We start from the raw sequence: 144,179 nt of genomic DNA, 5'->3' as shown, positions 1-144,179 counted from the left end.
TTGGCATGCTGTTCTGGTTATGTACCAATGTATTCCCAGGAAAGTCCCATACTTTCCTGATTTGTATGTTATCAATTGCGAAAGATGTACAGTTATCCGGTTTGTTATCCTTTCTGGTTATGTAAACATTTTCCCAGGAAAGTCCCATACTTTCCTCAATGTTGGTTACCATATGTAAATGATGTATTCTTGTTAGACCTAGTTATGTACAAGGTTTCCCAGGAAAGTCCCATACTTTCCTGAATGTTAGTTACTATATGTAAAAGATGTTTTCCGATTACGTGGTTATGTTCAATGTTTCCCCAAAAAAGTCCCATACTTTCCTGAATGTTGGTTTCCAATGTGAAAGATGTATACTAGAGAACTGATTATCTTGTGAATTGTATAAGGTTGTTCATTATTACTATAAGTAAATCTCTGTTATCCTAATTGCGAGTTCCATAACCATACAATGGACTAAACCTGTGGCAATAAGTAGTCCACATACTTATGACTTTTGTCACCCTTGAACCAATTCGGTTTGGCTGTAGCTAGAAGCTAGGTGTGGGGTAGTCAGCCCCGTATAGATGTATACACTCAAGTCACGCTCTCTAAATCTCAGAGATTCTGGTTACGGGTGTAGTCCTCCACTCACGTATCTCTGTGGAGTGTTCGCCGAGGACGTGTCTCCAATCATACAGGATTAACAAATTTACTAGTAATAATATGATAGTCCTCCACTCGCGTATATATGTGGAGTGTTACCGAGGACAAAACAGTGTATAGGTATTTTGCTCAAATGTTCTGATACCATGCTTTTAACTAACAAAATGTTGAAATCCATTTGTGAAATATAAGTAAAACATAGCAGTTTAAAACCCATTTCACAAATATATGTTACGTGATCTTCATGTCCAAGCGGTTATCAATTGTAGTAATCAGTATTAAAAGCATATAATAGTGTGAATCAGATATTTGAAAACGTGTTTTGAGTACAAGAAATCCCTTGTACTTTGCTTGTGTTCCCCCCTGAAAACAGTGAAAACAGTGAAAAAGGGTAGGGGTATGAACTCACCAGACTCGGGAATGCGACAGTTTCAGACACTAAATGTTAGTTTGGGGTTTGATTACTCGTGATGTCCCTATGTAAAATGAAATATGTCCATATATATTCAATTAGGGATACATTCACTAATTATATGGAACATTACACTCCGACGAGGTTAAACACCTCAAAACGAGCGTTTGGAGTGACCCGGGTGACATCTACGGATGTGTATTGCTACTAGGGACTTGGGACTTGAGTTTACTCCCCAAGAGTGGTTTACAGCATAAAACACACACATACATGAGTTTACGGCCGTAAACTCATGTTGGTGTGATTTTGAGTGTTTAATGGCTTGATTGGACTTGGGGATTGTTGGAATGACTTACTAAAATGGCTTGGAATGGTTTGAATGAATAAATACCATTTAAGAAGGAGTTCACGGCTGTAAACTTGGAGTATACGGCCGTAAACTCTCCTAGGGTTGAGAAAAATTGATTTGAGGCACAAGGAGCAATCACATGTGATTCTAATTAATTTTCCAAGGTTTTGCATCACTTTTGGGCACCATTTAACATCAAATTGGGAGTTTACAGCCCAAGCACACATACCATGTCCGTAAACTCTCCCATGTTTATGAATAATTAATTTTTAACACTTGAAACAATCACATGTGATTCTAGAAAATTTTCCAAGCCTTTGGGGTGAATTAGGGGCATGATTTGGCATGGCTTTATGAGTTTATGGCCAAAGGGTATGTGCCTAGGCCGTAAACTCCTATATGTGACATTTTGATATGTTACAAACCCCCAAACTATTTTTAGAAGGATCTATGTCACACCCCAAAACCAAGAACGGCGGAAACGTTCTGGGGCGGAGGACGTCATGTAAAGTATCACAACAGAGTAAATGTAAATAAGCAAACAACATCATCCATTGCATTAAATATATAATTTTAATACAAGCGTGTTCTGTACAGTATAGACACCAAAAATAATGTATATCAAAATCATAAGATGAGTCTTGAATGCGCTCCATCTTCTCAAAAGCTGGCCTCGGTACGTGTCTTCTGATGACCTGAGAATACAAGTTATTTTGAAAGAGTTTATCAGCATTAAGCTGGTGAGTTCATAAGTATTTTAGTGTTGGTATTTGTCATCCAAAAACGTTTGAACATGTATCAAGTGTAAGTTTGTAAAATGTATGTAAATGTTTGTAAAAGTTTGAATCTCTCAGAAAAACCTATATTTTCTATTAAAGTAGCCTTCTACCAAGGCTTAACTGTTTTGTATGCTCTTTTGTTGTAAAAGTGTGTAATTTACTCAAGTGTAACTATCATTTTCAAAATATAGTTTGTACATAATTGTTTTAGTGAAAAGATCACTAATTGTGTAAAGAGTAAATTAATGTAGTACTGTAGTGTTGTATTATAGGAACTACTATTGTACTAACTACCTTAAACCGGATTTATATTAAGGTATCATGTGATAAATTGCACCATACTATCGACTGGTAACAACAACATACGAATGGTCGTAATAACGGAATGACGTTTGGCACCCGCAGACCTGCAGGTCCGGCTGTAGCTAGCAGCAAGGTGTAGGATAGTCAATCCAGTATAGATCTATACGCAATCTCACGCTCTCCCTCCAAGAGAATTCTGGCTACAACTTGGGCCATTGCAATTAAGGCATGCTCTGATACAGTGGATCACAATGGTTAACGTATTCTTGTATATGTAATGAAATGAACTGTTCTAGTATAGTTGTATATGTTCTTCCTCTATTATAGTTGTATATGTTCTCCGTCTAGTATAGTTGTATATGTTCTGTTTCTAGTATAGTTGTATATGTTCTCTTTCTAGTATAGTTGTATAAGTACTCGTAGTAATAAGTATTAACTCATGAATGAACTGACTCATTTATCTAGAAATTGTAGTTGTATGATCCTATGTTACCCCGATGGTAACTTACTGATGGTGTACTGATAAGTATGCATATGGAAGTACTTTTATGTCTATATATGTATATTTGATATATAACTAATATTGAAACGACCTTCGGACAACTACCGAAATCCCACCAGACCACATCTCAATGCGCGAAAAGGAAATAGGGTGGATAGCCTTCCTAAGCCCTTTAAACATTTCTTATATATCTATACATATATGGGCATGCAATTTATAAGAAGTAAAACAAATTTTAATAAAAGCATTTGATAAGTAAAAGAGTTTGTAAAACATTTTGAAGTGAAACAGTTTGAACAGTGATAAAATCATTGGTTTTCTAGTTATTAATCGCACGTGATTAATGTAATCACATGTGATTGATGTAATAACTATAAGTATTTAACTTGTATCCCCCCCATAAAGTATTTAAAACATTTAAAAGTATTTAAAAGGTTAATTAAAGGGGTATGAACTCACTTGTGGTGGTGGATTGGATTGAAGTATCGGGATACCGTGCTAGGTGGCAAACGGAGACTTGTTCACACGCACGAGCCTAGTTATCATATAATGAGCATATATATAACTAATTAGCCAATTTATAACTTAATGAAATAAGTTGGGACACTTAGGAACATGTAAACCCTTTGTATAAGTGTTATAGGTCCTAAGGGTTGCATCTAAGTCGATATGGGACAAGGCAAAAGGATTGAAAGGCTTCCAAGGACCTTGTATAAGAGTTTACTACTCAATAAACTCCACACAAGGAGTTTACGGTCATAAACCCTTGAGTTTATGGTCGTGAACTCTCGTCTTGGTTGTTTTGGGTGTTTAAGTGTGCTAAATGAATTATAGAATAAGCCTAGCATTGGTAGATTAATCCTTTAGGTAGTTTAGGGCCCTAGAATGATCCTTTGAGGAGTTTATAGCCTAAAGACCATAACCCCTAGAGTTTACGACCGTAAACTCCTATGGGGTGTTTGTTTTAATTGTTTTAGGCCTCTTGCACAAGTAGGATAGCTTCTAGGTTTTTGTTTAAGGCTAAAGGGGACTTTAGGCACACTTTTGTGCCTTCACTTGGAGTTTATGGCCCATGAGTATTTCTTGGCCATAAACTCCCTTTTTGGGATGATTTTGATGTGTTTTGGTCTCCAAATTAGCTACAAGCATTAGAGGGTAATTGTCTTAAAGCCTTAGGGATGTTTAGGGCACATTTTGGCCCTAGAAAATGGTGTTTACTGTCCAAGAAACTCTTGGGCCGTAAACTCCAAAAGCTAAGTGTTATTGAATGATTTCTAGCCTCAAATGTTTATACACAATGTCCTTAACTAGCTACCTAACAAGTAAATGGGACTAGATAGCTTTTTGGCTTTGTTTTGGAGTTTACTCCCCACGAACGTTCTTGGGCGGTAAACTCCCGGATCTTACAAATTTGTCATATAAACAATGTTATAAAGCATATAACAAGCATTAAAACACATTTAGGAAAGTAGACTCACGATTTGGGATGAAAACATGAAGTTCCGTGAGAGAGAAAATGGCTTTTCTCTAGTTGGATATGTGAATAATGAATGAATTTAGTTCAGAAATCTATTTATAGTCCTGAAATATTTTGACAGAAAATATTTTTATTCTGGAAATGATTTCTAGTGTATCCAAGTGTTGGAATAACAGTGATGCACAAAACCATAGCGCAACCACTCTCCTGATGTTTACTGAAGTGTAAACCCTAAATTACTCCAACTTATACGAAAAGTCTGAAAATTGACTATGACTGTTATAACTTCTATTGAAGTGATACTGTTTGTATAGAATGGAAATTTCACGTTGTCACATCATCCCCCCGTTAGAAGGAATTTCGTCCCGCATTTAGAATTTAAGGAAATAAGAAGTTACAAATAACTAAGCAAAAAGATGAGGGTATTTCAGTTTCATCTGATCCTCGCGTTCCCAAGTGAATTCCGGTCCTCGCTTGGCGTTCCAGCGAACCTTCACAATCGGGATACGGATTTGTTTCGTCTGCTTGACCTCACGGTCCATGATCTCTACAGGTTCTTCCACGATGTTGAGGCTCTCATTGATCTCGATCTCGTCGAGTGGGATTACGAGAGTCTCGTCGGACAGACACTTTTTCAAGTTAGATACGTGGAATGTAGAATGTACGTTACGAAGTGTGTCAGGTAGATCGAGTTTGTAAGCTACAGGGCCGACTCTTGCGAGAATCTCGAAAGGCCCTATGTACCTCGGATTAAGCTTCCCACACTTACCGAAGCGTATCAAGCCCTTCCAGGGTGAGACTTTGAGAAGGACTCGGTCTCCTACATGAAATTCCAAAGGTTTTCTTCGCTTATCAGCGTAGCTCTTCTGTCGGTCTCTAGAGTCTTTCAATCGTTCACGGATCTGAACGATTTTCTCTGTCATTTCCCGAATGATCTCCGGACTGGTGAGAGTACTGTCAGAAGCTTGCCCCCTGGCTAATTGGGTATCACCCACCTCAGCCCAGCACAGAGGGGATCTGCACGCAACATATCTTCTAAAGTCTGTAGAGGGCTTCAAATGGTGTTGCCTTTATGCTCGTGTGATAACTGTTGTTGTAGGAAAATTCGACGAGGGGTAAATGGGTATCCCATGCTTTTCCAAAGTCAATTACACAAGCACGCAACATATCTTCTAAAGTCTGGATTGTCCTCTCACTTTGTCCGTCGGTCTGTGGATGGTAGGCTGTGCTCATGTCTAGCCTTGTTCCCAGGGAATGTTGTAGTGATTGCCAGAATCTTGAGGTGAAACTACTATCCCTATCGGAGATAATGGATATAGGCACACCATATAGCCGTGCGATTTCCCTAATGTCTGTTCTCGTAAGTATCTCCATCTTGTCGGTTTCATTGATAGGCAGGAAGTGTGCAGACTTGGTAAATCTATCGACGATGACCCATATGGTATCAAGTCCACCCGTTGTCTTGGGTAACTTGGTTATGAAATCCATAGTGATCCGCTCCCACTTCCATTCTGGAATCTCTGGTTGTTGCAGTAAACCGGAGGGCTTCTGGTACCCGACCTTAACCTTTGCGCAAGTAAGGCATTTACTTACGAAGGTAGCAATCTCTGCTTTCATATTAGGCCACCAGTATAGCACTTTAAGATCCAGATACATCTTATCTGAACCTGGGTGGACAGAATACCGAGTGTTGTATGCCTCGGTCATGACCAAGTCTCGAAAACCACCATGTTTCGGTGTCTAGATTCGGTCCGTGAAATATAGGACCCCGTCACCCTTGGCTTCTAAATTCTTGTCCATTCCTCTAAGGGATTCACTCGTCACATTTTCAGGTTTCATGGCTTCAAGTTGGGCCGCCTGAATTTGTTTAGACAAGTGTGAATGGATGGTTATTGACAATGACTTGACCCTGCGACCAGAATATTCCTTCCGACTTAGGGCATCTGCTACTACGTTGGCGTTACCCGGATGATAACGAATATCGCATTCGTAGTCACTGGGTAGCTCGACCCACCGTTGTTGTATCATGTTGAGCTCCTTCTGATGGAATATGTGTTGTAAACTCTTATGGTCGGTAAAAATAGTGCTTTTTGTCCCGTACAAGTAATGTCTCCACATCTTCAGAGCAAACACCACTGCTCCTAGTTCAAGATCGTGGGTCGTGTAGTTAACTTCGTGTGTCTTCAACTGTCTGGAGGCGTAGGCGATGACCTTACCTCGCTGCATCAGAACACACCCGAGTCCTTGGTTCGATGCATCACAATAGACTACGAAGTCTTCTATCCCTTCGGGGAGAGATAGTATTGGTGCGGTGCACAAGGCTCGCTTAAGCATTTGGAACGCTCTTTCTTGTTTCTCTTCCCAGTCAAAGGCCACACCTTTCTGGGTCAATTTTGTAAGAGGTTTCGCTATCCGGGAGAAGTTCTGTATAAACCTGCGGTAGTAGCCCGTGAGGCCTAGAAATTGAAAATTTTATGTGGGCTTCGTCGGTGGTGACCAGTTCTCAATGGCCTTAATTATGGATGGGTCCACGTGGATTCCCTCTTTGCTTACCACGTGTCCTAAGAATTCGGCTCTTCGGATCCAAAATTCACATTTCGAGAACTTTGCATAGAGTTTCTCCATTCGTAAAGTTCCTAGAACTTGTCATAGGTGATCGCCATGCTCTTCCTTACTTCGGGAGTATATTAGGATGTCGTCAATGAAAACGATGACGAACTGATCCAAGTAAGGTCGGCATACTCTGTTCATCAGATCCATGAAATATAAGGCTCCGCCACCTTTGGCTTCTAAATTCTTGTCCATTCCTCTAAGGGATTCACTCGTCACACTTTCAGGTTTCATGGCTTCAAGTTGGGCCGCTTGAATTTGTTTAGACAAGTGTGAATGGATGGTTATTGACAATGACTTGACTCTGCGACCAAAGTATTCCTTCCAACTTAGGGCGTCTGCTACTACGTTGGCTTTACCCGGATGATAATGAATATCGCATTCGTAGTCACTGAGTAGCTCGACCCACCGTCGTTGTCTCATGTTGAGCTCCTTCTGATCGAATATGTGTTGTAAACTCTTGTGGTCGGTAAATATAGTGCTTTTCGTCCCGTACAAGTAATGTCTCCAGATCTTCAGAGCAAACACCACGGCTCCTAGTTCAGGATCGTGGGTCGTGTAGTTAACTTCGTGTGTCTTCAACTGTCTTGAGGCGTAGGCGATGACCTTACCTCACTGCATCAGAACACACCCGAGCCCTTGGTTCAATGCATCGCAATAGACTACAAAGTCCTATATCCCTTCGGGGAGAGATAGTATTGGCGCGGTGCACAAGGCTCGCTTGAGCGTTTGGAACGCTCTCTCTTGTTTCTCTTCCCAGTCAAAGGCCACGCCTTTCTGGGTCAGGGTTGTAAGAGGTTTCGCTATTCGAGAGAAGTTCTGAATGAATCTGCGGTAGTAGCCAGCGAGGCCTAGAAATTGATGAATTTCAGTAGGCGTCTTCGGTGCTGACAAGTTCTCAATGGCTTTAATTTTGGATGGGTCCACATGGATTCCCTCTTCGCTTACCACGTGTCCTAAGAATTCGACTCTTCAGATCCAAAATTCACATTTCGAGAACTTCGCATAGAGTTTCTCCATTCGTAAAGTTCCTAAAACTTGTCGCAGGTGATCGCCATGCTCTTCCTTACTTCGGGAGTAGATCAGGATGTCGTCAATGAAAACGATGACGAACTGAACCAAGTAAGGTCGGCATACTCTGTTCATCAGGTCCATGAAAACTGCGGGCGCATTGGTTAATCCGAATGGCATCACCACAAACTCTTAGTGTCCGTAACGAGTTCGGAAGGCTGTCTTTGGAACATCCTCCTCTAGTACTCGTAACTGGTGATATCCAGATCTTAGATCAATTTTGGAGAAGTAATTTGCCCCTTGCAGTTGGTCAAATAGATCATCTATGCGCGGCAGAGGGTAACGATTTTTGACTGTCAGTTTGTTGAGTTCTCTGTAGTCGATACACATACGGAATGATCCGTCTTTCTTCTTAACGAACAAGACTTGTGCTCCCCAAGGTGAGAAGCTTGGTCTTATGAAGCCCTTGTTGAGAAGTTCGTTAAGTTGACCAGATAATTCCTGCATCTCTACTGGTGCTAAGCGGTAGGGCGACTTGGCTATTGGGGTAGCTCCTGGGACTAAGTCGATTCTGAACTCGACCTGTCGTTGCGGAGGTAATCCAGGTAGCTCTTCTGGGAAAATGTCGGGGAAGTCGCTCACTACTGGAATGTTTTTTAGTTCTTTCGTTTCGAGGCTCGTGTCGACAACGTGAGCAAGGAATGCGTGGTATTCTTTGCGCAAATATTTCTGTGCTTGAATACTTGATATAATGCGAAGACTTGCACCAGGTTTGTCACCGTAGACGATAAGAGTTTCGTTAGACGGGAGGTTTAAACGGACTGCTTTCTCGAAGCACATGATGTCGGCGCAATGAAGACTCAACCAATCCATGCCGATGATAACGTCGAAGCTTTTTATTGAGACCAACATGAGGTCGATTGGGAATGAATGGTTATCTAGAGTTAGGGTACATCCTAAGTATATGCTACTGGTGTTTTCTGTTTTTCCATTAGCCATCTCTACTGTGAATTGTTCTTTAAGTGAGTGTGGTTGTTGTTTAAGCATGCGAGCAACTTTATGGTTCACGAAGCTTCGCTCCGCTCCACTATCGAACAAAATGCATGCATAGGAGTTATCGAGGAGGAACGTACTAGTCACCACTGTCGGGTCAGCAACTGCTTCCCTGTGGCCTATAGCTAGTACCCTCCCTGCTCCTCCGGCATTCTTCGCCTTGGGGCAGTCCCTCTTAAAGTGGCCTGCTTCGCCACATCCATGGCAAGTCAGACTCGCGCAGGAGCCGGGGACTAGGGTGATCGGTTGTGCCGGGAATTTACAGAAACGGACGGTGTGTCCTTTCCTAATGCAGTTAGAGCACTGCATTTCACGGCAGGGCCGTTGTGGTGGAAGTTGCATTTGTTGCACTTTGGCAAACTTCCAGCATACTGCTTCATTGGAGCAGTAGCAGGGGTTATCGCGGCATGCACTATCATAATTTGTTGTTTTTTGGCAGCTCGCTGCTTCTTCTTGTCATCCCAGAACTTCCGCTTGATGTCAGCGGTATTGGAGGGTTTCGGGATGGCTAGGGTTGTTGTGGTTGCAGGGGTTTTAACACCATGGTCAATGAGTCGCTGTGCCAGTCGCTTGGCACTATCGAAGGTAGCAGGGTTTGAAGATAGGACATTCCCCAGATACAGAGGCACTAGCCCCCATATGTACCTTTCGATCTTTTTCCCTTCAGTGGGGACCATATTAGGGCAGAGGGCCACCAGTTCGCTGAATCTGGCGGTATAAGCAACAATGTTGGTGCCCTTCATGGTCAGGCTCCAAAGCTCCTGCTCTAGTTTCTGGATCTCGCCCCTCGGGCAGTATTCCTCAATCATGAGGTCTTTCATCGTTTCCCAGCCTATGTCGTTGGCTACGATGAGAGTTAGAGCTTTAACGTGGCCATTCCACCACGTCAGGGCCTTTCCTTCAAAGGTGCATGCGGCATATTTGACTTTGCTCACAGCAGGGCATGAACAAATTTCGAAGACTGATTCAGTCTTCTCGAACCATTGCGAGAGAGCAATGACTCTGCCGGTCCCATGAAAGGACTTCGGCTTGCAGTTGGTGAAATCCTTGTAAGAGCACTCTCTCGAGCGCACAGGAGTTTCAACCGGAATAGAGTTAACAGGGGTTCCACCTCTGCTGGCATCAGTAGAGTGATACTGTGCCATGGCAGTTGCCACTGCTGCAGCTACGGCAACATTTAGGGCTGTTGTATCGATGACCGGAAGTGGAGGAGGCGGTGTAGGTGTAGGGTTATTCCGGGGAGATTTGTGAGGAGGTATCTTTCAGCTATAAGTTTATAAAGATGAGAAAAGTGGTAAGAATCAATTTGTAAGTAAGGTGAGAGTGAAACATGGACTAACTAACCATAGCCCAACAATTGAATGCGTGTTTGAGATCATAACAAGGAAGATTTGTAGGAAAACACAAGTGTAAAGATTCTTCCCACAGAGTAGGTAGTTGTCAATAATACTGGTATATTGATGTAATGAGTTCAATGAAAATTGACCTAACAGTAGGTCTTACATCATACCATACGGAAAGTTTGACAGTTCTTAGATTCCTAATTAGAGTATTGAAGGTTAGGAATATTTTACAGATAAGTGCTACTTAGAGCACAGATGTTAAAGGCTAATCCTTAACCCAAAAGATAAAGATGTACTAGACATCATCTAACGGCGATGAGTATTCCTTGGGAGAACCCTGAGGTCTCTCATTTGACGGACCACCTCTTGAAGGTGTCTTTCATGAGCCCTTTGACGAGGTCGAAGTTCCATGACTTCTACTTGAGAGGTAACCAGATGTTGCTATAGGGTTTCATTGGTTCTCCGGGTCCGTTCCATATCTTCTTCGAGACGGCGAATGCGGACTGTGTTGACACCAGAGTTGGCATCAATCTCCATGACCCGGTCGATGGTTGCTCGACTATGCTCAATATTACGAGCTATTCTGCGGATAATGACGGGCAGAGCTCGGTCAGCAGAACCACCTTTGTTGACGTTGTAAAAGCTTCGGTCCCCAATGTATGGTAAGGGTTGACCCTGTTCGTCGCTCCAACAATTCAAGTTATCTACCACAAGGGAGTGGGACCTGGAAAAGCTGGTCGAGGGTTGTTGTTCGGGGCTTGACCTACTGGAGGTAGGTTGTTGACTTCGGGCTCAGAGTCTGATCCATCCGAGAAGCCTTCAGCTTGATGATCATCCAACGGAATTTGGTGCTCATCATCGGACTCTACTTCGAGCCATCCTGCGTTGCCTTCATTTGGAAAGTACGGGTCGCCGTGATGGAATCCAGCCATTTAAATCTTCGCGAGAAGAGAGGTATAAGGATATAGTATATATGTAACTAGTAGTACAAAATACACCTATAGTATTTTAAGTTTAGGTTCTATTGATCTTCTTGTGGTATTGTTGGTAAGTTTTTAGACTTGTTAACACATCACAACCATTCTAGGGCATATGCTAATCACTCCTCGGACCAGCATAGTTGATCAGGCTATGCCATTCCCAGGACTGACCATACATCCCCTAGCTTACCTGTGATATTTAACAATCGTAATACTTTTGTTCTTGTCATTGTGACACTGATTTTAGTATGAATGCAAACTAGTATACTTAATCAAATATCTTAGTATTTAAAGTATAGACTCTTAGTCAGAGTGTTTTAATCCCAAATGGGTTTATAGTTTAGTATATCTTTTATGGGTTGATATACTTGATTCACTATAAACAATGCTCTGATACCAATCTGTCACACCCCAAAACCAAGAATGGCGGAAACGTTCTGGGCGGAGGATGTCATGTAAAGTATCACAACACAGTAAATGTAAATAAGCAAACAACATCACCCATTGCATTAAATATATAATTTGAATACAAGCGTGTTCTGTACAGTATAGACACCAAAAATAATGTATATCAAAATAATAAGATGAGTCTTGAATGCGCTCCGTCTTCTCAAAAGCTGGCCTCGGTACCTGTCTACTGATGACCTGAGAATACAAGTTATTTTGAAAGAGTTTATCAGCATTAAGCTGGTGAGTTCATAAGTATTTTAGTGTCGGTATTTGTCATCCAAAAACGTTTGAACATGTATCAAGTGTAAGTTTGTAAAATGTATGTAAATGTTTGTAAAAGTTTGAATCTCTCAGAAAAACCTATATTTTCTATTAAAGTAGCCTTCTACCAAGGCTTAACTGTTTTGTATGCTCGTTTGTTGTAAAAGTGTGTAATTTACTCAAGTGTAACTATCATTTTCAAAATATAGTTTGTACATAATTATTTCAGTGAAAAGATCACTAATTGTGTAAAGAGTAAATTAATGTAGTACTGTAGTGTTGTATTACAGGAACTACTGTTGTACTAACTACCTTAAACCGGATTGATATTAAGGTATCATGTGATAAATTGCACCATACAATCGACTGGTAACAACGACATACGAATGGTCGTAATAACGGAATGACGTTTGGCACCCGTAGACCTGCAGGTCTGGCTGTAGCTAGCAGCAAGGTGTAGGATAGTCAATCCAGTATAGATCTATACGCAAACTCACGCTCTCCCTCCAAGAGAATTCTGGCAACAACTCGGGCCATTGCAATTAAGGCATGCTCCGATACAGTGGATCACAATTGTTAACGTATTCTTGTATATGTAATGAAATGAACTGTTCTAGTATAGTTGTATATGTTCTTCCTCTAGTATAGTTGTATATGTTCTCTGTCTAGTATAGTTGTATATGTTCTGTTTCTAGTATAGTTGTATATGTTCTCTTTCTATTATATTTGTATAAGTACTCGTAGTAATAAGTATTAACTCATGAATGAACTGACTCATTTATCTAGAAATTGTAGTAGTATGATCCTATGTTACCCCGATGGTAAGTTACTGATGGTGTACTGATAGATATGAATATGGAAGTACTTTTATGTCTATATATGTATATTTGATATATAACTAATATTGAAACGACCTTCGGAACACTACCCGAAATCCCACCAGACCACATCTCAATGCGCAAAAAGGAAATAGGGTGGATAGCCTTCCTAAGCCCTTTAAACATTTCTTATATATCTATACATATATGGGCATGCAATTTATAAGAAGTAAAACAAAGTTTAATAAAAGCATTTAATAAGTAAAAGAGTTTGTAAAACATTTTGAAGTGTAACAGTTTGATAAACAGTTTGAACAGTGATAAAATCATTGGTTTTCTAGTTATTAATCGCATGTGATTAATGTAATCACATGTGATTGATGTAATAATTATAAGTATTTAACTTGCATCCCCCCATAAAGTATTTAAAACATTTAAAAGCATTTCAAAGGTTAATTAAAGGGGTATGAACTCACTTGTGGTGTGTGGATTGGATTGAAGTATCGGATACCGTGCTAGGTGGCATACGGAGACTTGTTCACACGCACGAGCCTAGTTATCATATAATGAGCACATATATAACTAATTAGCCAGTTAATAACTTAATTAAATAAGTTGGGACACTTAGGAACATGTAAACCCTTTGTATAAGTGTTATAGGTCCTAAGGGTTGCATCTAAGTCGATATCGGACAAGGCAAAAGGATTGAAAGGCTTCCAAGGACCTTGTATAAGAGTTTACTACTCAATAAACTCCACACAAGGAGTTTACGGTCATAAACCCTTGATTTTACATCCGTGAACTCTCTTCTTGGTTGTTTTGGGTGTTTAAGTGTGCTAAATGAATTCTAGAATAAGCCTAGCATTGGTAGATTAATCCTTTAGGTAGTTTAGGGCCCTAGAATGCTCCTTTGAGGAGTTTACAGCCTAAAGACCATAACCCCTAGAGTTTAGGGCCGTAAACTCCTATGGGGTGTTTGGTTTAATTCTTTTAGGCCTCTTGCACAAGTAGGATAGCTTCTAGGTTTTTGTTTAAGGCTAAAAGGGACTTTAGGTACACTTTTGTGCCTTCACTTGGAGTTTACGGCCCAAGAGTATTTCTTGGCTTTAAACTCCCTTTTAGGGATGATTTTGATGTGTTTCGGTCTCCAAATTAGCTACAAGCATTAGAGGGTAATTGTCTTAAAGCCTTAGGGGTGTTTAGGGCACATTTTGGCCCTAGAAAATGGTGTTTACGGTCCAAGAAACTCTTGGGCCGTAAACTCCAAAAGCTAAGTGTTCTTGAATGATTTCTAGCCTCAAATGTTTATACACAATGTCCTTAACTAGCTACCTAACAAGGAAATGGGACTAGATAGCTTTTTGGCTTTGTTTTGGAGTTTACTCCCCACGAACGTTCTTGGGCGGTAAACTCCCGGATCTTACAAATCTGTCATATAAACAATGTTATAAAGCATATAACAAGCATTGAAACACATTTTGGAAAGTAGACTCACGATTTGGGATGAAAACCCGAAGATCCGTGAGAGAGAAAATGGCTTTTCTCTAGTTGGATATGTGAATAATGAATGAATTTAGTTCAGAAATCTATTTATAGTCCTGAAATATTTTAACAGAAAATATTTTTATTCCGGAAATGATTTCTAATGTATTCAAGTGTTGGAATAACAGTGTTGCACAAAATCGTAGCGCAACCACTCTCCTGATGTTTACTGAAGTGTAAACCCTAAATTACTCCAACTTATACGAAAAGTCTGAAAATTGACTATGACTGTTATAACTTCTATTGAAGTGATACTGTTTGTATAGAATGGAATTTTCAGGTTGTCACAATCTAGGATTTACCACCAGGCTATTGGTTGGGTTACAAGGCATTTAGACATGATTTAAGGTGTTAAATCCCCATTTTTGAGGAGTTTATGGCCCAATCACATGCCTTGGCCGTAAACTCTTATTTGTCCCTCAAAATGTATGTTTAATGTATCCAAGTCCAGATTTGCAAGCCTCAAGGTCATATCTAAGTCCCAACTATGATTTGGAAGGGTTAATTGGCTTAAAACCCCCATTTTTAAGTGTTTACAGCCCAAGCTTTATTGTTGGCTGTAAACACACGTTTTAGGTCCTAAAACTTAATTTAAACATCAATTTGAAGGATAAAGAGGTTAGATAACAAGTTAGGGATGTTACCTCTTTGATTTGAAGCCTTAAATCTTTGTTTTTGGACCTTTGATTATAGATGAGGAGAGAGGTTGGAAGTGTTTATGAAAGAATGGCCAAAAGCTTCAAATGAAGGCTTAGAACACTTTATATAATGTCTAAGTTTTGGACACGGTGGAATTCTACCCGATACCGGCGTTAGGCGAGGCTTTTGGTAGTACCCGATTAGGTTGTCGTAACCCGATATGGTGAATTCTAGAATTATTCCGATTACTATTATGGGGTGTTAAAATGTTTTCTAAATGTATTAAGACACCCCTTAAGTCATTTTAGATACGAACAAGTTAATGACTTAATTAAACGAGAAAATCGGAATCGAATTTGGAAACAACGATTGGTTGCTTGAATTGAACTACGAAAGAGTTACAAGAAGTGGTATGGAAATTTCGGGTTGTTACATTATCCCCCTATTAGAGGGAATTTTGTCCCGAAATTCAAAGTTAAAACACAAGACAAGACACAAATCATGGATCTGGAAAGAGTTGTGGATACTTCTGTTTCATAGAATCTTCCCGCTCCCAAGTGAATTCCAGTCCCCGCTTGGCATTCCAGCGAACCTTCACTAACGGGATGCGACTTTGCTTTGTACGTTTGACTTCCTGATCCATCATTTCGATCGGTTCCTCCATAAAGTTGAGGTTTTTGTTGATTTCGATCTCGTCTATGGGAATTGTTAGGGTTTCATCGGATAGTCACTTTTTGAGATTTGAAACATGGAAGACAGGATGAATGTTACTGAGTTCATGAGGTAAACGAAGTTTATAGGCAACCGGACCAATCCTCGAGAGGATCTCGAAGGGTCCAATGTGTCTAGGGTTAAGTTTCCCACGCTTACCAAAGCGTACAATGCCTTTCCAGGGCGAGACCTTCAACAGGACACGGTCTCCAACCTGGAATTCCAGTGGTTTCCGACGATTATCAGCGTAACTCTTTTGGCGATCACGTGAAGCTTTCAATCGGTTACGGATTTGAATGATCTTCTCAGTGGTTTTGCAGATGATTTCAGGACCAGTGAGAGCACTGTCGGGGACTTGACTCCTGGCTAACTGTGTATCCCCCACCTCGGCCCAGCACAGAGGGGATCTGCACTTACGACCGTATAGGGCTTCAAACGGAGCAGCCCTAATGCTGGTGTGGTAACTGTTGTTGTATGAGAATTCGATAAAAGATAGATGTGTGTCCCACGACTTTCCAAAGTCAATGACACATGCCCTAAGCATGTCCTCCAGGGTTTGGATTGTTCTCTCACTCTGTCCATCGGTCTGAGGATGATATGTTGTGCTCATATCTAGTTTGGTTCCAAGGGCTTTCTGAAGGGACTGCCAGAATCTGGAGGTAAACCTGCTATCTCGATCAAAGATAATAGATACAGGTACATCGTGTAGTCGAACTACCTCCTGGACGTAGATTCGCGCGAGTCTTTCCATCTTGTACGATTCTTTGATCGGAATGAAGTGAGCGGATTTTGTCAAACGATCGACAATTACCCAAATGGTATCGTACCCACTAGGACACTTGGGTAGTTTGGTGATGAAGTCCATGGTAATCATCTCCCATTTCCATTTGGGAATCTCGGGTTGTTGGAGCAGACCCGAGGGTTTCTGGTGCTCAACTTTAACCTTGGCGTAGGTCAAACATTTGCCCACGAATGTAGGTATCTCGGCTTTCATGTTTGGCCACCAGTATTGTTTCTTGAGATCCAGGTACATCTTGTCCGAACCTGGGTGAACAGAGTAATTGATTTTGTGTGCCTCCTCCATGACAATCTCCCTGAATCCTCCAGACTTTGGAATCCAGATTCGATCAATTAAACAATAAACTCCGTCACTTCTGATCTCAAGTTTCTTTTCCATTCCTCTCAAGGTTCCGATCAACACGTTCTCAAGTTTGAGTGCTTCACTTTGTGGCTTGCACTATCCTTTCGGCTAAGGGCATCTGCTACCACATTGGCCTTGCCGGGGTGGTAACGGATTTCACACTCATAATCACTAAGTAGTTCTACCCATCGCCGTTGTCTCATGTTCAAGTCTTTCTGATCAAATATGTGCTGCAGGATCTTGTCATCAGTGAAGATCGTGCACTTGGTTCCATAGAGATAATGTCTCCAAATCTTCAACGCAAAGACTACGGCTCCTAGTTCCAAGTCATGTGTGGTATATTTGACCTCGTGTGCTTTCAACTGTCTTGAGGCATAAGCAATCACTTTTCCTCTTTGCATAAGCACACAACCTAAACCTTGATTAGATGCATCACAGTAGACAACGAACTCCTCTGTCCCTTCGGGCAGGGACAAAACAGGCGTGCTGCATAAGGCTCTCTTCAATGTTTGGAATGCAGTTTCTTGTTTATCACTCCAACAAAAGGGTACACCTTTCTGTGTTAGAGTGGTTAAAGATTTGGCGCTTTTAGAAAAATTCTGAATGAATCTCCGATAGTAGCCGGCGAGACCCAAGAATTGACGAATTTCTGTAGGTGTCTTCGGTGCCGACCAATTCTCTATCGCTTTAATCTTCGAAGGATCCACGTGAATTCCCTACTCTCTTACCACGTGACTGAGGAAAGTTACCTTCCATATCCAGAATTCATACTTGGAGAATTTCGCGTATAGCTTTTCGGATCTAAGGGTCTCCAACACTAACCTCAAGTGTTCCTTGTGGTCTTCTTCGCTTCGGGAGTAGATGAGGATGTCGTCAATGAACACGATGACTAACTTGTCTAAGAAGGGACGGCACACCCGGTTCATCAGATCCATGAACACAGCCGGTGCATTGGTTAGACCGAAAGGCATCACTACAAACTCGTAGTGTCCATACCGAGTCCTGAAAGCTGTTTTGGAAACATCATTCTCCTGAACTCGTAACTGATGGTACCTTGACCGTAGGTCTATCTTTGAGAAATAGCTGGCTCCCTGGAGTTGATCGAAGAGGTCATCTATTCGCGGAAGAGGATATCGGTTCTTAACGGTCAACTTGTTCAGCTCACGGTAGTCGATACACATCCGAAAGGATCCATCTTTCTTCTTGACAAACAGTATCGGAGCTCCCCATGGTGAGGAACTCGGTCTAACGAATCCTTTACTGAGAAACTCATTGAGTTGACTAGATAACTCCTGCATTTCTTCTAGATCTAAGCGATACGGAGACTTCCCTACGGGGGTAGCTCCAGGAATTGGGTCAATATGGAACTCGACTTGACGCTCGGGAGGAATTCCTGGAAGCTCTACGGGAAACACATCTGGAAAGTTATAGACTTCGGGGATGCTTGCGAGGTCCATAACTTTCTTTTTCTCGTTGATTACATGGGCTAAGAATGCAATGCACTCCTTTCATAGGAGCTTTCAAGCTTTGATGCAGGAAATGATATGAAGATTGGAATTGGGTTTATCGCCATAGATTACGAGAGTTTGATCCGAGGGAAGGTTGAGACGGATGGCTTTTTCGTAACAAAGGATATCAGCATGATTGGGACTCAGCCAATCCATGCCAATGATAACATCAAAGCTCTTAATAGAAACGGGCATGAGATCTATAGGAAATGAGTGATCATTTAGGGTAAGCGTACAACCTATGAATACATCGTTAGCGCTTTCTTTCTCACCATTAGCCATCTCGACGGTAAACGTTTCAGTTAGTGGTTGAGGATTAGGTTTTAGGTTATGTTTGAATGCATGACTAACAAAACTCCTTTCAGCACCCGAATCGAAAAGAATACTAGCATATGAGTTGTCGAGAAGGAACGTACCCGAAACAACAAAGGGATCGGCGACCGCTTGATCCTGTCCCATGGTTAGAACCCTCCCGGTGTTATCAGCAATTGACTTCTTGGGACAGTTCCTTTTAAAGTGTACAACTTCTCCACAGTTGTAGCAGGCCTGACTAACACCTGCTCCAGATGATTGGTTGGCTGATTGGGTAGGAGTTTTGCAGAATCGAGTTGTGTGCCCTTTCTTACCACAGTTGGTACAGGATAGTTCTCGGTAGGGACCAGGATTGTGATGGTATTTTCACTTGTCACACAGAGGAAGATTACCAGCGTATCTACTGGTAGGAGTTGGAGTTGTGGATCCCACAACAGAAGTAGCAGCAACAGGGGTAGTAGCAGCATGGACTGCTACAGTCTGCTGTTTCTTGGAAGATCCTTGAGAAGATTGACCCTTCTTCTTCTTCCAGAATTTTCTCTTCTCGCCACTCCTTTGAGTCGGCTCAGAAGTGGTAGTGATTTCCTTAACATCATCGCTGTGATCAATCAAGGTTTGGGCTAAAGTCTTGGCACTATCATAGGTATCCGGACGGGCAGCCAAAACATGACTCTTTGTCGGTTGGGATAACCACCAAATGAACCTTTCGATCTTTTTGTTTTCAGGAGTGACTAATCTGGGGCAGAGAAGTGCGAGATCATCGAATCGGGAAGTGTATGCAGCAATGTCGGAACCCTTCATCTTTAGGTTCCAGAGCTCGTGCTCTAGTTTCTGCATTTCACCACGGGGGCAGTACTCGGCAATAAGGAGTTCTTTCATGGCTTCGCAGCCCATAGCATTGGCTACGGGTAGGGTCATAGATTTGACTCGGCAATTCCACCAAGTCAAGGCTTTATCAACGAAGGTACAGGCCGCGAACTTGACCTTATCAGATTCCGCGCAAGCATAGATTTCAAAGATGGATTCGATTTTCTCGAACCATCGGGACAAGGAAATGACACCTCCAGCGCCATTGAAGGATGTTGGTTTTGCGTTCATGAAATCCTTATAGGAACCCCCTTTTGGTGTCCCTGGCTAACTTCGGGGTTTTGAGATTAGGGGCCACCTCCTGAACCACCAGGGTTCACTTGTGACATGGCTGCCACCATTGCAGCAGTCAGGACTGTCTGGAGTGATGCAAGATCAAATTGGGGAGGGGGTGGCGGCGAAGAAGGATTGTTGTTGTTCTTTGAGCTGGGTCTCTTTCTGGGAGGCATCTTGATCTAATAAGATCAAGAAAGAGAGGATGGTAAGTCCTCTACATTGAATCGATGACTATGGTAGTTATATGATCTGAATAAGCGATAAAGCAGGAAAGAGTTATCGAAACAGATAATTTATCGCTAAGAATAATCACAGAAAGCCACTCGAATAAGGATTTCTACAGAGGATTGGCTCGAGAAATACTCCCATAGTATCTCATGAATTGATTACGACAATGGTTCGATGTTTGGGATATTAGGGTAAGTTTTAGGCATGCCGCATACCACACTCACTCCCAAGCACATGTTGGCCGTGTCTCGAATGAATATAGTTGGCCAGGCTATATTGACCCTAGACACGACTACATAACTGCCCAGGTTTAACCGTAGCACGTAACACCCGATTACTTATGTTCTGGTCTACTTGTAGTTACGGATCACAACGATTTGATATACTTTTATACTTTTGAAAATACTTGTAGTTTGAAGATACTTTTAATTCAGAGCACTAAGGCCCTTTAGTGTTTATAGTTTTATACCATGTAAGGTTTGGTATACTTCATTCACTATAAACAAGGGCTCTGATACCAATCTGTCACACCCCGAAAACCGAAGGCGGAAACATTTCCGGGGTTGACTCCACGTTGAGTATGAAATCCAATGCACATAGTAAGTAAAGTAAAACAACCATTACATTACATAAGAAAAGTTTTACAGTTGTTTCAAAAGTAAAGTTTGTACAGTTGTGATACATAATATATATATATATATATATATATATATATATATATATATATATATATATATATATATATATATATGAACAAAATGAAACAGGTCTTCTGAGTACTCCGTCTTCAAGAAAAAAGGATCTACGGGTACCTGTTCTAACGCTGACCTGAGAACACAAGCGGTTTGAAAATCAGCATAATGCTGGTGAGTTCATAAGCGGTTTTTGTTTGTGAAAATGTTCAAGTTTCCTTTCTGTTTCTGAAATGTTATGCATACCAAGAAAATCCCATATTTTCTTAAGAAGGTTGGTTATCGTTTGTCAACATGTAAAGTAAAGTAGTACACTGAAAAACATGTTTTCTCTTACAAAGATGTATAGTTAGGTTATCTGGATTGGCATGCTGTTCTGGTTATGTACCAATGTATTCCCGGGAAAGTCCCATACTTTCCTGATTTGTATGTTATCAATTGCGAAAGATGTACAGTTATCTGGTTTGTTATCCTTTCTTGTTATGTAAACGTTTTCCCAGGAAAGTCCCATACTTTCCTGAATGTTGGTTACCGTATGTAAATGATGTATTCTTGTTAGACATAGTTATGTACAAGGCTTCCCAAGAAAGTCCCATACTTTCCTGAATGTTAGTTACTATATGTAAAAGATGTTTTCCGATTACATGGTTATGTTCAATGTTTCCTCAGGAAAGTCCCATACTTTCCTGAATGTTGGTTTCCAATGTGAAAGATGTATACTAGAGAACTGATTATCTTGTGAATTGTATAAGGTTGTTCATTATTACTATAAGTAAATCTCTGTTATCCTAATTGCGAGTTCCATAATCATACAATGGACTAAACCTGTGGCAATAAGTAGTCCACATACTTATGACTTTTGTCACCCTTGAACCAATTCGGTTTGGCTGTAGCTAGCAGCCAGGTGTAGGGTAGTCAGCCCCGTATAGATCTATACACTCAAGTCACACTTTCTAAAACCCAGAAATTCTGGTTACAAGTGTAGTCCTCCACTCGCGTATCTCTGTGGAGTGTTCGCCGAGGACGTGTCTCCAATCATACAGAATTAACAAATTTACTAGTAATAATATGATAGTCCTCCACTCGCGTATATATGTGGAGTGTTATCGAGGACAAAACAGTGTACAGGTATTATATTCAAATGTTCCGATACCATGCTTTTAACTGACAAAATGTGGAAAACCATTTGTGAAATATAAGTAAAACATAGCAGTTTAAAACCCATTTCACAAATATATGTTACGTGATCTGCATGTCCAAGCGGTTATCAATTGTAGTAATCAGTATTAAAAGCATATAATAGTGTGAATCACATATTTGAAAACGTGTTTTGAGTACAAGAAATCCCTTGTACTTTGCTTGTGTCCCCCCCTGAAAACAGCGAAAACAGTGAAAAAGGGTAGGGGTATGAACTCACCAGACTCGGGAATGCGACGGTTTCGGACACTAAACGTTGTTTTGGGGTTTGATTACTCGCGATGTCCCTATGTAAAATGAAATAATGTCCATATATATTTAATTAGGGATACATTCACTAATTATATGGAACATTACACTCCGACGAGGTTAAACACCTCAAAACGAGCGTTTGGAGTGACCCGGGTGACATCTACGGACGTGTATTGGTACTAGGGACTTGGGACTTGATTTTACTCCCCAAGAGTAAACATTTAAGTGAGTTTACAACCATAAAACATACACATACATGAGTTTACAGTCGTAAACTCATGTTTTTGTGATTTTGAGTGTTTAATGGCTTGATTAGACTTGGGGATTGTTGGAATGACTTACTAAAATGCCTTGGAATGGTTTGAATGAATAAATACCATTTAAGAAGGAGTTCACGGCTGTAAACTTGGAGTATACGGCCGTAAACTCTCCTAGGGTTGAGAAAAATTGATTTGAGGTACAAGGAGCAATCATATGTGATTCTAATTAATTTTCCAAGGTTTTGCATCACTTTTGGGCACCATTTAACATCAAATTGGGAGTTTACAGCCCAAGAACACATACCGTGGCTGTAAACTCTCCCATGTTTATGAATAATTAATTTTTGACACTTAAAACAATCACATGTGATTCGAGAAATTTTTCCAAGCCTTTGGGGTGAAATAGGGGCATGATTTGGCATGGTTTTATGAGTTTACGGCCAAAGGGTATGTGCCTAGGCCGTAAACTCCTATATGTGACATTTTGATATGTTACAAACCCCCAAACTATTTTTAGAAGGATCTAGGATTTACCACAAGGTTATTGGTTGAGTTACAAGGCATTTAGACATGATTTAAGGTGTTAAATCCCCATTTTTAAGGAGTTTACGGCCCAAGCACATGCCTTGTCCGTAAACTCTTGTTTTTCCCTCAAAATGTATGTTTAATGTGCTCCAAGTCTAGATTTGCAAGCCTCAAGGTCATATCTAAGTCCCAACTATGATTTGGAAGGGTTAATTGGCTTAAAAACCCCATTTTTAAGTGTTTATGGCCCAAGCTTGATCCTTGGCTGTAAACACATGTTCTAGGTCCTAAAACTTAATTTAAACATCAATTTGAAGGCTAAAGAGGTTAGATAACAAGTTAGGGATGTTACCTCTTTGATTTGAAGCCTTAAATCTTTGTTTTTGGACCTTTGATTATGGATGAGGAGAGAGGTTGGAAGTGTTTATGAAAGAATGGCCAAAAGCTTCAAATGAAGGTTTAGAACACTTTATATAGTGTCTAAGTTTTGGACACGGTGGAATTCTACCCGATACCGGCGTTAGGCGACGCTTTTGGTCATACCCGATTAGGTTGTCGTAACCCGATATGGTGAATTCTAGAATTATTCCGATTACTATTATTTGGTGTTAAAATGTTTTCTAAATGTATTAAGACACCCCTTAAGTCATTTTAGATACGAACAAGTTAATGACTTAATTAAACGAGAAAATCGGAATCGAATTTGGAAACGACGATTGGTTGCTTGAATTGAACTACGAAAGAGTTACAAGAAGTGGTACGAAAATTTCGGGTTGTTACAGTGAGGCTTCAAAAGCAAAAGATGATACTGAAAAATCAACAGATAAAGGCAAGCTAATTGTTGTTGAAAAATCAAAGGAAGAGAAGAAAGTAGAGGTAGAGGCTGAAATTGAAAAGTTAACGGTAGTCCAGAGCATAATGAGCCAAAGGGCGAGTGATCCTCCTGGTTTGAACAAAGGAGTTCCTGCCAAACATTATAACTACGAAACGATTGAAGTGAAGGTTGCATTCAATCACATGTATGCATTTAAAAAGAAACCAAAACAGAGTTATGGGGTTTCTAATGCAGAAATGAGTCAGCTTGACTTCCCGATTAATGAGATGATGTTTCTGATGCCTCAGTTTAAAGTTTCGGATAAATTCAAAAGTGAAAATGATTACAACTACATGAAGCTTCGTTTTCATGCAGTTCTAACTAAGGATCCAGAGGAAATTTGGTCACTGATAAAAATCAAGAAAGTTATAAGCATCAAAATGGACGTTTTATTCGAAGATATGATGCAGAATGTGAGATTCATTGTTGCAAGGGCGAATGGTTAGGCTTTTGATTTCACAGTCGCGAATTTTCCTCTCATGAATCTGTATGACCTTATATAAATGTCTCTTCTCTTAATAGATAAAAATTCTTCATACCATTGGGAAACTGAACCTGAAGTTTTTCGACTGGGAGTGGCTCACATCAAGATTTTCTTGGAGAATTATTATGAGTGTTTGGCACTTACAAATGTGGATCTAGCTAGTGTAAAGGGGTTAGAAATCAAAGTACCCATGGAACCAACCAAGTCTCAACAATATTTGAAGATATATGTTGATGGGGAAATTTGTTTGAAACCATTCAGTATGGTATTTGCTGGAAAAGACAAAGCTAGAAAATCCAAAAGATTTTTGTTCCAGGCTTGTGAAGTCGAAAGATATAAAACGTCCCAATATACAAACTTCATTGTTCGTATGAATAATTGTAAGAAAAATAACGAAGCAGATAAGAAGGAGCTGAAAAAGATTATATCTTAGTACACGGAAGTTCGAAGGGTTATGATGTAAGATATTCAAATTCTTACAACCTGAGAAGTCGACTTCATTCCAGAGGGGGAGATCGTAAGAGTCGAAGACGTGTTGTAATGAGTCAAATACATTACCCTTCGTGTATTTTGTAATATATTTACCAAAGCGTCTTAATGTTTGAAGCTTAAATGCAATGTCTTAGTAGTTTTTTGTATACTTTCATGTTTCCTACAAATAGGAACTTTATTTAGAGTTAGATAAGAATTCTTTACAGAACTTGTCTTTGTACTCTCTGTAAAACTGTGGAAGTATAATAGAGCTGAAACAAGATCATATTTACATCTCGTGTTCTTTCATATCGTTTTTACTCTAATTTGATTCTCATTACTCGAACAACGATTCATCAAATTCTATATATGGTTCCATTATTTGCATCCTAAAATTCGATTATGATTACGAAATCCCTTTTCGTAATCTTTATGTGAGACATCATGAATCGTGTCCCATATGTTTCGGATATGGGATCGATTGCATGTGCTATAATATTCATAATCTCTAAATTTTCCAAATGCTCAGGGAATTAAGAGGGGAAAAGTCTAGAATTGGATATGACTAAAATGATTAAGCAATTATCTAGGACAATCTAAGGTTTACCAAAGATTGGTTGCTCAGGGACAGTTGGAAGTATAACGTTAATTTTGGAAGGACCATATTGACATATTCTGAAAGAGAGGCTAGTCTTGTTAAGAAGTGATAGTCAAAATAGGAATATGGAAATGTTTCCATACGAGGAAATTATTCAATCTGTGTAAGATTAAAAAACTTAATGCAATAAGGATCATCAAAGCAAAGTACTTTGAATATGAAACTTCGTTTTGATGGAGTTGATCTCCATTGGAATACCCTGTAATAACTGTAGACAAGTCTCTGTGACATTGTGCATAATCATTACAAGAGGATTAGTGAATATACGTTTAAGGGAAATCTCCAGAAAAGTCCTAAAATTTTAGTCCAATTTATGGAAAAATCCAAAACTAAATTTTATTTATAGAAAAGCACAAACTACCGGCTAAAATATCGAAAAAACCATTTTTGGCCGGTTTTGTAGATTTAGCTGGTATTCTGTCCTTTTTCGTTAGTTGGCTCAAAATATTAGGATTTTTTTGAGAATTACCCGATAACCATGTAGAATCTAAGAATCGAGTTTGAATATTAATCAGAGTATGTAATCAGAAATTGTATGAAAGATTGAACACCGATGTAAATAAGATCTTGATTCAGCTCAATATTACGCTTTAGGTTTATAGAGTGCAAAAGTAAACAAGACTGTAAAAAACCTTATCTAACTCTAGTAAAGACTCCTATTTATAGGAGAGTAAAAGTGTACAAAAAATATATTAAGGACTAGATATCAAAGCTTTATATAATATGCCTTAGTAAAATAGATAACAAAACATACAGAGAGTACATATAAGACTTCGACTCTTTACAACCAAACTACCCTTACATTCTCCCCCTTTGTAGACAGAGTTGAAGACTCCTGTTTGTATGTAGTTGAATGGAGTACAACATTACTCTTCGTATCTCAACATTATTCTTCTTGCAATGGTTCATACGAACAATCAACTTCGTATATTGCGAAGTAGAATATCTTTCAACTTCAATTGCCTGGAACAAAAATCTCTTTGACTTTCCTGATTTGTCCTTCCCAGAGAAGACTAAGCCAAAAGGCTTCAACCATATTTCACCATCTGCATATTTCTTCAAGTCTGCTTGAGTCTTTGAAGGAGCCATTGGTGCTATAATTTCCAGACCTTTAGTTGTAGCTAACTGCACATCAGTGATTGCCAAACATTCATAATAAATTTCGATAAAAATCTTGATTTGAGTAACTCCCAGCTTGTACTCATCAGGCTCTGTGTTTTGAAGATATGAAAATGATATTTCCTTCAGCAGTAATGCAACTTGTATAAGATCATACATGTTCATCAAAGTAAAGTCTGCAATAGTAAATTCGCACACACTGCCATTTTCCCTGGTCACACTATACTTCATGTTTTGGATTGTGTTTTTGAAAACCACATCCTTCTTTATACTTATGACCTTTTTAATCTTGATCAAGGACCATACTTCTTCTGCAGGCTTGGCAAGAACCGCATGAAATCTTATCTTCATTTGTGTACCTTCATTTTTTTCCTTGAATTTACTTTCTGCTTTAAATTAAGGCATGGTGAACATCATTTTGTTAATTGGAAAGTCCAATTGGCATGCATCCGTATTCGTGACAATATAGATATGTTTAGGATTCTTCTGATACGAATACATGTGATTGAATACAACATTGGCTTCAATTGTTTCGTAATTGTAGTTCTTTGATGGATCACCCGTGTTCATGCTAGGAGGATCATTGGCCCTTTGAGTCATGATGCTTTGAATCATCCTCATCTTCTCTACTTTTGCTTCAGCCTTTGCCTTTTTCTCTTCTTTAGATTTTTTGATTAGTATTGACTTTCCCCTTGCCTTCGAACCAGATTCCTCTATCACTTCTCTTGCTTTCGTATCACTTCTACCAGTGTCATTAGATTTACCAATCACAATTCCTTTTCAAAATTGGTCTTGTAATTGGCACAGTTGTAACTATTCTTGAAGTGATAGGACCAGTAGTTGCTATTACTGGTTTTGATATTGGGATTTTGGAAGGAAACACCTGTCCCACTTCCTTCACATCTTTGCCACTAGCCTTTAAACATTTAGTTTTATTTTCTCCCCCTTGCACCCCTGTGCTAGCAGGTGGGACATCAATAGTAGGAAGAAGGCTAGATATCCTGGAAAGAGGAGCCAACTGCTGAAGAAGTAAGGCTTCGAATTGAGAAAATTTGTTGACATGATCTGCAGAGGAGAGTAGAGAAGACGAACCAGGTGTAGAAGATAAAGTTTTAAACTCCTTTAGCAATGAGAAAACCTCCATGAAATTTTTGTTCTCAGTTGTAGAAAGTTGAGCAATTTAAGGACTCAGACTTTCGTACAACTTTGCAAATTTAGTAACAACATCACATATGATATCCACCTTTTGATTGAGAGATGCAAATTCGGTACGAACATTTGCAATCTCTTTCTCCACATCTTGTCTAAGTTCTTGGAGTTTATAATTCACGTCTTCTCTTACCTTCTTCACATCCTGAATAAATAAAATATGTATCTCCTTTGCAATTGACTTTAATTCCTTCAGATCATCATTAAATGTAGATTTCTGAGCATTGACCCTTAACTCATTATTCTGATCAAAAAGATCAATTTTCTCGAGAAGACGAGACTCATAATCCTTAATCATTCTGGACACTTTCGAAGAAAGTCTCCCTTCAACCATCTTTAGGATACCATCCATTTCAAGACTAGTCACTGAATTACCTCCCCTAAGATTAGTCTGAGATTGAAGAATTGAATTGAGTTTCGTATTCAATATCTTGAACTGTTTCATTTTCGTGAGCATATGATCTGGGAATTCAGTCTTTTCTTCATCAAACTCTAGATTCTCAAAGGTTCCATCAAAACCTTCAGACTCATGTTCAGTTTCAATGAAATAAGAATCTTTTATTGGTGAAGTAGTGGTAGGTGGATCAGTTGATTATGAAGAAAAAAGAGATGTAAATGGTTGTTTAATGATGTTTTCAAAAGTAGGAGAATCGATTGTGGATGTAGTAGGAATGACAGGTGTAACCTATGAAGGTAAAGAAACAGTTGTGTCTGGGGTAACATCCGAAGACTTACCTTTGTCTCCAACATGCGAAGAATCCTCACCCATTGTGACACTTGCATCCATATTAGATATGTTTACAAAAATATCAGAAGTTCATGCCTCCACAGAAACTGTATTGGCAAGCAAAACTGCGGGTGGTATTACATCAGTTGATGTAATATGAGACGGATCTTACTGAAGACCAGCTTCCAATGTCTCTGGAATTGTTTCATTTTCATCAGCAATAGACTCTGATGAAATAATCACCCTACCCTTCTTCTTCTTCTTAGATATATGTTTGGCCATATCTGTTGCCCTTCTCTTCTTAGAAGATGGTGAAGCAGGGGTAGAAATCTCACAAAAAATGACTCCTTGATGTGAAACCTATGGTTTGCGAACAACATTTGTGAGAGCTGATTGAATCTTATGCTTGGACTTCATCTTGATTCTTCAAAAAAACACCAGTGTTCGAAGGAATGTTTTCCTTTTGAGTCAATGGAGTGTCAGCAACAGCTATTTCTGGTTGGATTGGCTCAGCTTTGATTATTGGTAATTTCTTTAGACTCTTTGTGGATGTAGATTCTTTGACAGATTTCATAGAAGATTTAGCAACAATCTTCTTCGAACGTTTAGTCTTCTTTTCTTCTTCTCTGGCCAAAAGAACCCCAGTTTCAACAGAAGTATCAATTTTTTGTAACTAAGTAAGGAGAACGGTGTTGGTGGGATAAACTCTTTTCAACATGGCATCCGGAATGCGAGCAACAAATGGAAATTCATCAGTATCGTCAGTTGCATCCTTCGGACAACTATAAACATGAAAGACAGCCTTTTCTTTATCTGCGGAAACCAAAATCCATTCCTTCTCATAAAAATATTGTAAAATCAAACTCTAATATCGAGCACACGAAATTCCATGAATAGTATTCGTGTTCTCTATACTCTTCAACAACTCCTTCCATAATTGAGTAGAATAATCAACCAGAAGATCGTAGTATAGACCTGCAACCATCGCATAAACTTTCATCCGCCCCTTATCCAACCCAATAGTTCTTCCGGTCAAGCATTTGAGAAAAGTGCCAAACAAAAAATTCCAAACACTCGGAAGTCCTGAATTCTTGAAATCACCGATCTTTGTCAACTAGGGTTGATGACCCATTTCATTGAACATGTGGACTATTTGTGGGAATGTAAAAGTGACGTATAGCGGAGAATTAGGTATCTTGAGAATTTGACAGAAAAGCTTCTTGGAAAGTCTAACCTTCTTATCAGTCACAAGATTAAACAACACTGCATTCAAAGCTTTAGAGTAAGTTGTTGTTGATCCAGCTTGAGACAACCAGGATAGAGGAACAGAGAATACGTTGAACATAGCTTTTGATAATACGTAACTTTTCCAGGTAACAATAAGCATTTTCAGTTCTTCAGGATAGTGAGAGACGTTTACTTCAACTTGATAATTAGTTCCTTGAATCTTCATTATCGACAATGAGGTTACATCATCGGTGGTGTGAGACAAAGTTGCATCAGGATTAGTAGTCACCATTGTTAGGGTTTGAGAGTTGGATGTTTATCAGAGAAAATTTGGCAATATGAAAGCGTAAAATGGTAATGAACCATTGAATCCCCTTTTATATGTAACGTTCAATTTTGAAATCAAAGCGAGCTAAGAATTTAATGATCTGTGACATGTCACCGAGAAACCCGCATCAAGATGATGAAAAAGTAACCATGCGTGATAAAAGTAACTGTCACGTCTCCTCAAAACCCGCACAGAATTCAAAACAGTCCCTTCAAATAGTCCCTTCAAACAGCCTGGATTGTTTGCCCCAATATATTAGTAACCATCGGAACCCTTCGGATGGAGGTAAGGCTCTTTTACTTTATGGTTTCAAAGTAAAGTCATTTGCCAGATTCTTGAAATCATCAGCCTGAGTTGGTATTACTCAGAAACTCGAGGATTTCGTGTGTGTCAAGTGTGAAAGAATAAAGATAAGAAGGAATAATTTTTTTTGGATAGTCAGTGATGTCAAAAATTTAATTTGACACGAAGGCAGTTAAAACCCCGGGTAAAGATTGCTTCGTTAATTATCAAGGGAGATAACAAACAGCTTGTGTGTTTTCCTGTGAATTACAATCAAATCTTGTAAAGAAGTATCGAAAGGCTTCTTTTAAAAAGGCTTTTGAGGTGGTTTAATGAATTTCATTGCATATCAACCTAAACATAAGGTGACTAATTGTAATAGAAATTACTTGTTTGACCACTGTATTCAGTGACAAGTTTGCTTTGAAAAACTTTTAAGTAACATGGGATTTCTGATAAACCTCACACTAAAATCATATTCAAGAAAAAATTGTATTTTGGATCGTGTTGGGTAACAAACATCATGGGTTTCGAATATTTGATCAAGACCACGCGTAAGAACTGAATATGATTTGGAGTTTCGAACAAAGGTACAGAAACAAATGGTTCGTTAAAATCTGGAACTAAGTTCCCCATCAATTCCTTAAAGGTTGATCAAATTGGGTTTCACTTCCATCACGGTCTCATGATGTCTGATCATAAACACAGATTTGTTATATATCTATGTTTCGATTGGTTTGATCAGAAACCTCTTGGAGATATGTATTCGTCTGTGATGGTGTAAGAAATTTGAGTTGAAAAAGATTGGTATACGAAGGAACATGTACCTCTGTTATTTAGGACCAAACAGTAAACTCTTAACTCATGTGAGAAGAGTAAGGTAGCTCATTGGACTAATGTGAATGTAAACCTAATTGGGAAGAAATCTTCGTATGAAAATTTCATTAAGGCTTTCAAACATTGAGTCATTTCGAGGCTTCAGACAACATGCAGCAGCATGCTTCTAGGGACATCTTAACTAGTAAAAAATTTGAAATTCAAAGAATAAAATGATAAATGTACCTCACCCTATAACTGAAAGCCTTATCCTCTTTGTATCTTCATGAAAATCTGCAACATATTACTTGAAAAGAAAGAAGAAATAAAATCTTTTTGTTGTTTTAGATTTTTCAAAAATTAAGAAAAAAATAATAAGAAAATCTTTTTGATGTTTTTGATTTTTAAAAAATTAAGAACAAAATAATAAGAAAATATTTTTGATGTTTTTGATTTTTTAAAAATTAAGAACAAAATAATTAAAAATACTTGTCGCAAGTATTCAAAGTTTTAAAAATACCAATCATACGAATTCGAAGCATTCGAAGAGTTGACTGTGAAGAGTAACCATTGAATACTTAATGATTTTTCTTTGTTGTTTTCTTGTAATCACTGTTTGTCTATTTCACTTGGAATTGAATTTCCATCAATCATTCCCAGTCCTTCCAAAATTCGTACAAATGGTTTTTCATCCAAATTTTTTGTGAAAATATCAGCGAACTGATCTGTTGTTTTCACAAAATATTCTTCAATATTTCCTTCCTCCACATGATCTTTGATGAAGTGATAACGAAGATCTATATGTTTAGTCTTTGAATGCTAGACATGATTATGACAAATTCTTATTGCACTTTGTGAATCACAATATAAAGGAATCTTTTTCATGTTAATTGTATAATCATGTAATTGACTTTGAATCCATATTATCTGTGAAGTACATGCAGCAACAACAACATATTCAGCTTCAGCTGTTGATATTGAAACACATGTCTGCTTTTTCGATTGCCAGCTCACCAACTTACCATCGAGTAATTGACATCCTCCACTTGTGCTCTTCCTGTCAAGATTACAACCTCCCAAATCTGCATTCGAATATGCTTGAACAAAGAACCTTGTATTATAAGGATACCATAATCCTAGTGAAGAAGTTCCTTTGAGATAATAAAATATATTCTTTACAGTAGTGAGATGTGGTTCTTGTGGATTTTCTTGATACCTAGCACAATTACATATAGAAAAAAATGTATCAGGTTTACTAGCAGTTAAATATAGTAAAGATCCAATCATGGTTCTGTATAAAGTAAGATCAACTGCATGTTTATCTAACGAAGGAGTTAGTTTGATCCTAGTTGCCATTGGAACTCGTAACTTTTGTGTTATTTGATAATCCAAAATTCTCTAGCAGATTCTTCATATATTTTTCTTGATTAATGAAGATTCCTTCTCTGTTTTGATGAATGTTTAAACCAAGAAAATTATTAATTTTTCCCATCATGCTCATTTCGAACTTACTTTTCATCAAGTCTTCAAACTCTTTAGACAAAACAGGGTCAGTTGAGCTAAATATGATATCATCAACATAAATTTGAACAAGTATAAGATGATTCCCAACTTTCTTACAAAATAATCAGGGATCATCTGATCATTTTTTTTAAATTTATATTGCTTTAAAAATGAAGTAAGAGTTTCATACCAGGCTCTTGGTGCTTGTATCCAACCATAAACTGCCTTATCTAAAATATAAACATAATCAGGATGTTCTTCGTTACCAAAACCTAGAGGTTGTTCCACATAGACAGTTTCTTCGAGTTCTCCATTTAGAAATGCACACTTCACGTCCATTTGATAAAAATCAAAGTCTTTGTGAGCTGCATAAGCCAAAAATATACGAACCGCCTCAAGTCTTGCAATAGGGGCAAAAGTTTCTTTGTAATCAATTCCTTCTTTTTTAGAGTACCCCATAACAAGTCAAGCTTTGTTTTGAATGATATTTCCATATTTGTCAGTTTTATTTTTGAAAATCCATTTTAACCTGACAATCGAAACATTATTTGGCTTGGGAATTAATCTCCAAATCTTATTTCTTTCAAATTCATACAATTCAGATTGCATTGCAACAACCCAATCTGAATGTTCCATTGCAATCTTTACTGTCTTTGGTTCAATTTTAGAGATAAAAACATTAAACATGCAAAACTCTTGATGAGTATTTAATACCTCATTCTTTGCACAAATTTGGGCCCTTGTTAAAACTCCCTCTTGTGAATTACCAATTATTTGTTCCTTCGGATGATCTTTTGTCCATTTGTCCGTTGGTGGATAAGCTGGACCAAATTCCAAAGGTGCATCTTCGTATAATTCATCATTATCTAAACCTGCAATTGAACAAACATCATTAACATCATGATAATTTTCATTATTTTATAATAGCTCCTCCTCAACATTAGCATTTGATCTCTCCCCCTCAAGATCAACATTATCTCTCTCATTCTCCCCGTCGAAAGAATGCTCCCCCTCTATTAGAGTGTTCGAATCCAAATGCTCTCCCTCCATTGGATCATTTTGCATACTTTCGCCTATCTATTGAGGAGATGATGTTGAATCATCAGTAAGCTTTGAAAGTTCAGGGATGTGATTATCATGAGCATTTTTTTTTTTATCATTTCCAGCATGATCTGAAAGTCCAAATATCAAATCATAATCAATATCCAACATTTGTGTTGGTTCTGACTCATCTTGATTTTATTTCAAAATTGGAAGATTTTGAAATTATTGTGTAGATTATTTGATATAATATTCATCAAATGTAATATTAAAAGTTTCTTCCACTTTTCGTGTACGCTTGTTCAATACACGATATGCCACTGAATTATGTGAATACCCTAAGAAAATCTCTTCATCAGATTTTGCTTGAAACTTTGAAAGGTTATCCATGAGATTCATAAAAAAATACCTGTGTCCTAAGACATGAAAGAATTTCATATTAGGTTTCTGATTATTCAGTATTTCATAAGGTGTAATATTAAAACGCCAATGAATGAAATATTTGTTCTAAGTAAAACACGCAATGGATACAGCCTCAACCCAAAGATATTGTGGTAAGTTTGCATATACCAACTTAGTCCTTGTAGCTTCGCATAAAGATCGATTTTTTCATTCAACAACACTATTCTGCTGTGGAGTGTATGGAGAAGTGAAATTATGTGTAATGCCTTTTTCCACTAAAATGAATCAAGAACATTGTTCATAAACTCAGTTCCATGATCACACTTGATTTTGTGACCAAGCTTTTTCAAGGTTATTTCCATTTTCTTGATAAATTTGATCATGTTTTTTGCCACTTCGGATTTTAATATGAGAAAATAAACCCATGTGAATCTGGAAAAATCATCAACAATAACTAAGATATACCATTTGTTGTTGAGTGTTGAAACTGTCGAAGGACCACATAAATCAATATGTAAAAGCTCCAGTGGTTTAACAATCTTTGAATCAATTGTGATCAGATGAGCTTATTTACATTGCTTGCCAACTTCACAAGCTGCACATAAAGAATCATTATCAAATTTAAGTATAGGTAAACCTCTTACCAAATCTTGCACAACAAGTTTGTTTAAGTATAGGTAAACCTCATATGTGATGCTGTTTTCGAAAGAAGACATACAGCAAGTTTACCATTAATTGGTTTGATGTCCAAAGTAAACATGTCACCCTTCCGTTTGGATTTCAGCTTAACTTCTTTTGTGTAAACGTTCGAAATAATGCTTCCTTCTTTGTTAAAAAGTACTTGATTTCCAGTGCCTACCACAAGGAGTGTTATACTTATAAAGTTGTGTTGTAAACCTTCGACATAAGCAACTCGATTCACTGTAAATTGTCCATTCGTGATTTTACCATATCCTTTGACTTGACACTTTTGATTATTTCCATACTTAACCACTCCAACATTTTTTAAGGTTCGAAAGTCTCTAAGATTCTCCTTCTTCCCAGTCATGTGACAAGAGCGACCACTATCAATGTACCATTTATTATTATATTACTCGTCACAAAGTACCTGCAATCAATGAAATAATTTAGATACCGAAGGCTTTTTGGGTCCTTGGAAATTAGATTTCAACAAAGATTTGAAAAAATAACTGTTGACTAAATCACAAACTTTAGTTTTGAGACTATTAATAATCTCCACATCTTCATTTGTAGGGATTGAAACATAATGTTTTATTTGTTTTGTATGTATACTAACATCACCCTTCGCATTCTGAGTTTGTGATTGTTCGGTCTTCGTTTTTGTGACAGGTTTCCATGCTTTTACTAAGATATTCGAATCCTTTGATGATGAACTGCCATTTGAAGAAGTATTTACATACATCTCATAAGCATCGTTAATTTGATCTTTCACTACTAGAAAAACAGCCTTTTACGACGCTCATTGCGCGTCGTAAGAGGCTCAGACGACGCGCAAATGTGTGTCAAGGAAGGCCCTGTCTTAAAGAGAGACGATGCGTTTTTGCGCGTCATATATAGAGGACGCTCATTTACGACGCGTAATTACGACGCGCGTTTACAACACGCAATGCGTATCAAAGAAGGCCTTGTCATAAAGGAAGACAACATGCATGCACGTGTCTTAACCTTACGATGCGCGTGTTATTGACACGCAATGCGTATCAAGAAAACCCCTACCAAGAAAGGCCATGTCATATATGAGGATAATACACATTTTTGCGTATCATAATTTTAAATGTTTAAAAAAATATATATTTATAGATTTACTAATTTTGAAATTAAATAATACATTAAAAATCTCATAATACAAAATAAAATACCATAAATAACAAAGATAATTCATTTCACTAATATGTCAAATACAAATAATTATTCCAAAAGTGAGTAAATGTTATAAAAAAAATGAACTCATTTATATACAATTGCATCATCTAGCTTACTATGCGCCAACAACTCTCTGTGTGTTTACTTTTGCTTGAGTCTCGTTTCCTCCAAAGCTTCTAGCCGTGCCAAAATATGATATCTTGAGTCTCGTATGAATAAGACGCGTGCAATAGGTCTAGCTTGTATCATTCCAAATAATTCCAATGCTGGTCTTTATACAAGCCAATAATTTGAGAACTTAATTTTACCATTATTTTATAATTAATCAAATAAGAAAACAATAAATACCTTCTGTCATATATAAAAGAGAACAAGATAAACAAGATCAGTATCGCCACTTTTAGTTGCCTTATTCAGGGCTGTAACTTCTTCCCCAATGCCTAGTAACAAAGGAACCTAGAAAAGTGCTAATTTCCTCCTGCTAGTCTGATCTGCATGAGCAGCAACTGCAACATAAGAAATGCTTCTGCATAATTTTAACTGAGAAATCCCAAAAAGTTAGCCATTGACATTTTTTAGTGTACTTTAATCCTATAACACTTTGAACAAACCTTATCAAGTATGATATATCCTGATAATCACTTCATGCAGAATAAGCCTAAAAAAGAATCAATCCACCAATCAAAACTTGTAAGCTTTTTTAAGTTTCAAGCTCCATATTTCAAGCACATGGCTATTTTCTGCAATTTGATGAAATAACACTTACAAGACAGTTTTGTTCTTGTTGATGATCAAATTTACAAAAATAAAAATAAAAACCCTCTCCTAACTGTTACTATTTCATTGTAAACAGGTTACAACAACAAAGATATCATGTAATGTAACACAACCTTGATCTGCATGCATTTACACACTAAAACGACTAGCAGTATTTACATAATTCCCCCACGCCACATCAGGCATCGTCTTTGATTTGGTTTGGTTTGGCCAACAACAATGACCACTATACCCCTACTACTATTACTACTACTACTACTAAAGGGGCATTAGTTAATACAATGGGTTCCAAAAATATGAGAGAAATAAGCAAAATATTTTAACATAGGAAACGAGAGATGGGAGGAAAACTATGTACACACATACCTCTATATCTTTCTCCATCCATCTCCATGGTGTGGCTCTCATCAAAGACTAAGACTGAGACTGAGATATCCTACTTTGAAATTTCAATCGAAAACAATATTGCAGCCTGTATTCATCTTCCTACTAACCGACTGACAGAATGCAACTATGAACGTCATTTGCAACCAAGATTAGGAATCACCACTCATATAATGAGATATGCTATACAACATTTCAATCACCATTTTACCCTTGCAATCTAACAAATAATATTCATCAATTTTAACGTGAGGAAAAAAGTAGAAAAACAAATAGGTAAAGAGTGTGTATCAGAATAGATTAAACCATGTTTTTTGGTTTAATCTGTTATGTCATGTTGTATAGATTAAGTCAAATAAAGAACAGCCATGTGTCTAGATTAAGTTCGGTCAGTCAAAAGAAATAGAAACAACCCCTTAATCTGGTAAAGCTATATTATATAAGTTTGTATTTCATTGACCTAATAATGCACACAAAAGTAACACAACATACCACAAAGTAGAAAACAAGGCTTTCTTAGATATAAACATCCTTGTTACAAGAACACACACAGAGAGAAAGACAACAAACACCTAGTCTGCATTTGTTACAAGGGATCGGACTGGACAAGCTCTTTAGGTCTATTTTCCATGAGATAATGAGAAGGGCATTCATGTCATTTTCACAGAGAGAGAAAATTTCCCAACTTGTTCTACCTTTTTGGTTGGGAGTGACAAAAAATTGCAATTTCTATCTCATTAGTCCAACCTGTGTCTATGCAATATTGCTATATAGACCTCTAGTGGTGCTCGAATTCTTGATGGTGCTTTCATGACTCAAGAACTATGCTTTTTAAGATAGTCAAAAATAAAATATGCTGTGATTTCAAAATTAGTTTATTGATAAAATAAATTGAAAATTACGATTCTAGTTCCTGTGGCATATTTTTTTCAGCAGGTTTGGTCCAAATTATTAGCTGAGTGGTTAGATCTAACAAAATTAGGACCAAATTCCTTATGAAACATGAAACTAAAGACCAAAAAAATCATATTTGGACCAAAACCGAAAGTTTTTGCTGAACACAAGGACCAAAATTGAAATTTCTCGTTGGCTGTGGTAGGTTTTGCATGCTCTTCAAGTAAATGTGAAAAATCTGTTGTTGTTGATGCTTACAGACCCCTCAACATGCACCATGAGTATCAATAGCTTGGCTACATTTCAAAGCTCCAAGAAAGCAATAGCTTGCTATACACTGTCTCATGATAGAGGAACAAAGCCATGGCTAAGAAAGATAAGTACTGATGCTTGGCTTTTGATAGGTGTCAGTGAGGCAATTGAAGGACCCGATGGAACATCTCAGGATCAAGGCGATATATACTGTGTAGTCTGTTATGAAAGCAGCTCACTTAAAATATACGATGTCCCAATTTTCTCTTGTGTTTTTTCGGTTGACAGCTTTGGTTGGGAGTGACAAAAAAGTGAGGTGAGGTGAGGTGAGGTGAGGTGAAAGAAACCTACGCATATGTTTGAGCCAATGGCAAATTGAGAGTATTGCATATGCTTCTCAAATCTCAAAACATCTTGAAGCTCCTCAAGTACAACATCATTCAAAAGGGTTGAATTCTGATAAACAGAAACATACACGAGATATTAAAAAAGGGTTGAATTTAGTGTACTTTCATTGTTGAGTTTCTTTCAAAAGGGCAGCTCTCTTCTGCTCTCTCATGTACATCATTCAAACCAAACAATCAATGGGGGCAAATATGTAAAAAGTCGGGAATTAATGGTTCTCTCTAATCTTTCTGATACAGACGTAAAGTCTTTAGTTTTCCAGATTTGTTATCTATTTTTGTAATCTTCCACACCATCACAAATTGGATTGTAATTTTTTCAATTTATAAAGATGCCAGAGGCTAGGATTGAGGCAAGGCAGAACTACAATGGTTATGGTTCTGTGTTGGTGCCGATATTGGGAGTTTTAAAAGTGGGAATTGTGTCCATCCTATTAAATAAAACACGTAAGAAAGTGTTTGACATGACTTGTAATCATACCTTGTAATTAGGCACTTTCACATACTCCGGAGACACGAGAAGTATGTTTTGTGTACCTGAATGATACAAGAATCAATTAGATTAGTCAATATATATAATGATGTATTACAAACAATTAGATGTAATTTGTTCATAAATTGTACTCACCTTCTCCCATTTTCCCATGAATCTTATCTGCAAGTCATGCAATCAAACAAAGAAAGAAAAGAATTAGTTTGTACAGGTTTAGCTGTTTAGGGGTTATAACTTATAAATATCATATTATTTCAAATAAAGTTTTTATAAACTCGAGATGTGGTATTTGGAAATGATTATCGGATTATTTCAAATAAAGTTTTATTGTATAGGTTTAGCTGTTTAGGGGTTATAACTTACAAATATCCAAGAAATGAATATCTGATTCTAATTATTCACGAAATCATTTTCAAATGCCAACTCCTAATTAAATAAAATAAAAAGCATAAATAGATAGTAAATAATAATATAAGCAATATGATGTTGGTAAATTTAAAGAAGAAAAGGGGAGCAAAGGCAAGAGGTGTATTACATTAAGCTTGGTGTGAAAAGAGTCATTATAACAGTCTTCAAGTACAAGGGCATTTGGGATAGCATACATGCATCTTTGCATATACTTCACCACCACACAACAGTTGTGATAAGTACTTCCTACTTTGACCTTGATTCAAATGAAAGTTATTAAAGATCAAGATCAATCTTTATCTTGGTAAGAATGATAAAATAGCGAGTCTTATATAATTACTCAAGCGTTATAATACATATGAACAGGGTCAACTGAGATGTAACTGAATTAGCTAAAATACCTTCCCAAATAGAATGATATCGCCAACATTAGAGCCAAAATAACTCCTGATATGCATAGACCACGTAGAAAGGAAGAGATCCATCAAGTTCCACCACAAATGGTGGTTTTTCATAGGGATGTTATTCAGGTCGGAACCGAACCGAACCGAATCGAACCGAATAAATTGAAAACCGAATAAAGCAAATTGTATGAACCGAAAACCGAACCAAATAAGCAATACGGGTTCGGTTCGGTTCGGGTATTATTCGGTTCGGTTCGGTTCCGGCCCGAATAACCCAAATAACATGTGCAAGATGATTAAGGAGTTGAATAACCCAAATAACCCGAATAACCTGAATATTTTGTAGTCGAATAACCCGAATAACACTTGTAGTCGAATAACCCGAATATTTTGTATTACTTTTGAAACTTATGATTTCATAAGTATATAACTCGAATAACATGTACAAAATGATTTTGTAGTCGAATAACCCGAATATTTTGCATTATTTTTGTAGCTTATGATTTCATAACAAATCTTTTAAAGAAACAAATTAAACACTAAATATTAAACATTCAAAACACCCAAAAATCTATCTATAAGTATATAACCCGAATAACCCGAATAAATATTGTATTTTTAATGATTTTTGTAGCTTATGATTTCATAACAAACTTTTTAAAAAAACAAATTAAACACTAAATCGACTCACGCAAGGCCGCAAGGGAAAAAAGACTCTTCATATTCGGTTCGGTTTTTTGGACCGAATAACCCCTTATTCGGGTAACCCGGACCGAATAACCCGAAAACCGAATAAGCCTTATATAGATACCCGAAAACCGAATCGAATTGCTTATTCGGGTCTAATTCGGTTCGGTTCGGTTCGGTTCTCGGTTCGGTTCGGGTTTTCGGCCCACTTTAATTTTAACATTTAAAGTCCAACCGTCGGCCTCCTTCATCACTGGCTCAACTTTCAGTTCACTATTATGCTTAGATGCTTCAACTTCACTTGCCACCACCGGTGGCTCCTCCACAACACCCAAATCTGTTTCATTTTTAGGAAATTCTAGCACTTCCTCCCTTCTTCTATTACGTCGTTTTTACGCAAACTATTTGACGATGGAGTATTCACAGCCACCATTATTCCAGCAATAGCTCCGGAAAAATATGAAATTGAATATAGATCGAGCTTAGATTGGTACGAATCTCTTCAAAATATGCTTCCCTGTTACGCTAATCCCACCGCTATTCCACCAATAACTCCAGCAACAGCCGCAGACCTAGGGCCCATTGCCGCCTTGTAAAGCGCTCCGGTCACTAATCCAGCCAATACGCTCTAGTCGCTAATCCAGCCACCACGAATTTCATTCCAATTAACCTTAAGTTTCATGGTGTCACTAGCCTCATAATCCTTCACATCCTCTACTAAACCCTTCCCAGCGCTAACTACTGCGCCGCTGAGGTAACCGATGCCGGTGTAGTATGTCAAGTTTTTGCACCATGAACGGCGTTGAGCGATGGATTCCCCTTGAAAGAGGTATTCAGGAGATGTGGGAATTTTGTACAAGGACTCTAAGACCTTGGTAAGGGTTGTATAGTCGACGGTTGTCATGGTGGTCATCGTTTATGATGCGATTTGAAGATAACGGTTGGTAAGACATGTCGTAGTTAGGGCTACAATTAGGGTTTCGATCATTCAAGAATCTGATTCCAAGAGAGAGAGATGTTTGATGATACTGAAGATGAAGATGAGGGACCTAGGTCTTTTTCTTGCTAAGTAGAAGAGGCGGGGGATTAATTTTTTGGGATTCAATAGGCGGGGTAATTTTCGTCGATTTCATTTCCCGCCTAGAACGCGTGTTTCACTTAAAAATTATAAAGCGACACATTTACATGACACACATTTTATGAAAGGCGCCCCCCGCATTTTTTTTTCTTTTCTGACACTAATTTTAGGGTGCGCACAAATAAGTGCCCTCTATCCTTCAAATTTTGCAAAACTGACATTATCTTTTAGGGCACTTACAAATGCGTGTCGTCTATCAGCGAGTGTCATTGTTTGCGCGTCATTAAAGGGTTGTTTTCTTGTAGTGTTTTAAATATTTACTTGATTGATAAATTTTTCCTCTTCCTTCGAGCTAGTGATCAATATTCTTTCGTGAAGTTATCCCTTTTTCATGCGAAGCTTTCAATGTTTGTTTCTTCGTATGATTAGGAAAATTTGGCTTTTGAGGAACAAAATCAATTTTTTGTTTTGAAACAAATGATTCAGCATAGGAAGTATCAAATGTTGATTTAAAATGTCGACGTTGAGAAAAATGCTTTGGTGAATTAGAATTAAATGAATTATCTGAATTTTTCCTTAAAATGTTAGGTTTTAACACTTTCGAAAACTTTGGTGTTTTTTTCACTTCAAACTTAGAATGAGTTGTTGGACGATAAACTTGTTCTTCTTTAGAAAAAGATGAGTTTTTCATTTTCAAAATATATTTTGGTGATTTTGATTCAGACACATTTAAGCTTGAATGAGTAGGATTTTTCTTTTTGTCTAAATAATTGTCTGAATTCACAGACTTAACTGGTTTCGACAATTCAGTTGATGTTTTTCGAGACTCGATTCTTTGCCAAAATATTTTCTTTCTTGCTTGTCTTTTTGAAATGTTATTTTCTTTCGAAAATTTTTCAATTTATTCTTTAAATTCTCTCGAATTTATTTTGACCCCACTTTTTGTTTCCTCAAAAATTGGTTTGGTGACTTCTTTCTCAAGTTTTGATTTTTCAACCCATTTTCTTTGAGATTTTTGTCTTTGGAAAACATATGAATTCTTCGTTAGGTTGTTTTCAACTGTGCTGTGATTTGCGAAGAACCCTTCATCTGATGTTTTCAAATTGTCTTGTTCCACCAATTTCTTGAATTCTGGTTTGACATTTTCAACATTGCCAGTTGTTACAAACACTTAATTTGGAAACACAATATCATCTGTACACTTGAAATTGGATACACCACAGTATTTGTTTCAAGGTAATGAGCACCTTGTTCTTTCAAAACTTTTTCATACTTTTGTGTATCACCATACACCTGGTCAACTACAATTCGAGGAATTTCTTCATCCTTTTGAAATACCTTTTCCTTTGAATGTTTCTCATGTTTTTCTTCATCACTGTCATCTATTTGACTGTCTCTAATTTCCACAAAGTCCAAATCACAAACCTCCGAAGTTAAGGGTTGATTACTATCATTCTTAACCAAAAAATCATTAACCTTTTCTTTCCCTTTAGATGAAGATGCAATATTAATAATAGACAACTGAGAACAGTCAACATACTCAAGATCACTAATTTCACTGATATTGTTAGAATTATCTTCAATATCAACAAAATTAAATTGAGCCTCAGATGTTGAAGTTTCAGACTTTTTCAAAATGTGAATTTGTTCAGACTTAGTCAAAGTATCATTTACAATTTTAACTAATTCAGTAGCATCAAGACATTCATCTACTTTGACTATTCCATATCTATATCGATCATCAGGAACTTTGTCAAATTCAACTATTTCTTTCTCACAATGATACGAAATATTATCTACCTTAGCTCTTTCGTAAGCTAAAAAAAGGCAATAACTTTCTATGTTATTCTTTACTTATCTCACAAGAATGATGTAACTCTGTTAATTTCCCATACAATCTCTTAGCTAAATTACAGTAAATGTTTCCTTGTGCTAACAACAATTTTATTTCACTCGACAAATTATCCCTATCAACCATAATGTTTGTAATCTGAAGTTCTAAACAATCTACTTTCATGTTTTTCAAATCTAACTTCTTCTCTGTCTCTAACAACTGCATAGAAAGCTTCTTAGCCTCATTCCTAGCAGACACCACAACTGAATCAAAATAAGTAACAGTTTCATCAAAAGATAACAATTTAGAATTATAGAATTATAAGCATGTACTGGAATATTAAAAGATTCAAGAATGCTACGTACCTTTGTTGTCATTGGAGATTTGGTTGCAGCCTTTTATACGAAGCATCTTCCTTTTACTTCGTATGCTTCCTCATCAGATTCCTCTTCCATCTTCGCAAACATTGCTTCATGTGTTGGATTTCGCATCTCCTCATCATCTGATCCAGATGACTAGGCTTGCTAAGTTCCATTATCATCTTGTTCTCCTATGGAAACCAATGACAAGTTTTTCATCTTCGCACGAACCTCTTCCAGTCTTTCATCATAATAAGCTTCATCTTTTATCTTATTCTTCTTCTCATCTTTCTTCCTCAACATGCAATCATTGGCTAAATGATTGGCACCGTTACAGTAGTGATAGTCTACTCCAGCATATCCCTTCAACTTCTTCTCAATCTTTCCCTCAACAAGCTTCGTATCCTTCTTCTCGTCCTTCTTTTTCACATCACTTGTAGTTTTATTCACAAAATTTCCTTTTATCTCAGTTGATTTGATCTTCGAATTGAATGGGTTTTTGAAGAACTTTTTGACACGATTGTTTGAATAAAATGCTATTGCTTCATCATCAGTGTGACAACCCAAACTTTCTAACTTTTACATCCTTCATCTTATCAAATTTTGTCTCGTTTTGCTATTTTACAATGTAGTTTTGGGTCTATAGGCTTAGTATAATCAATATATGAGTCTTAGGAAGGGTTAGAATGCGTGTAGCATCGCAAAAACGGGCCAAACACACCAAGCAAGGTGTGTGCGGCCAGCCAACCGCACACCCCTTATCCACACACTCCTACCTATATAAGTCAGTCTTAGTCATTTTTGAACCCCTTTCCCACTCCTTCAAAGCTAGAACATGTTTTCTCTCAAGTTTCATCCACATCTACGTCTTGTTCTTCATAAAAGTAAGTAATACTTCCTTTGATTTGTTGATACTTGAACTTAACTAGCCTTCTTCCCTAATTTGATCCACGAAATCATGTTTTTGGTGTTAGACCTTCAAGAACACCAAGAATACACACTAAGTTTTGGACCCTAAATCACCCTTTTCTAGCCTCTATAACATGTATATACTTGTTATAACTTGTTTTAGGCCAAAAACACTTGAAGATATACCTGAAAAACATCATTTCTCATATTTTCAAGTGTGTATGGCTGCACACACCAAGTGTACAGCCGCACACATCTTTTGCAACCATACACACCCCTCTATGGCCCTAAAATAGCAACAAACTCCATATGTGGCTAGAACATGAAGTGAAAAACCATCCTAAATGAGTTCTAAGACCTCAAAAATACGTTTTTACACACTTTATGGGGAGTGTGCGGCCCCACACACACCCTGGCCGCACACACACCAATATGGTGTATTTTGACCGTACACTCGCTTGTATAACCATACACCCCTTATATACGATCATATATGATTGTAACACTTCAAAATAAGTGTATACTAGTCCCTAAGGTTGTCCCAATTCAATAACTAGTTGTTAGAAACACTAATTGTATACATACATATATCATTATCTGGTTAATAGGATTCGTTTGTGCTCAAGTCCATGATTGGCACTCAACCTCCTAAACCGATCCTACCGTCACATCACTCACTACAGGTGAGGTCATACTCCTTAATTAACCTTTGAAATGTTTTTAAAGGCTTTATGGTGGAAATACAAGTTGAACCATGTTAATTATTAGATCAACCACATGTGATTATAACTAGCATACAAATGGATTTTTTATACTTTAAACTGTTTTACCAAACAAATGACTTCAAACTGATTGTCAAACTATTTTACATGTCAAACTCTTTATCAAATTCACTTTTGTATTCTAACCTTTCTTTTAAAGTTTTCAAACTTATATATTGTTAAAACCATGTCTACTACATATATAGTTGTATAAATAAGGTTTGGAGGACTTAGGAGAGGTAACCCGCTTTACTTCATGTTCCTCGCTTGGTTGTGGACTTAAAGTACCCAGTTGTTTGTCCGAGTGTCGTTGATTCCTTAGTTATATATTATGTATATATGTATAGATATAAAGACTTTTGTCTCAGTTCAGTACATTCATTCACACAAACAAGTCTACTAGTAAAGTATAATAGGTATAGTTTAGGGTTATACTACTTACTACTTCTAGTCTAATGAAGCATACAAAGAGTCAGTTCATTCATGAGTCATTACTTATTATACTATGACAAGAACCTATACTACTATACTATCATGAGAACTTATACAACTATACTATGATGAGAACTTATACAACTATACTATGACGAGAACTTATACAACTATACTATGATGAGAACTTATACCACTATACTATGATGAGAACTTATACAACTATACTATGATGAGAACCTATACAACGATACTATGATGAGAAATAATACATTCATTACACGAGTACATACATTACATATACAAGTATACTATAACATAAATGTGATCCACTGCATCAGAGCATGCCTTCATTGTCATGGCCCGGGTTGTAACCAGAATCTCCTAGACGGAGAGCGTGAGTTTGCATATAGATCTATATTGGATTGACTATCGTACACCTTGCTGCTAGCTAAAGTGGGACCTGCAGGTCTACGGGTGCCAAATGTCATTACTATTCGACGTCTTACATCGTCGTGTTCATAGTTGATAGTATGGTACAATTAATCACATAATACCTTAATATAAATCTGGTTTAAGGTACTTAGTATAGCAGTAGTTATTATAATACAACACTACAATACTACATTAATTTACGCTTTACATTTATTTGGTGATCACTTCACTTAAGCATTAATGTACAAACTATATTTTGATAATGATAGTTACACTTGGGAATATTATACACTTTTACAAGAAACAAACGTATATAATAGTCGTGCCTTGGTAGAAGGCTACTTTTAGTAGAAAATATAGGATTTTCTAGGAGTTACAAACCTTTACAAATATTCACATACTTTTACTACAAATGTTTCCAAATTCGTACTTCAAACACTATTTCAAACATTCTGATACAAACAATGACACTAAAATACTTATGAACTCACCAACTTTAGTGCTGATAAACTCTTTCAAAATAACTTGTATTCTAAGGTCATCAGTAGATAGGTACCGATGCCAGCTTTTGAGAAGATGGAGCACATACAAGACTCATCTTATATTTTGATTCATATTTTGGTGTCATATATACTACAGAACACACTTGTATAAAATTATATATTTAACGAAATGGATGATGTTGTTTACTTGTTTACTATTATACTATGTTGTGATACTGTACATGACGTCCTCTGCCACAGAAAGTTTCCGTCGTTCTTGGTTTTAGGGTGTGACAATCAGAATTCATGACGAATACCACTTCCCCCATTAGAATCACTTTTCTCATGAACTTCTTCCTCAGTCATTTTTGAAATCAAAGCCAATGGACCTCCCAAACTCGCCTTCGTTTCTTCAGCAATTTCGTTCACTTCATTTTCGTGTGATTTTAACTAATTGTACACATCATTCAAAGTTGACTTATCAAAGCTCTGTTGATTTTTGACCATCAAGCTGACATTTCGCCACTCCTTTCTCAGACCCATAACAAAGATGAGATTGAATTCCATGACTGGTCTGATGATTCCATATCGATTGCATCGATAGATCAATTCATTCAGACGATCGTAATATGCCTCAATAGTTTCACTTTCTTTCTATTTGAAGTCTTTCAATTCAACCTAGCATTGTTTCACAGAATTAACTCTTGTCTTCTCACTTCCTTGAAATTTCTCCTTTAGATTGTTCCATATTTCCTTTGTAGTTTTACAACTCCTTACATAGTTGTAAACAACTGGAGGCAAAGCTCCTCTCAGCTCTCTCATGCATTTCTTCTCTAGCTTTTTCATACGTTCAGTTTGATTCTCTACTCCAGAACATTTGATGGAGGATTGATATTACCAGAAATACAAGTCCACAGTGCTTCATCTAAACCATTGAGATAATCCTCCATACGATCAGCCCACTGATCGTAATACTCAGGGATTAGCATTGGAATTTTTGTTGATGACCCCAACAAATGAGAGAATGAAGTCATGGAATTAAGATTGAATGACGCCATTGTTGTACGGAAGAAAACTTTGAGAATTTTGAAGAAAACTTGAGATTTTTAATAGCAAACTAGTTGATTCAAATTGAAAGAACTAGGAAAACACTCGATTGAACAATTCAAGTGCAGAATCGAATCACAGACTTAGATCAATGAACTTTTCACTTTTCAAAAAGTGCGGAAACTTTTAAGCCAAAAAATTCATTTAAAAACTTTTGAAAGGATGAAAATCAGATCAGAGATATGATTCCTGCTTTGATACCAATTGTAGAATCTAAGAATCGAGTTTGAATATTAATCAGAGTATGTAATCAGCAATTGTATGAAATATTGAACACCGATGTAAATAAGATCTTGATTCGGCTCAATATTACGCTTTAGGTTTACAGAGTGCAAAAGTAGACAAGACTGTGAAAACCTTATCTAACTCTAGTAAAGACTCCTATTTATAGGAGAGTAAAAGCGTACAAAAAATGTACTAAGGACTAGACATCAAAGCTTCGTATAATATGCCTTAGTAAAATAGATAACAAAACATACGAAGAATACATATAAGACATCGACTCTTTACAACCAAACTACCCTTACATACCAAAATATAGGACTTTTCTGAAAATTATAATGAACTTAATGGATATTATTATTAACATATCATTTATAAACATAACAAATATTCTTTATTATAAACAAAGGAAATACATTTTTTTCTAATTTCTAGGAATAGAATGGTCGACTAGGTCTATTGTTTGTTGATCACTTTAAACTCCTTATGTTCCTTCTATTTATCGTTGTAAGCATCATATTGAGATGTACTATGTATAATTCTTCAATTAAATAGAAGAGTTGATAATATTTATTAATACACAATTAATAAGTGTCTACTTTCGATTAAGTGTGACGCTATAGGATCACATGTTGTTATAAAATATCATTGCATAATGATTCTTGAACATATAGATCTTTCATTATGTTCTTTAACGTAAATACCATCTAACCTCCATACATTATTCGGTAACAACCAACAAATTACATATTGAAAAATAAACTTTGAATGATAATTTAAATAGATAATCACCCTACACTATTTTCCATATAAACTATCATTCAAGATTTACTTTTTCACATTTGATAGATGTGTGTTAGCATATGGTTGTTACTGTGTGAGGTAGGGATATTGGGTGGTAGTTAGGTTGAGCAACATAAGAGGAACACCAACATTATAGGAACACTCACTGGGTACATCTCACCATCATACCCACAACGATCCATAGGAGGAACATAGAGAGTTTAATGTGGTCAACAAGCAATAGAGGGGTATTTAGATCGCCAATTTATTCCTAGAAAATAGCAACAAGTGTATTTTATTTTTTATAATAAAAATATTTGTTATGTTTATAAATGATTTTTTAATAATAATATCCATTATTTCCATAATAATTTTCAGAAAAGTCCCAATATTTTGGTTATCATGTAGTTTCCAGAAAAGTCCCAAAATTTTAAGCAAACTAACGAAAAAAAAAACATAATACCGGCTAAATCTGCAAAACCAGTCGAAAAGGGTTTTTTCGAAGTTTTAACCGGTATTATGTGATTTTATGTAAATAAAATTTAGTTTGGAACTTTATCATAAATTGGACTAGAATTTTGGGACTTTTTTGGAGATTTCCCTAAGTTTAAAATCTAACAGATTTCGGTAACTGGTAGGTGTCACACCCCAAAACCAAGAACGGCGGAATACGTTCTGGGGTGAAGGACGTCATGTACAATATCATAACAATGCATAATAGTAAGGACAAGCACCAACATCCATTGCATTTGTACAATAATTGTAATACAAGCGTGTCCTGTAGAGGTAAACACCAAAAGTATAATCAAAATAAAAGATGAGTCTTGTATATATATACTCCATCTTCTCAAAAGCTGCATTTGTACATGCCTACTAATGACCTGAGAATACATGTTGTTTTAAAAACGAGTATAAACATAAAGCTGGTGAGTTCATAAGTATTTAGTGTCATTGCTTGCATATAAAGTGTTTAAAACCAAGTAATACAATATTTGTTATCAAGTTTTGGAAATAGTGTGAACCTTAAAAAATCTTATATTTTCCAGCAAAAGTAGTCTTTTACCAGGACTAGGATATTTGTAAGTTTGATTCTTTGAAAATGTAAGAGTTTTCCCAGTGAAAATGTCGGTGTGAAAATATAGTTTTAAATTCCGTTCATATAAAGAAATTGGAAGAATAGAGTTTTACCCCAGTAGTATCACTGTCGGCTAAATGTAGTAGAGATGTAAACTCCAGATAGTATTTAAATGTATATACACATTGGGAAGTCTGTTTTACCTTTTAATTCTAATGTGTTAATTAAGATTTGAATGTGAACTCGTAGGTAACCATATTGAGTGATAGTAGTGTAACAGTTGACCGTCCAGGTCACAAGTAGTGTAGTGATGTTTTGTCATCCCTGGGCGTAGTCGGCTTAGACTGTAGCTAACAGTCGGAATGTGGGAGTGTCTGTCCCGTATAGATCTATAAACATAGTGTTCTCTCTCCCTCCAGGAGGCTCTAGTTACACGACGATCACATAGTGAAGTTTCATATCGAGAAGTAGTGCATCGCATTCTATTTTAGTATATTCTCTCGTATAATATATATAGTACTCTCTTCATGTAGTATATAGTGTTCACTTCATATAGTGTATAATGTTCTCTTCTTATAGTGTTTAGTGTTCTCTTCTTATAGTGTTTAGTGTTCTCTTCTTACAGTGTATATTTTTCTCTTCTTATAGTGTATAGTACGTATAGACTCGTAATTGTTCTGACCATAGTGAGTATCATAGTAGCAATAGTAATGAGTGGAAACCTTTAACTATACCTATTATAGTTAAATAGAGCTGTTAGTTGAATGCCTTTGATACACAAAGGTGTTGAAATGAAGCGAAGACTTTTATATCCAACACAAATATATATGATATATAACTAAGAATTCAATGATAGTTGGACAGATAAGAGAATACCCTAAGTCCACAATCAAACAAGAACAGGAAATAAGGTGAGTTATCAGTTCTAAGTCTTTGAATCCTTACTTATATAAATATATTAGTGTAGATATGATTTGAAAACAAAAATAATTTTTTAAAGTGTTGGAAAAATAGTTTCTTTTTTTACAACAACTAAACATAAAAATAAGTTTGATGAACGTTTAAAACAACTTTACTGGCATGGTAATTTGAAAATATAGAAAATCCTTTTGATAACAAGTTGTAAATCATTTATGATTAGTACTATAACTTCTTTGGTTCAACTTGTATTCCCCCCCCCCCATAAAACCTATAAAAACATTTAAAAGGTTGACTAAGGGGTATCAACTCAACTGTAGTGAGTGATGCGAAGGTAGGATCAGTTTAGGAGGTTGAGTGTTAATTGCGAACTTGAGCACAAACGGACACTAATAACAATATAATGACATATATATGTGTGTAATCAGTGCTTGGAATAACTATTTATTGTAGTGGGACCTCTTTAGGGACTAGTAAACACTTATTATGAAGTGTTACAACCATATAAGGTTGTATATGAGTTGTATATGACTACAAAAGGGATTGTATGGTCAAAATGTACAAAAAATGCGTGTGTGCGGTTGCACACATGAGTGTACGGCCGTACAGTGGGTGTGTGCGGTCGTACACTCTTAGTTTGTGCCCAAAACGTTGATTTTTGAGGTGTTCTTAAGTCTTATGAGTACATGAAGGGCAAACTCTTCACTTTGGAGAGTTTTTAAGGTGTGTGTGCGGCCACCATATGAAGGTGTGCGGCCGCACTCCTTCAAAGGATGAAGAACACTAAGAACACTATGAGTTTTAAGCATAGATTTAGATATTTTACCAGTAACAAGTTGATTGATAGGATTGATTCACGTTCTTGAGGCCCTTAGAGTGTTCTTTGAACGAGATTTTTAGAGAGAGAAAGTAGAGATAGAAGTAGAGTGCAGCCAAAGAAATAAAGAATGAATGAAGGGGGTCCTCCCCTATATATAGAGGTGAGTGTGTGGCTGGAAATGGGTGTGCGGCCGCATACACCTATGTGTGGCTGTACACTCAAGTGTGTGGCTGCACACTCCATGTTTTGGAGTGCTTGGCCCGATTTTGTTTTATATGCATTGTGTTATCCTGTGTCTAGGTTTCTACCTCACTTGTATTACGTTTAGAACGCTCTAATAGACCCTAAACAATGTTGAAAGCTAACAAAATGAGTCTAACTTGGATTCAATTGGTCTCTTGCAAAAGAAAGAAATTTCGGGTTGTCACATCATCCCCCCGTTAGAGGGAATTGTGTCCCGAAATTAGAGTTCAAACAACTAAGTTATTACACAATAACTAAGCAAAAAGATGAGGGTATTTAAGTTTCATTTGATCCTCGCGCTCCCAAGTGAACTCCGGTCCTTGTTTGGCGTTCCAACGAACTTTCACAATTGGGATGCGGTTTTGTTTCGTTGGTTTAACCTCTCGATCCATAATCTACACAGGTTCTTCCATGAATTTGAGGCTCTCGTTGATCTCGATATCGTCGAGTGGGATTACAAGAGTCTCTTCGGATAGGCAACTTTTTAGGTTCGAGACGTGGAAGGTAGAATGAATATTACTGAGTTCGCGGGGTAGATTGAGTTTGTAAGCTACAGGGGCAATTGTAGCGAGAATCTCGAAAGGCCCTCTGTATCTTGGATTCATCTTTCCACGCTTTCCAAAGCGTATCAAGCCCTTCAAGGGTGAGACTTTCAAAAGGACTCGGTCTCCCACTTGGAACTCCAAGGGTTTTCTTCATATGTCTGCGTAGCTTTTCTTTCGGTCTCTAGCGGCTTTCAATCGTTCACAAATTTGAATGATCTTCTCTTTTGTTTCTCGAATGATCTCCGGACCCATGAGAGTGCTTTCAGGAGCTCATCCTCTAGCTAATTGAGTGTCACCCACTTCAGCCCAACACAAAGGGGATCTGTACTTTCGGCCATAGAGGGCTTCGAATGGAGCAACCATGATGCTCGTGTGATAAATGTTGTTGTAGGAAAACTTGAAAAGGGGTAAGTGGGTATCCCATGCCTTACCGAAGTCAATCACACAGGGTCATAGCATATCTTCCAAGGTTTTGATAGTTCTCCCACTTTGTCCGTCAGTCTGCGGATGGTAGGCTATACTCATGTCCAGCCTTGTACCCAAGGAGTTTTGCAGCGATTGCCAAAATCTCAAAGTGAATCTGCTATCCCTATCGGAGATAATAGACATGGGAATACCATGAAGTCGTACGATCTCTCTAATATATGTTGTTGTGAGCTTCTCCATCTTGTATGTTTCTTTGATGGGCAGGAAGTGCGCGGACTTGGTCAATCTATCGACGATGACCCATATGGTATCATGCCCACTCGTTGTCTTGGGTAGCTTGGTTATGAAAACCATAGTGATCCGCTCCCACTTCCATTCAGGTATATCCGGTTGCTGTAGTATACCTGATGGTTTCTGGTATTCGACCTTGACCTAGACGCAAGTAAGGCATTTACTTACGAAGGTAGCGATCTCTGCTTTCATGTTAGGCCACCAGTATAACTTTTTAAGGTCCAGATACATGTTATCTGAACCTGTGTGAACAGGGTATCGAGTGTTGTGGGCTTCCTTCACAACTAAGTATTTGAAGCCACCATGTCGCGGCGTCCAGATTCGGTCCATGAGATATAAGGTTCCGCCACCCTTGACTTCCAAGTTCTTATCCATTCCTTATAGAGATTCTTCCGCCACATTTTCCGATTTCAAGGTTTCGAGTTGAGCCTCCTTAATCTGTGTGGATAGATGCGAATGGATAGTGATTGTTAATGACTTGACTCTTCGACCAGAGTATTCTTTTCGACTTAGGGCGTATGCTACTACATTGGCATTACTCGGATGATCACAAATTTCCCATTCGTAGTCATTGAGTAGCTCGACCCACCGTTGTTGCCTCATATTAAGCCCCTTCTGGTTGAATATGTGTTGCAGGCTTTTGTGGTTGGTGTATGTCGTGCTCTTCGTACCATACAGGTAGTGTCACCAGATCTTTAGGGCGAACACAACCGCTCCTACTTCGAGGTCGTGTGTGGTGTAGTTGACCTGGTGTGTCTTCAACTGTCTTGAGGTGTAGGCGATGACCTTACCTCGTTGCATCAGAACACAACCGAGCCCTTGATTTGATGCATCGCAGTATACTACAAAATCTTCTGTCCCTTCGGGGAGGGACAGTATCGGTGCGGTGCATAAGGCCCATTTCAGGGTCTGGAATGCCTTTTCTTGTTTCTCTCCCCAATCGAAGGCCACACCTTTCTGAGTCAATGCTGTAAGGGGTTTCGCGATTCGCGAGAAGTTCTATATGAATATGCGGTAGTAGCCAGCGAGACCTAGAAATTGGAGAATTTCTCTAGGCATCTTCGGTGATGACCAGTTCTCGATAGCTTTAATCTTGGATGGGTCCACGTAGATTCCTTCTTCGCTAACCACGTGTCTTAAGAATTCGACTCTTCAGATCGAAAATTCGCACTTAGAGAACTTCGCGTATAGTTTCTCCGATATTTGGGTTTCTAGGACTTTTCGTAGATAATTGTTGTGCTCCTCCTGACTTCAAGGGTAGAAGAGTAAGTCGTCAATGAAGATGATGAAGAACTTATCCAAGTAAGGATATCACACCTTATTCATTAAGTCCATGAATACTGCGGGCGTGTTGGTCAGTCTGAATGGCATCACCACGAACTCAAAGTGTCCGTAATGAGTTCGGAAGGCTATTTTTGGGACATCCTCCTCTAGCACTCGTAACTGGTGATACCCGAACCTCAGATCATTCTTAGAGAAATAACTCGCCCCTTACAGTTGGTCAAATAAATCGTCTATGCGAGGAAGATGGTAACGATTCTTGACCGTTAGCTTGTTGAGTTCTTTGTAATCGATGCACATACATAACGATCCATCTTTCTTCTTTATGAACAAGACCGGTGCTCCCTAGGGTAAGAAGCTTGGTCTTATAAAGCCCTTGCTGAGCAGCTCATTAAGTTGACCAGACAGATCTTGCATCTCAGCAGGCGCTAGACGATAGGGCGATTTGGCTATGGGGGTAGCTCCTGAAATCAAGTCGATCCTGAACTCAAGCTGACGTTGGGGAGGTAGACCTGGTAGATCTTCTGGAAAGACGTTGGGGAAGACTAATACTACGGGGAAGTCATTTAGATCTTTCAGTTCCCGGCTCGTATCGACAATGTGTGCAAGGAATGCATGATATTCTTTATGCAGGTATTTCTTGGCTTGAATACTTGAGATGATACGAAGGCTCCTATTGGGCTTGTCTCCGTAGATCATCAAGGTTTCGTTATTCGGTAGATTTAGACGGATGGCTTTGTCGAAGCACCTGATATCGGCATGATGGAGACTCAACCAGTCCATGCCCACGATGACATCAAAACTTTTGATCGATACTGGTATGAGGTCGATTGGGAATGAGTGATTATCTAGCATGAGAGTGCAACCCATGTAGATCTCATTAGAACTGTCTGTCTTTCCGTTAGCCATTTCTACGATGAAGGTTTCTTTTAATGGTTGTGGGGATTGTTTAAGTAAGTGTTTGAAGTTTTGATTTACGAAGCTTCTTTCTGCCCCACTATCGAATAGGATACAAGCATAAGAGTTATCAAGAAGGAACGTACCCGTGACTACTGTAGGGTCTGTTACTGCTTCATTGTGGCCAATAGCAAGTAGTCTTCCTGTTCCTCCAGTATTCCTAGTTTTCGGACAGTTTCTTTTGAAATTCCCTACTTCGCCAGAGCCATAGCAGGCCTGGCTTACTCTCGTGCTAGGGACCTGAGAAATGGGTTTCGTTTGAGACTTGCAAAACCGGACGGTATGGCCCTTCCGGTCGCAATTAGTGCAGTGCAATTCACGGTAGGGTCCGTTATGATGAAAATGGCACTTGGTGCACTTGGGCAGGTTCCCTGCATATGTTTTGGTTGGCACGCGGGCAGCACGAGTAGTGGCAGCATGGACAACTACCCCTTGTTGGCTCTATGAAGAGGATTGGGTTGATTTTCCCTTCTTCTGATCCCACCGCTTCCTCTTGTTATCAGATGTCTTGATGGGTGCATTAGCAATCGTCGTTATCGTCGATGGAGTGGAAGGAGCTTCATGGTCTATCAACCTTTGGGCCAATTCCTTGGCACTGTCAAAGGTCGTAGGGCGTGATGCTAAAATGTTCCTCGATACGGAGGTACTAAACCCCAGATGTATCGCTCAATCTTCTTGCCCTCAGTGGGGATCATGTTAGGACACATAGTTACCAGGTCGCAGAACCTGGCCGTATAAGCCACCACGTCGGTCCCTTTCATCTTGAGGTTCTAGAGTTCCTCCTCGAGTGTCTGGATTTCTCCCCTATGGTAGTACTTCCTTTACAGAAGGTCCTTTAGCGTGTCCCAGCCCATGGCATTGGCTGTTACCAAGGAGAGTGATTTGACATGGCCATTCCACCATGTTAAGGCCCTTTCGGTGAAGGTGCAACGGCGAACTTAATCTTGCTTTCCTCGGGTCACGAGCACATATCAACGACGGCTTCGGTTCTTTCAATCCATTGGGACAGTGCAATGATCCCTCCAGTTCCATTGAAGAACGTGGGTTTGCAGCTCATGAAATCCTTATAGGTACACCCATGTGTACGAGAGTGGATTTCACCATGTCTAGAGTTGGTGCCCATTCCGGATCTACATGCATCGCCAGAATTTATTTGGGCTATAGCTATGCTTACAGCTTTCTGAAACATCACCGGATCGAACTGTAGAGGAGGAGGAGGTGGAGTTTGGTTCGCAGGCATGCCTGTGATCAGACGCTTGCGAGGCGACATCTTTTACTAAAAATTTATATGGATGACAACAATAGTGAGAAACAATTGTGAGTATGATGAGAGCGTTTCTTGAATTAAATCACCATAGACAAGTTGTCAGACAGAGTCATATATCAAGTAGGGAGACATAAGAGTATAGACCTTTCCCAATAGGTTAGATAACTGTCAATACTACTGGTATTACTAATGTAAATAATTTCTAGAAAAACGGACTAACAGTAGGCCTTACATCAAACCATATGAGGGGAAAATAATTGACAATTTAGAAGACTACATAGCATACTGAAAGATGGGAATATTATATAGACAAGTGTTTCATTCAAGAGAAGATGCTAAAGGCTATTCCCAAGTCAAAAGAAAAGATGTGCTAGTCATCTTTTAGCAGCGGTGGCGGATGCTTCTCGGGAGAACCCTAATGTCGGCCAGTTGGCGTTCCATGTCGAGGGGGTGTCGCTCGTAGACCCTCTGCTGAACCCAAAGCTCTATGACTTCAGTCCGAGTCTCAGCTAATGCCCGAAGCAAGGCCTCGTGGTCTACTGCGGACCTCTCCCTAACATGCTCCAGGCGGCTGGTGCGAAAGGAGTGCAATCCTCCATTTGTACCAAACTCTGCGATACGCTGGAGGGCCGTCCTGCCTTGGATTTCATTGCTGGCAACTCTTCAGACCAGGATGGGCAAAACTCTATCTGCTGATCCTCCTTCGCTCGTGTCATAAAAGATTCGGTCTCCATTGAATGGCATGGTTTGATTTTGCTCTTCACTCCACGTCTCTATGCATTCCACCCATGCACGCGTCGGGCCTTGGAAGGCCTGGCGGGGGTTAGGGTTTGGGACCGGGGCCACAAGACGTAGGTTGTTGACTTCAGGTTCGGAGTTAGACCCATCCGAGAACCCTTCTTCTTGGTGGTCATCCAAAGGGATTTGATGTTCCTCATCAGGATCTTCTTCAAGCCATCCTGCATTGCCGTGATTTGGGAAGTACGAGTCACCATTATGAAATCTGGCCATGATATCTAGGCGAGCAAAGGGGAAGAATAGTTAATTAGATGTATTAATCTAAGATACTTATAAGAGGATCGTTATTAGTCATACCAATACTTGCATCGTGCATATTAAATACATGCGACCGAAACAAGATAGACCTTCGAATAAGTGACCCTAACTCTAAATCCACAACCAAACAAGGAACATGAAGTAAAGCAAAGATCACAGATTCTAAGTCTATAATGTCTTAGTCACATATAACCGTAGAGTATCCACTTAGCAACTATTGCCCTACTAGTAATGACCTTTTTAGTTCTCACAAAATACTCCTATAGTATCTTGTTCTAATGTTCTTGTAGTAGTGTCGGTAAGTTTCTAGACTTGTTGTAACACCGCAACCATCCTTAGGCACATGCTAGTCACTCCTAGGAAGACGTAGTTGATCAGGCTACATCCACCCAGATTTGACCATATGTCTCTAAGCCTAATTGTGCTGTTCAACAATCTTATTACTTTTGTTCTATTCTAGTATGATACTGACCCTGTGTATTGAGTGGAGGTTTATATATATATATATATATATATATATATATATATATATGTGTGTGTGTGTGTGTGTGTGTATGTGTGTATCTATATATATATATATATATATATATATATATATATATATATATATATATGTATGTATGTATGTATATATATAATTAGTAAAATATTTTGTTACTTAAAAGTATACATTCTTGGTCAGAGTGTTTTAATACCGAAGTGTTTATAGTTCATATATCTTTTATGGGTTGATATACTTGATCCACTATAAACAATGCTTTGATACCAATCTGTTACACCCCAAAACCGAGAATGGCGGAATACGTTTTGGGGTGGAGGACGTCATGTACAGTATCATAACAATGCATAATACTAAGGACAAGCAACAATATCCATTGCATTAGTATAATAATTGTAATACAAGCGTGTTCTGTACAGATAGACACCAAAAGTATAATCAAAATAAAAGATGAGTCTTGTATATATATACTCCATCTTCTCAAAAGTTGCATCTGTACCTGCCTACCGATGACCTGAGAATACAAGTTATTTTGAAAATAAGTATCAACATAAAGCTGGTGAATTCATAAGTATTTAGTGCCATTGCTTGCATATAAAGTGTTTGAAACACAGTAATACAATATTTGTTATCAAGTTTTGAAAATAGTGTGAACCCTAGAAAAACTTATATTTTCCAGCAAAAGTAGTCTTTTACCAAGACTATGATATTTGTAAGTTTGATTCTTTGAAAATGTAAGAGTTTTCCCAGTGAAAATGTCGGCGTGAAAATATAGTTTTAAATTTCTTTCATATAAAGAAATTGGATGAATAGAGTTTTACCCCAGCAGTATCATTGCCGACTAAATGTAGTAGACATGTAAACTCCAGATATTATTTAAGATATTATTTAAGATATTATTTAAATGTATATACCCCTTGGGAAGTCTGTTTTACCTTTTAATTCTAAATGTGTTAATTAAGATTTGAATGTGAACTCATAGCTAACCATACTGAGTGACAGTAATGTAACAGTTGACCCTCCAGCTCATAAGTAGTGTAGTGATGTTTTGTCATCCCTCGGCCTAGTCGACTTGGATTGTAGCTATCAGTCGGGATGTGGGAGTGTCGTATCGAGAAGTAGCGCATCACATTCTTTTTTGGTATATTCTCTCGTATAGTATATAGTACTCTTTCATGTAGTATATAGTGTTCTCTTCGTATAGTGTATAGTGTTCTCTTCTTATTGTGTTTAGTGTTGTCTTCTTATAGTGTATATTGTTCTCTTCTTATAGTGTATAGTACGTATAGACTCGTAACTGTAATGACCATAGTGAGTATCATAGTAGCAATAGTAATGAGTGGAAACCTTTAACTATACCTATTATAGTTAAATAGAGATGTTAATTGAATGCCTTTGATACACAAAGGTGTTGAAATGAAGCGAAGACTTTATATCCAACACAAATATATATGATATATAACTAAGAATTCAACGACAGTCGGACAGATAACAGAATACCCTAAGTCTACAATCAAACAAGAACATGAAATAAGGTGAGCTCTCAGTTCTAAGTTCTTCAATCCTTACTTATAAAAATATATTAGTGTAGATATGATTTAAAAACAAACATAATATTTGAAAGTGTTGGAAAATAGTTTCTTTTTTTAGAACAACTAAACATAAAAATAAGTTTGATGAATGTTTAAAACAACTTTACTGGCATGGTAATTTGAAAATATAGAAAATCCTTTTGATAACAAGTTGTAAATCACATATGATTAGTACTATAGCTTCTTTAGTTCAACTTGCATTCCCCCCCCCCCCCCCCCCGCCTGAAACCTATAAAAACATTCAAAAGGTTGATTAAGGGGTATGAACTCACCTGTAGTGAGTGATGCGACTGTAGGATCAGTTTAGGAGGTTGAGTGTTAATTGCGAACTTGAGCACAAACGGATCCTATTAACCATATAATGACATATATATGTGTGTAATCCGTGCTTGGAATAACTATTTATTGTAGTGGGACCTCTTTAGGGACTAGTAAACACTTATTATGAAGTGTTACAACCATATAAGGTCATATATGAGTGGTATATGACTACACAAGGGAGTGTATGGTCAAAATGTACAACAAATGTGTGTGTGCGGTTTCACACATGAGTGTGCGGCCATACAGTGGGTGTGTGCGGCCGTACACAAGAGCGTGTGGCCGTACACTCCTAATTTGTGCCCAAAACGTCAATTTTTGAGGTGTTCTTAAGTCTTATGAGTAAATGAAGGCCAAACTCTTCACTTTGGAGAGTTTTTAAGGTGTGTGCGGACACCAGTAACAAGCTAATTGATGGGGGTGATTCACGTTCTTGAGGCCCTTAGAGTGTTCTTTGAACGAGATTTTTAGAGAGAGAAAGTAGAGAGAGAAGTAGAGTGCAACCAAAGAAAGAAAGAATGAATAAAGGGGGTCCTCCCCTATATATAAAGGTGAGTGTGTCGCTAGAAACGAGTGAGCGGCCGCACACACCTGTGTGTGGTCGTACACTCAAGTGTATGGCCACACACTCCATCTTTTGGAGTGCTTGGCCCGATTTTGTTTGATATGTATTGTGTTATCCTGTGTCTAGGTTCCTACCTCACTTGTATTACGGTTACAACACTCCAATAGACCCTAAACTGTGCTGAAAGCTAACAAAATGAGTCTAACTTGGATTCAATTGGTCTCTTGCACAAGAAAGAAATTTCGGGTTGTCACAGTAGGAATTTGGAATTCGTACATTTACGGAAAGGATTTGGGATTGTGAAATGAGAATCATTGGAATTATGTTCAATCGATCTATTCCACAAAGTAAAGATCATAGACAAACATACTGAGCATACTTGGTGTATGGCATGACTAGTGTTCAAGAAAAAAAACATAGTGTACATGCTTGGAGCATGGTAAAACTATGGTTTTGATTCAATTATAAACTTGATGATTTGAAACAGTAGGCAATTAATAATGTGTAATCAATATGGTGATAAATAAAAGTTGTTCTATTTATATTCATAAGTTTTGAGACCATATTGGATTCGATTATTCTTGTGTATCACTTTGCATTTTTTGACTTCCAGAATAACTAGGTCATTCTTCTTGAATGACTAAGTTATTTAAACCATCCACAGTCAATAATACGTTGGAAGTGGGTATTTAGGCAAGACTGTCATGAAGTTGGTTTGTAGATGTCCAAGGTATTGGACATAGCAAGAGTTGCTACAACATTCATGAGTGCTCATAAGTTCTGAGTATTGGATTCAACCCATGCTCATTTGACTCACTTCATGGATTTTATCACAAGTGATCATGAGACGATAATATCTTCTATTCTTCAAACCTAGAGATATGAGTTGCTGCCTATGATTTGGTTATACATTGATTGTGTGAGTTGAATTTTATCCATTCCTTTTACCCTTAAAGGGATAAAAGCGATATCTGCGGGCCCCTCGATGATTTAGTGATGACCCCCCGAATTGTTTGGCCAAGCCTGGACTGATTTGTTTTGTTCAATTAGTCGGTCGTCATAAACCGGAAATCATGAAACAATAGATGGACGGAGAGAGTGATTATAATCCATGTCTCAGTCCATATGATATCTGGAATGGAGGAATATATGATCCCTTTTCTAATAGACACGTCATTGATTTGTTTAGAGTTTGATAGCAGCTTTTAAGAGCTACGATTGCTAGACTGGTTTTGGAATCATACTCAATAATATTTTTAGACTTATCCAAATGGGAGACTGTTGGATTAGATGTCTAAGCCCAAATTATGATTGGTATGTATTCGACCCTACTTGGCATGGTCCATTTGGGTTGCATGACATCAGAACATGTTGGATAGACTTTTGTGAGAAAATGATATTAATGATTTGTTAATATATTATAAGTTCTAATATATTAATATGAAATCATATTATTTAATTAGTATTGATCAATGATTAATTTGGAACTAACTTTGTGATCAAAAGGAGACTAGTTAAATATATGGGGATTAATTATGTAAATCAATCATTCTTATATATGTGGGCTTATGATCCATAGTTCTTCATGTTGGGCTAAACCCATGGAGTAACCCATGGATACTCCATGGAAGTTTTAACCCATGGAGCATGAAGAATATGTAAATACATGAGTTACATGGTGTAACCCTAATAGCCACAATATATAAGGACCCCATGGCTCAAGAAATTGGCATTAGTGTGTGTACACATGAGGGCTAGCCGATTTACGCATAGGAATCCTTTCTCTCAAGTTATTCCAAGATGTTGGTGATGTTGTGTGAACCATATGAGGTATCACATTTGAGTCACTAGGATCTTAAGTTCCATGGAATCAAGTTACAACAAATAGGTATGTTACTCTACTAGAATTTATATTAAATGTACTTCATATTATGCTAGTTAAAACAATACCTTGGAAGATTGATATTTGCATGTATAATAGAGAAAACATAGATCCAATGTATTTAGGGTTGCATCTACACCTTAGGAGTGTTAGAATGCTCAAAACCCTACAATGCCATGATCCAAGCATGCACACTATATTTATATATGGTTCTAACTTTGGGACATAGATCAATTGTAAACATTTCCAATGATGCTCATTTCACAATTCCAAATCCTTATCACAAGTGTAAGATTACCAAACTCTTGTCACTATTAGAATGTGTTAGGTTCTAACATTTATGCAATGATCCTTTTGTAATGTCAATGCACCAAACTCACAAATACTTGGATAATGAAATCACAAAGTATTCCACTGGAGATTGATAACAAAACAATTCCCTGGAAGCGAAGTCTGAAATTCAAAGTACGTTCCTTTGAACATCCTTCTTGCATAAAAATTTTAGACTTCCACATATATTCCTAATATCCAACTTCCAATATGGAAACATTTCCATATTTTCCATACGAGAAACTCATTATTAATATAATCCTGTCTATTCATAATAATGTCGATGTGGTCCACTCATTATTATACTTCCAACTGTTCTTAAGCAACCAATCATCAGCGAACTTTTAGATCGTCCTTTACAGCTGTTTAACTACTTTAGTCATACCCTGTTCTAGTCCTTTTTCCCTCTTAATACCTTAGGCATTTGGAAAATTAGAACACATGAATATTATAACATATGAAATCGATCCTATACCCGAAGCATATGGAATACGATTCATAATGTCTTCCATAAAGACATGATACTTGACCATTCTTTTGCTATAATATTTCCATACATAGAATTTCCTGATGTTGAACTATTCCAACATAACATTCATATATATATATATATATATATATATATATATATATATATATGTATGTATGTATGTATATATATCCTTGACTAAATTTGATTAAAATCTCAATCTAAGCTTTTAGATTTGAAATGAAGTATAAGTTCTCTCCCTTAATTATAGGAAACAACTTTTCAAACTCTACAACTTTGCGAATTGAATCTTTGCTATCTATAATTAATATTGCTAACTTGCAACACTTACCATAATGATTATGCTCCCACTAGCATAACAGTTATTTCTTTAATAGCATAACACTTATGCTCCCATTAGCTTTGACATGTACCAGAAATAAGCTGGACTTCTAGACATCAATACTTGATGAATTTCTTACCAAAGTTCAGATTTCTGAAAATACTTTGATAAGACTTTATCTAGGAATACTTCGATAAGACTTTATCTAGGCTTTTCAAACTCATACACCTTTCCTTAGATAGTTCACATGTGTGTCTATACAATTTCAGAACTTACAGTAATAAGTCCCGAATGTCTTAGACCTCTTGCTATTTCTCACAATTCAAACTATAAAGAGGGATATTGTAATCATAATTGAATTTAATAATGCAAATATCACAAATGCTATCTCCTTAAAAACTACTTAGTGAAAGCGTTTCCCCACAATCATTTTCATGAATTGGAGAGAAACCTTATGAAACTTAGATTTATTGTGTATGTGTTCCCATCCATGTTAATTTGTCATAACCATAATCACAACACAAGGTTAGTGACAAACCCAAACTCATATGGATTAAACTTGTGCAATCTAAATTTCTCACCACTTGGCAGCACTAGGGCCTACCATTGCTTCCAGGTTGTTAGGCAAACAATTGGGAACTCATAGAACTCACATACGTAGTAAACTTAACTGGAATGGGCAAAAAAACAAGAATATGTCAACACGATAGGTTACAAACCTTAAGTTGTGTGCTAGTGGTTAATAACAGGTTTATTCTTGATTAGTTCTTGAAAATTTTCAAGATCTTTAAGCCTTCCACTGACCTCTTGACATATAAGACTCTCTTTGTCAAGAAACATTACTTGACAAACAAATATTCAAGAGTTAGTGCGGTTTCTTATTACGACAGACACTTCTAACAATCGGTCTTAGTTCATCTTTGTCTTATCCAAAACATCACAACTTACCAATTTCAAATGTACAACACTAAGAAACATTTTACTCTACATTTGATAAGTGTTATAAACATTTATTAAGATCTTGTCACTCAAGGCACAATCTTGGAGTACGACTCTAAGAATTGATTTTGGAACGAAGTATGATTCATCTTCTTGACTTAACCATTTCAACAATTCACGATTCCTCTTCTTAGCCATACAAATGCACTAAGATGTCCTTAGATGATCAACTATGATATGGTTTCATAATCACAAAGATAATCATAAAACACGATACTCAAGTAGTCTCCCTTCTTTTCAGATTGGAGAAACTTTTATCTTTCTGCCTAATTGGATTCTTCTTATTTTCTCTGATATTTGAAACTTTTTTCAACGATTCAGAATTATACTAAATGTTGTAAGTATACCTCTATTTACTAAACATTTAGCAAATCATGATGAATTTTCTTATCGTTCTTTGTGGTGGACTTGGCCATCGCATAACCAAGTGTACCAGATCACCTTGTCCTTCACTTAACTCACATATACATGTGAACAAATAATTAGTGTCAATTTCCCAAAGATGAAGGTTCTCATTCATCGCACAATAAACTTGCATGATTCCAAGTTTCTATCCAACTGAAACTTGGGTGATGAGAATCTTTTCTTATTTGGTAAATTATGACACTACCACAAAACGAAAGAATCAATTCAATTTCCCAATATTGTTATCAATGGAAACATATAAGCAATAATTTTCACAAATGCCAATGTAAGGAAACTTAAAATAAGATAAAAAAAAAAAAAAAAAAACAAATTTTTTCCTTTATTTATAAAAGTGTGGAAAACTTATCCTTACAATGCAAATAAAAATGAAAACTATGTTGTTATCTATTTCTAAACAATCTATCATAACTCTTAAGCAGCAGCTCACAAATCTGATCATCGAACCATGCGATTGAAATCCATCTCTTCGCGATCGGACTCAACATACTTCTCTTTTAAGCTTCCTTTGATTCTAAAAAACATCAAAATATAGTATCATTACATCATGCATTAAGAATCTTCAAATAGGAACTTAATATAGTTAGATAATGGACTTATTAGAAGTAGAGTCAAACATGCTGACTTTACCATCCTTATGGTCCTTCAGGAAGATACAGCAGCTTCTCAACCAATTCCCCTTCTCTTGAAAATAGAAACAAATAGACTCTTTCGGAATGTCACATGGGAAAATCTCAAACTTAGCCTTTCTCTTTACCATTCGGTCAACCGGATTGACTAGGGTTGATCCCTTTCCATTGGGAAGAGAAATGTTTCTGGACTTCCAATGTTTCCATTATCATTGTCCATGGAAGTTTGGGAAGTAGATCTTCCTATCAAATTTGCTTTACCGGTGCACCAAATCATTGTTGATTCATTATCAATTAGCAAATATGTAAGATCGATAAGGGACATGTCGCAGTCTGTCATATATTAATCTTCAATGGACTCACTATATGACTTAGGAAGTGACTAAGGAACCAAGTCAACAGCCTACTTCCACGAAACAATGACTCCTAACATTCCCAGCCTTTCAATGTGTGACTTCATCTCCAAGACATGTGAACACACCAACTTTCCATCTTAGTGTTTGATTACCAATAGGGTTTGAGTGACCTTGAACTTTTCAAGTCTTTGAACATGTGAGTTATGGAGAATTATTGAAGGAGGTGAAGGAAGTGAAACATGATATCCCTTTCCACGATCCAATCGTAGGACATCATCTTCATAAGGAAAGCTTATTCCAAAAGATTCAGGAAGACCATAGTTGTCAGAACTAGACATCTATAAGGGAGAAATTCAAGTTAGTTGATTTAAGTCCTTAATATAACACCCAAAATGAAATATTAAGGCTAGGACCCAACACAGTAGTTTACAATTCGGAAGACGGATGTCGTAATGCAATTGCAAAATCTTGTTTTAAATGGATTGAAATTCCTAGATCCTTTGAGATTCATTGAGCTTTTCAATGGCATGTTTAATCTCGATTATGCCCTTTAAGTTTGTGACTGGGATGCCAAGGATCACAAACAATGTGTGAATAACCATGCAAATTAGCTTGGTACTCTCAATGTTACAAATCACCTAATCAATGTGTCGGTTAACCACACACGCTCCATTGATCCATGATTAACATCAAGATACCCTTTTGCACTTCTTTTAACCCCAAATTAGTATTCCGGTTAACCACACACACTCAAGTAATGACTTAATAAGGTGCAAAGTGGAATTTCATGGGTTAGCATAAAATTCACATTTTTCGTAAGTAACTAAGATTGAGAATTTATACGTATTTAGTTACATAGTTTTTCATTATACTTTTAATAAGGATTTAAATGTCATGTCATACCCGTTCGGCTAACGACCCTCCACTGGTCAAGGGTGAGGTGGGTAAGAATGTATATCCAATGGCAGTCATTTTATAGGTCACTTCCTTAAACACCCCTTATAGACCAGCTTCGTGAATGAGGTCTACTAACGGTAAGACTGACTTTTTAATTATACATATATAATACATTAAACATTTAATATTATATAGTATAATGGTGTATTTTAAACATTTTAAAACTAGGTGGTTTAATCTATTAGTTAAACTAGACTTTTAATTTAATTAAACTCAAACCATATAATTATTGACTTATTAATACTCTCTTAGTTAATTTTTTAATTAATTATTAACGCCATATTTAAAACTTTTAATTCTAAAATTAAGTTATGAAGTCAAAAGGTTTAATATTTAATAACAATTAAAACCTTTTTAATCAAATTTTAAATTCCAAAACTTGAGTGCAAGTTTTGTTACTCTTCAAACTTTTAGAATTCCATAAAAGAGACTTTCCAAGTTCCATAACTTGAGGGAAAGTTATGAAATTCTTCAAAGTCATTTAGATCAAATTCTCTAACCTTCCAAGACTCTTGGAATTCATAACTTAAGGAGTTAATTTGTTTTTATAAATAAGACTTTTCATATCCATAACTTATGAAGTTAATTTGTTTTATGAGTGAAACTTTTCATATCCGTAACTTATGGAGGTTTCATAAACTCTTTAGATCAAACTTTTAAACTAATAAAATAATCAAGTAATTTTACCTTTAACTAATTTGACCTAATTCAACTCATATATCAAAATGATCCAAATTTTACAAATAATTTGTTTTTCACAAAATCAAGTAATTATATTAAAATTTGACAATAATCATGTTATTGGATGCGAATAATCATTACCATATCAACAAAATCAAATTTTATGAACCAAAACATTTTATGGTAGTGATCCTAATCCAAAACACGCCAAAAACTCGAAAAATCTGCCAACAGGCTACCCAACTCGTCGAATCTGATAATGGACTCTCCGAATTCATGAACTTATGAGCCAACTCGAAGAGTTCTTTCATGGACTCGTCGAGTCCAACATTTAGACAACAATTTTCTTATTTTTTAAATTTTGAAAAACAAACATTTGCATCAATATAATAGAAAACTACCCATGGCTCTGATACCACTGTTGGGTTTTATGCACTTTAACATTCCTATGGTGCACATACAACCCTAATGCTTTGGATCTAAATTTTCTAAAATTATATATACAATACTGGTTTCCAAAGCATGAAGCCTAACTAGCATGCAATTTGACATAAATAACTGAATAGAACTAGTTAGAAGATTACCTCTTTGTTGTAGCTCGTAGAACTTGGCCTTTCAAGAGCTTAGCACCCCAAGTGTTGTGCCTCAAACAAGTCACAAACACCATGAACAATTGGAGAATAATGAGAGAGAGGTTTGGAGCTCTAAAATCGGCTAGGCATACACCCTAGGTGTCATAGGGCCGATTTTTGCAAGCTAAGGGTTCATTTTATAGTTTGGAATTCCTAAGGTTTAACTTGTAAATCCTAGCCCATCTACTTACTACTCTAAGAAATCCAATAATCCATATGATGAGCCTTTTGGACTAACTCATCATGGACTCTCCCATAGATTTAGTCCATCCCTAATCAACATGGATCATTAGCCCAAACTGTAAATATTACTGAGTGACATAATCAGTCCCCGTTAATTTAATCAGTCTCCTTTGATCAATAAATTAATTCCAAATTAATTCTTGATCAATACTAATTAAATAATATGATTCCTCAATTAATATATTATACTTATAGTATATTAATGAATCATAAATAATCTCTTTCTCAAATATTCATCCTATTAAACTGTCATGGTGAACGCAACCCGAAATGGACCATGCTACTCTCGGGTCAATTACATACCATTTATAGTTATGGGCTTAGAAATCTAATCCAACATTATCGATTGTGGATATTTGAATAATCTAATTATTCAGGAAGTAAAACATGAAAAAGAAACATAACAATAAACAATTGATAAAAGACAGTAAACAATACTCATAAATAAATCTCCATTACTTAATCACCAAATGCCAATTACATTTATTTGTTACAAGTTTCTATCTATCTATCTAATCACTAAAACTAATATCATCCTTCAGACCAATGCTCCTAGCATGTTGAACATGCTTAACCCTACTAAGACCCTTTGTGAGGGGATCGACAAGATTCTCTTCAGATGATACCCTGTTAATGATGAGGTGTCCTACTTTTACTCAATGTAAGAGAAGTGGTATTTTGTGTCGATATGTCCAGATCTGCCATGATCTTTTGGTTCCTTGGTTAAGGAAACCACTCCTTCATTATCACATAAAATATCCATTGGCTCCTTAATGGCTGTCACAACTCCAAGGTCTCCAATGAAGTTCTTCAACCATATACCCTCCTTCGATGCTTTTCTCACATCTATGTATTCTAATTCACAGGTCGAATCAGCCATCGTTTCCTGCTTGGAACTTTTCCAAGTCACGAATCCTCTATTGAGGGTAAACACCCAGCCAGACTGAGAATGGAAATTTTCTCAGTCTATTTGAAATTTGGCATCACTATACCCAGTAATTCTTAAGTGATCACTACTACCAAGCACAAGGACCCCGTCTTTAGTTCTTTGTAAATACTTAAGAATGTTCTTGACCGCTATCTAATGAGCTTTACCCGGATTTACCTAATATCGTAAGCAAAAGCCATGTCAGGGCAAGTACATGTCATATCATACATGATCGATCCAATGGCGGAAGCATATGGAACTCGACTTATTTCTACTATCTCAGCATCAGTACTCGGACTCTGAGTCTTACTCAGTTTGATATTGCTTTGGATAGGCAACTCTCCTTTCTTGGAATTTTCCATGCTAAAACGCTTTAAAACTTTATCCAAATATCTACTTTGACTAAGTCCAATTAGTGTTCTACTCCTATTTCTTAAAATCCTCATTCCCATAATATAAGCAGCTTCTCCCAAGTCCTTTATAGCGAAACACTTTCCAAGCTAAGACTTATCCACTTGTAAAGTTGGAATGTCGTTTCCTGTGAGTAGTATGTCATCAACATACAACACCAGAAAGGTGACTATATTCCTACTAGCTTTGACATATGCACAAGATTCATCCTCACTTCTAGAGAATCCAGATTCTTTGAGTTTCTCATCAAAGAAAAGAGTCCATCTACGAGAAGCTTGTTTCAATCCATGGATTTATTTCTCAAGCTTACACACTATATTGGGTTACTTAGCATCCACAAACCCCTCTGGACGACTTATATAAACATCCACAGCTAACTTTCCATTAAGGAAACCGGCTTTGACATCCATCTACCAAATTTCATAATCATGAAACATAACTATGGCTAGCATACCCTAATAGATTTATTCTTAGCCAGTAATGAGAAGGTCTCATCATAGTCAAACTCCAGGGTTTGAGTAAAGCCCTTCGCAACTAGTCGTGCCATGAAAGCGTGTACCTTTCCATCTATTTTGGTCTTCCTCTTTCAGATCCATTTGCACCTAACTGTCTCATGACCTGGTACATTGTCAACCAAATTCCAAACTTGGTTGTCATACATGGACTTGATTTCACTATCCATTGCCTCTTTTCACTTGGTAGACTCAGGGCCCGCCATAGCTTCATTGTAGTTAGAGGTTCCTTTATCGTTTGACTCTTGAATTTCTTCAAAATCAATTGTACTTCCACTATACTCTTTTCATATGATCTCTCTATCGCAAAAGACTCCCCGTTTTGCTACAATGACCACATTTTCGCTAAGGCTATAAAACAAGTATCCAAAGGAATTTTGTGGGCAGCTGATGAAAATACATCTCTCACTTCGAGGTTCAAGGTTATCGCGAGTCTCTCGTCTAATGAAATCTTCACAACCTCAAACATTGATATGTGCCAATGAGGGAACCTTCCTTGTCCACATCTCGTGGGGTGTTTTGGCAAGCTTCTTTGTTGGGACCAGATTAAGAATGTAGGCGACATCTCTAAGGCATACCCCCAGAATGAGATTGGGAGTGAAGCTTGACTCATCATGGAACAATTCCCCATTCCTTGAGGTATCAATTGTGAAACAATTCCCCATTCCTTGAGGTAGTCATGGAACTCGATACTAAGATACTCACGACCTATATCAAATTACATAATCTTGATGTTCCTGCCAAATTGATTCTCAACTTCTTGTTTGAACTATTTGAACTTTTCAATGGTTTATGACTTATGTTTGATTAAATAGATATACCTATATCTGCTACAATCATTGGTGAAAGTCACATAGAATCGATTTGCATCCCTTGTGGTGGATCTGAAAGGCCCCCACACATCCATGTGTTTGAGATCCAACAATCCTTCACCTCTTTCACAAGAACCAGTGAAAGGTGATTTAGTCATCATTCCAAGCAAACAAGATTCGCATGTATCATCTGACCTTAAGTCAAATGATTCCAACACTCCATCCTTTTGGAGTTGGGAAATGCATTTCTTTTTGACATGTCCAAGACAACAATTCCACAAGGATGCCTTGTCTAAACAATTAGACGAATCAATTTGCAACACACTATTTCCTAAATTGTCTACAACCATCATAGTTTCATGCATGCCATCACAAGGTAATGCTTCAAAATAGAATACACCATTATAATTGTTGGATTAGGTGTCTAAGCCCATAACTATTTTGGTATGTACTTGACCTGATTGTGAGCATGGTCCTTTTGGGTTGCCTTCACCATAGCAACTGATAGGATGAACTAAGGAGAAAGAGGATTAATTATGATTTATTAATATATTATAATAATAATATATTAAAGGAGAAATCATATTGTTTAATTAATATTAGTCAAGAATTAAATAAGAATTAGTTTTGTGACTAAAAGAGATTAATTAAATAAAGCATAATGATATTGCAATTATATGATAGTTGCAATTGGGTTATGGATTCCTAATAGAAAGGGAATTGGATGAAATCTATAGGAAGCCCATATGGATTTCTTCGAAGGGATTTTTATAGGGACTCCATGAGTTTCTTAAGGCCTAAGCAGAGAATTAGGGTTTCACCTGAAACCCTAGCAGCCCTCACAGGTATATAAAGACCCCTAAGGTTCCCAAAAACATGCCTAACCTTCTAAGAGAACCCTAGGACGTTTTTGGAGCTTCTTCCTTCTATCTTTGTTCATCTTGTTGCTCATGGTGTATGTGATTCCATTAGAGGTGCAACATTTGAGGCACTAAGCTTTCAAGAGTCAAGATTAAGGAGATTTTTGATTGTTATTGCTACATAACAATCAAGGTAAGATCTAAACACTTTTATTATGATAATATCGATTATTGTATGCTAGATCTAGGGTTTATGAGCTTTGGATGATTAGTGCATGTTCATTAGACAAACTAGTTCCAAAGATTTAGGATTTGCATGCACACCATAGGATTGATGTTTTTCACAAAACCCATCAATAATAAGCATAAATAGAACCATTCTTATTATCAAAAGAACATCTAAAACCTTTTCTGTATAAACCATAAAAAGAAATAATATTCCTTGTCATTTTTAATGAATATCCAAAATTGTTTAAATATAAAGACAACCGATTACTAAGCACTAAAGAATCAACACCAATCTTGATAACAGGCGACGATCTCCTATTGCCCATAATCAGGTTCATCTTCCCATGCTCCACATCCTCACTTCTTTTAGTCCATACAAGTTAGAGCAACTGAGAAAACTACATTCTATATCAAGGACCCAAGATTTAGAATGTGACGAGTTTTTAGAGAGAATAGTGTAAATACCTTCCGAGGTTGGCTCAATCTTGCCATCCTTTATGTATTGCAGGTATTTGGGGTAGCTTCTCGTTCAATGCCCCTTGTCGTGGAAATAAAAGCAAGTTGCCTCCTTCGGATCAGAGGCCTGAGGAACATCAGAACTGGATTTGCCTTTAAGGCCATTACTTGGCGACTCGGCTTGAGATTTTCACTTCCAATTCTATTTCGTAGGAGCTTTCCTCTTCTTCCCCTTCCATTGCCCAATAGCCAAGACGGAGCAGCAACAGTAGGAGTGGAGGCGATACTCTTTCCATTCATTCCACTTTCGGTGGTTCTCAGCAAGCTTTGGAGATGGGTCAACGTGGTTTCTTGGCTTTTCAGATGATAAGTCATGATGAATTGATCATAACAGCTAGGCAATGAGTTCAAGACTATGTCAATAACCAATTCCTGATTGAAGTTCACATTGAGCATCAACAAATGATCCACATATTGTTGCATACATTGCAGGTGGCTTGTGACAGACTCTTTGTCCTTCATCTTGCTTGTTATGAGGGACTTCACCACCTCGTATCTTTCCTGGCGAGCTCGTTAATGGTACTTCTCTATCAAGTCCTTGTTCATCTCATACAGCCAGTAGTCCTTATAGAACCTTTGCTGCGCAGGAGTCATAGTAGCCACCATGATGCATGCCACTTTGGTAGCATCATTGCAATGTCTCCTATACTCAACCACTTGTTCAGGAGTAGCTTTTGTTTCAGTAATCTCGTCCAATTCTTTTTTGAGTACATATTCCTTGTCCTCGAAGCGTAAAGCCATCTTGATGTTTCGCATCCAATCATTATAATTGGTGCCATCAAAAGTGACTTTTGATCAGATGCTCAAGAGTGAGAAGTGGTTGGAGGAGTTGTTGGAGGAGGAACCAGAAGCATTGTTGGAAGTTGACATCTGAGAAAGAAGAAGGACAAGTTTAGATTAGATAAGAGAATCCTTAATATAACACCCAAATGAAATATTAAAGCTTGGATCCAACTAAATAATTCACAATTCAGAAGAGGGATGTCGTAATCCAATTGTAAATTAGTTAAAGGTAGGTAAATGACAATTTACAAATTTCACCACGAAAAATGAAATTTGAAAGAATTAGGTTTTAAATGAAATTCCTAGATCTTATGAGATTCGTTGTACTATTCAATGACATGTTTAATCTAGAATATGCTCTTCCATTTGTGATTGGGATACCGAGGATCACTAACAAGATGTGAATAATCATGCAAATTAGCTTGGTACCCTCGATGTCATTTATCACCTAATTAATGTGTCGGTTAACCACACACGCTCCATTAATCAATGATAATTTATGAGACACCCATTGCCACCCTATATTATCCCATATTAGTGTGTAAATTGAATACATATGCTCCACTCAAGACTTATATAAAGTGTAATGTGCAATTTTATGGATTAACATCAAATTCACATTTTCCTAAAGTAACTTAGATTGGGAATTTAATAAAAACATTTAGTTACTTTATTTATTCCATTATACTTATTAATGAGGATTAAGTTTCCTATCAAACTCATTTGACTAACGACCCTCCACCAATCAAGGAAGCGATGTGTGAGAGTGGACACCCATTCAACTACCATTTGATGGGTAGTTTCCTTATCCCTCCTCCTCTTACAGATCGGCTTCGTGAATGAGGTTTACTAGCGGTTCGACTGACTTGCCTTATACATATTATAAATATTAAACTTTAAATTTTACATATAGTATAAGGGTGTATTTTAAATATTTCAAAATACTAGAGTTTTTAAATCTTTTAAAATTTCAAAAATTAAAAACAATTTTAATTTAAATTTTAAAATTCAAAAAGCTTTGATTAAAAATTATCTATTAATTAATATTTAATTAATTTATTAAATCATTTGGGGATTATCCATTAAATTAATCAAAATAATTTAACCTAATCCCAATCCCCTAACTTTTGAAAAATGGGAGGGATAATTATAAAATGCTTTAATTATCTTGTTAGGCAATTAAGAAGATAGTTACCAAAAATAACAACCCTACCCAATCCCTAATTTTCAAAATTATCCTTTTCTTGATGAGGGGGGGGGGGGGGGGGGGGGGAGAGGCAAGGTTTTCAATCCTTGCCTAAATTTTGAAAAACCCTAGGGTTAGGAAATCCTAAATTTCGAAAACTGGAAGCCGAAAAGAAAAGGTTAAAACCCTTTAGATAATTTTCAAAAACAAGTGTATGAAACCCTAATTTGCGAAAAACACAAGGCCTAGGGGTTTAATTGCCACAAACCCTACTTTGTCAAGTTTAACCAATTGCATAAAATTTAATAGAAAACAATCATATGCTTTGATACCATTGATGGGTTTTGAGCATAACAAACAATCCTATGTGTGCATGCAACCCTAATTGTTGGATCTATGTTTTCTCTATTAGACATACAAACATTGAACACAAAAACTAGGAATCCTAGCATGTGTCTAATATTTACTAAATCTACAAAATAAGGATCCGAACACATATCTTTATTGTTATATAGTAATAATAACGGATTCCTTAAAGATCTTGACTTTGAGAACAAGTACCATAAATGTAACACCTTTAATGGCTCAAAAACACACCAAGGCAAGAGGATGCTTATGAGAGAGAGGAGAGGGGAGGGAGTTGCTCAAAGTTTTGGCTCTTCTAGGGTTTTTTAAGATAGTAAAAACTTAGATGGGGTGATGCTCCTTTTATAGTTAAGGTTGCTTAGTCCCAAGGCTAAGGTTTGAAGGTGGAAACCCTAATTTCCGCCTTAAGGCCTATGGAGGCCGTGGACTTCCCATATTAATGCCTTTGGATGAAAATCCCTAGGGCCTCCCTATAATTTTCGGCCAACCCTATTTAGGGTGATCCAAGAGCCCAAACCACAACTATTAATTAATTGCAAAACATCCCCTGAACTTTTAATTAATTCCTTTAATCCCAAAATTAATTCCAAATTACATTCTAATTAAATATTAATTAAAAACATGATTTCTAATTAATATATTATTTTCATAACATATTAATAAATCAATTTATTATTCCAAATAATAAATTCAACATCTTCCTCAATTAATCATCCTGTCTAGTTGCTAGTGTGAAGGAAACCCAAAATGACTATGCTACATTCAATTCAAGTACATACCAATAATAGTTATGAGCTTAGACACGTAATACAACATACAAGTGGGGGAGAACCACTTGGGATTAATGGTAATATTTTTGAAGTGTTAATCAGTGTGAAATTTTATATTCGATGATAAGAAGATAGCTAGTTCAGATTGAATTAAAGGTTATGCAAGAGATAATGTTCAATGATTAAGTTGTAACCAGGGTAGAAAATTTTGAGGATTCAAGTTATCTCGTTTGAGGACGTGAAGCATCAGAAGTGGAACATGTTGGGTTTGTGTGTAGGTTCAAGTTGAGGGTTGTGTTAGAACCATTCAGCATGTACTTTTCTGATGAAGGCTTTATGGTTCAAAGCATGACCTGAATGCCTATTTGTGTTTAGCGGGTTGGGTTTTGGATCGTGTTAATTTTTAGTTAAGTATTCTTGTGGATAGTTGGCAAGACCATAAGATGGACCCATGGCAGTTATAGAAGCGTTGTAAGAATGCAGGGTGGCCTGTAGCATTCATTAGGTTGATATGCAATTGTAGGAGTGTTGTAAGACTGCGAGGTGGCCCGTAGGATTCAGTAGTTTTGGATGGGCTATGGTGAAGTGTCGAAAGGCTACAGTCTGGCCGTTTTATTCATTACACTGAGTCATGCCATTGCAGGAGCAGTTGTAAGACTCTGGGAAGGCCACATCATTCATGTATTGAAATAGATCGTATGTCGATTTAGGATTCGGCGTGATGCAATACTATCACTTTGCCATAACATTCACCTGGAGTGAAAATGAACTTGTTTTAGTTCATGTTGGTTGGACAATCATTCTTTGTTAAAACTGAAGGGTTGTTAGAGTCATGTTGATAACGAGCTAGGATAGTCTTTGTCAGTTAGATTCTTGGTTGGAGTCTTGATGTGTGGCTAGGTGTGAAGTTGTCAACGTCAACATTGAACTGGTAATTGTGTATTCCAATTATTTAGTGGTTAGCACAGAACGAGAGAGATCTTGGGTAGATCGAAAATGCGAATTTCTGGTTATAAGGATGTGATGTAGTCGTTAGTATGACACCAATGGATGAGATTTTGTTGAGAGTCAGTTCTGTATTCGGAAACAGGGTTTTCAGCAACGAAGAATGGTTCGGGGTTTTATTTTCTAGTTATCAGTGAGATATTCATGTTTGGAGGAGTTTTTTTCGATTTGGGTTTCAGATTGGAGTCATTATGGATGTGGCTGAATAGTTATGTCTACCTAGAAGTCATACATGGTATAGGGTTTTTAGATTTCAGGCATAGTAGTTGTAGTTGCGCTATGTTGGTTAAGGTTGGTGTTTTAAGGTTTGTTTCTTTGTTAGGGTATGTGATTTCTGCTAAGATTGGTTTTCGGTAGAGGTCTTGGAAGACAGTCGTATGTGTGAGATGATTTCTCGGTTCTATTTTGAATTTAGGAAAGTTCGGATGGGGTTGGATGGTGTCGTAGAGTAAGTGTAAGGAATGATTTCAAGGATGAAATCTAATTTAAATGGGGCAGAGTTTTGACACTCGTGTTCCAGAATGGATCAATGTAGGGTATAAAGGAGTTAAATGCATGATTTTTTAGAAAAATTAGATGTCATGAAATGACCAAGAGAAGTCACGACGTTATGAGTCCAATGGGAAACACGTATTCAAGAATCATATCATGACATGACATGAGTATGGTTACGTCGTGAGGATGGCTGTAGCCTAAGGCCATGATCTTTTAGGGTTTCTTACATATGTAAGTAATTTAACTTGGATTTAGGGTTTCATTTCCAGCCTTTATCACCCTTTTGAGCCTTGAAGAAAAAGCTACTACTCTCCTCTTCATTTGTGAGCTTATCCTTAGTGTGTTAGAGCCCTTGGAAGGAATATGAAGGCCTTGTGGTGTAGAGCATCTCTTCGTAAGCTTGGAGTTGGTGTTTAAGCCATTTGTAGATCCTTGTAAGTGTCCACGATCCAAACTTTATGATGATAGCTTCTAAATTTAGGCTTTTTGACCCCTATTCCTTCATGTTATGGATGCTTGGTTGGATGGATTCCATAAATTTGTCAACTTTATGGGTCCTTGAGGTCCCTTAAGGTTATGGTTATTGGATCTGGAATTTGGCTAAGTTTGGAAGTCTTTCATGTGATTTTGGTTCCATTTCTTTAACATTTTGACCTAATATAAGGTCAAGACATGCATTGGGCATGCATTTCTATAAAGCATAAATTTCTAGGATGATTTTGGAGTAAGAAGGCCCTCTGGAATATTGGAATGGATGGCTCAAAGGATTAAAGGTTGAATGCATTAAGTTGTCCCATTTTGTTGAAGTCACGATGTGACGAGGTGTTTACCTGGCTATTTTAGACTATCTTCATCATGTTGTGAGGGCATAGCCATCACAATGTGACAATGGTTTTTGATCACGATTGATTTGTTCGAAATTGGAGTTTTGGTTCGGGGCTGAGTTCATTGACCATGACGTGACCAAAGGGTGCTCACGACATGGGTATCAGCTATTAGTGAAGTTGAGTGTTGACTTTGACCTTGACCATTAACTTTTTGCATGGGTTGACTTTTGGTTAATTTCTAGTTTTAGAAGGCAGACTTAGGGTTTATCGAGTTAGGTTTTGGTAGGGGGTGTTTAACACCCGTTAATTGGTTGTGAGAATTGTTAGTTGTGTACTTTGTTGGTAAGGTGAGTCTTCTCACTATACTATGTTGGATGCTAGTTGTCTAATTTATACTTGAATAAAAGACCATGTTGTGGCCCTTAGCATATGTATGAAATAGCAGGTGGTGGCTCCTAGAAATTATATGTAATCCCAAGGTCTGGCCTTGACAGTTATATGTATGTTGATCGTTGTCTTTGTGATTCTCACAAGGAAGAGCAGGAGGTGGCTCTTGGAACTTGTACATAAGGCTTGGTGTTGACTCCTAGTGTGCCAAGGAAAGACCATGATTGACTCATGGTTGATAGTGACAAAAGACTATGGTTCACCCATAACATTACCTATATTATGTGGTATTTTGGGGAACTCACTAAGCTTTATGCTTATATTTTATTGGTTTAAACATTTTCAAGTACATTCATTTCCAAATGGAAAGACCCGACTTAATTGTACACCATCCCCTGATGGTTTTTTCTGCATTGATTACTTTTGATTTACTTTCATATTTGAAAAAGATATTTTACCTTGTTTGGTTTTGGAATAAATGGTTGTATGACTTGATGGCTTAAAATAAAAATTTATTGGCATTTTGGGTTGTTACAAATAATGAAAAACAATATATAAAAAACAAAAGAAGTTTAACATTATAAAAGAAATAGAAAAATTATATAATAATAATAATAATCTATTTGACGAATGCTTAATATCAAATGTTATCATTATATTTATGATCTATGATTACAATTGCAAATTCAAAATAATAATAATAATAATAATAATAATAATAATAATAAAAACATCTAAAGTAATAAAACCGTATTGTTTAAGAAAAAATGAATGATATTTATTCACATGTTGTATTTCAAAAATAAAAAACACTGTATTGATCTAAAATATATGATTTACCGTTAAAATATATTATTTATATAAGTTGGGCATTTTTGGTTTTGAATATAAGTATACTGATGATATTGGTTAAAAGTATAAATGCATTATTATTTCTGTCAAAATTTTAGCATAACATTAAAAGTATAAATGCATTATTATTTATGTTAAAATTTTAGCATAACATCAAAACATAAAATAAAGCTTAGAATTTAAATCATCAAATTGGAACGAAATGATAAATATTAAGAAAGTGACAATTTTATATTCAATATGATCGTTACTAGGGAAAAAACCTAAAAGGGTTATGGATAACTGATAAATGACATAACTATAGAACGGAAATGTTTCAAGAGCATACTCACTTCGAGATTACTCACTTCGAGATTAGTTATCGTCATTTCTCCTAAAAAAAGTTTTAGCGCGCGCGCATATATATATATATATATATATATATATATATATATATATATATATATATATATATATATATATATATATATATATATATATATATATATAGAGAGAGAGAGAGAGAGAGAGGTTGCATTGAAATTCAAAATGAAATAGAGATCTTGAGATTCAACCTCAGCCATATATTCACATCTGCCACTCTAACCCTCCAACGTACCGACACATCGAGTTAGTTATAATCATAAATGATTATATAGCATCGTTCGTTTCTTTCACCTCCGCCACCTTCCCCTATTGGGGTCGAAATTGGTTGTGAGGTGTCGAAGCCTTCCTAGTCTTGTATGAGTGTCGAAGTTTGTTGTGTATGTTTTCCATAGGGGCGTGTTTAGTGTCGAAGCTTTAATGTTTAAGTCCCTTATGTATTTTTTGTATGCTTCAGTTAATCTTATAAATAGGGGCGTGTTTAGTGTAGAAGTTTGTTGTGTATTTTTTACTAGAGTTAGAGTAGCTTTTTGGGCATTTCACTATTATACTCTAAACATTTTCTTTGTATCTTTCTAAAGCATAATTGATCCATCCAGATCATATTTACATTTGGTGTTCATATTTCAATCTATACTCTGATTATGTTTCAAACACTCGATCTTTAACCACTTCAATTGGTATCAGAGTGGGTTTTCTTGATTGGATCAAGAATTGGTCCATGGTAGCATTCTAGATTTGATGATTCTTCATTTTAATCTTTAATCTTCGTGTTATAGAGAGTTTGGATTCTAGAAATCGAATTCCTTATTGATTCTACTTATAATTCGATTTTCTTCACTAGAATTCAAGTGGTTTTTACTTTCTCTCTCTCCAGAAAGCCCATTCACAATTACTTTCTCTCTCTAAAAAAACTCAAGATCTTATCGATTGATCAAAAATGGTGGACTCGCCGTATAATTCTTAGGTTGTGATCGTTGAAGATATCAAAATACAAAGTCAATGAAAATCAATTTTATTTGTTGGTGTTAAGCGAGTTGCTTTCATTGGGTAATATGGTTTCTTATGGAGGTTTGAAGGATGATAATGAAAGCTTGATTTTTCAACCACTTTGTAAGATTGAATGGTTGACTAAAATTGTCTTGTCCATATTAGTTCGTAGTAGAAATCAAAAGAAATGAGAAAAAGGAGATTTGTTTAATATATAATACATTTCTCTAATTGAAAACCCAAGTGATCTTCATGCTCTTAAGTATGTTGAAGTTCAAGATTATGAAGTTCAATGTGATGTTCTTGATGTTCTTGATGTTCTTGAAGTTCATGACAAGAAGATTCAAGTTGATTCTCATGAAGATGAAAAAGTTTTTTGCTCGATTCGAGTTCAAATCGATGATATTTTGTGTTCTTGTGATTCATTTGAAGGAATGATTCCTTACCGAAAGCCGGTAATCCAAAAAATTCACAAGTATCAAACTCCAAAAGATTTGATCCAAACTTGTCAAGTTGAAGCTGTGGAAAGTGAGTTTGTTCAAGATGAAAAAAGATGAGAAAGAAAAAGAAGAAGAAGATTAAACGAAAAATAAGCGAGTTTATTCACAAAAATCGTCAAATGTTGTTGTGAATCCGAAATCCATGAAGCAAATTTGGGTTCCAAAGCAACAATCTCCAAAAGTTTCATTGAATTTGAAGTCAAAACCCAAAAGTCTCACATCCACTACAACAAACACATCCACCAACACTACCACCACATCTTCCACCAACCGACCCAACTATTGTCACCTCCGTCATTTATACCACTGCCACTTATGTCATCATCACCTCTTCTATCACCAATTATTATAATCATATATAATTACTCAATCTGTGAATAGACATATATGTATAATCATTTATGATTAGATATATACGTATAAGCATGTATAATTATATATAATTATACCTCTTTGTCATATAATAATTTATGATTAGGCAGACCCTGTTGGTAAGCCGGATCGTTAAAGCGGCAAATGAGAAATATATGATTGATGTTGAATCTCTAGATCTCTATTTTTTTTAAGCTCAAATGTTATATATATATATATATATATATATATATATATATATATATATATATATATATATATATATATATATATATATAGGGAAGAGTTCTATGGAAAATGAATGATTAGGGCAATACATATTTGAACCAATGAAAACATGACAACACATCACTTCCATTATAACTTCCACAATACATTACTTTTGAAGAAAGAAATAGACACGTGTTATTTGATTATTGGTTCCAGTAGAGATGTTGCTCTAGTTATTTGTTTTCCATAGAACTCATTCCTATATATATATATATATATATATATATATATATATATATGGCATTTCATCACATTTGAAAGTTAGTAGTATCAATTTTGAATATAGAAGCGTAGATAGTTTTAACTCAAAAGTCAAAACTTTGTTTTACGCTTTCTTTCTAATAAATAAAAGTTTTTTTTTATTTATATATTTTTTTATTTATTTATTTTTTTTCATTTGTTACATTCTCATTCTATTTGCCAAATACCATTTTATGGTTATTTTGAATTGATTTTTTTCCATAAGTCATTTTATTAGTTTTTTTTTTCTATTTTATTAAATTGTATATAATATTTTAATATAATAATTGTATATATAATTATATATCGATTTCATTAATGAACTTATCTTTTAATTTCAAAATTTTCAAAATTAAAGCTCATTAATTTATTTTATTTATTTAAGTTTAAAAGATAAAAAACATTTTCATTATAATAATTCATTATTTTTCTTATTTTCTTATAAATTCAAAGTTTTTAAATATTTTGACTTTTATATATATTATTTTAATTTAACCCATATAATATAGGAGTCTTAGTCTAATTATATTTGTTAGAATGGGCAGGGAAAAAAAAGATGATAATTGATAATCTTAAATTAAATTAAACCAATAGAATTATGGAAGCATAATATTATTCGTAAATCCAAAATATATCTGTAAACATTGAATTTACCCGTTTAAGTTTAAATCATCATGATGCAAGTTCTCTTGTTTCATATCATGAAGTTCCGTATTTTTGAAAGAATGTTAATGGTGGAAGTAAAAAGGGTTCAAGAATAGCATGCCATCATTTTCATAACTTTTTTTTTTTTTAATTTTCTATTTACTTATTATTTTTTTAGAAGAAATTGTGTCATTTAAACTACAATCCCTTCAATACATCATAAATGCCAGATCATATTTTACAACAAAAATATGATTCCTTTCTATAACACTTAAAGAAGTCGTGTCATATTTTTTTTAACAATTTAATTTATTAAAAACTTTAATTTTAATAAAAACATAGCATATCATTACCTCAAAATAAAAAACATTACTCATATTATCATACAAACATACAGGGCCGGTCCTGAGTTATCTTAGGCTCGGTGCAAACACGGAAAAAAGGCCCCTAAAAGTAAGTTTATATATATATATATATATATATATATATATATATATATATATATATATATATATATATATATATATATATATATATATAAAGGTTAACACGAAAAAAAAAACATTAAAAACAATTTATATAAAAATAATTTTATATATATATATATATAAATCTAAAGGTCACAATGAAATTGTACAAGTAAAAACAAAATTGTTAAATTACTCAAAATGTGAAATTATAAAAGTTTGGAAGGCCAAACTTGTAAGTTATGAAAGTTGATTTATTAAATGGAATTAACTACTAAATTTGAAGGGTTGATATGTAACTTCTATTTATTTAAAAAATGAAAAACAAATTTTTTAAATTACTCAAAATGTGAAATTATAAAAATTTGGAAGGCCAAACTTGTAAGTTAAGGAAATTGATTTATTAAATAGAATTAACTACTAAATTTGAGGGGTTGATATATAACTTTTTTCTATTTATTTAAATAAAAAAAAAATTGATCTCATTGAAAATATGAAAACGGCAGGGATCGAACCCACATCAAACAACAACAAGCACGCTTTAGGAATGTGGTTTTACCGGCTAAGCTGACTTACATTTTTGATTTTCTTCTGAACAAAACGATACATATACATACTTATAACTATATAATTTTTTTAAATTCGGGCCCTATTTTTTCCGAGACCCTGTGCGGATGCACACCTTGCACACCCTTAGGGCCGGCCCTGCAACCATACTTCATAGTTTATATAATAAAAATAGTTCATTATTATTGACAAATTTATTATTATCTTGAAATGAAAAGAAAAAGAAGTAAAAAAAAAAAATAGAAAGGAAGATACGGAGGGGAGAGAAAAGAGCTAAATTGAGAAAAAGAAAATTAAATACATATTTGCTGGAAATAAATGTTAAAGGAATTGGTTTTAATATAAAAAAAAAATTAGTTTTCTAAATAAAAATAATTGAGAGAGAGACAAATGTGCGGTTAAAATATACCGTACTGTAGTCAAGATCGCACCCAAACTGCAGGGCTAAAATATATCGTACTGTAGTCAAGACCGCACCCAAACTGTAGGGCTAAAATATACCGTACTGTAGTCAAGACCGCACCCAAACTGCAGGGAAGGGACGATGTTTGCTGCCAAGGTGGCAATGATGCATCATCTACCACACAATTCCCCAAGCTTTATGTAGATTTTTTGATTAAATAAAAAATAAGACTAATGATTATTGTTAATTTATTATTAAACAAACCAAAAATTAACCAAAATGATAGGTGATATTAACCACAGGAAAAATTATTACATTTTGACAATGAAATGTTTGTCGTTGCTCAATACGCTTACGTTAATTGACATGCTTTCTCGATAGAATGATAATATATATATATATATATATATATATATATATATATATATATATATATATATATATATATATATATATATATATATATATATATATATATATATATATATATATATATACTTGATTTTATCTCATAAAACCACATACATGGTCCAGATATATTTAGTGTTGCTTAAAGTGTCTCAAGTACTTATCAACCGATTCTCGATAAACTCACAATCAAATGAAATTACTTCATTTTGAAATTTCAAATAACTTGTGAACTTGTTCCTTCGCTTGTTTTTAAATAGCTTGTGAACTTCCTAGGGACTTATATATAAATGGAAAACAACAATGTAGCGGTATGAAAATATTTTGCTATAATACCCAAACATATGAAAGAAGAGTGATATTTGTCATTTAGCCTTAAATTCAAGTCACCAAAGATTTTAGTTCATCACTTGTTTGAATCATGAAAAATAAATTACTATACAGTTATAATTAAAGATTAAAATATTTTGTTATAATTGGGATTTTTTTTATCAAATATATATTGTTAATTAAATGCATGAAATAACAATATATTTCCATATGTATACTTAAAAATTAGTCAAATACAAGAAATATAATTACAAAAAATTATGAAGATAACCATATTTTTTTGCAACATAAGAAAATGACAGAGCATACGTCATTTCATGCTACTGTAATTTCATGTCACTCTTCTCTAATACCTACTCTAAACATAGGAACCTATCTAATTACATGTACAAGACCGATTATTACATTCATAATCGGAAGGGAGTTGTTATTAATACCCTTGATTATATCTTCATACTCAGGGTAATCATAACTTTTTAGGTAGTTGATTTTTTGAATTGCAGCTTTTTTAGAATTTCAGAGTCATTAACCAATACATATACATTCTTTCATACAAGACAACCCACTGTGTAATTTAAGATTTTTTTTATGGAAGACTGCAACTTCATCTTTGAAAAGCGTGTTCAATATTTCGTAAATTAAAACAATTTATATACTGCAACCAACAACAACCAACAATTACATAGTAAATTGAAGATCATTTTTCCACTTAATCAAACAATAATACACCATACATGTATATAAACAAGTGCAATAAAAATGATTAACTAATAATCCTAACTAATAAACAAATCTGTTAAAATCTAATAGCTTCCCGGAACCATTATCTTCAACCACCGCCACCGCCGGTGATATACTGCCACCATTAACCGTGCTAGCGTCGCCGGAGAAGAGGGGAGGAACGTGAAAAAGAAAATAGCGACCGAAAAGAACGAGAAATCTAAAACGTCACCGGAAATCGTCGCCTAAAGCGTGATAAACCGCCGGAAATAGTCTGAAACGTCACCATGACCACCTGAACTCGACGGAATCGTTGCCTCCCTCTCACCTGGCGGATGAATCATCACCTGAACGACCGCCATCACCGTGGGACAAAGAACGAGAAGAAGAGAAATTAAAGGAAACTCGACGGAAATCACCTAGTGACATACAGCTGAAGTCGACGGAATCGTCACATATCTCTCATCTAGAGGCTGAATTGTCACCTGAAACCTTGCCATCATCGTCGGAAAAAGAACAAAAGAAGGAGATGCAAAAAAAACTCGCCGGACATTGTATGATATCAAGGGAAATCACCAAAAGTCACTTTTTGGTTGCTTCTGTCAATTTGCGGCAGGTGTATTGCTACGTTAAAAGACAAAGTAAGCAATTTATATCCTATAACTTTACGTTTACAACCTATCTTTTTAGAAGTATTTCAATTTCAACCCTTTAAATATATACCTTTAATAATTATTGTATATATTTATATATGCAACTTAAAACTTAATATATAAAACATCCAAATCAAAATAAACATATCGATTTGACATAAACATATCAAAATAAACAACCTATTTTGAAAAGTTTTATACCTTTTATAATTTAACGTAACACCAAATTTTATAATAGTTATTTTTCATCAAATTTTATAATAATTTTTTATAGTTGTTACATATATTTATTTATTGTAACAAAATACTATCTATTTTTTTTTATCAAAAAAAGGTTTAATATAGTTTATGTAAATTTTCTAAATTGTACATATTTAATTTTCTTTAATACATTTTTTTTTAATTTTAAGAATATTATATTGTTTGATGCTTTTTTTTAGTATATAGTGATGTTTAAGTTATTTGGAATCAACATATTTGCTCGAGATGAAGATACTTCTATCAAAAATTCGGCATTTTCCACGAAACATGTTACATACTTATACTACATTATAACATTTTATATTTTTCATATAAACCATAACACGTAAAATTCAATTTTAGATGTTCAAGTCTCGTAAGGAATTGTTTGAGTGGACACAAAACAAAGCACGTTCTCTAGGATATGTAATTGTCAACAAAAGATCAAAGGCGTATGCCAACAACTTTGTGTATAAAATCGTACTTATGTGTGATTATGGGGGTGAATATAAAGCTACTAACACGGTTAGAGCATCTGGAACCAGAAAGACTAATTGTAAATTTGAACTAGGAGGAAAGTATTCGAAAGAACATAATAAATGGATGCTGAGGGTGATATGTGATGATCATAATCATCCACCTGCACAACATATGGAGGGTCATCCGTTTGTAAGACGATTATCTGTTGACGAGACTCGATTGGTGGAAGATCTAACAAGAAAGAACTTGCCGCCACGTGATATTCTGTCAACCTTGAAGGGGCAAAACGAAAATAATGTATCGGTAATTCAAACGATATATAACGCACAACAAAAGATTCGCAGACAAGAGCAAGCAGGAAAAACTCCAATGTAGGTTCTTATGTCCATTTTGCACACCAATAATTATTTATATGAGTTTACTACAGGCGATTCAAATGAGTTGGAGAATCTGTTTTTCGTTCATCCAACGTCTTGGAAGATATGGCGTGCATTTCCACATGTGTTGATGATAGATGCCACTTACAAAACGAACAAATATAATAAGCCGCTTGTAGAAATTGTTGGTGTGACCTCAACTCGAAAAACATTCTCTGTAGGTTTTGCCTTTATACATAGAGAAAAGGAGGCCAACTATACTTGGGTGTTAAACTGTGTAAAGTCAACACTCGATAAGTGTATGCACCCACGTGTAATAATCACAGATAGAGAGTTGGCACTCATCAATGCATATGAAACAGTGTTTCCGGATGCGACACGACAACTTTGTAGATGGCATATCGAGCAAAACATTTTAAAAATTTCCAGCAAAATTATCACGTTGGATGACGACCGTGGCTCTTTTGGAATACTATGGAATTTACTAGTTGGGTCTCCGACATTGATGGCATACACGGCCAACTACCAACGACTTCATTCAATGTAGATAAAATATCTAGGTATCCTTGTTTTTAGTAACTATTTTTCTAAATCATAACTTTCATATTATTGTTTATGTACTTATTTGTTAATTTATTTTACTTCACATGTGTTATGAGGTACATAGATGATACATGGTTAAGCAAGTATAGGGAAATGTTTGTATCTGTCTGGGTTGATCAACATCTCAATTTTGGAAACCACACCACCAATAGAGCCGAGAGTCAACATTCAAAGTTAAATTTTTTTTTGAACTCTGCAAATTCTAATCTCGATAAGTTTGTGCAACGGATGAATCAAGTCGTTCAATCATAACTAACTTCGATCAAAGAAAGCTTTGAAAATAGCTTGACTGTTCGCTACAATCACTACAACTTGTTGTGTTTCCAATTGTTGCGGGGCCATGTTTCAAACGAAGCTTTAGATATAATATTAGGAGAGATCCAATGGTTGGGTGATTTGATGTTAGACTCCTTAAATTGTGGTTGCAAACTACGTAACAGTTGTGGGTTACCATGTGCTTGCATGCTTTCTTTCTACTCGATTTCAGGTTTGTATGTTCAACTAAAACATACATATAGATTTTTAAATGTTAGATAAATAATTAATTTATATTTCAATGTAGGTGAAAATATACCTTTGGATTCAATAGATATCTTTTGGAGGAAACTTGATATTTCAGATACGACGTCTGTAGCAAACGACGATATTAATTGCGATGATGTAGTGAATAAATTTAAAGAAAACTTTAACAAACAATCAAAAGGTATATAAGACATTAATTATAAATTTAATCTAACTGCGACGATAAGCAACGACCCATTTAAAATTTAATCTAATATATAAGCAACGACCCATTTAAAATTTAATCTACAAACATATTTCATAATTAACTTAAATGATGAACCCCCAAAGGCATTATCCATTCCGAATGAATGCTATTCCAGATATATTTCATGATTACATCGACGATATACATGATGTAGAAGGTGATGGAAATTGTGGGTTTCGAGCAATAGCTGTTTGTTTGGGGTATAATGAAGACCAGTGATTTTATATTCGAAAACAATTGCTTGAAGAGTTAGAGAGTCAATATTACACATACCAAAGGGTTTTTACTGACGGGTTCAATGAGGTATATCAGTCATATGCCTTTGAGTGGTTACTTGATTGCCAACAAGTTTGGCGTGATCGTTCATTGTTTAAGCTACGAACAAAATACGACATGCTTCCCTCTTTGGAGAGGTCCTGAAGAGTTCCAACCCCACCGAGCCATTACGTTGGCTCTTGTAAACAGTATCCATTATATGTCGGTGTTTGTGAAAGGAAATTACCCAATGCCGCCTACCATAGGTTATTGGAACGCCCATAAAAGTGCGTCTGCATCTACATGGCAAACTATGTATTGGCCGCGTTTTGATTTATTCAATCAACTTAGGTCTCGTACTTCTGAAACACCTTGGATACATATTGAAGATTAAGTGCGAATGTATTTGATTTTTTTATTATTTGTTGCGTCAAAATTTCATTTTTGAACCTCTATTTAAGTTGATACAATACAATTGGGTTAAAACTTAAAACTTAAAATGATATTTTTATAAATTAAATATTTTTAAACATTTATTTCCTAGTTTTTGTTGCAAATGTATGTTCACGATTAATTAGTTTGTATTATTATCATATGAAACTAAGCTTTATGTTCAAAATTAAATTTATCATTTATTTTGTAGTATCTTTATTATTTTTTGAAGTAAAAAATAATATGTTATGCTACAGGTAAGAGTCAAATTTAGTATTTATAAGTAAGTTATTTAGTTACAGTTTGTTTAAAATGTTTAAAATAATTTTTTTAAAATAATATACTAAATATATTTAATGTTGAAAAGTTTGTATACAAAACCATTTAGATTAAATTTTAAATGGGGTCGTTGCTTATAAAATACTTGATTAAAAAAACTATTAATTATAAATATTAATTATTCATATATTAATGTATATATATATATATATATATATATATATATAATTATTAAAAGTAATCATAATTAATAAAAAACATGTCATCGTTAGCTAATGATTAAAAACTAATTATTAAAGGGGTAGTATTAAGTAGTGAAGGAGTATGGATAAATGAGGCTTAATCAAACAATAAGACACCATACATGTATATAAACAAGTGCAATAAAAATGATTAACTAATAATCCTAACTAATAAACAAATCTCTTAAAATCTAATAGCTTCCCGGAACCATTATCTTCAACCACCACCACCGCCGGTGATATACTGCCACCATTAACCGTGCTGGCGTCGCCGGAGAAGAGGGGAGGAACGTGAAAAAGAAAATAGCGACCGAAAAGAACGAGAAATCTAAAACGTCACCAGAAATCGTCGCCTAAAGCGTGATAAACCGCCGGAAATAGTCTGAAACGTCACCATGACCACCTGAACTCGACGGAATCGTTGCCTCCCTCTCATCTGGCGGATGAATCATCACCTGAACGACCGCCATCACCGTGGGACAAAGAACGAGAAGAAGAGAAATTAAAGGAAACTCGACGGAAATCACCTAGTGACATATAGCTGAAGTCGACGGAATCGTCACGTATCTCTCATCTAGAGGCTGAATTGTCACCTGAAACCTTGCCATCATCGTCGGAAAAAGAACAAAAGAAGGAGATGCAAAAAAAACTCGCCGGACATTGTATGATATCAAGGGAAATCACCAAAAGTCACTTTTTGGTTGCTTCTGGCAATTTGCGGCGGGTGTATTGCTACGTTAAAAGACAAAGTAAGCAATTTATATCCTATAACTTTACGTTTACAACCTATCTTTTTAGAAGTATTTCAATTTCAACCCTTTAAATATATACCTTTAATAATTGTTGTCTATATTTATTTATGCAACTTAAAACTTAATAGATAAAACATGCAAATCAAAATAAACATATCGATTTGACATAAACATATCAAAATAAACAACCTATTTCGAAGAGCTTTATACCTTTTATAATTTAACGTAACACCAAATTTTATAATAGTTTTTTTTTCATCAAATTTTATAATAATTTTTTATAGTTGTTACATATCTTTTTTTTTTTTTTTTTTTTTTTTAAAAATTTTTTTTTATCAAAAAAAGGTTTAATATAGTTTATGTAAATTTTCTAAATTGTACATATTTAATTTTCGTTAATACATTTTTTTTTTAATTTTAAGAATATTATATTGTTTGATGCTTTTATTTAGTATATAGTGATGTTTAAGTTATTTGGTATCAACATATTTGCTCGAGATGAAGATACTTCTATCAAAAATTCGGCATTTTCCATGAAACATGTTACATACTTATACTACATTATAACATTTTATATTTTTCATATAAACCATAACACGTAAAATTCAATTTTAGATGTTCAAGTCTCGTAAGGAATTGTTTGAGTGGACACAAAACAAATCACGTTCTCTAGGATATGTAATTGTCAACAAAAGATCAAAGGCGTATGCCAACAACTTTGTGTATAAAATCGTACTTATGTGTGATTATGGGGGTGAATATAAAGCTACTAACACGGTTAGAGCATCTGGAACCAGAAAGACTAATTGTAAATTTGAACTAGGAGGAAAGTATTCGAAAGAACATAATAAATGGATGCTGAGGGTGATATGTGATGATCATAATCATCCACCTGCACAACATATGGAGGGTCATCCGTTTGTAAGACGATTATCTGTTGACGAGACTCGATTGGTGGAAGATCTAACAAGAAAGAACTTGCCGCCACGTGATATTCTATCAACCTTGAAGGGGCAAAACGAAAATAATGTATCGGTAATTCAAACGATATATAACGCACAACAAAAGATTCGCAGACAAGAGCAAGCAGGAAAAACTCCAATGTAGGTTCTTATGTCCATTTTGCACACCAATAATTATTTATATGAGTTTACTACAGGCGATTCAAATGAGTTGGAGAATCTGTTTTTCGTTCATCCAACGTCTTGGAAGATATGGCGTGCATTTCCACATGTGTTGATGATAGATGCCACTTACAAAACGAACAAATATAATAAGCCGCTTGTAGAAATTGTTGGTGTGACCTCAACTCGAAAAACATTCTCTGTAGGTTTTGCCTTTATACATAGAGAAAAGGAGGCCAACTATACTTGGGTGTTAAACTGTGTAAAGTCAACACTCGATAAGTGTATGCACCCACGTGTAATAATCACAGATAGAGAGTTGGCACTCATCAATGCATGTGAAACAGTGTTTCCGGATGCGACACGACAACTTTGTAGATGGCATATCGAGCAAAACATTTTAAAAATTTCCAGCAAAATTATCACGTTGGATGACGACCGTGGCTCTTTTGGAATACTATGGAATTTACTAGTTGGGTCTCCGACATTGATGGCATACACGGCCAACTACCAACGACTTCAATCAATGTTGATAAAATATCCACGTATCCTTGTTTTTATTAACTATTTTTCTAAATCATAACTTTCATATTATTGTTTATGTACTTATTTGTTAATTTATTTTACTTCACATGTGTTATGAGATACATAGATGATACATGGTTAAGCAAGTATAGGGAAATGTTTGTATCTGTCTGGGTTGATCAACATCTCAATTTTGGAAACCACACCACCAATAGAGCCGAGAGTCAACATTCAAAGTTAAAATTTTTTTTGAACTCTGCAAATTCTAATCTCGATAAGTTTGTGCAACGGATGAATCAAGTCGTTCAATCACAACTAACTTCGATCAAAGAAAGCTTTGAAAATAGCTTGACTGTTCGCTACAATCACTACAACTTGTTGTGTTTCCAATTGTTGCGGGGCCATGTTTCAAACGAAGCTTTAGATATAATATTATGAGAGATCCAATGGTTGGGTGATTTGATGTTAGACTCTTCAAATTGTGGTTGCAAACTACGTAACAGTTGTGGGTTACCATGTGCTTGCATGCTTTCTTTCTACTCGATTTCAGGTTTGTATGTTCAACTAAAACATACATATAGATTTTTAAATGTTAGATAAATAATTAATTTATATTTCAATGCAGGTGAAAATATACCTTTGGATTCAATAGATATCTTTTGGAGGAAACTTGATATTTCAGATACGACGTCTGTAGATGAAATTTTAAATGGGTCGTTGCTTAAATTTCAGATACGATGTCTAAATTAATTGCGACGATATTAGATTAAATTTTAAATGGATCGTTGCTTATAAAATACTTGATTAAAAGAACTATTAATTATAAATATTAATTATTCATATATATATATATATATATATATATATATATATATATATATATATATATATATATATTAAAAGTAATCATAATTAATAAAAAACATGTCATCATTAGCTAATGATTAAAAGCTAATTATTAAAGGGGTACTATTAAGTAGTAAAGAGGTATGGATTAATGAGACCTAATCGGAAGTATTGAATAACAAAAATCATAGCACCTGAAACCCCATGTATATTGGTGGCCTAGTCCATACATACTTCTTTTCTATAAGAGTTGAATAAAAAATTAAAGATATCATTTACCACTTTGTCTCCTAAAACGTAATTAGTAAAACAATCAGCATAGTCTCCTAGGAAACACTACTACCACTTCCAGGTAATTCCCTTAAAAAAAATTTGAGGTCAAATTAAGGTTCATAATAAGAATAGTATTTTTTTTCTTTTCAGAATTCCCTTTTTCTTTGTCAAATTAAGGTTCTTAATTGTGCCTACTATGGCTTCCTTTGAAACCCATGCAACAAAGACTTGGCTCCTTATCTATAATAGAATTTGAGCCAATGGCTACTTTTTTTATCACAAAAAAAAAAAAAAAGAAAAAAAAACACCTCAAACACCATCTGTTCCAAAAACTAAATTTCAGAATGAATAACCGACTTTAATAACATCTGTTACTCATGTTTAAGAAACAAACATATGTAGATAACATGTACATTCCATTTATAATTGTCTTATTTTACATAATCATAGATTTACCGGTAACAAAGCTTTAGTGATCTCTTGTTAGTCTAGTTATCACGAACCTAGTATACAAGTTTGCCTCCATCTGTTGCCATCCAACAGACGGTTATATACATTGGTCATTATAGCTTTAAAAGTAAGAGAGTCGAACATTTCTTTTATCATACCAAGTTCTTCATGATTTGTGGTCCTTGAACTTAAATGCGAAATGATCTGATGGAGAATATGTAATATTTATAAAATAATAAAAAAAAACAAATGATTTTGGTTAAAATGTAGCAACGTAAGAAAATGAGATCTTAATGGTAATGGATTATCACCATCCTCTCACTTAAAGTGTTAACCAATTAAGCTTTTATATTTATCTTAGATAAAAAAATAAACATCGTCATTAAGTCGAAAATAAATTACATATTATTATTATTCCAATCATGACAATTTAGATCCACAAAAATTTCATTATTTTGTCTTAATTGAATGGTATATAAGACATTAATTATAGAAAAATAATTTTTTTTGCAATTTGAAAGTTAAACATGTCTTAGGGATTCAATTTCATTCTTCATGTTTTTATCAAAAGACCAAGATATAATTATAAGATGTTATCCACTAATATCTATCAAAAATCGTTATGTAAGCCATCAAACTTACAAAATAACATAGTGATTCAACTTTGTAATAATTATAAAGCTTACCCCACTCCACCACAATAATAAATATGCATATAATAATATAGATACATACACAAATAAAATGACAATTTCATATAGATATTACAAGATTGGATAGTTGGTCGTTAAGAAAACTTGAAGTTTGTATCAAAACTAAGTGGTAAAAATCAAAAGACTTTGAAAGTTACACGAAAATAGTAACATGTAGATAAGAACTTGAATTTTGGACTAAAATGTAACGACCTAATTTTACAAAGAAATTTTTTCATTTTTAAGTTAATCAAAAGCAACCTCATAAACCATAGTTTTCCAAACACATGTTTTCAAAATAACATTCATTACTTCATTGTTTCTTTTTAAAACATCAGAGGGTCCTAAATACATTAAAAGAGATATAGAGTGCGCGCCACATCATCACGCATTGCCCTTGCCCTTAGGGTCAGAAGTACTTGCAACAAATAAACAACCTGTAAGCGAAATGCTTAGTAGGTTTCCCAGAGCATACCACACACATTCACATACACATATCGTGCTAGCTAATAAAGCTATAACATGCCACAAAAACCATGCAATATAATCCATCACGAATGTCATGGGCTACCCTACATGGTCTTTACCTAGGACTACCATGGCCTACCCCATATGGTCTTACATCCAATATCATGGGCTACCCCACATGGTCTTTACCTAGGAATGGCATGGACTACCCCATATGATCTTATATCTAATGCCATGGGCTCCCCCCGGGGTCTTCCACACCAACATAATATCACATAACTAATGGGTTTTATGCATAAGAACAATCTTATGTGCTCATACAAACCCTAATGCTTGGATCTAGGTTTCTGTATTGTACATGATTTAAATCCAAGACTAACAAACTTAGATCTAACATATTCTAAATTGAATTAGAGTTTATAGAATTACCTTTGATTGTTATATAGCAATAACAATCAATTCCTTGCTTGGATTGGCTTCAAAAGCTTAGTGCCTCAAGTGCTGCACCTCTAATGGAGTCACAAACACCATATGCAATGTGGATGAAGAGGAGAAGAAAGGAGGCTGCCCAAAAACGACTAGAAACCCTAGATAATCAGTTGTCCACGTTTTTGGGGCCTAAGGGGTCCTTTATATACTTGTGTCGGCTGCTAGGGTTTCAGTCAAAATCCTAATGGACAACTTAAACTCTAAGCAGCCCATGGAACCTTCTGGATAAGGCTATGGATGAAAATATGATGGGCTCCCATCATAATTTCGTTCACCCCTTGTTCCTCTAGCATTCCTTAGCCTAATAACTCAATTATCCAATAATTGAAGTCTAGTCCCCTAAATTTAATTAATCTCTTTTAGCCACAAAATTAATTCTTAATTAATTCTTGACTAATATTAATTAAACAATATGATTTCTCCTTTAATATATTATTCTCATAATATGTTAATAAATCATATTTAAACATTTCTCTCCTTAAATCATCCTACATATTGCTATGGTGAAGGCAACCCAAAAGGACCATGCTCATAATCGGGTCAAGTACATACCAAAATAGTTATGGACTTAGACACTAATCTAACAGTCTCCCACTTGGATAAGTCTAATAACTGTTTTCCATATGACTTCAGAACCTGATCAGCAATCGTAGCTTTCAAAAGCCGCTGTCAACTCTGATCTTATCAGATAGCGTGTCCTCTAGATAAGGGATTATATATTCCTCCATTCTCAAGATATCGTATAGACAAAAGACATGAATTTTAATCATTCTCTCTAAACTGTTTCCCGACTTCTTATTTATGACGACTGATGACAGACTACAATTGAACACCTCAACCTAGTCCCGGCTTGGCCAAGCGCTTAGGTATCATCACTAAATCATCGAGAGGCCCACATATATCGCTTTTATCCTACTTTGGGTAAAAGGAATGGATAAACTTTGACTCATATGCTTGCTTGCATTCACTGATCGAATCACACACAACAATAAGTTTTATAACACCAAGTTACTGGTGCATTTACTTATTATCAATGTGCAACCGACCAACAAATAACAACTCACACGTCTCAGTTTCAAGAATATACAATATTATCGTCTCACTAATCACTTGGGATAAAATCCATGAAGTGATCCAAGTGAGCGTGGGTTTAATCCAATACTCTAATCTTATCAAAGTACTCATGAACTCTACAGCAAATTTGTGCCATGTCTAAACACTTCAGACAATCTACAGACAGATTCATGACAATCTTTCTTCATACCTAGTCCCAACGTATGACCGACTGTGGATGCTTGAATAACCTAGTTATTCTGGAAGTCAAAACATGCAAACTGAAACATAATAATAATACTTAATCCTATATGGCCCCAAACTTGTGAGAGTAAATAAAACACTTCTATTTATCCACCATATTGATTACTCATTATTTACCATTTAATGTTTCGGATAATCAACTTATTACTTGAATTACAACCACAATTGTCCCATGCTCTAAACATCCACACTTTTTTTCCTATGGTCCATGCTTTGAGAAATAGATCACCTGAAAACTTTTCCAATGATGCTCATTTCACAATTCCCATTCCTTATCATTAGTGTAAGAACACAAGGTTCTTTGCTACTATTAGAATATGCTAGATTCTAACATTTTACGCAACGATCATTTCGTAAAGTCATAGCACAAAGTCACCAAAACTTGGCCAATGAAATTACAAAGTACTTTCTTAGAAATTGTTACAAGACAATTCCATAGACTTGAAGTCTCACATTCAAAGTACATTCCTTTGAACATCCTTCATGCATAAAGTTTTCTAATCTAGACACAGAATCTCAATATCCAACTCCCAATATGGAAATATGACAACTCATTCTTAATAGAATCTTATCTATTCATAATAATGTCGATATGGTCCATCCAATACCATACTCCCAACTACTCACAAGCAACCAATCCTTAGAGAACTTTGGATTGTCCTTTGATAGTTGTTTAATTATTTTAGTTAAAACAAATTCTAGTCCTTTTTCCCTCTTAATGCGCTAGACATTTGGAAAAAATTTTAGAATGGTAAATATTATAGCATTTGCAATCGATCCTATACCCGAAGTGTATAGGACATGATGCATAATGTATTACATAAAAATATGATACTTTACCAATCTTTTGCCATAATATTTTATGTGTCATGTTCTCACAATTCGAACTATGAAGAGGGATGCCGTAATCATAATCGAATTTTAAGAACACACAATGTATCCTTTGACTGAAAAATATTAAAATTTCTTAATCTAAGCTTTAGATTTTGAAAACAGAGTATAATATTCTCTCCCTTAATTATAGAAAAAACAATTTTTTCAACCCATGCAACTTTGCAAATTTGAATCTTTGTTTTTCTATAATTAATATTGCTAACTTGCAATACTCGCCATAATAATCATACAATCATAACACTTATGCTCCCACTATCATGATGATTATTATCATACAAGCATAACACTTATGCTCCCACTAGCTTTGACATGTATTCAGAAAACAAATGAGCTTCCAGAAAAACAATGCCTATTGAATTTCTGAAATTCATATTTTTAATACCAGATGCTTCGATAAGCCTTTATCTAAGCTTCTTAAACTTATACACCTTTTCCTTAGATAGCTCATATGTGTGCTTAAACAATTTAGAACTTATGTTACTAAGTTCCAAATGTTCAAACTAATTGCCAAATCTCACAATTTGAACTATGGAAAGGGATGCCGTAACCATAATCGAATTTAAGAGTACAATTTTCACAATCGCTATCTTCTTAAAATCTCTCTTAGTGAAAGAATTTCCTCAAAGTCATTTTCATGAAGGAGGGAATCTTATGACACTTAGATTTTATGGTGTATGAGTTCCTATCCATGTGAATTTGCCAAAACCAAGGTTTGCGACAAATCCAAACTCATATGGACTGAACTTTCTTAATCTTGATTTCTTGCCCTATGGTAACACGAGTGCCCACCATGTCTCCAAGTAGTTTAGTAACTTGTCCTTACATATCAATGTACTTTCCATCGACTAAGGCTTTAGTATGCATTCAAATGAGAACTCATAGAACTCACATACACAATTAATTCAATTGGAATGGCACAGAAACAAAATAATGTCAGCACGACAGGTTGTAAACCTCAAGTCGTGTGCTAGTGATGATTGATAAGGTATATTCTTGATTTGTTCTTGAAACCTTTCAAGACCATTTAGACTCCCACTGACTCCTTGACATATAAGATTCTCTTGTCAAGAAACATTTCTTGACAAACCAAATACTCAAGAGTTAGTGTAATTCCTATCAAGACAAAACACTTCACATAATTGGTCCTAGTTGGTCTTTGTCTTACCCAAGACAATACAACTTACCAATTTCAAATGTGTAAGAATAAGAAAACTTTTCCAATTTCCACATTTGATGAGTGTTATAAACCTACTTAAAACTTTTCACTCAATGTCACAATCTTGACTCTAAGACTTGATATTGGAACGAAGTATGATTGACTTCTTGATTTAACCATTTCTACAATTCTCAATTCCTCTTCTTAGACATGCAATTGCACTAAGACTCACTTAGAGGATCAATTGAGACATGGTTCTTAATCATTAAGACTTATCATAAAACACAATAAAAATTACTCTCCCATCTTTTTAGAATAGAGAAACTTTTATCTTTCTGCCTACTTGATTCTTCTTTATTCGTTCTACTATTCATTGAAACTTTTTCAATCAACTCAGAATTACACTTAATCTTATAAGTATAATCATATTTACTAAGCTTTTAGTAAATCATGACGAATATCTTTGTGACTCTTGTAGTGGACTTGATCAACGCACAACCTAGTGTACTTGATCTCCTAGTCCTCTAATTGACACTTTGTCAAAGAATTAGTCTAAGTTTCCCAAATGTGAAAGTTTTTCATTCATCATACAATACACATTGCATGATTCCAAGTTTCTGTCTAATTGAAACTTGGGCGATGAGAAACTCTCCCTATTTTGTAAACTTTTGACATTTCCACAAATAACATAATTAAGAATCAAATCCATTTTGCTAATAATAGAAGTACACAAACATCAATTTTTTTTATATATTTCATTGCATGGATAACCAAATAAGATAAAAAACCAAAATTTATTTCATTCATAAAAATAGCGGAAAACATGTCCTTACAATGCAAAATTCAAATGAAAAACTATGTAATCATATACTCCTAACAAATCTATCATAACTTCCTAAGCTCAAAATCTGATCTTCGAATTCATGTGATCGAAATCCATTTCTTCGTGATCAGACTCATCTTGCTCTTCCATCAAACTTCCTCTCTTTTCTCTAATCCTGCAAAACATGCAAATGTAATCTTATCACATTATGAATAAAGAATAGGAATTTAAATGGAGTTAGATAGCGGATTTTATACCTGAAGTAGAGCCATACTTATCGACTCTCCTATCTCTTAGATTCTTCACGTCCTTCGGGTAGCTTCGTATCCATTGCCCCTTCCCTTTGCAGCAGGAACAGGTGGTGTCCATGGAAGCATGGTTGGTTGAGTTATCAGACAAATATGCTCCATTACTTCGCCAAATCATTTCTGATTCAACAGCAATAATCATGTAAGTCAAGTCAATGAGGGTTGCGTCAAGTTTCATCATATAATACTCTCTTATGAACTTATCATATGATTTAGGGAGTGACTGAAGAACCCAGTCCACAGCCAACTTATTTGAGATAGATGCACCCAACATAATCAACCTATCAATGTGTGATTTCATCACTAGGATGTGAGCACACACGGGTTTGCCATCTTGATGTTCCATTTCCAATAGGGATTCGGTGATCTTCAACCTTTCAAATCTTCGATCATTAGGGTTAGGGAGAACAACGGGAGGAAGAGGAGGAAGTGAAATCAAGCTAGTCCACAATGATCCTTCATTTGAATCAAGCTTTCACTTTCATTAGGAACACTTTTTCCTTGGGATTCGGGAATACCACGGTTAGAGTCAGACATCTACAAAACGGGAGAAAAATTCAAGTTAAGTTGATTAGAATTCTTGATGCAACACCCAAATGAAACATCAAGCTAGGATCCAACACAATACTCAACAACCTAGAAGAGGGATGCCGTAATCTAGTTGCAGAATATTTGAAGGTAGGTAAATGACGATTTACCAACTTCCACCATGAAAAACGAAAAGGAAGATTAAGTTTTAAATGAATTGAAACTCCTAGATCTTTTCAGATTCATTGAACTTTTCAATGGCATGTTTACACTCGATTATGCCCTACTATTTGTGACTGGGATGCCGAGGATCACAAACAAGGTGTGAATAACCATACGAATCACGTGGTGCACTCAATGCTACTATCACCTAATCAATGTGCCGGTTAGCCACACATGCTCCATTGATCTATGATAAGCATCGAGCCACCCTTCGCCACCAATGTCATCCCCAAATTAGTGTGCCGGTTAACCACACACGCTCCACTAACGTTTGAAAAGGGTACGAAGTGTAATTCCATGGGTTAGCATACGATTTCACATTTTGCCTAAAGTAACTATGATTTGGGAATTTGAAAAAGCATTTAGTTACTTCGTACTTCACTATACTTATAATGGAAGGTTTCTGTCCTATCCTACCCATTCGGCTAAGGACCCTCCACTAGTCAAGAGTGCGGTGGGTAAGAGTGGATACCCATTCAATCGCCATTTTATAGGCAATTTCCTTAAACACCCCTTATAGACCAACTTCGTGAATGAGGCCTACTAACGGTAAGACTGACTGTTTACTCATATATATATATATATATATATATATATATAATATTAGAATTTTGATGTTATATATAGTATAGGGTGTATTTTACACTTTTAAAATACTAGTTGGTTTAACTTAGTCAATTATACCTTTAATTTAATTAAATGTAAACCAAAACATTACGGGTTTATCAATTCACTTTTAATTATACACTTTAATTAATTAATAAAACCATAAGGGTGAGATTTAAACTTTTCAAATTACTAGGGTTTTAGAATTTAACATTTCAAAATTAAACTTTTAATCTACTTTTAAATTCCAAAACTTGAGGGCAAGTTTTGAAACATTTCAAAACATTAGGGATCAAACAACAAATAATTCAAATTAAACAATTAATTTCATAATTATCTATATTTGACCTAATCTTATTTTTAGTCATTAGATAATTACCAAATAACTTTAAATAACCCATATTTATCACATAAACAGCCAATATTTAAAAGATTTGAAATTATCTATTGTTTTGGCAAGGATAAACATATAATTAAGATAAAATTCAGATTTTAACTTCATAAAACAATTTAAGCATCAAATCCAAGTCAAAACAGCAGCTAAATCCCGAAATACCCTCTGCCTAACGCACTGACTTGCCGAGTCAGATTTGGACTCGCCGAGTAGGGCCAAATCGCCGAGTCCAGATACTGACTCGCCGAGTTGAGTCGGGCAAAGGCAAAAAAAACTCGATTTTTAGCAAACAAATCAGTTAAGCATCACATACAATTGAAACCAATCATGGCTCTGATACCACTGATGGGTTTTATGCATAAGAACAATACAAACCCTAATGCTTGGATCTCGGTTTCTCTATTGTACATGCTTTGAATCCAATTAACAAACTTAGATCTAACATATGATAAACTGAATTAGAGTTTATAGAATTACCTTTGATTGTTATATAGCAATAACAATCAATTCCTTGCTTGGATTGGCTTCAAAAGCTTAGTGCCTCAAGTGTTGCACCTCTAATGGAGTCACAAACACCATATGCAACTTGGATGAAGAAGAGAACAAAGGAGGCTGCCCAAAAACGACTAGAAACCATAGAGAATCAGTTGCCCACGTTTTTGGGGCCTAAGGGGTCCTTTATATACTTGTGTGGGCTGCTAGGGTTTCAGTCAAAACCCTAATGGATAGCTTAAACTCTAAGCAGCCCATGGAACCTTCTGGATAAGGCTATGGACGAAAATATGATGGGCTCCCATCATAATTTCGTTCACCCCTTGTTCCTCTAGCATTCCTTAGCCTAATAACTCAATTATCCAATAATTGAAGTCTAGTCCCCTAAATTTAATTAATCTCTTTTAGCCACAAAATTAATTCTTAATTAATTCTTGACTAATATCAATTAAACAATATGATTTCTCCTTTAATATATTATTCTCATAATATATTAATAAATCATATTTAAACCTTTCTCTCCTTAAATCATCCTACATATTGCTATGGTGAAGGCAACCCAAAAGGACCATGCTCATAATCGGGTCAAGTACATACCAAAATAGTTATGGAGTTAGACACTAATCCAACAATAACATATCAGTTCATAAACGAATAACACACACATGACATGATCACAAAATAGGCCATCCTTGGTGCCGTAGACCCATAGGTATGGTGAGAAGACTCACCTCCAACTGTTGAATACAATAGCTGGTCTCTTAACAGTCCAAAACCAATGGTGCTGAAAAATAATAATATTAACCCATGATTAGAGTTTGATCATGGCCAAACTAAAAACTCAACCCCAAAGTCCTTTCCTAAAGGCCGAAGAGTCTTCCTTGGCTAATGGGCCCAAGGTCCATGTTTAAAAATTATTAATGGGCCACATGACCCATCAAGACCTAACTATAATACTCGGCCCAAGACTGGTTAGTTGGCTCATTAACGTGAATTATGGCCAGGCCCAAAGATAGATTAAAGCCCAAAATGCTTATGGGCCCAAAACAAGTCCAAGTCCATTAGGGGTGTGTACGCCATGCATACCACCATGGTACGCGCAACGTACCGCGCTTCTGCACATTACGTGCGACGTTCTCTATGCTACGCCCAGCATAGGAACATATTACGCACTCTTTCCATTAAGTTCTTATTACTCGATGGTTCAACATCCCAAAATCAGATTTAAGCACATTTTAACAACCTAGATCATAAAGTTGGCAAATTTATGACCTTGCATACTATGAAGGACCTCAAAACCTCATTTGTCACTTTAAGACCTTACGTAAGATCTCTTAAATCATGCATGGAGTCTTAGCACCCTCCAAGCTCGTAACGTTATGCACTTAGCATGCTTACAAAGCTCAGATCTTGACATCTAAGTCTCTGGAGTTACTTCACATCCAAGAGAAGGTCTAGATCCAACTAAAGGGGACAAAATGGAAACCCTAACTAGATCTAAAGAACAAGATGGAAAGGTCCCGACTTTATACCTCCATAAGGCTTCTAAGGTGAACTAAGTGTAGAATCTTGAAACTCCAAGCCACTCCGAGCTTGCTTAGGATCTCCTTCTTCTTGAATGAACTTTGCAAAGACCACAAAACCCACTCCTTAGGCTCAAAATCTTTCTCACAAAGATTCTCAGGTGACGAGCGATGAAAGTGAGGCTCTAGGGGAAAGTAAGATTGGGTCCAAAGCCTTAGAGGTGTTTAAATATGGGGCAAGACCGCATATTATAGTTTTGGTCCTCTATTGCGTACACCCCGCGTACCATCTACGTATACCCCGCGTACACACAGTTCTTTCTTGATCCTTCCATATTAGTACGCTAAGCGTACCCTTGGGTACGCCCAGCGTACCCAAAGGAAACCATTAGCTAATTAGTTACATGTTGAGGGTTTAAAATTAATACCTGACTAGGAGTGTTACAAATCTCCCCCACTTGAACTAGACTTCGTCATCGAAGTCCGTAGCTGAAAATAGATCAAGATAATGCTCCCGCATCATCTCCTCCGGCTCCCATGTCCATTCGGAGCCCTTCCGGTGCTGCCATTGTACCTTTACCAACTTTAATTCTTTGTTGTGAAGACCCTTCGTCTTCCTATCTAATATCACGACCGACTTTTCGACATAATTGAAGCTCCCATCCACCTGAATGTCGTCCAAGGAAACAACCGTGGTCTCGTCCGCAACACACTTCTGAAGCTGAGACACATGGATGGTGTTGTGAATTTGACTAAGCTCCTCTGGTAGCTCTAAAAGATATGCCACTTTGCCCACTCGGGCTATAATCCTAAACGAGCCTATGAATCGAGTCCCCAACTTGCCCCTCTTATGAAACCTGATAATCCCTTTCCAAGGTGACACCTTCAACAATACAAAATCCCTCACCTGAAACGCAAGATCCAAGCGTCGTCGGTCGGCATAGATTTTCTAATGGCTCTGTTTGACTCGCAACCGTTCACGCACCTGCTGAATCAAGTCAGTGGTCTTGAGAACCACCTCCGTGCTCCCCAAGACTCGATGCCCAACCTCGTCCCAACACACTGGTGTCCTGCACCTTCGTCCATATAACATCTCGAACGGAGCTCGGTCGATACTGGCATGATAATTGCTGTTGTACGAAAACTTGGCAGTGGGAGGTACGTATCCCAACTCCCTCCAAAATCCAGCGCACACGCTCACAACATGTCATCCAGTGTCTGGATCGTTCTCTCACTCTGAGCGTCAGTCTGAGGGTGATATGTCGTGGTTAAATGCAGCTGAGTACCCAGTTCCTCATGGAACGTTTTACAAAACCTGGATGTAAACTGAACATCCCTATCCGAAACCACCGACACTGGCACCCTGTGCCTAGCCACCACTTCTCGAACATAGATGTCTGCCAACTTTTCTGTGGATATACTCTCGAAGATCGGAATGAAATGGGCACTCTTCGTCAGTCTGTCCACGATGACCCATATGACATCTACTCCCCTCGTTGTCCTCGGTAGCTTCGTAATGAAGTCCATAGTGATCTCTTGCCACTTCCACATGGGAATGGGTAACGGCAGAACCTTGCCATGAGGCCACTAATGCTCGGCCCTGACCTTCCTGCAGGTCATGCACCGCTCCACAAACCAGATGATTTCCCGCTTCATGCAGGGCCACCAATAACTCAGTCTCAAGTCCCTATACATTTTTGTTGCACCGGGATGTATAGAAAACTTGACTTGTGAACCTCCTCTAACAGTCTTTGCTTCACTCCCCCTGCCAATGGTACCCACACTCGGCTACACTAAGTCAAAAGGTCGTTGCTATACTTGACAAACAAAGGATACTGACCCCGAATTTTCTCTGTTTTCCAGTTCTCCTTCTTCACCCCCTTAACTGGATCCCCTCTAATCATATCTAACAAAGGCGAAATCACCGTCATCCTCATATAAATGTCCCTAATCGGGGACCCCGTCGCCTTGCGACTCAAAGCATCGGCCACCACGTTGGCCTTCCATGGATGATATAGGATCTTGCAATCATAATCCTTTAGTACATCCAACCATCTCTTCTGCCGCACATTAAGGTTCAGCTGATCCATCAAATACTTTAGACTTTTGTGATCGATATAGATAATAAACCGCATCCCATACGAATAATGCCTCCAAATCTTGAGGGCAAACACCATTGCCCCCAAGCTCTAAATCATGCGTGGGGTAATTTTCCTCGTGAGGCTTCAACTGCATCGGGGCATAAGTAATCACATGCCCCCGCTGCATCAATACTCCACCTAACCTTGAAATTGATGCGTCACAATATACCACTAAATCATCCAACCCCTCAGGCAGTTATAGGACTGGAGCCTCGCATAACCTCTGCCTTAGAGTCTCAAAAGCCCTCTGCTGATCCTCATCCCACCGGAAAGTCACATTCTTCTTGGTCAAATGGGTTAATGGCGTAGCAATCTTGGAGAAGTCCTGGATAAATCTCTGATAGTAACACGCTAAACCTAAGAAGCTACAAATCTCCAAGGCGTTCCTTGGTACCTCCCATCGCATCACAGCCTCCACCTTCTCTGGGTCAACCGAAATACCTTCTTGATTGATGACATGCCCCAAAAACTACATTTCCAGCAGCTAGAAATCACATTTGGAGAACTTTGCATAAAGCTTCTCTGCCCTCAAAGTCACCAGCACCTCTCCCAAGTGTTGCTCGTGTTGCTCTCTATTTTACAGTAAACCAGGATATCATCAATAAAAACGATCACTGACCGATCCAACATCAGTCTGCATACCTGGTTCATGAGATCCATAAACATTATTGGGGAATTGGTGAGCCCAAAGTGCATCACCACAAACTCATAATGCCCATGACGAGTCCTGAAAGCTATCTTCGGTATATCCTCATCCCTAATCCTCATCTGATGATACCCGGACCGAAGATGAATCTTGGAGAACCAAGATGCACCGTGAAGCTGATCAGATAAATCGTCAATCCTTGACAAAGGATAGCGGTTCTTCACCATCAGCTTGTTCAGCTCCCTATAATCAATGCACATCCTGTGCGATCCATCTTTCTTTTTCACAAGAAAATCGGTGCACCTCACAGGGAACTACTCGGATGTATGAACCCACGGTCTAGCAGCTCCTGAAATACGTCAACCGATATGGTGCCTTCGCGATCGGGGCGGCACCCGGTACCAAGTTACTACAAAACTCCACTTGCCTCTCTGGTGCACTCCTGGCAATTCTTCAGGAAATACGTCCCAAAATTCCTGCACAACCGACACACTGCCCAAATCCAATATGGCCTCTGCTCTCGTATCCAAAACATAAGGCAGAAATCCTGAGCAACCTTGTTGTCGAAACCTCCTTGCCCTCGTAGCCAAATGGAGGGTCGGTCCCTGCAAGGCTCTCTCACCATGAATAACCAGCTCTCCCCCAGTTGGGGTTCGAACCCGGACCAATTGTTGCTCACAATCGATCATGGCCCCATTGGCCCCCAGCCAGTCCATCCCAATGATCACCTTCAGTCCTTGTAACGGTATAGGAACTAAATCCACGCAAAACCTATCGCCACGCACATTCAGGACACAGTCCTGAAATACCGTCCTAGCACTCACAGTATGATCATCTGCAATCTCCACCTTGAGCGGGGTATCTAGAGTCCGCGGTACGTCTCGGAACTTCTTGCTAAGCACAAGAGACACGAACGATCGGATAGCACCTAAATCAAACAAAACATGAGCCGACATACCATTGACCAAAAAGGTCCCTATGCAAAACATAATATATATGTATAATCAATTTTCAAACTCTAGATAGAGAAGAATAAACACATATTAGCCACGACGTCTGGTGCTGCCGGAGCCTCCTCGATAGTCAGCTGAAAAGCATGACTTTTCACCACTGGAGATTCCGCCCCGACAGGGCAATCGTCAGTAATCCTCATAGTGAAGGGCGTCGGCGCCTCCACTGATCCTCCTCCTCCTCCCTACAACCTCGGACAATCGGCTTTTTTATGGCCATTATGGTTGCAGTGGAAACATATCAATCCCTTCTTGGGACAATCCTTACTCATGTGTCCCTGCTGGCCACAAGAGTAACATCCTGATATCCCGGCAGTCCAACAAGTCCCACTATGAAACCTCCCGCACTTGGCACACCGGTCCCGACCTTGCTGGCCCCTACCTAATGAATCAGAGGTCTTAGGCTTCTTAGCCCGAGCCCCTGCTGCCTGTACCTGCTCAGTCTTCCGCTTCGTGCAGGACTCCAATTCCATCTCCCTCTCACGGGCTTTCTCCACCATCTCGTTCAGGGTTTTACACCCTGTAAAGCTCACAAACTCCCGAATATCATCCCTCAACATAGCATGATATCAGGTCTGCCTCATTTCCTCATCCGTATCATACTGAGGAATCCACAAAGCTCGCTCTCGAAACTTGGCGGTGATCTCCGCCACAGTCTCGGTGGTCTACTGTAACCCATGAAAATCCATCACCAACCGTTGCAGCTCAATGGGTGGTGCAAACTCCACATCGAAACGTCGAACGAACTCAGCCTACAACATCTCAGCCACATCGATTGCTCCTACATGGATAGTAACCTCGCCCCAGCAATCTCGGGCCCTGTCCCTCAGAATACAGGAAGCAAATCCATCATTTTCCTCCTTCGGGCAAGAACTCGTGCGCTTGGCATTCTTAATGTATGCTACCTAGCGTTTGCTCACAATGGGGTCCCTGACCCCGGAGAACTCTAGAGCTCCACATGCCTTGAACTCCCGAAACGAGGGAGCTCGAGCTCCACCCTAACCTGCAGCAACATCAGCCCTGAATGCCCTAAGTCTCTCATCCATGATCTCCATCATACCCTCCTTGATCGTCCCAAAGATGACTGGGGTAGCATCAAGGATGTCGTCCGTAACCTCGGCTGCAATCAACTTACGCAACCTCTTATCAATACCACCAGTAGTACCACCTGACCTAGACCCGAACCTAAATCCCGATCCTAATCCCGTGTTCCCAACCGTGTCATCACCATTGTAACATCCCAAAATACGACCCAAAATTTTTTTGTTTAATCATTACTAAAATCATTATATCAATACAATGAAATAAAACCCATACGTCAATATCTCAAAACCATAACACGTATCACAAGAAAACTATATCAAGACCGAATCAAAACATATCAATGAAAAGCTAAATCAACTCCCAGGACAAATTGAAGCTGTGGTGTGTGCGATGCCATCATCCCGAGCTCTTCCCTTTACTTGCAGAAGTACCTGAAACCAAAACTGATATTGTAAGCATGAGGCTTAGTGAGCTCCCCCAAACTACCACATACCATACAATAACATATAACACATACTGGGCGTTTCCCACTGCATCAGACCAGAGTCCGGAAACTGCATCAGATCGAAGTCCGAAACTAACTAGGGCCTTGCTCTCTGCATCGGACCGAAGTCCGGGACTAACTGCATCAGACCGATGTCCGGAACTGACTGTGACCTCATCCCCTACATCGGACCGAAGTCCAGAAACTGACTGAGCATAACATAGCATAGCATAATCATATCAACTAGCATGAACACATAAATTGCATACTGTATCAGTCCATAGCCCGGATCACATAACACATAAACCCAATCTGGGTCGCGAAGGCATCAAACATTCTAACTACTGCATTGGACCGAAGTCCGGAAACTATTACAAGTTAAACGGGCCGACATTGTGGCCTTAAACCCGTTCCTACTGGAAGGAAACTCACCTCCTGATGCTAACTGCTGAACTCCAGAATAAGAAATCCCTGACTGCTGCTCCAGCTGCTTCCTAGCTATCATGGGAAATAAAATACTAAATCAGAATAGGGATTCTCTTATGGGTAAAATGACCATTTTACCCCTGCTATGGCATGGGTCACAACATGACCCAAACCCCTCAATTCCTTCTAAGTCCATCCATGGCCCCACTAAAGGCCCACTAATGGCCCAATTTGCTAAATTGGGCTTATGTCCTCGGTATGGTCCCATAATCTAATTTCTGGAAATCCAACAGCAAAATAGGCTTTCCAAGCTTACTATTGGCCCATTTATGGCCAAATTTGCTCCATTGGGCCCACAACCCTTTATTGGGACTTACTCAAGCCTAATACTAATCTTTGGCCAATAAGAACTGAATTCTGAAGGCCACTAAGGCCCAAAGATCCTAAGTCCAAAACTCAGCCCACACCGAGGCCCAAACGCTCGAAGCCCAAACTGGCAGCATACACGGGGCGTACACCAAGGTACGCTGAGCGTATTGGCTGTTGGCTTGTACGCGACGCGTACCTGCTTGGACGCCCATCGTACAACTCTATTAAGCCAAAAGTGTCATTAAGTGCTTAATAATCTGACTCAGAAGCTAAAATCTTAGATCCAGGTCTTATCCTACGTCTTAAACCATAAAGTTGCTTACTTGATGGCTTACAAGACTCCCTTAAGCTCAAACTTTTAACAACAACCATTTATAACCAAGAAGGTGGCTAGAACTCATGCATTGCTTCATGAAAGCCTCAAAAATCGAAACTTTACTGCTATGGGGACACTTTGAGCTTCAAGGATAGCAATCCCAAGCTCCAACAACGAAGTTGCATGATAAAGGTTCTTCCTTTGGACCTAAAAGGTCCAAACTTCTAAAAACTCCTAGATCTAAGCTTACAAGAGGAAAGTTGGAAGCTTTATACCTCTTTTGAATGCCAAATGAAGGAATGATCCCATATCTTTGAGCTCAAGGTACTCAAGTTCTCCTTCTTCCACTTCTCTTTTTCTTCTTCTTCCCAACTTTTCTTCACAAAAATGAGCCCAAAATATCAACCACACACACAACAAGGAAAAAGGGACGAACTAGGTTTTTTTTGGGGTGAAGGATAAGTGAGGAGGCCAAATTGGAGGCTATAATGGGGTTTAAATACGTCTCAAACCCTAAAATTAGGGTTTCGCCACTTGGTCGCGTATGCTGGGCGTACCTCTAGGTACGCTGCGCGTACGCCTCTCACAACCCGTGCAAACTAAAGGCACTACGCCCCGCATACGACTTATAGGCAGCTTACATCTCGGCCCAAAAATCATGAAGGTCCAATCCAATCCAAGATGACAATTACCAATCAATGCCCACTAACATTAAAGAAATTAAATTAATTAATACCTCAGAAGACGATCGCTACAATTCTCCCCCACTTGAATCAGACTTCGTCCTTGAAGTCCACTGCCACTTAATCTGAAAACAATTCTGGATAATGCTCAAACATCTCTTCCTTGGATTCCGACGTCCACTCTGAACCATTCCGGTGCTGCCACTGCACCTTCACTAGCTGAACTAACTTGTTCCTCAAGGTCTTTGTATTTCGGTCCAAAATCACGACCGGTCTCTCAATGTAATTCAGGCTGCTATCAACTTCAATGTCTTCCAAGGGTACAACTACTGACTCGTCCACTAAATACTTCCGTAACTTAGAAACATGGAAGGTGTTGAGGATCTGGCTGAGCTCGGCCGGAAGATCCAACTGGTAAGCCACACGACCCACCCGGGCCAAAACCCTAAAAGGACCGATGAACCTGGGGACCAGCTTGCCCCTCTTCCGAAACCTGATGACACCCTTCCAAGGTGTTACCTTCAGGAGGACCATGTCACCAACCTGAAACTCCAAGTCTGAACGCTTCCTATCGATGTAACTCTTCTTTCGACTTTGCGCAATCTTCAGTCTACTACGAACCTACTGGATCAACTATGTCGTCTTGAGCACCACCTCGGTGCTCCCAATGACACGCTGACCAACCTCGCCCCAACGAATCGGGGTCCTACACTTCCTCCCGTAGAGCATCTCGAAAGGAGGACGGTCAATACTCGCATGGTAACTTTTGTTATATGAAAATTCCACTAACGGAAGATACGTATCCCAACTGCCACCGAAATCTAGAACACATGCCCGGAGCATGTCCTTGAGAGTCTGAATCGTCCTGTCGCTCTGCCCGTCCACCTGAGGGTGGAAAGCGGTGCTGAAATGGAGACGAGATCCCATCTCATCGTGAAACCGCTTCCAGAATCTGGAAGTAAAACAGACGTCTTGGTCTGACACCACCGAAACAGGCACTCCATGCCGTGCCACAACCTCTCGCACATAAATATCGGCTAGCATATCCATCGATATGCTCTCCTGGATTAGTATAAAATGAGCACTCTTCGTCAACTGATCCACAATAACCCAAATTGAATCCACTCCACGTGCGGTCCTGGGAAGCTTAGTGATGAAATCAATGGTGATGTCTTCCCAATTCCACACTGGAATGTCTAACGGTTGCATCTTGTCGTGAGGCCTCTGGTGCTCTGCCTTGACCTTCATGCAGGTCAAGCACCTCTCCACATACCAGGCAACATCCCGCTTCATGCAGGGCCACCAATAATAGGGTCGAAGATCTCTATACATCTTCGTCGCCCCTGGATGGATGGAAAATCGAGACTTATGGGCCTCATCCATCAATACATGCTGCACACCGCCCCAATATGATACCCAAACTCTCCAATGAAGGGTCAACAATCCTCGACTATCATAGTCAAAGGAAGCTACTCGGCCGACAATCCTCTCACACTTCTTCCTCTCCTCCTTGAGGCCCTAGACCCGAGCCTCTTTGATCTGCTCTACCAACGGAGTAATTACTGTCATCCTCAAACATATGTCCCTGATTGGGGCCGGTGTTTCCTTGCGGCTCAGGGCGTCGGCCACTATGTTGGCCTTCCCTGGGTGATAAAGGATCTCACAATCATAATCCTTCAACACATCTAACCATCACCTCTGCCTCATGTTCAGATTCGGCTGATCCATGAGGTACCTCAAGCTCTTGTGATCTGTGTAAATGGTACAACGGACCCCATAGAGGTAATGTATCCAAATCTTGAGGGAAACACCACTGCCCCCAACTCTAAATCATGCGTAGGATAGTTAGCCTCGTGAGGCTTCAACTGTCTCGAGGCGTAGGCAATCACACGGCCTCACTGCATCAGCACTGCTCCCATACCTGCGATCGAAGCATCACATTAGACTACAAAATCCTCTACCCCTTCTGGCAGGGTAAGAATCGGTGCCCCGCACAATCTCTGCCTGAGGGTCTCAAATGATGCTTGCTGCTCAGGCCCCCACCGAAACACCACCGACTTCTTAGTCAGTCGGGTGAGCGGTGCAACTATCTTGGAGAAATCATGGATGAATGTCCTGTAGTACCCTGGTAAAGCTATGTAGCTCCGAATCTCAAATAGAGATCTCGGTACTTTCCACTGCATGACGGCCTCTATCTTGGCCGGATCTACCAAAATACCCTTTTGGTTGACAAGGTGTCCAAGGAACTACACCTCGCGCAACCAGAACTCGCACTTGGAGAAGCGAAAAGTCTCTCCCTCCTCAAAATCTTTAGCACCTCCCTCAGGTGTTCCTCGTGCTGCTCCTGAGTCTTGGAATAAACCAAGATGTCATCAATGAATACTATTACCGATCGATCCAACAACGGCCTACATATGCGGTTCATGAGATCCATGAACGTGGCTGGAGCGTTGGTGAGCCCAAACGGCATCACCACGAGCTTATAATGACCACACCGGGTCCTGAAAGTAGTCTTCTGCACATTCTCATCCCAGACTCGCATCTGATGATACTCGAAGCATAAATCGATCTTGGAAAACCAAGACGCTCCCTACAGCTGGTCAAACAAATCATCTATCCGTGGGAGTAGGTAACGGTTCTTCACCGTTACCTTATTCAGCTCCCGATAATTAATACACATACGGTGCGACCCGTCCTTCTTCTTCACGAACAAAACCAATGCTCCCCAGGGAGAACTGCTCAGCCTGATAAAATCCTTGTCTAGCAGCTCATGTAGCTGTGTAGACAACTCTTGCATCTCTGGGGGAGCCAACCGATACGGTACCTTAGCATTCAGAGCCGCACCAGGGATCAGGTCAATCCTGAACTCACCCTGTCTCTTGGGAGGTATTCCAGGCAAATCCTATGGAAATACATCCGGGTAGTCTCTAACTACAGGAACATTGTCAACCGTCGTCTTACCCTTCTCCCGGGCATCTAAAACATAGGCAATATAACCGGCACAACCCTGATGGAAATAACGCCTCGCTGTCGCTGCTGAGCACGGAACTGGTCTGCGTTGTAGGCTTTCGCCCTGAATCACTAACTCTCCCCCACTAAGAGTGCGAACCTTCACTAATTGCAGCTCATAGTCTATCACCGCCCCATTAGGGCTCAGCCAATGCATGCCTACTATGACCTTATTCCTTCGCAGGGGAATAAGGACCAAGTCCACCGCAAACTGCTCGTCGAATAACTGTAGAGAACATCCTCTATGTACTCTCGCCACCCTAATGGTCCAGTGAGTTGCTATCTCAACCTCAAGTGGACAATCTAGCTCCCCTGGAGTTCTGCTAAACCTCTTGCTAAGCGCAAGAGAGACGAATGATCGAGTAGCCCTCGAATCAAAAAATAATGTGGCGGAAATATCGTTCACTGAGAACGACCCTATACAAAACATATAACCATAAGAAACCATAAGAAACACGTCAGGAGTCGCTCGCGCCTCCTCTACTGTCAGCCGAAAAGCCCTACTCTTCGCCACCGGCATCTCAACTCGGCCCTGATGGCCATCTGTAATCCTCAAAGTAGCAGGAGCAGGTGCTGACACCTTCCCCGTAACAGCTATACTCGAACACTGGGACTTTTTATGCCCCCTCTGATTGCACTGGAAGCAAATCAGATATGATGCCACAATGGCGGTAGTAGTGGTTGTACAATCTCTGCTCATATGTCCAGTCCGACCACACTTGTAGCAGCCGGAACTCCCTGCCTTGCACGCCCCATCATGCAATCTCCCACACTTGCCACACCGACCGTGGCTCTGCTGACTCCTAGATCTGTGATTTGAAACCTTGGGCTTTTTGCCCGAACTCCCTGAACCCAAAGCCGCCTCCGACTTCCTCTTATCTCTCCATCTCAAGGTCTCTCTCTCTCTCTCTCTCTCTCTCTCTTTAGCCCTAGCAATCATATCATCTAACGTTTTACAGCTGTACCGACTCACAAACTGGCGGATATCACTCCGCAACATCTCATGATAACGAGCCTTCTTCATTTCCTCATCAGCTGTGTACTGAGGAATGAGAAGTTCCCTCTCCCTGAACTTGGCGGTGATCTCCGCCACTGTCTTTGTCGTCTGGGTGAGGTCCTGAAACTCTCTGGCCAATTGATGCACCTCAATAAACGGTGCAAACTCGGCCCTGAACATGGTAGTAAAGTCATCCCGGGTCATAGCATCCAAAGCTGCGTCATCTCCAATGACATGTCCGACCTCCTCCCACCAATCCCGTGCCCTTTCCTTTAGAAGACAGGACGCCAATCTGACCTTGTCCCCCTTGAGACATCTGCTCGTGCGGAAAGCATTGGCCACATCCGCCAACCATCTAGTACTCGTTATGGGGTCCCGCACCCCGTGATAATCTGGAGCTCCACATGCCCGGAACTCCCTAAACGTAAGCGTGTGCGACCCAATCATGGCCGCCACCTTAGCACGAAATGTGCCTTGTCTCTCCTCCATTAACTCTAGTATACCCTCCTTGATTGAACCAAAGATCACTAGAGTCTGCTCAAGAATGATACAGGTCATCTCAGAAGTGAAAAACTCTCTAGTCTGCTCATCTAGATGCTCGACACCGGAGCCTGATCCGGATCCCTCTACAACACCTGAACTGCCGGCTGCTGGCGTAGGTCGCAAAACCAACATTCTGATAACATATCATGGCAAACATTAGTACACTGAAATATCTCAAGGGATCGCTGCTACTACAAGCTTCCCAGCCTCATCTCAGCCTTCCTTGATTCGAATACGGATCCTCTGCTTTCAGTAGTACGGGCCCATACTACCTTCCACATCTATCTGTACTTTCCTCAAGAACTACCTTGACTCCACCAAGTCACTCTATTACTACTGATTTCTGCTACTCACATCCTAGGCTTGTTCTAGGGAAACCTTTGACTTCACCCAAACCAGTCCTCAATTGCTGAAGACCTCCGTGTAATGCCAATTAGCCACCACCTGAATACCATCACATGCAATGAGGCTCGGATAATCCTTCGAGTAAAAGACTCGTCCCTACAACGGTTAGACTCAAACTAGAACTGCACAATAGGGTCAAATCCGGCACTCTGAGATTATTCAATCCTAACCACATGTGACATGGCGTATTCACCTAATGGCTAGCTCCCATTACTCAGAGCCCCACAAAGCACAAAACAAGAAATTCGGATAAAGGACACATACTTATGCAAACTATTCTCATAGCAAGAAATTGTACTAGCATATAATGGTAAACTCATACTATCAGGCATAACCTACATAGTCTATCCTACTACCGTCTGTTCACTATTAGCATGTAATTCTCATCAAGCTGAATCACATAAAGCAGGAACATAAGGCATCCTCCTAGATCCTTAGTCATATACTAGCATGTTGTTCTACTGAAACTGAAACTGAACTGATCTAGAACTGAAACTGAAACTAATAATATAAACTTGTATGGGTAATTTCAGAGTACTTACTTGAGCTCAGCTGATCGCACGCACCACACCTTTTTATCTTTATCAAAACTCTTTTTCTTTCTAAGTTCTTTTCAAAAATTCCTTTTTCGAAAATATTTTTCCTTTGAAAATCTTTTACCGTTTCCTTAGTTTGAGTTCAGACACCCCCGAAAGTGTATCCGAATCCCTCAAACCAAGGCTCTGATATCAACTTCTCACCCCAAAATATGACCCAATTTTTTTTAATCATTACTAAAATCATTATATCAATACCATGAAATAAAACCCATACGTCAATATCTCAAAACCATAATACGTATCACAAGAAAACTATATCAAGACTGAATCAAAACATATCAATGAAAAGCTAAATCAACTCCCAGGACAAACTGAAGCTGTGGTGTATGCGATGCCATCATCCCAAGCTCTTCCCATTACTTGCAGAAGTACCTGAAACCAAAACTAAAACTGTAAGCACGAAGCTTAGTGAGCTCCCCCAAAGTACCACATACCATACAATAACGTATAACACATATTCGGCGTTGCCCATTGCATCAGACTGGTGTCCGGAAACTACATCGGACCAAAGTCCGGAACTAACCAGGGCCTTGCCCTCTGCATCGGACCGAAGTCCGGAAACTGCATCAAACCGAAGTCTGGAAACTGACTGAGCATAACATAGCATAGCATAAACATATCAACTAGCATGAACACGTAAACTGCATACTGCATCGGGTCGTAGCCTGGAACACATAACACATAAATCCTATCTGAGCCACGAAGGCATCAAACATTCTAACTACTGCATCGGACCGAAGTCCAGAAACTACTACTAGTTAAACGGGCCGACATTGTGGCCGTAGACCCATTCCTACTGGAAGGAAACTCACCTCATGATGCTAACTGCTAATCTCCTGAATGAGAAATCCATGACTGCTGCTCCGGTTGCTTCCTAGCTATCATGGGAAATAAAATACTAAATCAGAATAGAGATTCTCCTATGGGTGAAATGACCATTTTACCCCTGGTATGGCATGGGTCACAACATGGCCCAAATCCCTCAATTCCTTCTAAGTCCATCCATGGCCCCACTAAAGGCCCACTAATGGCTCAATTTTCTAAATTGGGCCTATGTCCTTGTATGGGCCCATAATATAACTTTTGGAGATCCAATAGCAAGATAGGCTTTCCGAGCTTACTATTGGCCCATTAATGACCCAATTTGCTACATTGGGCCCACAACCCTTTTTGGGACTTACTCAAGCCCAATACTAGTTTTTGGCCCATAAAGACTGAATTCTGAAGGCCACTAAGGCAAAAAGACCCTAAGTCCAAAACTCATCCCACACCGAGGCCCAAATGCTCGAAGCCCAAACTGGCAGCGTACGTGGGGCGTACACCAAGGTACGCTAAGCATACTAGCTGCTGGCTTGTACGTTGCGCGTACCTCCTTGTACACCCATTGTACAACCCTGTTATGTCATACCCCCAAACCAAGGATGGCGGAAACATCCGGGGGTGGAGGACTTTATGTATAGTATGATAACCACAATTGCAATAGTAATTTAAGCAAACACAACCAACATATATATAATTGAAAAAGTTACATCAGTGTATGAGTTACATGTTTCCAAATCAATTACACTATGTTAACAAAAACATGATATGTTGACACCTTAACGTCCCATCCTCAAAATGCACTTTGGTAACTGTTTAGTGATTACCTGAGTATACAAGTTGTTTGGAAAGGTGTCAACACAAAGGTTGGAGAGTTCATCAGTTTTTGTTTTCGAACTTGATAAAAGTCTTTCTCTTGTAAATGTCACGTTTGTTTCAGAAAAATCCGATATTTTCCTTAAAATCTGTGTAATGTAGTCTTATAACCGAAGACCAAAATGTATAAGTAACCTCTCTTACTAATAGAAAATGATATGTGTTTAAATCGACCTAAACGCGCTTGAATTAAATGAAATTCCCGTAAATTCTTATGTTTGTTAATACTTTTTGTGAGTTTATTATAACCATGCTATGACCTAGTTGGCCTGAAACGACGTTCTTCAAGCGTCGGAACTGTTTCTGACACTTGTCACCCCAGACCTACCGGTCTAACTGATGCATGAGGTTAAGGTGTGAGTTTGTCAAACCAAATATAGATCTATATACAACTATAACGCTCTCCCTCCAGGAGACTCTAGTTACAATACATGACTTAATGATAAGTGTGAAGCGAATGTCTCACAAAGTCCTTAACGAATTTACATGTAACGTAATGAAAATCCCTTATCGTATAAATGTACAATTTTTTTATGGGTGTGTTATGTAGTGTATCATAAACCATACCTATTACAGTTTATCAAAAAATAAGGGTATTAATGTAACGTACGTAATCTATATTCAACGTAGTTTGTTCATTTGTTTGAGTAAAATGGATATACTTTGTGTATAATAATCGTGTTGTCCTTTATATTTCATATGTATATCTATATCGAAATCCATTTATTAATTGTTGCATGTTCATATGCCAAGATAAAAATGTTGCTCTTTTGTAATAACATACATTCACATAAGGATATATACCTTGCTCAATATGATACAAGGTGATAATAATATGTTAGCATTTTTCTGTTTGTAACAACTTCGATCACTGTTATTAGAAAATTTATAGAAACTTAATAGAAGATCCAAATAAGAATCCGTAACTTTTTGGAGTTTGGTTAACCAATCTAGTTTGTTCATAAATCTTTCCATAATTTTTAGTGACCTCCAACTTAAGTGAAAACATCCATAAACACAGACTGGTCTGGTTTGGTTCTTGAAATGATAGATAGTTTTGCAAAAATCACCATAAATTGTAGAAAAATCGTATGGAGATGTGAAAGTAGTCATTTTAAAGCTAAGAACTTGAGCGACTTGCACCTTGTACAGTTTTGAAAACAAAAATGTTTTAGTTGACCAAAATAGTCCGTGAATGGAGTCTAGCTTTTCTGATGTAAGTTGTTAGAAATATTTAGTTGTGTTCTTGATGATTTGACTTGTATTCTCCCCCTTAAAGCATAAGAAAATATGAAAATGTAGGGGTATGAACTCACCTTATGTGATTTCAGTAGATGATTGTTGAAAAATGGAAGTGATCAACTCAAGAACACTTGAAGATGCCTTGAAGATTTTCGAGAAACTAACATCAAAGTGATGGAGTTTGTGTACGCAATTAATGATTTGAGTAGAAAGATGTGCAATAATCACAAGGATGATGAATTATACTTACCAAGGGGAGGATAAATCTTGAAGATCAGCCTTGGAGTCTTGAAATAGAGAGATAAAGTTTGAGAGAAAAGCTATGTTGTATCTTTGGTGAAATGAGATAAAATGAAAGAAGTGTGGAGAGGTGATGGGTTGTTCCAGCTCTAAGAACGTGGGAGAGGCTGAAATTGAGTGGGAAAGGACATTGAAGTGACCTAGGTAAGGTGAGAAGGTGTGGCTGGTCATAGAGTGGGTATGGGGGTGGTTGCTTGTGTCATTAGGGAAACTAAAGTCAACACTCCACCTCAATTATTCACCCACTAGATTTTATTATTTAAATAAGGATTTTCATGAGAATATGATTAAATTATGAATATTTAGGGTTTATTATGTTAAAATATGAGTTTGTGAGAAAACCCTGCGTTAAAATCTCGAAAAACAGGCTCAAAATGTGAGAAATATTGAAAATGGGCCAAAAATGTCAAAATTCCGATGTCTGGCCGGAGGTTCGGCCTTCTGGTCATTGGAACCGAAATTAGAAGAGAGGGACCGAGAGGAGCAGAGAGGACCAAGAGGGGAAGAGAGGACCGAAAGTAGAAGAAGGAATCGAGAGAAGAGGGGAAGGAAGACCGAGACTCGGTCTCTGTTCTTGGCGGGTTCGACTCTCGGGTTCGGTTCCAGGTCTCGGTTCTCAGGTTTCGGCTACAGGTCTCGGTTTTGGCTGTGGCAGCGAGGCTCGGTCTCGGCTGCTGGTCTCGGTTCTCAGGTCTCGGCTCTAGGTCTCGGTTTCGGTTGCTTAGGGTTTCGGTTCTTTGCTGCTTTCGGTCCAAGGTGCTCGGCCCTAAGAGGCTTCGACCCTATAAAGGGTCATTCGGTTCTTTTAAGGTATTTTACTCGTTTTAACTACGTTTCAAGCCGTTTTGACTCGGTTAAGAGTCGGGATGGCCCAAAAGGTTATGAAAAGTTACGAGAACTTTTGAGAGAGATTTGGGAGAGATTTCCCATACTTGGAGAGATTTAGGAGAGATTTGACATTCTTGGAGAGATTTCTCATACAAAGAGATATTTTGGAGAGATTTCACATTCTTGGAGAGATTTCTCATACAGAGAGATATTTGGGAGAGATTTGACATTCTTGGAGAGATTTCTCATACAGATAGATATTTGGGAGAGATTTCAAATAGAAAGAGATATAGTGAAAACGATTGAGAGATGTTTCATTTGTGCCCTTTTTGAGTGTCTGGCTTCGCAACGCAAGGTCCGTAAACCTCATTAAGCCATGTTTTAGGATCTTTCACACTCCCGATGAGTGTGCAACATTGTTTCATCGTTTTTGTTCATTGTTTAGCACTAAGGCTAAGGAAAATCAAACACATGGATTTTCCAAGTGATGTTTTCTCATTAAAATAGAGAGTTATACAGTATTTACATAACACAAACCCTAATATACCAGGTTTAATTGAGTTGGCCGGTTTGACTTGATGACTTTGTTCGACTTAGACTTGACCCGACTTTGACTATTGTCACATTATCCCCCCGTTAGAGGGAATTTCGTCCCGAAATTTACGTTTTGACTGGGACTTCAGGAGTTAGGAAAAAGATGCGGGTATTTTTGTTTCATTTGATCTTCGCGTTCCCAGGTGAACTCTGGTCCTCTTTTAGCGTTCCATCGGACCTTTACGATGGGGATACGACTTTGTTTTGTTCTTTTGACTTCCCGATCCATAATCTCAACTGGTTCTTCCACGAAGTGGAGATTTTCGTGAACTTCGATCTCATCGAGAGGTATTACAAGTGTCTCGTCAGACAGACACTTCTTTAAGTTGGATACGTGGAAGGTAGGGTGTACGTTACTAGGTTCTTGTGGTAATCGAAGTTTGTACGCCACAGGACCAATCCTGGCAAGGATTTCGAACGGTCCGATGTACCTTGGGTTTAGTTTCCCACGTCTACCGAAACGTATCATTCCTTTCCAAGGGGAAGCTTTTAGTAATACCCGGTCTCCGACCTGGAATTCTAAGGGTTTGCGTTGCTTGTCTGCGTAACTCTTTTGTCGATCACGAGACGCCTTCAGTCTTTCCCGAATTTGAACAATCTTTTCTATGGTCTCCCTTATGATTTCAGGCCCGATAAGGATGCTATCAGGGACTTGCCCCCTAGCTAGCTGAGTATCCCCCACTTCGGCCCAACATAGAGGTGATCTACACTTGCGACCGTAGAGAGCTTCGAATGGAGCGACTCCAATGCTATTACGATAGCTGTTATTATAGGGAAATTCGATAAGTGGTAAATGAGTATCCCACACCTTACTAAAGTCTATCACACAGGCTCTCAACATGTCTTCTAACGTCTGTATGGTGCGCTCGCTCTGCCCGTTGGTTTGCGGATGATAGGCCGTAATCATATCTAGCCTAGTTCCTAGAGATTTCTGTAAGCACTGCCAAAATTGCGAGGTGAATCTACTATCTCAGTTGCACAATCTCCTTGATGTATGTCCTGGTTAACTTTTCCATCTTGTCGGTTTCCTTTATTGGTAGGAAGTGCGCAGACTTGGTTATGAAATCCATTGTTATCCGCTCCCTCTTCCACTCGGGTATATCCGGCTGTTGTAGTAGTCCTGATGGCTTCTGGTATTCTACCTTGACCTTGGCGCAAGTCAGACACTTGCCCACATAGGTAGCAATTTCAGCTTTCATGTTCGGCCACCAGTACAACTTCTTGAGGTCTAGATACATCTTATCCAAACCTGGATGGATGGAATATCGTGTCTTGTGTGCATCGTTCATGACAATGTCTCGGAAACCACCGAACTTCGGTGTCAAGATCCAGTTCATGAGGTAGCGAGCTCCGTCCTCCTTGACTTCGAGGTTTTTATCGATCCCTCTCAATGCCTCAACTGTCATGTTTTCGGGTTTCAAGGCTTCATGTTGAGCTTCCTTAATTTATGTGAACAGGTGCGAATGGATTGTCATTGTTAGTGACTTCACTCGGTGACCCGAGTATTATTTTCTACTTAGGGCATCGGCTACAACATTAGCCTTGCCCGAATGATAACGGATTTGACACTCATAATCGTTTAGTAGCTCTACCCATCTTCTTTGTCGCATGTTGAGCTCTTTTTGATTGAGGATATGCTAAAGACTTTTGTGATCGGTGAATATGGTGCACTTTGTATCGTAGAGGTAGTGTCTCCAGATCTTCAAGGCGAACACTACCGCTCCCAATTTGAGGTCGTGGGTGGTATAGTTAACTTCATGGGTCTTAAGTTTCCTTGATGTGTAAGCGATAACCTTTCCCCTTTGCATGAGCACAAAACCGAGACCTTGATTCGAAGCATCGTAATACACCACAAAATCATTAGTTCCTTCTGGAAGAGACAAGATTGGTGCACTGCATAGGGCTTGCTTTAGTGTCTGGAAGGCGGCTTCTTGTTTATCTTCCCATTTGAACATCACGCCTTTCTGAGTCAGGGTGGTGAGGGGCTTAGCAATCATGGAGAAGTTCTGTATGAATCCTGGATAGTAGCCTGCGAGTCCTAAAAATTGTCGGATTTCTGTTGGCATTGTAGGTGCTGACCAATCTTCAATCGCTTTGATATTTGAGCGATCCACATGTATTACTTCCTTTCTTAGCACGTGGCCAAGGAATCCCACTTCTCGGAGGCAAAATTCGCACTTTGAAAACTTAGCGTAAAGCTTCTCATCTCTTAGAGTCTCCAGAGCTAGTCATAGGTGTTGCATGTGCTCTTCTTCGCTTCTCGAATAGAACTTTGAGCGATCCACATGTATTCCTTCCTTGCTTACCATGTGGCCAAGGAATCCCACTTCTCGGAGGCAAAATTCACACTTTGAAAACTTAGCATAAAGCTTCTCAGCTCTTAGAGTCTCCAGAACTAGTCATAGGTGTTGCCTGTGCTCTTCTTCGCTTCTCGAATAGACCAAGATATCATCGATGAACACGATCACGCACTTGTCTAAGAAGGGTCGACACACTCGGTTCATCAGATCCATGAACACCGCAGGTGCGTTTGTTAATCCGAATGGCATCACTACAAATTCGTAGTGTCCATAGCGGGTTCTGAATGTTGTCTTGGGGATATCTTCTTCTTGAACTCATAATTGATGGTAACCCGACCTCAAGTCTATTTTTGAAAAGTAGCTCGCTCCTTGAAGTTGGTCAAAAAGGTCGTCGATTCGGGGTAGGGGATATTGATTTTTGATGATAAGTTTGTTTAACTCCCTATAATCGATGCACATGCGAAAGGATCCATCCTTCTTTTTCACAAATAGGACTGGTGCTCCCCAAGGTGTAAAGCTCAGTCTGATGAACCCTTTGCTTGACAGTTCATTCAACTGAATGGACAGTTCTTGCATCTCTGCCGGTGCTAGGCGGTATGGAGCTTTGGCAACGGGGGTAGCTCCAGGAATTAAGTCGATTCAGAATTCGACTTGTCGTGCGAGTGGTACACCTGGCAGGTCGTTTGGGAATACGTCAGGGAAGTTGCATACTTCTGGAATTTCTTTGATGTCCTTCACCTCTTGTTTCTTGTCTACGATGTGGGCTAAGAATGCATGGTACTGTTTTCGGAGGTACTTTTGGGCTTTGACACAAGAGATGATTTATAGGTTCGCACTAGGTTTGTTGCCATAAACAGTGAGGATGTAGCCATTCGGCAGATTGAGGCGGACGGCCCTTTCGTAACATAAAATGTCGGCACGATGAGGGCTTAACCAATCCATACCAATGATTATGTCGAAACTTTTTATGGTGACCGGCATTAGATTGATTTTGAACGAATGGTTGTCTAGAGTGAGAGTACACCCTATGTTATCACTAGCGCGCTCAATCTTTCCATTTGCCATTTCTACGATGTAAGAATCTTTTAATGGCTGGGAATTTTGCTTAAGTATATGTTTGAATTGGTGACTTACGAAACTTCGTTCTTCCTCACTATCGAAAAGTACGCATGCATAAGAGTTATTGAGGAGGAACGTACCAGTAACCACTGAGGGGTCCTTGATTGCGTCTCCATGCCCTAAAGTTAGGACTCTTCCTATACCCCCAACATTAGGGGCTTGTGCCTTGGGGCAGTTCCTCCTGAGGTGTCCTGTTTCACCACATCCATAGTAGGTTTGGCTTGCCCCTGCATTGGCAACTTGGTTGACCGGTCGTGCTGGCGCTTTACAGAAATGAGCAGTGTGCCCTTTTCTGTCACAGTTTTGCAGTGCATTTCCTGACAAGCACCATTGTGGTGGTAGTTGCACTTGTTGCACTTAGGGAGACTCCCTGCATATTGCTTTTGTGGTGTCGGAGAGGTATCAGTGGTGGCAGTACGGATAGCAACAGTTTTTTGTTCGGTCGGTGTGGCTATCACGATACCACAGCTAGCCCTGTGATCTATAAGTTGTTGCGCCAATTCCTTGGCACTCTCATAGGTAGTGGGTTTCGAGGCCAACACACTATCTTGAATCTGGGATGACAGCCCCCAGAGGTATCGTTCAACCTTTTTCTCCTGGAGTGACCATTGTTGGACAGAGGAGTGCTAGGTCCTTGAAGCGGGCCGTATAAGTTTCAAGATCTGTGCCCAACATCCTGAGGTTCCAAAGTTCCTCTTCAAGTCTTTGTATTTCGCCACTCGGGCAATACTCCTTTAACATCAAAGCATTCAAATCCTAACAGCTTATAGAGTTAACCACTGCAGGAGTAAGTGATTTAACTCAGCCATTCCACCAAGTAAGAGCTTTTCCGGTGAAAGTGAATGCCGCATACTTGACCTTGCTCGCTACGGGACAAGCACAAATTTTGAAGACCGCCTCGGTCCTTTCGAACCATTTCACCAGGGTGATCATGCCCCCATTTCCATTGAAAGGGTCAGGCTTGCCATTCGTGAAGTCTTTGTAAGAGCACTCCTCTGTACGCCCCATGTTGTCCCCATTAATTGAATTGGTAGCTCCAGATCCAGAACCGCTAGAACCATTTGTTCCCATTTGTGACATTGCTGCCGCCACGGCTGCCGTCATTGCAACCTGAAACATCGCAAGATCAAACTGCGGGGGTGGTGGCGGAGGGGGCGGCGCTATGTTTCCAGAATGTCTTGGTCTTTTCCTTGGTGGCATGGTTCTGTCATTATTAAAAAAATGTCCAGTCAGTAAGACTTCAATAGTAATAACGAGTCGAGTGTTACTTGTTTCTTCTCATTTGTATTTTATCACGACTTTATTATTTGTAAATTATTTGTGTGATCAGGTTATGATGTCTAGTGCTAAACATTCAATAAATAAAATGCATGCCAAATTCATTGATAAACTTTTAGTACATAACATTTTGAGGAAAATTTGACCTCATAAGGGTCTACATTACATCAATACAAAAGATAGTTTCGACACTACAAAAGCCCTTTGAATAGTGTAATCACTTAGTCGCAGGGTCAACCTACATACAAAAGAGTAGCACCAACGCATACTCATAAACTTTTACTACAAGGATGTGAGAATAGTAATAAGTTCTAATCACGACGATCCTTCCCTGATGGAGCCTGGGATGATGTCGATGCGCCCTGTAGTTCTGCCAATCTTCGTTCGGCTGCGACCATTCTCTCTTCGAGCACCATGTATCTTTCTCGATACTCCCTTGCTTCTGCTCGAGCAGCGAGAAGGTCCTGAATGATTTGGTCTCTGTAGTGGGAGTCTCATTCCAGATCTATGGTGCGAGCAGTGGTAGACTCTACGATGACACTTAGCTCCCTGACCTGATCGGTCGTCGTCCTACCACGATCATCCATACTTGCTATTCGCTGAGTCATGACGGGGAGGGCTCTATCAGCCGGTCCACCATGGATGAGGTCATGATAACCTTGTTGGTCGCCATATGGTGACCGCTGGCGTTGTTGTCGGCTCCACCTTTCGATCGTCATTACCCAACGGGGCTCAGGTCCGTTGTATCCAAAGAGGTGTGCAGGCACCCTCGCGATGTAAGGAGGGTTGAATACTTCCGGTTCTTCCTCTATTTCGTTCCCAAACATGACTATATCATCGTCTTCCTCTTCTTCTTCTTCTTCATCTTCCTCCTCTTCTTCTTGTTCTTCATCTTCCTCCTCGGGTTCCGCCACATGATCCTCTTCGGGATTTTCTTCGGGATCTTCTTCGGGATCCTCTTTGGGATCCTCTTCGATTTGTTGTTCAGGCTCTTCATCGATCCATCCCGCATTTCCCTGATTGGGAAAGTACGGGTCCCCGGGTATGTGAAATCCTGCCATGTCGTCTGCACGAGAAACAGGGGGGGGGGGGTAAGAAGCACATATCGGATAATAATAATAATAACATGGCGCTATAACCGAAGACCAAAATGTATAATAATAATAATAACATGGCGCTATAATAATAATGTAGTCTTATAACCGAAGACCAAAATGTATAAGTAACCTCTCTTACTAGTAGAAAATAATATGTGTTTATATCGACCTAAACGCGCTTGAATTAAATGATATTCCCGTAAATTCTTATGTTTGTTAATACTTTTTGTGAGTTTATTATAACCATGTTATGACCTAGTTGGCCTGAAACGACGTTCTTCAAACGTCGGAACTGTTTATGACATTTGTCACCCCAGACCTGCCAGTCTAACTGTTGCATGCAGTTAAGGTGTGGGTTTGTCAAACCCAATATAGATCTATATACAACTATCACTCTCTCCCTCCAGGAGACTCTGGTTACAATACAGGACTTAATGATAAGTGTGAAGCGAATGTCTCACAAAGTCCTTAACGAATTTACATGTAACGTAATGAAAATCCCTTATCGTATAAATGTACAATTTTTTTATGGGTGTGTTATGTAGTGTATCATAAACCATACCTATTATAGTTTATCAAAAATAAGGGTAGTAATGTAACGTACATAATCTATATTCAACGTAGTTTGTTCATTTTTTTGAGTAAATGGATATACTTTGTTTATAATAATCGTGTTGTCCTTTATATTTCATATGTATATCTATATCGAATTCCATTTATTAATTGTTGCATTTTCATATACCAAGATAAAATATCTCTCTTTTGTAATAGCATACATTCACATAAGGATATATACCTTGCTCAACATGATACAAGGTGATAATAATATGTTAACATTTTTCTGTTTGTAACAACTTCGATCACTGTTATTAGAAAATTTATAAAAACTTAATAGAAGATACAAATCAGAATCCGTAACTTCTGGGAGTTTGGTTAATCAGTCTAGTTTGTTCATAAATCTTTCCATAATTTTTAGTGACCTCTAACTTAAGTGAAAATATCCATAAACACAGATTGGTCCGGTTTGGTTCTTGAAATGATAGACAGTTTTGCAAAAATCACCTAAATTGTAGAAAAATCATATGGAGATGTGCAAGTAGTAATTTTAAAGCTAAGAACTTGAACTACTTGCACCTTTACAGTTTTGAAAAAAAAATGTTTTATTTGACCAAAACAGTCCGTGAGTGGAGTCCAACTTTTCTGATATAAGTTGTTAGAAATATTTAGTTGTGTTCTTGATGATTTGACTTGTATTCTCCCCGTTAAAATATAAGAAAATATGAAAATGTAGGGGTATGAACTCAGCTTATGTGATCAACTCAAGAACACTTGAAGATGCCTTGAAGATTTTCGAGAAACTAACATCGAAATGATGGAGTTTGTGTAAACAATCAATGATTTGAGTAGAATGAAGTGCAATAATCACAAGGAGTATGAATTATACTTACCAAGGGGAGGATAAAGCTTGAAGATCAGCCTTGGAGTCTTGAAATAGAGAGATAAAGTTTGAGAGAAAAGTTGTGTTGTATCTTTGGTGAAATGAGATAAAATGAAAGAAGTGAGGAGATGTGACGGGTTGTTCTAGCTCTAAGAATGTGGGAGAGGCTGAAAATTGAGTGGGAAATGACATTGAAGTGACCTAGGTAAGGTGAGAAGGTGTGGCTGGTCATAGAGTGGGTATGGGGGTGGTTGCTTGTGTCATAAGGTAAAGTAAAGTCAACACCCCACCTCAATTATTCAGCCACTAGATTTTATTATTTAAATAAGGATTTTCATGAAAATATGATTAAATTATGAATATTTAGGGTTTATTATGTTAAAATATGAGTTTCTGAGAAAATCCTGCATTAATATCTCGAAAAATGGGCTCAAAATGTGAAAAATATTGAAAATGGGCCAAAAATGTCAAAATTCTGAAGTCTGGCCGGAGGTTCGGCCTTCTGGTCATTGGAACCGAAATTAGAAGAGAGGGACCGAGAGGAGAAGAGAGGACCGAGAGGAGAAGAGAGGACCAAGAGGGGAATAGAGGACCAAAAGTAGAAGAAGGAACCGAGAAAAGAGGGGAATGAAGATTGAGACTCGGTCTCTGTTCTTGGCGGGTTCGGCTCTCGGGTTCGGTTCCAGGTCTCGGTTCTCAGGTTTCCGCTACAGGTCTCGATTTTGTCTGGGGCAGCAAGGCTCGGTCTCAGCTACTGGTCTCGGTTCTCAGGTCTCGGTTTCGATTGCTTAGGGTTTCGGTTCTTTGCTGCTTTCGGTCCAAGGTGCTCGGCCCTAAGAGGCTTCGATCCTATAAAGGGTATGTCGGTTCTTTTAAGGTATTTTAGTCGTTTTAACCCCATTTCAAGCCGTTTTGACCCGGTTAAGATTCGGGATGGCCTAAAAGGTTATGAAAAGTTACGAGAACTTTTGAGAGAGATTTGGGAGAGATTTCCCATACTTGGAGAGATTTGACATTCTTGGAGAGATTTCTCATACAAAGAGACATTCGGGATAGATTTGACATTCTTGGAGAGATTTATCATACAGAGAGATATTTAGGAGATATTTGACATTCTTGGAGAGATTTCTCATACAGAGAGATATTTGGGAGAGATTTCAAATAGAAAGAAATATAGTGAAAACGATTGAGAGATGTTTCGTTTGTGCCCTTTTTGAGTGTCCAGCTTCGCAACACAAGGTCCGTAAACCTCATTAAGCCATGTTTTAGGATCTTTCACACTCCCGATGAGTGTGCAACATTGTTTCATCGTTTTTGTTCATTGTTTAGCACTAAGGCTAAGGAAAATCAAACACACGGATTTTCCAAGTGATGCTTTCTCATTAAAATAGTGAGTTATACAGTATTTACATAACACGAACCCTAATATACCAGGTTTAATTGAGTTGGCCGGTTTGACTTGATGACTTTGTTCGAATTAGACTTGACCCGAATTTGACTATTGTCACATGTTAAGCCAAAAGTCTCATTAAGTGCTTAATAATCCGAGTCAGAAGCTAAAATCTTAGATCCAGGTCTTATCCCACGTCTTAAACCATAAAGTTGCTTACTTGATGGCTTACAAGACTCCCTTAAGCTCAAACTTCTAAAAATAACCATTTATAACCAAGAAGGTGGCTAGATCTCATGCATAGCTTCATGAAAGTCTCAAAAATTGAAACTTTACTGCTATGGGGACACTTTGAGCTTCAAGGATAGCAATCCCGAGCTCCAAAAACGAAGTTGCATGATAAAGGTTCTTCCTTTGGACCTAAAATGTGATAACTGTCAAATTTCGGTCAAGTCAAAGTCAAATAAAGTCAACAAGTCAAACCGTTTAACTCAATTTGCCCTTGAGTACTAGAATTTACATTATGAAATTTCTACATAACTCTCTATTCTAATGAGAGATCATAAATCAAAAAGTGCGAACATCTAGATCTCCTTAACTTAAAATTATGGTACGTGGCGAGCCAAACCGATAAAACAATGTTGCATACTCATCGGGAGTGTGTAAGATCCTTAAATAAGGCTTAATAGTGTTTACGGACCTTGCATTGCGAAGCCGGACACTCACAAATGCCACACTCGAAACCTCTTTCAATCGTTTTCACTCTATCTCTCTCGATTTGAAATCTCTCTAAGTATGTGAAACCTCTCCCAAAACTCTCTTTGTATGAGAAATCTCTCTAAGTATGTGAAATCTCTCCCAAATCTCTCTAAGTATGTGAAACCTCTCCCAAAACTCTCTTTGTATGAGAAATCTCTCTAAGCATGTGAAATCTCTCCCAAATCTCTCCAAGTATGTGAAATCTCTCTCAAATATCTGTCTGTATGAGAAATCTCTCCAAGAATGTCAAATCTCTCCCAAATCTCTCCAAGTATGTGAAATCTCTCTCAAATATCTCTTTGCATGAGAAATCTCTCCAAGAATGTCAAATCTCTCCCAAATCTCTCCAAGTATGTGAAATCTCTCCCAAATCTCTCTCAAAAGTTTCCCGTAACTTTTTAGAATCATTTGTGTCATTCCGACCCTTAACCGGGTCAAAAATGGCTTAAAACGGGGTAAAAACGAGAAAAATGGACCTTATGAACCAAAACCTCTTAAAAAGAGAGAAGCCTCTTAGGACCCGAAGGTCCTCTTAGGGACCAAGACCAAGGAGGAACCGAACCCTCCTGAGCCGAAGGTCCTCTCAGGGCCGAACCTCGCCCAGGAGGAACCGAACTCGAAAGATCCTTGCAGGCCCGAACCTCGCAGAAACACCCGAATGCGAAGGCTCCTGGAACCGAACCCGAAGGTACTGTTCATCTACTGTTCATTCGGGCTATTTCGGTTTTGATGCCCATGACCGAACCCTTTGCTTCCTCGCCTCCTCTCGCTTCCTCGCCCCCTTCGTTTCCCACTGTTTCGCTTCGTTTCTGGCTACAGTCCCCAGCAAGGACCGAACCTCGGCCTAGGAGTGAGAGGTCTCGCTGAGAATGCTTTTGTTCCCGATTTTGACGTAGTTTTGCGTTTAAGGCCCGTTTTTAATTATTTTAACGCGGGATTTTCACCCAAAATCATATTTTAACATAATAATCCCTAAATATTCACAATTTAATCATATTTTCATAAAAATCTTTATTTAAATAATAAAAGCAAGTGGGTAAAGTACAAAGAGGTGGAGTGTTGACTTTGCTTTACCTTATGACACAAGCAACCACTCCCACACCCACTCTATGACCAGCCACACCTCCCTACCTTACCTAGGTCACATCAATGTCCTTTCCACTCAATTATCACTCTTTCCCACGTTTTTGAGAGCTGAATATTCATCCTCTCTCCTCACTTCTCTCATTTGCTCTCATTTCACCAAGAAGATCAAACTCTTTCCTCTCTCACTTTCTCTCTCTAGAAATTCGAGATTCAAGGGATGATCTTGGGTTTTTCCTCCACATTTGGTAAGATAAATCCATTCTCCTTATGACTATTTCACTTCTTATACTCAAATCATGGATATCTTACACAAACTCCATCATAATTGTGTCTGAGCTTCGAATCTTCAAGTGATTCTTCAAGTGTTCTTGGGCTGAACACTTCTCTTCTTCAACACTTATCTACTGAAATCACTCAAGGTGAGTTCATAACCCTACATTTTCATGTTTTCTCAAATTTTTAGGGGGGAATACAAGTTAAAACACCAAGAACATACCTAAATTTTCTAACAACCTTCATCAGGAAAGTTCAACTCCATTCACGGACTGTTTTGGGCAACTTAAACATTTTTGTTTTCAAAACTGTATAAGGTTCAAATATTTCATGTTCTTAGCTTTAAAATGAATACTTTCACATCTCCATAAGATTTTTCTACGATTTATGGTGATGTTTACAAAACTGCCTATCATTTCAAACAACAATCCGGACCAGTCTATGATTTTGGACTTATTCACCCAAGTTGGAGGTCATTAAAAATCGTGATAAAAATTATGAGTAAACTTGACACATTTTGTGAGCTCTCAGAATTTACGGATCTAGTTTTCGACATCGTATGATTATTCTATGATGTTTCCAAAATAGTCCAGAATGGCTAACGTTAGCCAACAACATATAAATATCATAACACTTTGTATTATGTTGAGCAAAGTGTATAATCATAAGTTCTAATTATTGAATGTGTTTCTTTTTTAGTTTATTATCATGAACTGAGACTATGTCATTCATAATAAATATTATACATTCATTTTAGAACACGTATAGTAAACTATAAAAAGTATAGTTTAATGGATTCATAACATTTATGCATTTCCATAAAAGAGTTCTTACATATTACAAACGTTTTAGATAAACTATAATAGGTATAGTTTATGACACGTCACACAACACACTTGTACAAAAAGGGTACGTTCATACATAAAAGATTTATATTCTCACACACATTTCATGTAAACTTGTTAACCTATATTGTGAGAGATTCTCTCCCCGTACGTCCGAGTGCGGGATATAATTCCTGGTAGTTATAATCAGAATCTCCTGGAGGGAGAACATGATACTTGTATATAGATCTAGATTGGGTTTGATACCCCACACCTTGCTGCTAGCTACAGTGGGACCTACAGGTCTACGGGTGATAAATGTTATTTCAGTTTCTGCGACGCCTGAGAAACGTCGTGGCAGGTTCACATAGTCATAGTATGATTATAGCGACTCACATAGGGAGATAACAATCCATAAAGTTTACGGGATTTTATTTATAAAACCTAAATGGTTTTTATGTCGATTTAAAATCACTTTTTATCTCAATAAGTACGGATATTACTGTACACTTTTGGTTTGGGTAGTTATGACTACACATCATTTGAAACCACATTTATACCTTTAAGTGTGGTCAATACTTGTTATTTCTCAGTCCTCGGATTTAGGACTACATATACATAAAGTATTAACAAACATGAGAACATACGGAAATTTTATTTAATTCAAACGCGTCCATGTCCATTTAAACACATAACATTTTCCATTAGTAAGAAAGGTTACTTATATATTTTGGTCTTCGGTCATAAGACTACATTACACAGATTTTAAAGAAAATATCGGATTTTCTGGATACATATTCTAACGCTTTTACAAGGAAAACGGTTTACTTTTCTAACGAAATCTCTTATGAACTCACCAACCTTTGTGTTGACACTTTTCAAAACTACTTGTATTCTCAGGAATTTAGTGAAAACAGGAAATCAACAACGTTTTGAGGATGGGACGATAAATCGTCAAATAGTTCATTTCGTATCATAATGTAATTGATGTGAATCATGTAAACATGTGCTTTGATGTAACGTTTTCAATTATATTTGTGATGGTTTTATTTACTTTGAGCACTATTATACTCATTGTTGTGATACTCTACATGAAGTCCTCCAGCCCTGGACGTTTCCGCCATCCTTGGTTTGGGGGTGCGACAGATTGGTATCAAGGCATTGTTTATAGTGAACTCAGTATATCAAACCACATAAGATATACAAACGATAAATGCATTGGGACTAAGTCTCTGATTTAAAGTTTCAAAACAACTATACTTTTAGAAATAAATAGTTCTTATTAAATGTATACATGCATACATACATACTAAGGTCAGCATCATTCTAGAACAAAACAAAAGTAATGATTGTTGAATATCACAGGTAAACTCAGGGATGTATGGTCAGTCTTGGGAGTGGTATAGCCTGATCAACTATGCTAGTCCGAGGAGTGATTAGCACATGCCCAAGAATGGTTGTGATATGGCAACAAGTCTAAAAACTTACCAACACTACCACAATGAGAACATTAGGACAGAACATGAGTTTAAAATACTATAAGAGTATTTTGTAATATCATAACTTATATGAAAACTAAATAGATCCTTAGTAATAGGACTATAGTCCCTAAGTGGATACTTTAAGGTTATATGCAACTTAGAAATTATAGACTTAAAATTTGTTGTCATTACTTTACTTCCTTTTCCTTGTTTGGATGTGGACCTAGGGTGGGATCACTTATTCAAAGGTCTGTCGTATCTTGTTATATGTAATTAGTATGCACTATGTCATTATAGAAGTAACTAATAAGGATCACCCCTATAACTAATTGATGATAGAGTTAGATGCATAGTAATTATCTCTTCCACTCCTATTCTCGCAAATACAGCATAGCAAAACCCTACTTGTTGGACGACCCTTACTTTCATAATCCAAACTCGAGGAATGGTGAATGGTTATGAGAAGAATCATAACCGGGACCGGAGATAATCAATCCTCCATGCATAGCAAGGGTTCCGCGAACCGTTTCGACTATATTGAACCTGTACCCCGTTGGACAATCGTGATCGAGGGTTGAATGTCGACAACAATGACAACAACCACCATGTGGAGGCCAACGAGGGTGCTATGACCTCAACCACAAGGGAACGATTGACAGAGCCCTCCCGAAAAAGACTCGGTGGATCGCAATCATCGGGGATCAATACAGGAAGACTACAATCCGAGTTCAGAAAACTGCACGCTACTCCAGACCCTATCATCTTTCGTACCTGTGACTCAGAATTCGACTACTTTTCCCGAGACCAACTCTCTTTTTAGGACTTTATCGCCACTCGTGAAGAGGAAAGAAAGTGACAGGGTAGACACACGACATTCAAAGGAAGGATGATTTCAGCCAAGCATCGATTGGCAAAGCTACAAAATGCATCGACCTAGCCTCAGGCATCACAAGGGATGGATCGTCGTGAGTGAGTTCATACCGCTCACTAGACCTGGTAAATTAGGTTTATGAGTATGCGTTAGTACTACTCTATTATAGGTAAAATCACGACACTACAGATTAAGTGGTCATACTAATTGAGAATTCTAGTAACTATCAAAACCCGTCCATGCACAAATGTGAAGTTGACCTGCATCGAGGTCAAAATTTTCACTGAAACCATGATTACTAAAGTCATATTAACAAGATGGGCTTAGGATGTACCTAACAGACTCGAAGGTCTATCTAGCCTTAATTATATAACTAAGCATACATCAATAGGTCATGACAAGGACCTAGCTTGGGTCAAGTGTAAGGTTTCACTTGGATAAAGAACTACTAAAATACATGAGTTTATTATACAAAGAACCTCGTTATAAATTGTTTTCAGAACACCCTCAACAACCGAATTACGTTACAAATCGATATGAGATAAACTTAGTTTGAAAACTCGCGACATATATCCATTCTAAAAACTCATTATCGTCTCACCTTTAAACATTTGTTGAGAAGTTTCTTCTTTATAGACCTATGGAGTGCGAACGTTCCAGCACTAATGCACCGGATCCCATCAAAATTCCTCAGCCAAGTGTGTTCGGACAAGCATGATTCTAAGAGGAGTAAAGCTTAACGTCCGTATGAAACCTACTCCTACCTACTGCCATAACTCCATCTTGGGAGCGTTAGCAGAAACACTAAGAATAGTACAGTAATGTGCAAAAATTTATATGCGTAAATATAAATTGTAAGGATGCACTTAAGACAATCATTTCCACTAACAAAGTTGTTTTTCATCATGAAACAGAGCTATGTCTTCACCAAGAGGCAACAAACCAACTAGCAAGGCGCCAACACTGCAGATAGGCGCTGCTACTTTTCAGGCTGCAATCACGGCAGCCGTGGCAGCCGTCATGACGCAATTCAATACTAACAACATCAGCAGGGGTAGAAGCGATACTAACAATACAAATTGTGGTAACAATCAGGGACACCAATGGGTACCTACCAACGAAAATACCTCAGGCCACGAACCTACGAACAAGAAGAGAGTGTTTTGGAACATGAAAGAGCACCACCAATCTCAAGGATACACTAAAAGACAACAACCTAGGGCCGCCCCTACCATTACAACAGCAGTCATGACACATGCCTCGACACTAGCCACGGGATCTGCCACCCAAATGCCTGCCAGACCAGATGAGGGATCACTCCCAAAGTGCAACCAATGTGGCTTTCATCACTATGGGGCTTGTTGGGTGATGCACTGTAAAAACTGCAACAGGAAAGGGCATATCGTCCATTTCTGTAGGGCCCCGGCCCATCACCTCCCTTCAATCACCTGCACCAAGGTAGGCCCAGTATGCTACCTATGCGGTGAAACGGGACACTTCAAGAGAGAATGTCCAACTGAGAAGAATGACGAAGGAACAGGAGGAATGTGATGAACACACCAACAGGAGCAGCAAGGGAACCATGTTAGGAATTTTGTAATGTTCCCAACGACAAAACGTTTAAGTACTATATGTTTGTAATGAATTTGGTACGCTTACTAAAGTAACCTTCTTTCTAAAAAGTAGCTAAAATATTCTCTCTCTTACAAATTAAACCAAAGACATTCATATATGACCTTAAGATCATTACCTGTAAGTTGTGATGACCTTGTCCATACATCGGGATTAATTAAAATCAAAATACTAAAGTCTTGAAACAAATAATTCCATCCTGACTCCGATTCCATGTATAGTATTAGGGGTTGAGTGAGGTCACCCACTCGATGATTTCACGATATTAATTTACATACGACGATCATATATCGCTCGATCGTAAGGAGACCTGTTAGGAATCATGATATCAAGTATCAGGCCATCGAAAACACACCCACTACCAGTGCTAGACACTGTGGTATGATTCATCTACAATAATCATAACATCAAACAAAACGGAACACACAGAAAAGAATTACAGGACACTCTATCACTCTAGTGATCTCTTCTTTTGAATACAACTTATCTCATGTTATCTAAAATGATATTGTTGTCGTTATCCTATTTTGATTGATATAACCCTCACCTTCCCGATTAAACGACTACAAAAGGGCCCTTCGCCTAACCCCCTGAATATCGAAACTATCGTCTCTCATAAACATCCAGCACGGACCTTTGGGTCATCTCTCGATGTGGAACTCCAAAACACGCACCAGAGGAGTGTTATACTTCCCGAAGCCTTATCACATGTATATACAGGAGACCTTCGGGAATGTCGCGCATGTAGCAGACAAGATTCAAGCATAGAAGCTTGGGATAGATATGGTACGAGTCCTGCCATGAGCTTTGGGCTAAGGTTGCCCAGAAGGACAAGTAAATGTCCTACCATTCAAAAAGGCCTAGTCGCGTAAACCAAACCCACATGCTTCCTACCGAGCTACAAGAGCTGTCAGGTCAAACCTGTCGAACTACTCAACAATGAAATTGGAGAACCAAGCTTCTCACCCTGAAAAGCTCTGGTCTTATTCTTCAAATTAGAAAGAGAAATCGCTCATAATTCTATCGATTTCAGAGGCCCCGACAACACCTCGAATACAAACCTTTACCATCTGCCTCGCATAGACGAATAGGCCGACAAACCGCAAGGAACGAGGTGCCCTTCAGGAAATGAACCTGAGATCTGAATATCACCAGTCATGAGTATTGAAGAAGGATGTCTGAGAACAATCCTCTAATTTCGATGCTGACGCTGAAAGTTGGTAGTGATACCCTCGAATAGGACCAAACCCACTCGTAGGATTCATGAACGTAATAAACAGGATATGCCATTCTTACTAGGATCAGTTCATCATCGTCATTGCAAATGACTTACTTATCTGCCCTCATAGTAAGAAGGAAACCAAGGAGAGCAGCTACAACAAACCACAGAAGTAATACGATTAGAGAAGTATTACCCGAAGTTCTCTAGATGCGAGTTTTGGAATTGAGGAGTCCAATTCTCAAGACACATCATTATCAAGGTGGAAATTCATAAGGACCCTTTCAATTGATCAAAACTGTTGAGAAACAGTCAGCACCGAAGGCGTTAGCAGGAATACACCAAAATTCTGGTTCTCGCTGACCTCCCGCTTAGTTCCTTTGGAAACTCCTCGTAAAATACGGACCCCCTCCCAACTTTGACCCTAAAGGGAGCAACCCTTGACAGGGAGAGAAGCAAGAGGAAGAAACCTTTAGAACTCCAGTATAACCGACCAAATTCCTCTAGAAACACTCACTCTGGGAAGGCTTAGTACGCTTCGGAAAGCATGGAAAGCCAATTCCCCAAATAATTATGCCTTTCGAGATTCTTGTCAGAATCAGCCCTGTAACTCGCTACTTCAATCTACTCCCGTGAGCTTGGTAAAGTACACTCTACCCGAAACATCCCAAACTTACAAGAAGTATCTATCCGACAAGACTCTTGCAATTCCCCTCGACAAGATCGAGTTCCACAAGAGCCTCACCTTCTTGAAAGAACCATAGTGACCATGGACCGAGGTCACGCGGATGAAACAACACCGCTTCCTATTAGTGAAAATTCACTGGAATGCTAACCATGGACCTAGAGTCACATGGGAGCGCGAGAGTCAGTCGATTAGGAAGTATCCTCACTTCTTGGCTCGATTGTTCATGCCTACTCTTTGCCTAAATTCAAATTTTGGGATGAAATTCCCTCTAACGGGGGGATGATGGGACAACTGTCAAATTTCGGTCTAGTCAAAGTCAAATAAAGTCAACAAGTCAAACTGTTTGAGTCAATTTGCCCTTGAGTACTAGAATTTACATTATGAAATTTCTACACAACTCTCTATTCTAATGAGAGATCATAAATCAAAAAGTGCAAACATCTAGATCTCCTTAACCTAAAACTGTGGTACGTGGCGAGCCAAACCGATAAAACAATGTTGCATACTCATCGGGAGTGTGTAAGATCGTTAAACAAGGCTTAACAGTGTTTACGGACCTTGCATTGCGAAGCCGGACACTCACAAATGCCACACTCGAAACCTCTCTCAATCGTTTTTACTCTATCTCTCTCTATTTGAAATCTCTCTAAGTATGTGAAACCTCTCCCAAAACTCTCTTTGTATGAGAAATCTCTCTAAGTATGTGAAATCTCTCCCAAATCTCTCTAAGTATGTGAAACCTCTCTCAAAACTCTCTTTGTATGAGAAATCTCTCTAAGTATGTGAAATCTCTCCCAAATCTCTCCAAGTATGTGAAATCTCTCTCAAATATCTCTCTGTATGAGAAATCTCTCCAACAATATCAAATCTCTCCCAAATCTCTCCAAGTATGTGAAATCTCTCTCAAATATCTCTTTGCATGAGAAATCTCTCCAAGAATGTCAAATCTCTCCCAAATCTCTCCAAGTATGTGAAATCTCTCCCAAATCTCTCTCAAAAGTTTCCCGTAACTTTTTAGAATCATTCGGGTCATTCTGACCCTTAATTGGGTCAAAAACGGCTTAAAACGGGGTAAAAACGAGAAAAATCGACCTTAGGAACCAAAACCTCTTAAGAAAAGAGAAGCCTCTTAGGACCCGAAGGTCCTCCTAGGGACCGAGACCAAGGAGGAACCGAACCCTCCTGAGCCGAAGGTCCTCTCAGGGCTGAACCTCGCCCAGGAGGAACCGAAACCGAAAGATCCTTGCAGGCCTGAACCTCGCAGAAACACCCGAACCCAAAGGCTCCTAGAACCGAACCCGAAGGTACTGTTCATCTACTGTTTATTCGGGCTATTTCGGTTCTGATGCCCATGACTGAACCCTTCGCTTCCTCGCCCCCCTTCGTTTCCCACTGTTTCGCTACGTTTCCGGCTACAGTCCCCAGCAAGGACCGAACCTCGGCCTAGGACCGAGAGGTCTCGCTAGGAATGCTTTTGTTCCCGGTTTTCGCGTAGTTTTGCGTTTAAGGCCCGTTTTTAATTATTTTAATGCGGGATTTTCACCCAAAATCATATTTTAACATAATAAACCCTAAATACTCACAATTTAATCATATTTTCATAAAAATCTTTATTTAAATTTATGAGATTAAGCAACCTTTAATCTATAAAGATCGATTAGATCTTGAACAAGTAAGTAAACAAAGACGATATAAACACAATAATATGAACAAGACAAGATGGAATCAAATGTGTCGAATGAATAAACAAAATCCTCAGAAGAGCTCGATTAAGAACATTAACTGTAGAGGATTGGAAGGTTACAAGAACGATCAAAGAAACCTGTTGTCGTCTAGATGTATATCTATTCTCAGATCTCTAAAACCCTTAACCTAATATGCATGCAAGCGTAAACTTATATACAATACATAAAAGGTTCACGGTTGGACAGGCCCAAACCGGAATACAAAAAGCCTTATGCTAAACGAGCCCAAAAGACGCAATCTACAAAAATGATCTTCAGCCCAACAATCTCCCCCTTTGCGTCAATTTGGAGCGAGACCTTCACTAGTTACTTGGGCCAGCAGCTGAAGCAGGTACCTTCTTCTTCACGGTACTGAGCAGACATTTGGTGATGGAGAGAATGGTCTGTCTAAACCGGATGTACCAATTAATCATATCTTCAAAGTATTTGATATCATCAGCGGAGTTCTCTTTACACCGTTTGATAATGAACAACACATGCTCCAAACAAGTTGTGGTGTAAAGATGCTTGTCAGCTAAAGCGAAGAGACATTTCTGTCCTTCCACTCTAGTGAACATGACCGAGTTGCGTCTCGGGTTGATCCTGCCCAGTAGCATTTGATTGAGATCACTGGCCGATCCCACAGGAGCAATCTTAGGTTTCTTCTTGAAGACTGTGGCGACCTCCTGATCCATTAGGGCAACCTCCATGATGTAGCAGACTAACATCCTTTTGACATGGTCTAGAATGGGACCATATTCAGCTTGATTGGTCAAAAGGATATTATGCAGGACAATCCAATCATGAGGATTTAGATTCGGTAGATCTGCCAGGGAGATAAGATGAGCAGTTCTTGCAGATCCCCGAATCAACACCACCTTTTACCTCTTTTCCACTTTCAAAATTTCCAGAACGCAAAGACTCCCAAACAGTTTCCTGTTCATCATCCTCTTCATAACTGCAACAATGGCTGATTCCTCTTCAGTTCATGCTACATCACAGATTCTTCCCATTCGCCCACAGCAATGTCTGGTCATTGATCTTAACCCACTGGCGTACGATTCCTACATGTCGCCGGTCATAGAGTGCCTGAAGTATTCCCAACTTGTTCCGGCTCTTTCCAGAATCGAATCGGTGCCGATGGTGGCCCTATCGTTTAAGAAATGTTGAAAGGCTTCTTTTAAGTAGGCTAAAAATGACTGGGTTGAAAATAAAATCTCAGAAAGAAAAATAATAAATAGATCCCAAGGGAAGAAATGTTATGGGTTTTAACAATTTCATAGGAATCACATAAAATAGGAGATTTTAATAGGGTACTTTCGTCAATTCTTTAGTGAAAACTTGAGCAATTTAATTGTTCACCGTCAATTCTTTAGTGAAAACTTGAGCAATTTAATTGTTCACCGTCAATTCTTTAGTGAAAACTTGAGCAATTTAATTGTTCAGCGTTAATTCATTAGGTGTGGAATTTTGGGTTTCACTTAGTTCGTGGTAACACAATACTAAGATCATAAACACAGATGTTGTGTAACCATAAACCTCAGTGGTAATTTCTGAGAGTCTCAAGGGTTACAATGATGGAATGAGTGTAGTGGAGAAGTAATATGGAGATGGTGTAAGAGAACAAAGTACCTCTGCTGCGAAAAGAAGGACCAAGCAGAAAACTCTTAACTCATGTGAGAAAAGAGTGAGGTAGCTCACGATTAGAATAAATGAATTGGCCTTATTGGGAAGACAAGGTTTGTGTATACCAGGTCATGAAGGCCATTATTCAAAATCTTATGAGGCTTGAGACACATACAACAGCATGCTTCTAGGGACACTTAGGTATTTCATTAAATTTATCCCCATAAACGAACACGAACATACAAGAAATAAAAAAATAAGAAAAATATTTTTGGAGTTTTTGAGATTTTAAAATTAATTGGAAAAGAAGAAAAAGAATAAAAAAAGACATAAAAATAAAAAAAAAAACTTAAAAAAGAAGAGATATATGAAAATCCGAACCCGAACATTCAGATGGTTTCGGTTGCTGAAAATTTTGAAAAACCGAACCCGAACTTTCGGTTGGTTTCGGTTCTAGAAAATTTTGAAAAACCGAACCCTAACCTTCGGTTGGTTTCGGTTCTAGAAAATTTTGAAAAACCGAATCCGAACCTTCGGATGGTTTCGGTCCAATAAAATTTTGAGGAATTAAGAAATTTAGGCAAACAAGAAAGATAATTTGAACACGGGAAATAACAAAAATAGTACAAGAAATATACAACAGAGAAAAACTACCTTTGAAGTAAAGAGTGAGTCAGATAGTTGACCCGAACCCGAACGTTCGGTTGATTTCGGTTCTTACGTTTGAGATGGAGAGATAATGTGAGGTACTGAATCTGATTCCATCATGCCTAGTCCTTGCAATATTTTATTGAATGATGCTTCAGGAAGAGCTTTTGTAAAGACGTCAGCCAGTTGATCAGTGGTTCTTACGAAGTGAACTTCGACGTTTCCATCTTCCACGTGATCTTTGATGAAGTGATACCTCAGTGCTATGTGTTTGGTTTTGGAGTGTTGCACTGGGTTATGACAGATCCTAATTGCACTTTCAGAGTCACAATATAGTGGGATCTTCTTCATATTGAGTCCGTAGTCTCGAAGTTGACTTTGGATCCAAATCACTTGTGATGTGCAGGATGCAGCTGCAATATATTCCGCTTCGGCAGTAGACAACGACACGCACGTTTGTTTCTTGGATTGCCAGCTGACTAACTTCCCGTCAAGAAATTGACAACCACCAGTTGTGCTTTTATGGTCGAGTCCACATCCTCCAAGGTCAGCATCAGAATAGGCTTGAACAAAGAAGCCTGAGTTGGATGGATACCATAGACCTAAGGAGGTGGTTCGCTTGAGATATCGTAAGATGTTCTTCACTGCAAGCATGTGAGGTTCACGTGGGTTTGCCTGAAATCGAGCACAATAACACACAGAAAACATGATATCAGGTCTGCTAGCAGTTAGATACATTAATGAGCCAATCATTTGACGATAGAGCGTGATATCGACAGCCGGTTTGTCTAGGGATGGGGTAAGCTTGGTGCCGAATGCCATTGGGACTTTGACTTTTGAGTCTCCCATCACACCAAACTTTGCTAGGAGAGTCTTCGTGTAAGCTTCCTGATTAATAAA

At 37.7% G+C, this 144,179-nt stretch overlaps 1 protein-coding gene across 1 annotated transcript; it reads left to right on the top strand.

Moving 5' to 3' along the window:
- Positions 1–86,812: 86,812 nt before the first annotated feature.
- On the top strand, positions 86,813–88,031 carry LOC145016625 (uncharacterized). Its single transcript, XM_078974880.1, has 3 exons — positions 86,813–86,899; positions 87,377–87,448; positions 87,540–88,031. Exons 1-3 carry the CDS (start codon positions 86,813–86,815, stop codon positions 88,029–88,031), a joined length of 651 nt encoding a protein of 216 aa, XP_078831006.1.
- The last annotated feature ends 56,148 nt before the right edge of the window (positions 88,032–144,179 follow it).

Source organism: Lactuca saligna, chromosome 9, assembly GCF_052625555.1.
Source record: "Lactuca saligna cultivar CGN05327 chromosome 9, ASM5262555v1, whole genome shotgun sequence".
Lineage (NCBI taxonomy): Eukaryota > Viridiplantae > Streptophyta > Magnoliopsida > Asterales > Asteraceae > Lactuca > Lactuca saligna.
The sequence above is the reverse complement of the archived record's forward strand: the minus strand, read 5'-3'. Positions and strand labels throughout refer to the sequence as shown.

Bases quoted from the DNA above. Each gene is read 5' to 3' on its own strand.
- LOC145016625 (XM_078974880.1), top strand. From the start codon at position 86,813: ATGCAAAAAAAACTCGCCGGACATTGTATGATATCAAGGGAAATCACC. The intron at 86,900-87,376 runs GTGTATTGCTAC...GCTTTTTTTTAG, and splicing joins CTTCTGTCAATTTGCGGCAG to TATATAGTGATGTTTAAGTT. The intron at 87,449-87,539 runs GCATTTTCCACG...ATTCAATTTTAG, and splicing joins ATACTTCTATCAAAAATTCG to ATGTTCAAGTCTCGTAAGGA.